At 39.9% G+C, this 141,097-nt stretch overlaps 10 protein-coding genes and 2 gene segments (V, D, J or C); 8 read left to right on the top strand and 4 right to left on the bottom strand.

Moving 5' to 3' along the window:
• Positions 1-12,564: 12,564 nt before the first annotated feature.
• On the top strand, positions 12,565-20,527 carry LOC147332377 (uncharacterized). Its single transcript, XM_086290796.1, has 2 exons — positions 12,565-16,324; positions 16,391-20,527. The coding sequence occupies exons 1-2, from the start codon at positions 14,119-14,121 to the stop codon at positions 20,470-20,472; spliced, it is 6,288 nt and encodes a 2,095-aa protein (XP_086146922.1). The 5' UTR covers positions 12,565-14,118; the 3' UTR covers positions 20,473-20,527.
• A 21,268-nt stretch (positions 20,528-41,795) lies between these two features.
• LOC147332376 (Ig heavy chain V region 5A-like) lies at positions 41,796-42,221 on the bottom strand. The segment is given in 2 exon segments: positions 41,796-42,097; positions 42,179-42,221. Coding segments are annotated over 2 exon segments (345 nt in total).
• Positions 42,222-48,804: 6,583 nt separating this feature from the next.
• LOC147332375 (uncharacterized) lies at positions 48,805-54,093 on the bottom strand. Its single transcript, XM_086290795.1, has 5 exons — positions 53,867-54,093; positions 53,350-53,632; positions 52,879-53,168; positions 50,278-50,379; positions 48,805-48,931 (listed from the first exon to the last, which is right to left on the bottom strand). The coding sequence occupies exons 1-5, from the start codon at positions 54,091-54,093 to the stop codon at positions 48,805-48,807; spliced, it is 1,029 nt and encodes a 342-aa protein (XP_086146921.1).
• Positions 54,094-57,545: 3,452 nt separating this feature from the next.
• cabp5b (calcium binding protein 5b) lies at positions 57,546-69,649 on the top strand. Its single transcript, XM_086288902.1, has 7 exons — positions 57,546-57,655; positions 65,032-65,279; positions 66,188-66,218; positions 66,310-66,453; positions 66,961-67,070; positions 67,225-67,372; positions 67,827-69,649. The coding sequence occupies exons 2-7, from the start codon at positions 65,229-65,231 to the stop codon at positions 67,853-67,855; spliced, it is 513 nt and encodes a 170-aa protein (XP_086145028.1). The 5' UTR covers positions 57,546-57,655; positions 65,032-65,228; the 3' UTR covers positions 67,856-69,649.
• On the bottom strand, positions 59,081-59,539 carry LOC147332374 (immunoglobulin heavy variable 5-51-like). The segment is given in 2 exon segments: positions 59,081-59,409; positions 59,494-59,539. Coding segments are annotated over 2 exon segments (375 nt in total).
• A 1,114-nt stretch (positions 69,650-70,763) lies between the features above and the next one.
• On the bottom strand, positions 70,764-76,308 carry asphd1 (aspartate beta-hydroxylase domain containing 1). Of its 2 annotated transcripts, none has more exons than XM_086288900.1 (6): positions 75,962-76,308; positions 74,468-74,939; positions 74,128-74,334; positions 72,765-72,972; positions 72,030-72,143; positions 70,764-71,810 (listed from the first exon to the last, which is right to left on the bottom strand). In XM_086288900.1, the coding sequence occupies exons 2-6, from the start codon at positions 74,918-74,920 to the stop codon at positions 71,701-71,703; spliced, it is 1,092 nt and encodes a 363-aa protein (XP_086145026.1). In that variant the 5' UTR covers positions 74,921-74,939; positions 75,962-76,308; the 3' UTR covers positions 70,764-71,700. The 2 variants fall into 2 exon arrangements, with proteins under 2 accessions (XP_086145026.1, XP_086145025.1); XM_086288899.1 differs by having other exon boundaries at positions 75,993-76,308.
• sez6l2 (seizure related 6 homolog (mouse)-like 2) lies at positions 76,139-93,303 on the top strand. 2 transcript variants are annotated; one of them, XM_086288897.1, is made up of 19 exons: positions 76,139-76,299; positions 77,040-77,107; positions 77,292-77,420; positions 77,519-77,734; positions 81,548-81,681; positions 82,000-82,192; positions 83,291-83,476; positions 83,596-83,779; positions 84,865-85,028; positions 85,554-85,748; positions 87,140-87,278; positions 88,705-88,901; positions 89,250-89,444; positions 90,317-90,511; positions 90,629-90,820; positions 90,994-91,035; positions 91,262-91,379; positions 91,504-91,615; positions 92,022-93,303. In XM_086288897.1, exons 2-19 carry the CDS (start codon positions 77,053-77,055, stop codon positions 92,049-92,051), a joined length of 2,676 nt encoding a protein of 891 aa, XP_086145023.1. In that variant the 5' UTR covers positions 76,139-76,299; positions 77,040-77,052; the 3' UTR covers positions 92,052-93,303. The 2 variants fall into 2 exon arrangements, with proteins under 2 accessions (XP_086145023.1, XP_086145024.1); XM_086288898.1 differs by having other exon boundaries at positions 76,140-76,299; positions 90,997-91,035.
• Positions 93,304-94,238: 935 nt separating this feature from the next.
• On the top strand, positions 94,239-104,530 carry kctd13 (potassium channel tetramerization domain containing 13). Its single transcript, XM_086288901.1, has 7 exons — positions 94,239-94,800; positions 95,886-96,146; positions 98,084-98,253; positions 98,334-98,423; positions 102,289-102,341; positions 102,423-102,618; positions 102,966-104,530. The coding sequence occupies exons 2-7, from the start codon at positions 95,909-95,911 to the stop codon at positions 103,212-103,214; spliced, it is 996 nt and encodes a 331-aa protein (XP_086145027.1). The 5' UTR covers positions 94,239-94,800; positions 95,886-95,908; the 3' UTR covers positions 103,215-104,530.
• A 1,244-nt stretch (positions 104,531-105,774) lies between these two features.
• hirip3 (HIRA interacting protein 3) lies at positions 105,775-111,296 on the top strand. Of its 2 annotated transcripts, none has more exons than XM_086290592.1 (8): positions 105,775-105,930; positions 106,455-106,575; positions 107,328-107,475; positions 108,067-108,420; positions 108,792-108,931; positions 109,253-109,400; positions 110,389-110,487; positions 110,871-111,296. In XM_086290592.1, exons 1-8 carry the CDS (start codon positions 105,857-105,859, stop codon positions 111,056-111,058), a joined length of 1,272 nt encoding a protein of 423 aa, XP_086146718.1. In that variant the 5' UTR covers positions 105,775-105,856; the 3' UTR covers positions 111,059-111,296. The 2 variants fall into 2 exon arrangements, with proteins under 2 accessions (XP_086146718.1, XP_086146717.1); XM_086290591.1 differs by having other exon boundaries at positions 108,789-108,931.
• Positions 111,297-111,574: 278 nt separating this feature from the next.
• On the top strand, positions 111,575-115,101 carry antkmt (adenine nucleotide translocase lysine methyltransferase). Of its 4 annotated transcripts, XM_086288894.1 has the most exons (7): positions 111,637-111,682; positions 111,789-111,896; positions 112,820-112,983; positions 113,072-113,176; positions 113,252-113,392; positions 113,673-113,723; positions 113,922-115,101. In XM_086288894.1, exons 3-7 carry the CDS (start codon positions 112,822-112,824, stop codon positions 114,126-114,128), a joined length of 666 nt encoding a protein of 221 aa, XP_086145020.1. In that variant the 5' UTR covers positions 111,637-111,682; positions 111,789-111,896; positions 112,820-112,821; the 3' UTR covers positions 114,129-115,101. The 4 variants fall into 4 exon arrangements, with proteins under 4 accessions (XP_086145018.1, XP_086145017.1, XP_086145020.1 ...); XM_086288892.1 differs by lacking the exon at positions 111,789-111,896 and having other exon boundaries at positions 111,575-111,682; XM_086288891.1 differs by having other exon boundaries at positions 111,634-111,682; positions 111,789-112,983.
• A 1,214-nt stretch (positions 115,102-116,315) lies between these two features.
• On the top strand, positions 116,316-136,560 carry xpo6 (exportin 6). Of its 2 annotated transcripts, XM_086288888.1 has the most exons (25): positions 116,316-116,638; positions 117,070-117,112; positions 117,864-117,954; positions 118,861-118,973; positions 120,507-120,704; positions 121,643-121,802; positions 122,139-122,216; positions 122,324-122,855; positions 124,738-124,864; positions 124,954-125,063; positions 125,194-125,302; positions 125,475-125,567; positions 126,259-126,328; positions 126,464-126,623; positions 127,295-127,387; positions 127,810-127,954; positions 129,784-129,933; positions 130,095-130,284; positions 130,381-130,536; positions 132,798-132,912; positions 133,029-133,200; positions 133,338-133,499; positions 133,648-133,746; positions 134,494-134,724; positions 135,922-136,560. In XM_086288888.1, exons 2-25 carry the CDS (start codon positions 117,110-117,112, stop codon positions 136,021-136,023), a joined length of 3,459 nt encoding a protein of 1,152 aa, XP_086145014.1. In that variant the 5' UTR covers positions 116,316-116,638; positions 117,070-117,109; the 3' UTR covers positions 136,024-136,560. The 2 variants fall into 2 exon arrangements, with proteins under 2 accessions (XP_086145014.1, XP_086145013.1); XM_086288887.1 differs by having other exon boundaries at positions 116,316-117,112.
• Positions 136,561-140,022: 3,462 nt separating this feature from the next.
• Positions 140,023-141,097, top strand: part of nme4 (NME/NM23 nucleoside diphosphate kinase 4) — a 3,336-nt gene continuing 2,261 nt past the window's right edge. Inside the window, exon 1 of the mRNA XM_086288895.1 lies at positions 140,023-140,274. Within this exon, the coding sequence (XP_086145021.1) occupies positions 140,136-140,274 (139 nt within the window). The 5' untranslated portion in view covers positions 140,023-140,135. The remainder of the gene's footprint in view (positions 140,275-141,097) is intronic.

Below are 141,097 nucleotides of genomic sequence, written 5' to 3'. Positions count from 1 at the left end.
GGTAAATTGAGAGCTTCGCTTTTACACTCAGCTCCCTCTTCACCACGACGGACCGGTGCAGCGTCCGCATTACTGCAGCCGCAGCCCCAATCCGTCTGTCGATCTCCGGCTCCCTTCTCCCATCACTCGCGAACAAGACCCCGAGATACTTGAACTCCTCCACTTGGGGCAGGAACTCATCCCCGACCCGGAGTGGGCACTCCACCCTTTTCCGGCTGAGAACCATGGCCTCAGATTTGGAGGTGCTGATCCTCATTCCCGCTGCTTCACACTCGGCTGCGAACCGTTCCAGTGCGAGCTGGAGGCCCTCACCCGATGAAGCCAACAGAACCACATCATCTGCAAAAATCAGAGATGAGATTCTGAGGCCACCGAAGCGAAAGCCCTCCGCCACTTGGCTGCGCCTAGAAATCCTGTCCATAAAAATTATGAACAGAACCGGAGACAAAGGGCAGCCCTGGTGGAGCCCATCACCCACCGGGAACGAGTCCGACTTATTGCCGGCAATGCGAACCAAGCTCTTGCAACGGTTGTATAGGGATCGAATGGCCCGTAGCAATGGGCCAGACACCCCATACTCCCGCAACACCTCCCACAGGACACCCCGAGGGACACGGTCGAATGTCTTCTCCAAGTCCACAAAACACATGTAGACTGGTTGGGCAAACTCCCATGCACCCTCAAGTATCCTGGAGAGGATAAAGAGCTGGTCCAGTGTTCCGCGACCAGGACGAAAACCGCATTGTTCCTCCTGTATCCGAGGTTCGACTAACGGACGAACTCTCCTTTCCAGCACCCTGGCATAGACTTTCCCAGGGAGGCTGAGGAGTGTGATCCCCCTGTAGTTGGAACACACCCTCCGGTCCCCCTTCTTAAAGATGGGGACCACCACCCCGGTCTGCCAGTCCACAGGTACTGCCCCTGATCTCCACGCAACATTGCAGAGGCGTGTCAACCAGGACAGCCCTACAACGTCCAGAGCCTTCAGGAACTCGGGGCGGACCTCATCAACACCAGGGGCTCTGCCACCAAGGAGTTGTTTAACTGCCTCAGTGACCTCGCCCCCGGAAATTGGCGGGTCATTCCCCTCATCCCCAGACTCTGCTTCCTCCTCGGAAGACGTGTCAGTAGGATTAAGGAGGTCCTCGAAGTATTCCTTCCACCGCCTGACAATTTTCTCAGTCGACGTCAGTAGCGCTCCGCCAGCACTATACACAGTGCAGGTAGAGCACCGCTTTCCCCTCCTGAGACGCCTGACGGTTTGCCACAATCTCTTCGAGGCAGTCCGAAAGTCTTTTTCCATGGCCTCTCCGAACTCCTCCCACACCCGAGTTTTTGCTTCAGCCACTGCCTGAGCCGCATTCCGCTTGGCCTGTCGATACCTGTCCGCTGCCTCCGGAGTCCCACAGGCTAACCAAGCCCGATAGGACTCCTTCTTCAGCCTGGTGGCTCCCTTCACCTCTGGTGTCCACCATTTGGTTCGGGGATTACCACCGCGGCAGGCACCAACCACCTTGCGGCCGCAGCTCAATGCAGCAGCTTCGGCAATGGAGACGCTGAACATGGTCCATTCGGACTCAATGTCCCCAGTCTCCCTCGGAATGCTGTTGAAGCTCTGCCGGAGGTGTGCGTTGAAGATCTCGCGGACTGGGGCCTCTGCTAGACGTTCCCAGCACACCCTCACAACGCGTTTAGGTGCACCAGGTCTGTCCAGCGTCCTCCCCCGCCACCTGATCCAACTCACCACCAGGTGGTGATCAGTTGACAGCTCAGCCCCTCTCTTTACCCGAGTGTCCAGAACATATGGTCGCAGGTCTGCTGATACGATTACAAAATCGATCATCGACCTACGGCCTAGAGCGTCCTGGTGCCACGTGCACTTATGGACACTCTTATGTTCGAACAGGGTGTTCGTTATGGCCAAACTGTGATTAGCACAGAAGTCCAATAACAAAGCACAGCTCGGGTTCAGATCAGGGAGGCCGTTCCTCCCAATCACGCCCCTCCAGGTCTCGCTGTCGTTACCCACGTGAGCATTGAAGTCTCCCAGCAGGACAACAGAGTCTCCAGGTGGAGCACCCTCCAGCACCCCCCCCCCCCCCCCCCCCCCCCCAGGGACTCTAAGAAGGCTGGGTACTCTGAACTGCCACTCGGCGCATAAGCGCAGATGACAGTCAGGACCCGTTCCCCGACCCTAAGGCGCAGGGAACAAACCCTCTCGTCCACCGGGAAAAACCCCAACGTACCGGCAGCAAGCCGAGGGGATATTAGAATACCCACCCCAGCCCGCCGCCTCTCACCAGGGGCAACTCCAGACTGAGACAGAGTCCAGCCCCTCTCCAGGAGACTGGTTCCAGAGCCCAAGCCATGTGTGGAGGTGAGCCCGACAATATCTAGCCGGTACCTCTCAACCTCACGCACTAACTCAGGCTCCTTCCCCACCAGAGAGGTGACATTCCATGTCCCTATTGCCAGTCTTGGCAGCCGGGGGTCAGTCCGCCAGGGCCTCCGCTCCTGGCCGCCACCCGGCACACAATGCACCCAACCCCTATGGCACCTCCTGCGGGTGGTGGGCCTGCGGGAGGATGGGCCCATGTCTCCTCTTCGGGCTGTGCCCGGCCGGGCCCCATGGACTAAGGCCCGGCCACCAGACGCTCGCCCTCGGGCACCCTCCCCGGGCCTGGCTCCAGGGCGGGGCCCCGGTAACCCTATCCCGGGCAGGGTAAACTGTTCCCTCGGTGTCCTTTTCATAAGGGTCTTTTGATGAGAACTATTGATAACAAAAGAAAGAATCTTTGGAAAAAAATTATCTGAGGAGAATAAAGTTATTTTAGTCTGACCCCAGTCCCATCCGCTAACATGGAGGAGGCGGGGTTTATGACCTATACACCAGGGGGCGATAGAGACGTTTTGGCTTCATTTTTGGGGAGCTGTCGTGTTGTCCATCTTTTATACAGTCATTGGGTGGGACATGACAACACCGCCACCTGCAGGAAGATTTTCTCTCTGTCTGGTACCTTGTGTTCTGATACCTGACAACTTTTTTCTTGAGAACTGAGACCTGACAATTTTTTTGTCTGATACCTGACAACTTTTTCTTGAGAACTGAGACCTGACATTTTTTTGTCTGATACCTGACAACTTTTTTCTTGATAACTGAGACCTGACAATTTTTTTGTTTGATACCTGACAACTTTTTTCTTGAGAACTGAGACCTGACATTTTTTTGTCTGATACCTGACAACTTTTTTCTTGAGACCTGACGATGTCCTAAAATGTACACCGTATCAGAGAAGTGTGCTCAGCAGATGCCATTTACACCAAAACTGAAACCAGGTTCTCTACAGGGAATACTGATGGTTTCCTGGGGTTTTATTAACACTGGAGTGAATGGACTCCATATCCTGACCATTCACACTTGTACAAAGAAACAGAGGTAAAATAAATGAAAATGATTTAATAAATTAATCGGAATGAAAAATGTAGTTAGGGCATTCTACCATAACGATCCAGCGATGAGTAGAAGCCACTCCCTGGCTTAAATGCTGGCTGCACTGATGAGGCCCAGGTGTTCCTCCACTTCAGAGGGGCGTGGGCCGAGGGCGTGAACCCACCATGAGTTCTGCCCTGGCGAGAGAGCAAAAGAGAGAGCGAGAGAGAGAGAGCAAGAGAGAGAGAACGCTACTGTCGCGCTGACCTACTAGGTGTGGCTGTTATTCCTCTTTTCCTTCTCCTGCCCTCTACCTGTTCGGTGGTGCTGCTGCTTGCCCATGGCCGCTGATTAGACCTTGGGTGCAATCAACAACTAAGCACGGCCTGGTGTGCGCCGCCCTGCCAGGTGAGCCACATTAGAGCAATGGGTGGGCGTGCCTAGTAGACCTTAAAATGCATGCAGCAGTCATTTGACCCGGGTGCAACATACTGAGAGGACGGCAAACAAAGCACTTTTCCACTGTGAGGAAGACTTTGAACAAGACAGGCTATCGGTAAGCTCTTGAGTTCACATTTTGCTTTTGCAGATGTATCTGGGACTATGGAAGCTCAGTTGTGCAAATGTTTTACGCTTAGGGAAATAGTTGCTGCATTTAAGTTTAATTATATTGACAAAAATGAATGTTTAAGTTTGAATAAATTGTTTGTGCAGTTAGTGTTCCCACATATTTATGTTAATTAATATTAAAAATAGTTACCCCAAATCCTTGGGTGGATCGTAAAACTATTGAATAAATGTTTGGTTTTGATTTAAAGAAAATAATTCTTTGTAAAGAAAATCCTTAGTTAAAGTCTATTAAAATGTTTGTGAACTCTAAAATGTATACTTTAAAATACAATTGTTTATAAAAAAGTGTTAAATGCAAAGAAGACACATTGTGTATATTTATTTAAGAACCACAGTTAAATTAACACAGTTAACCACATGGTAAATGGCTTTACTGAAGTGTATTTTGTTATTTCATCTGTCTTCTGTGTAATTTATCTGAATGGTTAATGAAATGTTCTTTATTTTTGTGTTGAAAGGTTTTTTACCTGCTGCTACCTACCAGCTATCAAACTAGTTGGTCTAAATAAAGTTGAGTGAAATTCAAAGTCTGGTCTTTTTCAAGTGTGGACACCTCACAGTCAGAGGAACACTTGACAGTAAAAAACCGGCCTGGCCAGTAGAGAAACCGGCCTTGACCAGTGAAGACTCCACAAAAGCTCACCACAAAGACGGAGAAGACTCCACCTGGGGGCCTGGAGGAAATTGCACACCATTTGCCTGTCCAATCAACAACCGAGAAAACAGAATGGCTGAGTCCAAGTCACTCGAAGAGCTGAAAATAGAGCGAACCACTGCAAAGAGACTGTTTTCCAGACTCACCAACCATATAATAAGGACCCACATGGATATGTCTGTAGAGGAGCTGCAGGATTCCTTCAAGAGACTCACAGTAGAGGGCTCCAAAGTGATTGACGCGAACGAGGAGCTTGAGGCCGCCTACATCACGCAGTGTGAAGCAGAGGGCACACCGGAGCTGATGGGCCAACAGAGAGCAGACGTCGAAAAAACGGAGAAAGAATGTGAGCAGAAGTTGAAGGAGGTGAAGCACCTGATCAGAGAGACACTGTGGACATCATATGGTGAAAAAGAACTGACCCTTGCTCTAAAATCAGCAGAAATGGCGTGTGAGAACGTCACATCCACTCAGCCTGATACACCGCTGGAGGCATATGATTTTATGCTCCACCATCTAGAAGAACTGGTGAAGAAAGCTAAGCAGGCACACCAGACATGGAACTGCTGGGCTCCACCTGCTGAGAGGCGAGATTGTGATCGTCGACTAATGGAGCTCGAAACCTGCCTTCCAAAGCTGGTGTCAGGGAAGGCAGTCCTGATCAAAGCAGAGAGGATTAAAAGAGATGCCGACCAAGCAGTTGTCACAGTCCGCAACGCAGCCTCGGTCGCAGCCATAAAACTGAAAGCCACAGCTTTACCAAAGTTCACCGGCAGCCAGCGTGAGTTCTACAGATGGCGGAAGGAATGGGAGGCTCTGCAAAAGCAAGGTGAACCAACCGGGTCCGTGGAAGTAAAGAAATTCCAACTTCTCGATAGCCTCGATGATAAAGTGGCCAAAGATCTGCGCCTGTCCACATACACCTCGGCCGATGAGATCTTCAGAGTCCTCGAGAACCGCTATGGAAATCAAGCCACCATCGCCATTGAAATCATTGAGGAGCTTCAAGCTATCCCTCCTGTTCGTAGCAACCAGCCTAGAAGAATTATAGAGCTTATCCACGCAGTTGAAAAGGCCCTCTATGATTTGAGTGAGCTGGATGAAGCAAATGCCATAAAGAACCTCTTGGTAATAAAGTCTATCGAAAGCAAGCTGCCTGAGTCCCTAAAGAAAGACTGGCTCACCCACGCTGCTGATCCAAAGAACGCTGTGACTCATCAGAACCGGTTTGACAAGCTGCTCGCATACCTCCAATCTCAAGAGTCCATCTACGAGCAGTTAGACCAGCTGAGAGACATCGACCCTGCCAAGGAGAGAACAAAGTTCCCAATAAAGTACGCCCGTACGAAGTCAGTCAAATCCAGTACTGATCCAGCAGGCTGCATCATCTGTGGGGACCCGAAACACAAGAGAAAGCTCTACATCTGCAGGCGGTTTAGAACCAACACAAGTTACAGGAGAAAAAAGATGCAGTGCGGCAACTTGGAGCCTGCAAGAGGTGCCTCGAGATCCACGACGAACCCTGCAGAAAGATGACTTACCTGTGTGGAAATCCAGAGTGCAAAGACCAGCATCATTACCTTCTTTGTCCCTTGCCACGACCCTTATCACAAAGGCCCAAGTCTGGTCCGGCGAGAGCTGAGGGGAGGAGGTATACAGAGGTTCAAGAAGAGTTCATCTCTAAACTATCGCCAGAGCTAGCGCAGGAGTGTCGGAGAGCTTTCTGCAACGTCTCATCACGAGCCTTCAACTCCATGGCAGCAGAGAGAGGTCTACTGGAGGGGACTGGTCTAAAAGAGTACCCTGTGATCCTGATGCTCCTTGACGTCATCGCCAATGATGGGCAGAGAATTGGGACATTAATTGATCTAGCATCTGACACAAACTACATAACCCATAAAGCTGCAAGTAAGCTCAACCTTCGCAGTGAAGACGTCATGCTCGTCATCCAGGGTATCGGAGGTATGAAGGTGTCTGTGGCAACCAAGCGCTACCTTCTCAAGATCCGTGTCAACACCTCAAGAGGAACTTTAAAGCCTCACCAGTTAGTCTGCTATGGTCTTGACAAGATTGCTGAAGTGGAAAGACATGTTCCACCTCAGAAGCTACAAAAGATCTTCCCTGACATCCCTCTCCAAGACCTCATCAGACCCAGAGAGATCCAGCTTCTAATCAGCCATAAAGAAGGCCAGCTGGTGCCCCAAAAGATCCGTTCCATCGGTGACCTGGTTCTCTGGGACGGTCCACTTGGCAAAACAATCGGGGGCACGCATCCAGACCTCTTTGAGGAAGTCACTTTGATGGCCCACACCTCCAAAACTCACTTCGCAAGATCAATGAGAGCTGCTGCATTCAAGTACCAAGAGTTCACTAAAGACCTAGCTTCCTGTCAGCACCCTGATCACCCTGAGACTCTATCCACCACAGCTACCAGCAGCAGAGACTTTCTGAAGTGGTGGAGGTGGGAAAGCATCGGAGCCGCTTGCCAGCCGAGATGTGGAGGGTGTCGTTGTGGGAGCTGCCAGCCAGGGGGTAAAGAAATGACGCTTGCAGAAGAGAGGGAGATGGAGATCGTGAGGAATGGCCTGACTTACTCAACTGGAGATGCCCACAACAGTGAACCGCATTGGCATGCTAAATACCCATGGGTAGAAGATCCAGCAACCTTGCCAAATAACAGGAAAGCAGTAGAAGCAACATTCATCAGAACCGAGATGAAGCTATCTAAAGAACCTGAATGGAAGAAGGCCTATGCTGCACAAGTTCATGAGATGGTAAACCGCAGAGCTGCAGTGAAGCTGTCCAAAGAAGTCCTGCAGAGTTGGACTGGGCCAGTATGGTATATTAGCCACCTCATCGCGCCAAATCCACACTCTGTCTCTACCCCAGTGAGGTTGGTGTGGAACAGCAGCCAGAAGTACAGAGGCCTCAGCCTGAATGACATCCTCATCAAAGGTCCTGATGTCCTGAATCCGATAAGAGCTGTCCTGCTGAGGTTCCGAGCTGGTGTCTACGCCGCCCTTGGTGACGTCCGCAAGATGTACAACTCCGTCTGGCTGGAAGATCGAGAAGTCCACTTGCACAGATTCTTGTGGCGTGACACAGAAGATGCAGACATAGAAGACTATGCCATAACAAGAGTCAACATTGGAGACAAACCTGCTGGTTGCATAGCCCAAGTCGCCATGAGAGAAACCGCAAACCTACCTTCATTCAGTCACTTCACAGAGGAGAAACGTGTGCTGGAAGAAGACACTTATGTCGATGACATCCTGACATCACACAATGACCTCGACCATTTGAGACGCCTAACAGCCAACATCGAGCACATCCTGAGAGCTGGAGGATTCTACATGAAGCCTTGGGTCTACTCCAGTCAAAGTGGGAGGGAGGAGTCAAAGAAAGAGTTGCCTCGATAAGAGCCAAAGACTATGATCCTGCCAAACCAGCTGATGGAAGATGACAACAAAGCCCTTGGCCTTGGCTACACCATCAATGATGACAAGCTTCATGTCATGGTCGCAGTGAACTTCTCAAAGAAAAGGAGGAAAATGCGCCTTGGTCAAGACCTGCTCAGAGAAGAAGTCAGAGAGCAAACACCTGATCCATTCACCAGGCGAGAACTGCTAAGCCAAGTCTCCGGCCTATACGACCCACTTGGTCTAGTGACTCCCGTCAAACAAAAGGGTGCCATCCTGGTAAGGAGAGCTCAGCGGCCTGCTGATCCCCTGGCCGTGACTTTTATGTGGCTACGTCTCCTTAACATATTAAAAAAATATATTAAGTAAAACCACATTATCTTATTTTTTATTTGTTCTTTTTTTATTTATAACTTTATAACTCTTTCACTATGTTAATGAGAGTGTGGGGAGTGAGTTGAAGGGTGGGGTGGGCTGCTTTTAACCATGTAAAGCACTTTGTGCTACATTTCTGTATGAAAAGTGCTTTATAAATAAAGATTGATTGATTGATTGATTGATTGATTGATTAAAAATGCACTTTTCCTTTCTTTGACCCAAACTCTGTGACCTGGCTCTGTGGCACAATAATAAACAGCTGAATCCTCAGTCGTCAAGCTGTTCATCTGCAGATACACCTGCTTTCTGCTGTTGTCTCTGGAGATGGTGAAGCGGCCTCTGACTAACTGAGAGTAGTAGATTTCATTACTATCATAGCGGATCCAAGCAACCCACTCTGGTACTTTTCCAGCAGCCTGTCTGATCCAAGCACCATTAATATCACTGCTGAACCCTGAGTATGTACAGGTCAGTCTGTGTGATTCTCCAGGCCTTTTAATCACTGATTCAGACTCAGTCAGTGTTTGACCCTCAGTACCTACAGACAAAAACATAATTAGCTTCTTTATATCAAACATATCTTAATGTTTGCAGAAGAAATGTGCTGTCCTTACCAGCCCAGTAAACTGACATAAGAAAAACAAAGGTAAACTAAGGACACTTCATTGTATTAGTCATGTCTCTCTGCTCAGTCTACAGTCATGAAAATCTCCCATGTAGTGCCTTTCTTATATTTGGCAACACATGCGTAAAAATCTGAATTTGCATAAACTCCTCCTTAAAGAAAAACTTCGTCTCATATAAAGATCTGCACACGACTTATATTAAAATATTTAAGCAAATATTATATATATTTACAAATGATTATTACTATTTGTTACTTAATAAATATTAATTTTCTCTCAAAATTTAGTCACCAATTGATTTATGATACATGGGCAAAAAACTCCATATATATTCATTATTAAATGTGTGTTCCATTATGTAATACAGTCATTAATCACAGGAATATTATGACTCTTTATTGTTAAAGCTACTTTTGATTGAAGTTCTGATAAGGTGGATTCACAACAACATCAGCTGTTGCTTAAAAACAGGAACCAGATCAGTAACATTTTATGAGGCATCCAAAACTCCATAAAACAAAACTAAACTCCAATAAAACTAATCCTCTGCATGGTGAATGATGGACATATCAAAAATGGTTTATCGTTTAAAAATTTTTTTTTTAAAAAACACCACATACTGAATATCGAATGATGGGTGTTTGCCAAAAGACAAGCAAAAACAAGAATATATACTGAAGACAAAGCAAACCCTTCTCTTGATTTAGTATCACAGTGTCACTGTGACTCTTGAGGACAACAATAAACATCAGAATCCTCTGATGTTGTCTGCAGATTCAGCTGCTTTCTGCTGTTTTCTAATATTTCTGTCTACCACGCTCTCTATCAAGCATAGCGACTCCTTAAAGCCATTTCATACACCCTTAAATCATTATTGGTCTCCTCCTCTGGTGGCTTCATATTACAAATGTGTTCATGCACTGAGAGATTTTTGTTCAGCTCTGCTGATGCTTTGTGTTAAGTTTGACTTTTTGGCTCAGTAATACACAGCAGTGTCTTCAGGCTGCATATTCTGTCCTTTAGAGTCACTGTCTTGCTTGACGTCTCTAAATCAATGCTGAACTTGCTCTTTAGTGAATCTTTATAGTGAGAGTCCCCAGTGTATTTCATCCCAATCCACTCCAGTCCTTTCCCTGCAGGCTGTCTGATCCAAGCTGTGTAGTAGCCACTTAGAGAATAAGAGACCTGACAGGTGATGGTCAGACGCTGACCTGGCTGCACAATCACAGAGGGTGGCTTTGTCAGCTGTTCACACTTCACACCTGCAGAGAAAACATGTTGAATGTAGTTCAATTAAAAAATAATAATAATAGCTGTCGGTGTTTCTGTTCAGTGAGACTCACAAGATCCAGCAGCAGCAGAGCTACAGAGAACATGTTGATACTGAAGCTAATATCTTCTCTTCTTCGGAAACCTCCTGCAGTATATCAGGTCTTTATATTAGCCTGGGAGGAAGTTTACTTTGCATACAGATAAACACTGACAAAATAAAAAGAAATATAGATTAAAGAGTCAGCCATGGGTACAGATTGAATTTTTGTGAGGCATAATAATAATAATAATAATTTTAGAGTGCAATAACGTCTCCCATTCAGGAAAAAATACCACTGTTACACAAAGTGAAAAGCTTGAAAACTTAAAAATGTACAGAATGCATTTGTTCTTTGCTTTTTAGTTTTAAAGGAAATAATATTTTTCAAATATTAAAATTAGTGCTGTCAATATTAATGTCCTTAAAATGATGTTAAGCCTAGTTTTGTGTAAACTCCAAATAAGTCCAATGGGTTTGTTATTTGTTGCACTAAAATGTTCGATGATCCCACTGTTTTAGCCTAATGTACAAAATAATGTTGACGAAGGTTACTCAGAGTTTAAAGGTCAAGCCGGTCAAATAACCTTTTATGTTTCTTCCCTATTTTCCCTATTCCCTAAGAAAAACTGCTCTTTATGTTGAAATTTTTATTATTATTATTATTATTATTTAAAGACAATACCATTTTTGAAAATGTACTTAAAGTACTTAAAATAGCACTTTATTTTTATGTCTGCCCAATTTTGGCCAGGGATATTATGTTTGTTTTGCCTTTTTTCCCAGAAATTAAAAGAGCTGGAGTTTATAATATTCATGTCCATCTCTATTATTTGATTCTGTCATCCACTAAATCCCTTTTAAATTAAATAAACATTTGCGCTTTGGGGCAAATTCTCTTGTGCGATTAAATGTGATTCTAAGCTTCTAATTAATTAGATTCATTTTTTTAAATCAAGTCCCACCCCTAGTATTTATTAGAGATGGCACGATACCACTTTTTTATGTCCGATACCGATATCATAAATTTGGATATCTGCCGATACCGATATGAATCCGATATAGTGATTTTTAATCAACAAAACTGTTTTTTAAATATCTTGCTGCATTTTGTATAAGTTCATACTCAAGTTTAAAACAACAACTACACTAAAGCTATTCTGTTATACCTGTATGCAAAAAAAAAAATTTCATAGTTCAGCAATACTGATCAATCTAATAAACTTAAACCTACACCATCCTCCCTATTCTGGTATTTTAAAGAGTACTTAGCATAAATATTAAGCAACCTAACTAATAGGGTTCCAACTCCCAGCAACAAAAATAAATAAATAAAAAATATGGAACCACCCCTCACGCTCCACCTCATGATGCTTAATCGACGTAATCAACCTTAATTTGATGCAGTGTGAAAAAAAATGCACAGAAATCAATTATTTTTCAAGAAATATTAAATAGATTCAACATCTTTCTTCAACAAAATTGCAGACTGCACAGATGGTACCTTCCCAAAGGAAAAAGTACTATAGCTTACTAGGGTATATATATTAGACTTAATAGTTACTATATACAGTAACTGACTTCTATTCATTTTACATCAAATTAAAACTTTGGGTGTCAGATAATTATTTATTAAAAGCTAGACATTTTAAATGAGAATAAGAAAGAAAAGTATGTCTTTGTGCCCCCTTTTCCCTGTTAATGCCCTATCGGCCCCCCTGGCTAAACTTTGCTAGATCCGCCCCTGCACAGTTACCAGCGTCAGCTACGTAGAAAAAGATCCTCGAGTAGAAAGTAATATTAAATAAATTCTAACAACAGCTGATCAAGCTTAAACGTGCTGCTGTTGTTCAGCCGCTGGTTTCCTCTTTCTGGTGCAAAGTGGGCCAAAAGCAAACTAGAGACACGGACTCGCGACAGAAAAGCCGATCAGCTGATCATTAAGCAGTTTCATGATTGAAGTAGCAGCAGGAGAGGCAGTCGCTTGTTAAGCTTAACGCAGGAATGCTTTACAAACATTCAGAGATGGACTTACACACTTGCTTTACTTCTCTCGGGATAACTTTGTCGGAGATGAAATGCCGGGTTGTGAAGAAAATATAATCTGAGCAAACATTATTCAGCTTTAAATATTGTTCAGCTTTAAAGTTACTGTGCAACTGTGTAATAAAAATGTGCTCACGACTTTGGCCTTGAGAGCGATAAGAAGCGATCGCCTCATCCTGCAGGTGCAAGATATCTGCAAGCGAAGAGACTAGAACACCCAAGGCCGATTTCCTTTTATGGAGTTGTTTTTCTGCTAATGCAGCACTTTCCTCACAACCCCCTCCTGTAAGTTTTAGAGAATATATACCCATCCTCACAGCAAATATTAGGAATCTCTTGATGTGAGCTGTGTTGAGAGGTTGTCTCTGTCTCAATAAAAGTTCACTGATTCCCCATCTGCAGCAGGTGTCCGGTTGTCTTCATTCTCCGCCAGCCTGGTTAAGTCAATTCCTCCTTAACATCTAAAAGAACCTATTTAATGAAGGAAGACGGGTTCACTTTGTGTTTAATATTATTCTATTGCTGTTGTTGTTTTTTTTATATCCTTCAATTGGCGTCACGGAACAGGATCCGCTCCAGGTCAACTGGAACGGATGGGAGGACATCGGCTGTGGTCTGAGTGAACGGAGTTTGGACAAAAGCTGTGTGCACACAAAAACAAGGTAAGCAGACCTTTTATTTCTGCTATATTGAACATTATAAAAATACTTAGTGTCCAAACTCCTAGTAATTCATAACCAAAATTGTCTGGCTTACTTAAGGCTTGTTGAGAATCAGACAAGTGAATAAGAGATAAGTGAATAAGAAATAAGTGAATAAGTGAATAAAGATAAGAGTGAACTGAGGTCTGACCACGGTTGCAGCCGACGGGTTGCTCTCCGGTGTCGGATAAATACCTCAGTGCAGGTCTGGGACCTTGAAAGGGTTTATTAGTAACGCCTTTCTAAACAAATTAAAAGGTTAAAGGCCTTGAGAATATTTTTTAGTAATATTCTCTAAACTACAGAAGGGTTAGGAAGGCCCAGAGGACTTTATTAGAAAAGATCCTCTAAAACTTAAAAAGGAGAAGTACTGGTTGGAGTCCAAAGGAGGGGTCCCTTTGATCAATAGGAGAAAACGGATCTCTTCTTAAAACCCCGATGATTTTAGTGTTTTAAATGTTTTGATGTTCTGTTTGATATTGGACACACATAAATACACGCTGAATGCTTGCTGTGGAACACTGGGCAGGACAGTTTGGTTCTCCGTTGTTCACAGATTACACAATTAAAGGAATTAGGTTCCTCTTTTGGTTAAAATAATACACCACACATAGAATTTTTTTTTTTTACACATTTATTACATACATAAGGAGGGTAATGAGTGACTGCAGGTAATGTATGAAGTGTGAATGAGACGTGTGAACAAGGTGACAACCAACTAGCACCCCTATCAGGAAGCTCTAGGCAAGGTTACCCGCCAGACTCCGGTTTGGTAGAAGCTTGGTAACACCTGAAGGGATATTTCAGTGCTGACTCACCTTTAAAGCAGCGCCCCAGCTGTTAGTGCCTAACAGAGGCAGAAACCCAGCTGGCCCAAATTCTCCTTTAAAATCAATAAAAGAACACTCCTCCATTGACAGTAAAATGGATGGAGAATTAGATCGAGAAACTAATGATGATGGTTGGGGTCCCGGTGTTATTCTTAGCACATTGGGAGAACAATTAACATGTGTTGAGACAGTCATCAACTCCACACACCAGCCTAAAGAAGCAAAAAAGCAGAAAGAGTCATTGAGGAAAACAGCTGAAAGGTTAATGAAAGAAAAGGGAAAGGACGAGGGGAGTAGTGGTAACTGGGGAATAATTTGGCAGAATAAGGCTATGCAGGCAAAAGAGAAAGAGGAAGAAGCCAACTCAGCAGCAGCAGGTGCAGGTGTGATGAGCGGGGTGAGACACAGAAAGGAAGCAGATAAGCACGCAGGCCGCAAAGCTAAATTTAATCACTGGGTGTGTTTATGGGAAACTGCAAAACCACACATGAAGAAAAATAGGTCTCAGCCACCTCCCTATTCTGCCTCAACTCCTCCCTCAGCAGGCATATATCCGGTACTTAATATCTCTGGTGGAATAATGACTATTGGAGAAGAACCGCCCGTAGCTCCAACTCCCATAGATACCAAGCATTTTTGCCCAGGAAGCTCCTCTCTGTCGGCGACATCCTCAGCTAGTAGTAGAGCCCCCTCTTCTATGTCCCATTGTTTTGGAACCGGATCTGAGGGCCTAACTGACCCATTTGCGAGCGCACCATTTGCGGTTCGAATGAACAGACAGGAACCCACTGAACAACAATTAACTGATCTAGAAGCAGCATTACGCAGCTGCTTAAACGAACATAGGTCAGTGGTCCAGGTGAATAATCGTGTTGCGTCAGCCCCTCTTTCCCGGTCCAACCCCTTTGCCAGCACTCCTGTCGCTGTTAAAGGAGATCTGACCGCTACTGCAAAAACTGAGCCTGGCACTTCACCAAATGTCACAGTTACCATGTCTTTGGTGGGCCGTCAGGATCCGGAAACACAGATGAGTTTAGCCCACGCTTTTGCTGACACTGCTACCCCACCAGGCGGGGAAGAAACTGAGGATACTGATGATGAACTCAGTGACCTTAACAATACACCCCCCTCTACCCCTCACAGTTTAGGATATCAGACTAGATCTAAGGGCCCTGTGCCTCAGCCTCCAGGCATGTTTCCCCTGGTCCAGACTAAAGCGCAACGTAGACCAGTGTATCAACCTTATTCATTCGGAGATGTCCAGGCCCTAGTGGACAAACTCCCTGACATAATGGAGGGAGGGAATGCCTGGTTGGCTGGTTTGGATAAATACACAGCTGGACAGGACCTCGCACTGGGAGATTTTAGAGCTATTATAACTAGGTGCACATCCCGATCTCAGGCAGCGGACCTGGAACAAAATGCGGGTACTACCACGCATGAGAACGAGGTGCCACTAATGCAGGCCTTGAGGTTTATTGGACCGGCCCTGCGCAAACAATTCCCACCCAAAAATCAAGGCACCTTACAGAAATTTAAATGGGAGGGAAAGCAAAATCCCACCCATTATCTAAATCAGGCTGTTGAAGACTGGGTGAACCATACAGGTCATCACCCCAGTAGGACTTGTTCACAGAGCATGTGGTTTAGAAGGGCGGTGCTGAGGGGCATTCCGGAGTCAGTAAGCCAGAAAATGGAGGATAATCCTGATTTGCAGGACTGTGACTTTGCAATCTGGAAGAAACATTTGATTTTTAATCTTAACAAAGTGCAGATTAAGTCTGATGATAAAGCGGAGAGCGTCGAAGATTTACAGTTGCAACTGTTGAAGGTTCAGCTGCAGAAAGCTAAAAACGACCTGGGTGGAAAAGGTGACAAGCCTAAAAAGCAGCTTGTGGCCGCTGCGGCTCCCCCTCCTGGTCCAGTTGCCCCTGATTTGTATCCGAACCCATGGCCAACTGATCCACAGCCCCCCCAGTATGGTGCTTATCACTCCCCGGCCCCTTATGGGCAGAGAGGTTCCCCATTTGGAGGAAACAGAGGTGGTTTCAGGGGAAGGGGTCAGATGGGAGGTGGTAGGGGAGGCCAGATGTATGTTTGTTTCCGGTGTGGACAACCTGGACACTGGGCTAAAGCGTGCCCTTTGAACCCGGCTGCTGGAAGAGGCAGGGGAGCCCGTGGTGGGCCCTATCAGCATCCTGGCCACAGAGGTGGACCTCGTGGTGCTTTAGTTGAAGTGCCCCCGGCCCCACAGATGCCTGTGATGGGGTGGGAGTACTACGAGGGTGGTCCCCAGCTATAGGACACCCCACAGACTGCCCAGGACGGTGAAGGGACGGCGGACCCTATGCTGTCCATAACTGTAGACAGAAGAAGAAGCAGCTTTTTAGTGGACACTGGAGCTACGTACTCCACCATTAAGGATGTTGCTCGTGAAAGACTTACTGACACAGTGATTACAGTGGTGGGCATATCTGGGGAACCTAAAACTCTGCCTTACACCGTGCCCCTCCCCACAACGGTTGGAGATCAGACTTTGTTACACAGCTATGTTTGTTCAAAACAGGCGCCTGTGAATTTACTGGGAAGAGACTTGTTGATTAAATTAGGAGCCACAATACTCTGCTCTTCACAAGGCCTAACTGTGACTCTCCCTACTGGGGTTGTGCTTCCCTGTTCTAATGGGCCAGAGGGAGGTGGTCAGTTTCTGCTGCAACCCTCCTCCTGTTTGGCGGACTCTGCTGACATCTACTGGGCATTATTGGAAGTTGAAACACCTGCTGAACCAGGAGTTTGGACTGCTTTTCAGCAATGGCGGCCGTGGCTCTCACTCCTACATCCTTATGTCCCTCCCCCTGACCCACCTCATGTTACACTGTTTTATGACAGGCATGACACCACCTGGTACCAGCACATGTTCCAAGAGCAGTGTGAGGGGCGGGCTTGGTCTCTGAACATGTCGTGCATTTTTGCGGCACCGGAGGGAGTGGCAGCAGCGGTTACTTTAACAACAGATCAATTACAGTGGTACATGATGTCTGATGAGGCAGCTCCCCATGTGTCACTGGCCTTACATCCTGGACACCAGGCTAAGGAGCTGGGTGGAATGGTTAAACGTTCCCTTGCGGCCACTGACTGGACACCTACAAAACTCCCACAGGTTTTGTTTTCTCCATCTACCAAGACATACCAAATTTTAAATGATTGCTTTAATTCCTCAACACTGCAACATGGAGTGGTCAGCGGGTCACATGGCAGAGAACACACAGACCACTGTGATGCTGCGCCTTTACTCGACTCTCTTCCAGATTGTTTGTGGTCCCTTGGACCCACAGATGTAGGTTTAGTTGATGTGGAGCCAGTCTCTTTTCAACTGTCATCTGCTACCCCTTTGTGGCAGCCTCAGTACCCACACAGACCGGAGGCTGAGGCTGGGATTGCAGAAACAATTTCTGGTTTGGTCACTGCCGGTGTCTTGGAGCCCTCCTGCTCTAAGTGGAACACGCCCATCCTACCCGTTGAGAAAAAAGGCACGGGGAAGTTCAGAATGGCACATGATTTGAGAAGGATTAATGCCTTACTTGGCACTCCTACTTTGCCTGTGCCTAATCCTTATGTTGCCTTGACCAACCTCCCACCATCTCATGCCTGGTTCACCTGCATTGACTTGGCTAATGCCTTTTTCTGCCTCCCACTTCGTGAATCACTGCGTGACATTTTCTCATTTACATTTAGAGGCCGACAATGGCGTTACACTCGCTTACCACAGGGATTTGCCCTCTCCCCAGGACTGTTTAATCAGTGTTTGAAAGAACTTTTACAAACCAGCCCATTACCATCTGACTGTATGTTAATACAATATGTGGATGACCTTTTGCTGTCTGCCCCCACGGCTGACATCTGTTTGGAGGCTACCAGAGTGGTACTTCACCACCTGGCCACCACAGGTTTTAAAGTGAGCAAAACCAAACTACAGATTGCAAGAAAACAGGTTTCTTTTCTAGGCCGCATGGTCTCACAGTCCGGTATTTCCTTGTCCCCAGAACACAGGAACTCCATTTTGCACCATCCAAAACCTCTAACTGTAAAAGACATGTTGTCATTTTTGGGCCTGACTGGTTACAGCAGGACCTATGTCCCAGACTATGTTGGCCTTACTTCCCCTTTGCGCGCTTTGGTAAATGAACAAGGCATGAGAAACCTCTCTGCTCCCCTCTCATGGACTACAGAAACAGAACAGGCGTTTATAAAGTTAAAACAACAGCTTTCTGTCGCCTCTGACCTTGCTGTGCCAGATTATGCTTTGCCTTTTCATCTTGATGTTTCTGGAACTGGAACCCATATCAATGGTATCCTGTTCCAGAAAAAAGGGGGAGAGAGAAAAGTGTTGACATATGTAAGCGTAATGCTTGACAACACTGAAAAACGCCACCCACCGTGCACACAACACGTTTCTGGACTTGCAAAAATCATTCAGAAAACAGCACACATAGTGATGAACCACCCACTAAAAATTTTGACATCACACAGTGTGGTGGCCTACGTCTCTTCACAGGCCTTCACACTCACTTCACTCAGGCAGAGACGCCTCAGTACCATTTTGGAAGCACCACACATCACCTACTCACATGAAGGCATAAACATGGCTGATCACATGGGATCAGGGGAACCACATATGTGTGAAGAGGTTGTGCAGGTACAGGAGAAAATCAGGCCAGATTTGCAGGCAGAACCTCTAATGGATGCAGAAAAAGATTGGTTCACAGATGGATGTTGTTTCAGAACTGAAAGTGGAATGTTGAAGGCTGCATGGGCAATAGTGGAACAGACAGACATGAGATGGAAAACAGTGAAGGCAGAGCAGTTGACAGGACAACAGTCTGCACAGAGAGCTGAACTGAGAGCGGTGATTGAAGCCTTAAGGATGGGAAAGGGACAGAAAGTGAATATATACAGTGATTCAGCTTATGCTGTGGGAGCAGTGCATGTGGAGCTCAAGCAGTGGCTAAGAGCTGGTTTTTTGACAGCCAGCGGAAAGCCTATTAAACATGAGATAGAAATGAGGGAATTAGCGGAAGCACTGTTGTTACCTGTTAAGGTGGCAGTGGTAAAATGCAAAGGTCACAGTGCCGGATTGGATTTAGTGGCATTAGGTAACAAACAGGCCGACTTAGTAGCTAAGCAGACAGCTGGTTACTTACCCTCCCTGATTATGGTAATGGACCCAGAAGACACACCCCCTCCAGAAAGACCACCCATACAACTAGGCCTAGCCACAATCAGAGAGTTACAGGACAAAGCCAGCCCCCAGGAAAAATCATTATGGGTAACAAGAGGGGCCACAAACACAGATGTTTGGCGTGGCCCAGATGGAAGGCCCATTCTACCGCCAGGGGTCAGACAGACAGCAATGGAAGAGGCACATGGAGTGGGGCATGTGGGACCTGCACAAATGATGAGGAACTTAGCCGCCTGGTGGCACCCTTATCTAAAAGACATGACAAAATACATGGTTAAAACCTGTAAGGAGTGCAACCAATTTGGAATCAAGCCCGCCTTCAAGCCAATAGCAGGGTACTTCCCCATCCCACTTTGCCCAGGGAAAGAAATAATCATTGATTACACAGACATGGTGGACAGAGTGGGTAGTTACAGGTACCTGCTGGTGGCTGTGGATGCATTTTCAGGTTGGCCAGAAGCCTGGCCGACAGCAAGTGAAAACAGTAGAACTGTGGTGAAGTGTCTGATTAATCATTATATACCACAGCATGGGTTTCCCGAGGTCATAAGGTCGGACAATGGTTCACATTTCAGGAACCACGATCTGCAGAGGGTTGAAGCCGCATTAGGTTTGAAACACAAGTTTGGCTCAGTTTACCACCCCCAATCCCAGGGGAAAGTGGAAAGGATGAATCAAACTCTAAAAACTAAATTGGCTAAAATCTGTGCACAGACCAAATTAGATTGGGTTAAGGCATTGCCTCTTGCATTAATGTCCATAAGATGCTCAGTAAATCAAACCTCTGGTTACACTCCATTTGAGTTGGAGCATGGCAGGCCTTTTCCTGGCCCCTCCTCTCGCCTGTTAATGTCGGATGAAGCTGATTCAGACCTCGATCCGAGGACATATTATAACATGCTCCGCAGTTTTGTTGCCCAGTATTCCTCACAGGTCGCTGAAAGAAACCAGCAAGAGCTGAAAGAGGCGGCTACACCTGGAATGGACTACGTCCTCCTGAAAGTCACAAAGAGAAAGTGGGCTGAGCCTCGCTGGACAGGCCCTTACCGCATAACAGAGCGGACCTCCCACGCTGTCAGGCTCGAAGGGAAAGGTGACACCTGGTTTCATTACACACAGTGCGCTGCTGCCACCGAACCAGGAAGAACCTTGAGAGAGGTGCAGAAGGACCTGTCAGAAGGAGCTGCAACAGCATCACCAACCACTTGAGGGAGCCAAAGCTCAACCTACAAGCCGGCTGGTTACAAAAGGGGGTGTTCTTCATACTGAAATAAACACTTTTATTTTTCTATTTTTAACATCTTTTATGACTTTGCTTTTATATTGGCTTGAGTTTTTAAGATTTACATTTTACATTGCAATAGTTTTAACCGCTGAAAGCTCATTTAAAGTTGTGTCACTGATACTTTTTGTTGCTCTTTAACTCCTAGAACACGCCCTTGGCGAGGTGGGGGGAACTGGACCACCTTTCTGTGCCCCATCATCCTCTATTAGACGACATCCAAGCTAAGTAAACATGTCTTGGCCCTTTCCCCCTGAAATGACAGGCAGGCAAAGATGTTGCGTCTTTGTTTGCTTCCTGGCCCTGGGTCTCATTCCCATTGGCATAATCCTGATCTGTGAAGGGCCCCCGACACTTCTGACACCCTCAAGTTCAAAAGCTTCGCCCCCTTCTGACAGTCCCAATCTGACAAATGTAGCCCCTAGGGTCTTGCCCACCACTTCCTCTCCAGTTTTGCCCACGCCCGATCCATTTAGAAAGAAACGACACACGGTTACCTCCTGCACCCCAAGTACGACTAGAATGATTACTCTCTGTGTCCCCAACAATAAAAGTTGGGTAGTCGAAATAGATTTCGCTAGCTTCCCAGTCACTCCCGTCACCAAAGACCAAGGGGGGGATCTTTTTAACCTTGCAGTACATCTCTCCTCCTCAGTGTGGTATATAACCCTGGGAGGTTGGCATCAGTGGAAGTGGTCCAGTTTAGTGTCAGAAACGGACCTCGATTGGTCCAAGCACTCTAGGGGTCAGGCTTTGCACTGGAGAAACCAAAATATGCTCAGAATAGCAAAAAAACCGGATCTTTCAGGCTTAATTTTTACCCTAAAGGATCTGGCCTTGACCTCCTGTCAACAATTTATACTTGCCCCTTGGACTGATCGCACCGCCCTGTATTGGCAAATGGAAATATGCCCTAGCGTTGGTGCAGCTCCAAGCTCTGTAGTTAGAGATGATAACCCCACCTTTAATGGCCCTCCGGTGACATATACAAACGGGGGGAGAAACGGCCGAATACGCATTGTAGACACAAATAAAATGTCTAAAGATGACCTCTTCCAAATTCTAACCGGTATTTCTGGAGCAACAAACAACTGGTTACTACTAGCTGAACAAGCTGCTGACAAGACGGCTTCCGACTGCATAGTGTGTATGGGAGCCCGCCCCACTTTACGAGTTGTACCGGCGCCAGTCAATAGTGCATGCCTCCTGCATCTTATGAACAATACAAAACGAGGTCATTGCTCATATCTGGAAAACCACTTTCCTAAAACTCAACGCTCGGTCTCTAATAAACCACCTTTCTTTTCTTCAGATGTAGCTGTGAACAATTTCACTTGTATTAACCTGACTGGCAATGCAGTAAAACTAGGTAGCTTGAACTCTTCTTGGTGCACTGAGATGACGGTTATGAAACCAAACTTCCGACCTACGGCTAGGGCTGATTTGTGGTGGTGGTGTGGCAATAACAAGCTATATGATGGTTTCCCTCGGGATGCGTCAGGTCTTTGCGCTCTCATAACTCTTATTTTACCTGTTTTAGTCACTCCAGTAGATCTCTCTATAAAAGTACACGAAGTTGGCCTCCCATCCTCCTCTGAACGCCGCTCTAAACGTTCTCTAATCCCAGGTTCAGCTCATAATCCAACCTATATTGATGCTGTAGGTATACCCCGTGGGGTCCCCGATGAATATAAACTGCGAGACCAGGTTAAAGCAGGATGGGCCTCGATACTTTGGATGGTTGAAATAAATGCGAATGTAGACAGAATTAACTACATTCACTTTAATGTGCAACTGTTGGCTAATTACACTCGAGATGGTTTTGAAGCTGTGCATGCACAGTTATCTGCCACTTCCCTAATGGCTTTCCAAAACAGGGTCGCAACGGATTTTCTCCTCGCAGAAAGAGGCGGAGTCTGCAGCCTTTTTGGTCAGGAGTGCTGTACCTATATCCCCAATAACACAGCTCCTGATGGTTCCCTCACTAAAGCTATTACTGGTCTCACAGCTCTTACTGTTAAAATGAAGGAACACTCGGGCGTTGATACTGCCATGTGGGACTCTTGGCTTAACATGTTTGGCAAATATAAGGCCCTTGTAGCTTCCGTCCTAGTTTCCATCTCAGTTTTTGTTGCTGTCCTAGTCACCTGCGGTTGCTGTTGTATTCCATGCATTCGATCCCTCTTCCAGAGACTGATTGTTACAGCTCTCACTCCTGAGGATAAGGATCTCGCCCGGCAGATGCCTTTATTAGCTGGTCGACTTCCCACCTCCTCGCCAACGGATGATGAAAACTCTGATCGTGAGGGTGACGAACATTATCGTCTTTCTCTTGTTTAAATGCTTCTAGAATGGTTGTTTCTCTGTGGTGTTTTGTATTTGGCTTGTTATTAATTGTTTCCCTCACCCACTTCCTCTTGAAGGATATATCTGGTTGAACTGTGTCTGGTCGGGTTGTGAGGGTTAAGCGATATTCTCAGGGTCTCCGGACTTAAGCCTGAGCGAATGTGTACTCCCACCACTGGATATAAATTGTTTTATTCCACACCCCTTCCTCACTTTTTAACATATTCACTTTTGAATGTCCTTAGCAGTTACCGTTCTGGGTTTATTTTACGGTTGATTTATTCTTTCACATTTTCACGTTTATATCTCTCATTATTATAGTATACTCTGTACTCTCCACATTTTTATCATTACTTATCCTTTTTGGTTGCTGAGTTACAGGAACTGTTAATTTTGTGTCACTACCCTGGTTGCACTAACTCGTTGTATCCTTGTGTGCAGGACAGCTGTTACTGCTTTCCTCGGGAACCGAGACTGCTTGCAGCCGACCCCTGGGCAGGGTGGTGCCTGGACTCTTTTCTCCTCATCTGCAATGACAGATAAAGACAAATGATAAGACCCGAGGAGTTTTTCGAGCCAGGCTTCGACACGTCTCTGTGTTCCTTTGAATGTTACTTATTTTTGTGTGTTGACCCATTTAAGATGGGTCAAAAGGGGGATTTGAAGAAAATATAATCTGAGCAAACATTATTCAGCTTTAAATATTGTTCAGCTTTAAAGTTACTGTGCAACTGTGTAATAAAAATGTGCTCACGACTTTGGCCTTGAGAGCGATAAGAAGCGATCGCCTCATCCTGCAGGTGCAAGATATCTGCAAGCGAAGAGACTAGAACACCCAAGGCCGATTTCCTTTTATGGAGTTGTTTTTCTGCTAATGCAGCACTTTCCTCACAACCCCCTCCTGTAAGTTTTAGAGATTATATACCCATCCTCACAGCAAATATTAGGAATCTCTTGATGTGAGCTGTGTTGAGAGGTTGTCTCTGTCTCAATAAAAGTTCACTGATTCCCCATCTGCAGCAGGTGTCCGGTTGTCTTCATTCTCCGCCAGCCTGGTTAAGTCAATTCCTCCTTAACATCTAAAAGAACCTATTTAATGAAGGAAGACGGGTTCACTTTGTGTTTAATATTATTCTATTGCTGTTGTTGTTTTTTTTATATCCTTCAGTTGCTAGCGAAGCTCCACATGCTATCCAGACCACCGACAGGTCCCGCATGCCACAGCCGCTCTATCACGTGATGCATACTGCTCCGACGTGCTAACGTTCTGAGGTGAGTTACGGCGTGTTGCAAGTTTTGTGAGGTGCTTTCGTGATATTTAATGGATCGGATTACATTTTTTATTTTTCTCCGATATCCGATCCAGTAATTTAGGTCAGTATCGGACCGATACCGATACGTAATATCGGATCGGTCCATCTCTAGTATTTATATGTGCTAACAGTGTGTTCTTGTGAACTGCAGTCCACAGTGGAAGTCGCTCTCAAAGGACGAACAGAGCAAATATTTTGATAAGGCCGAAACAAAACAACAGAAAGAAGCGTCACGCCAATGAAAACTCAGAGTGGTCCACTAAAGAAAACTATGTATGTCCAAAGTGCCAACATGCAGTTCATACATGTGCCAATCGCTGCATTAAAGGATGAAACGGTCACTGCAGAGAGTTTGTATCACCTCATGAAAATTCTAGTGTGTTTATATTTATGCTTTTTTTTTTTTTTAGGGCAAAAAGAGGAAGAGAACCTGAGACAGAGCCATGTTCTTCTTCTTCATTTGTAAAGCAGTAACATCATCAGCCACAGCCAAATGTTTTCAGCCTGCCTCACCAGCAATCACTCTGTGCACCTACCCAGGCTCAGCAGCCCTCCTCTCAACATGCATATCACGATCTACAACTGAATCACACCAGCCCTACTTCTCCATCCACATCCTCGTCCTTGGCCTCGTCTTCAGCACCCATTCAGCTCCAGACCATATAGGATCTTGCTGTCACTCCTGGAAGAATTTGACCCTGTCACTTACAAACAGTCTCAGCAGCTCTCCTCTCCATGTGCAGACCACGGTCGTCAACTAAATCTTACCAGCCCTGCTGTTGATTCTGCTCCATCCATTTTTCGGCCTCTAAAGTTAAATTCTTTGAAGACTGAAAAGAGACGTGGTCACTTTTTGACGACCCCTTCACACCACAGCCCGATCAGAACTGCTCTCCTCATTCATATATGTGCACTACTCAGGCACTAAATGTAGTCTTGCTTCTATGGATAATTCCTGTCTGGTACTGAGTGTGATGACTCAGTGGTTTTGTTTTGATTAATATTGTCTTATGTTTCAGTTTAATTCTTGTTAAGATTTTCTAGTTCTAAGGTTTTGGTTCCCATGCTCCCCCTGTTCAGTGTCTAGTCTGTCTCTCTGTGCCTGTCCTCTTTTCTAGTCCACCCTGTCGCTTGTGCCCTCTGTTACCATGTCAGTTATGTCGTGGTGCTAAGTTCATGTCTCGGGGTCTGTGTCTTTTTGTACGCTTTGTATTTCCTGTCTTACTTTGATAGTCTCGTGTGCTTAGGCAGTGTGTATAGTTTCACTTAACTCATCTTGTCCTGCCTAAGTAGTCCCAGTTATGTTTCCCTTCTGTCTCCCATTTCTGATTGCTCCGCTGTGTATTTTAGTTCTCTGTCTCCTGCTTGGTGTCGCGTCATACCATCATACCCGGCTGTGTGTTCTGTCTGCCTGTTAAGCCTTGTTATGATTCCCAGTCTAGTTAGTTTTCTGTTCCTTTTGCTGTGCAGCAAATAAAGCTGAGTTCTGAGTTTAATGTAGTCTTCTTGAGTCTTGCACTTGGGTCCTACATTCAAGGATTCAAGGAGTTTTATTGTCATTCGAATCACATGTTTACATTAGGTGGAACGAAATTACGTACACACGATCCCGGAGTGAAAAGAAACAGAATTTAAAAAGTAATAAATAAATAGTTTTTGTTTTTTTGCTTTTTTAAGAACAAAACAGAATAACAAGTACTAAAATAATACAATAAATAGAGTGCAACAATCTGAGTACCAGTATGGAGTATGGATATAGAGTGTAGGTATAAATATAGGTATAAATACTTTAGCATCAAAAGGGCATGATGACCAGCATTGATAAAGTGATGGTGTCAGTAAGTGTCAGTAGTGATTAAAGGTGCTACAATATCAGTTCCTGTCCATTATGCAGGAGGACACATCTGAATTCTTGTAGAGAGGCAGTGAGACAGGTGAAACAGTGGTGGAAAATCCAGCGTCAGTCTGCAAACTGCTGATAGGTTGAATGGTGGCTTGGTAACAGCTATAGACAGAAGGCAACAACCTAAGTTCACAATCAAAAATTCACAAGGAGTATGAGGCCTGGTACCAGCATGTTAGCTAATGGACTTGCGAAAGAAAGATAGACTGCAGCCTGGTTGATTACTGCAGATGAGAGACAGTTGAGTGGAAGAGGCCAGAGCTCTGCCCTTGGGTCGATCCAGGAGAAACACAACAGGCAGAGAAAAAGCAGCAGCCGCTCACCCGGACCATGACAGCAGAGCCATCAGCTTCAAGACTTCTCTTTTGTGAGCCAGTCCCCAGACTGGATTTGGGATTGACATGCTCTCTGATTTTTAGATTATTTGCATTTTTTAAAGATTACTGTTGCATTTAATTCTAACTTTAATCTCTGGTTCTCTTCCACAGCATGACTTCATCCAGTCTTCCTCCTCTCTCACCCAGCCTGTCACACCAGATGGCCGCCCCTTCCAGAGCCTGGTTCTGCCAGAGGTTTCTTCCTGTTAAAAAGGAGTTTTTTCCTTCCCACTGTCGCCAAAGGGGCTTGCTCATAGGGGGTCATCTGATTGTTGGGTTTAAGGGTTTTTTTGTTTTCTCTTTATTGTTGTTGGGTCTTTACCTACAATTGAATTTAATTAAATTGAACTGAATCAAATTAAACAGTGTTATTCCGGGGGGGAGAGCCCTGTCAGCCCTGTCAGCCCTGTGCTGAGAGGGACATATTCATCCATCTGTTTTGTTCTAATAAACTTCTAATAAATTTTAGGAAGACCTTCTGTAAATCTGTTCAGTTTTATTCATATAGCACCACTTAACAAATAATTCATGTCGCAATGCACGTTATGTTGTAAGGTAAAGACCCCACAGTGTTATTCTAGGACAAATGTTTGAATTATTAACGAAGTGAAGTCGATAATCAAAGGTGAGTTTTTGGCTATGACTGACTACATATGTATACTGTGTCATGACTGGACATACATGGATGTAAACCACAACTTAACTGCTCGCCTGAGGCAAAACAGCCACAGCCGTCATTCTAACCTAAAGGTACAAATATTGATAAATGTGCAAATATTGTTAAATATTCTGTTTGTCAGGCATCCTGTTTGAAGAAAACACTTTGAAGCTACTTGAATGTATATGAACACATTTATAAGAGTACAAACACATTTCAAGGAAAATAAAAATGCTCAAATTTTAAAGATTGTAAGTTATTTTGTTCATGTATTAGCCTGTTTAGTCATTTTATGACAAGATGGATGCTGTAATTATATTTTTGTACAGTTTTTGACTTGAAGAGAGTAAAAGGAATTAGTTAGAGTGAAAAGAATTGCCTGGTAATATAAACAGAATCCGTAGCGGAAAATATCTGTTAAATACACGGAAAATATACGGTGAATTAACTGAATTTTCCATTTTAGGTGAAGGAAATGTCTGTAAGTAGTACAGAAAATATACTGTAAATCTACAGAAATGTAATAATATCAGAATCCTCAGTTGTCAAGCTGTTCATCTGCAGATGCACCTGCTTTCTGTTGTTGTCTCTGGAGATGGTAAATCTGCCTCTGAATGACTGAGAGTAGTGGATATAGCTGCAGCCACCACTGATATAAGTGATCCATCCCAGTCCTTCTCCAGCAGCCTGTCTGAGCCAAACATAATGATCATCACCACTGAACCCTGAGTATGTACAGGTCAGTCTGTGGGAGTCTCCAGGCCTTCTAACCACTGGTTCAGACTCAGTCAGCGTTTGACCCTCAGAACCTGTACAGAGATGCTAAAGGCTCATTAATCCAAGCATTTCTCCTCAGAATTTTGTACTTTGTTTTTTTCCCTATGTTTAACAAAGTGTATGTCCTTACCAGTCAATTGAAAAAACAGAAACAATCTTCTGTAATTAAAACATTTATCTTTTATTTTTGAAAGAAAAATCTGTTCGTATTTGGCTTGTAAATTAACAAGAAAAGAAAAACAACCATAAACTCATGAGAATTTATCATCAAAGCTATTTTTCTGCCAGTCTTCAGTGGTGCAGCTCAATCTTGTCGTGCCCGTTTTTATGTTCTGCAGCACATATTCAAAGATGGAAACAGCCTGAGTTTGCATCAGCTTCTCCTCATCATCAATCAGTTTATCAAAAGAAATGTTCAAGCTAACCAAACAATCAGATATATAAGTAATATGTATGTTCATTCATGTTTTATTCAGCAGGGTTTGATCACTCATTAGTAATACGAAGATCATTATTTTAGTTTTTCCTGATTTTACCCCAAAGTAAAATTTAAAAAAATGTTTTCGTTTATTTACAATAATATTTTTTTCCTAGAAGTTTAACTCACAACCACAGTAGATCCGACAACATTCATCAGTACAAATTAGTGCAGTTGGGTTTTCTGAGCATCCCAGTTGTCGTTCCTTCCTTGACCTCATGACATCAGCCACTGAAAAAACAAAATGATACTTTTGTGACAGGTTGACCTCCACCTTTCTATTATCTCTACAGATGGTGAACCACTCTTTAGATAACTGAAAAAGTATAGTCTAAATAATGATGAAATGTGTTTGTGTTTACTGTATTTGCCAGTATATAATAATTAATATACAAATATATATTATTTCATTATATCTTATTTAACAAACATCAGTGTGCTCATGTAAAAACTACTGGACATTTGTTTTGTTTTTTTATTTAAATCTAAAATCTTGACTACATATCTTGATTATGTATTCTTCTGAAATTATCCATAAAAGTTTACATACATTTTTTTCATATTATTTTATTATTATCAGAAAATACTTTTAAACTGTTTTTTCAAAATATGCTTTTACATGTTGTAGTATCACAAGTGTTTTTGTGTCAGTGAGCTGATCATCATATTTTTGATCATCTACTGCCCCCTGTAGGTTCCTGTGAAACTGTATAGCTGAAGGTTTTTGTAAAGCCTCTCTCATTACTTAAGCCACTGTGTGTGTTTGGCACAGTAATACACAGCAGAGTCCTCTGGCTTAAACTGGACAGTCTCAGATGCACCATGCTGTTGCTGTTGTCTCTGGTGATTTCTATACGTCCTTCCACACTGCTTGCATACACTGTTTTACTTGCATCAGACCAAATAACTCCAAGCCATTCTAAAGCTTTTCCTGCAGGTTGTCTGATCCAGTGCATTCCATAGCCACCAAAATTGAAACCAGTTCCTCTACAGCAGGGGTCGGCAACCCTAGGCACACGTGCCACAGTTGGCATGCGAAGGGTTAACTGATGGCACGGCCATAGCTGGACTGGCCATCGGGCATACCGGGCATTTGCTCGGTGGCCCGATGATTTTTTTTTAATTTTTTTTGTCATGGTATAAACAATGAAAGGTGTCGGATTGGCCAGATGCTGGCCGGTGTGTAAAAATAACTCAGTTGTTTGGTGGTGGCATCGCGGAGCATCCACAGATTCAGTAAAATTAACAAGTGGAGGAGGCCAGCAGGTGGATGAGAGAAAGGGGAGGCGGCCGCCGAGTGTCAGGTGAACTGAACTTCAGGTAAGAAGTTATGAGCTGCAGTCTATCTGGGTCAGATATAAACCAAGTTTAGGTGGAGTTTATTTTCGTTGTGCTGACTTTTTACAGTCAGTTACAATAACTCGTACTGCGTACTAGCTAGCATGGTAGAGTTTCTATACAGCTGGGTGAGTGCTTGATGTTACTGATGTTGAACTTTATTTAATTCATAAGGTTAGTTAGTAGAGTTGCCAACCGTCCCATAAAAAGACGGAATCCTCCCGCATTCAGAGAAATTATTACACGTTTCGTGTTGAGCTGAGAGGGGACGCAGTTTGTCCCGGACTTCAGCTAGAATGAAAAAGACACAAAGGTGGAGTTATTCTTTGTCTTTGCTGCACAGCTGCCTCTTCTTCTCTCATTCTCTACCCTGCCTCTCCTGTTGCTACTTTAATCATGAGACTGATCAATGATCAGCTGATCGGCTTTTCTCTCTTGTTTGTTTATCGCCCACTTTGCGCCAGAAAGAGGAAACCGCCGGATGTCGCGCTAAACAACAGCAGCACGTTTAAGCTTGATCAGCTGTTGTTAGAATTTATTTAATATTAATTTCTAGTATCAGCTGATGTTTGCTGGAGCCACAGCTGCAAAAAAGCTGCTGGTCATGATATCGGTTTGTATATCGGTTTGTATATCGAGGCGATCGTGGCTCAAGAGTTGGAAGTTTGCCTTGTAATCGGAAGGTTGCCGGTTCGAGCCCCGGCTTGGACAGTCTCAGTCGTTGTGTCCTTGGGCAAGACACTTCACCCGTTGCCTACTGGTGGTGGTCAGAGGGCCCGGTGGCGCCAGTGTCCGGCAGCCTCGCCTCTGTCAGTGCGCCCCAGGGTGGCTGTGGCTACAATGTAGCTTGCCATCACCAGTGTGTGAATGGGTGGATGACTGGATATGTAAAGCGCTTTGGGGTCCTTAGGGACTAGTAAAGCGCTATATAAATACAGGCCATTTACCATATCTGGAGAGCGGGAAACATGAAGATGAAACCAGGAGATGTCCTTACTGAATCATCAGAGCTGAACAGGTGATGGAGAAACAGGTTTACCCTTTAGGTGACATTAATGAGTTGAAGGGACGTTATGAACTGTTTCTGAGAGACAAATAACACCAGGATCCTTTTCTAAGTAGCTGACAGCTGGTAACTGTGCAGGGGTGGATCTAGCAAAGTTTTGCCAGGGGGGCAGGTAGGGCATTAACAGGGAGAGGGGGGCACAAAGAAGTAATTTCTTATTTTCATTTAAAATGTCTGGCTGTTATTAAATAATTATCTGAAGCTTACAACCAAAGTTTTTATCTGATGTAAAATGTATAGAAATCATACATATACCAACAAGACTGTACATCACTGTCACAACAGCGTTTGTTTTCATTCAAAGGCTTTATGGCTTTAATACCTGGTGGGCCGGTCTTTAGTCAAAATGCCCGGGCTGGGTTTTTTTTCCCAGTCCAGCCCTGGACACGACACGCAGTGAATTAATCTGAGAAGGTGCATCAAAAAATAAATGGCCGCGCCAGCGGTGCACATCGCAAATCAGCTCGCATAGACACATTAGTTGTGCCGCTTCTTAATGACAGTATCTAGCTAACAAACCCAAGTACCAGATTCAACTTGTAATTGGCTAAAAGTAACTTAGCCTACTGGTAAGAGGGACGTCGTTAGCTTTCCACATTCCGACACTTCAAAAGCTTCAGGAGCTTTCTGCTCAGCACAGCATCAGCACCACAGAAATACAAGGATACATCCGTAGACTCAAGACACAATGCATTTTTGGAACTTTCAGGCGTATGGACCAATGTTTTATTTTCTGATCAAACCAGAAAATTTTAATGAGCAGCTGGATTTGTCTCATATTGAGTGGCTGAGTTAATGCCAGTTAATGCAACATCGAAGCAGCTGGAATCCACAGCTTTGCGTGTTCATGGAGCTGCATTTTCACCTACTGGACATCACTACCTGACAAGTTTAACTGTCTTCAGAACATTGCAGAGGCCTTATTGACAGTATTTGGCTCTACATATCTGTGTGAGCAGATTTTCTCTCACATGAGTCCTCAGGTAGCCGTCTGAATGCTGGACACTCGGAGACCCGTGTCTCTCAGTGGGAGACCAGAGATCATATTAACATGTGTGTCTCTGTATTAACAGACATGCCATATTGGCTTAGTTTATTTTTCTTATCATTCTTGTGAGGAGACCATAAATAGCATTTGTATTTTCTGTTGTATAGTTCATTTGTGTTTCTTGTTATGGATAAAAAGTGTCTTTTTTTATTTCAAAATAGCTGATAACTATTCGCTGATAGCTGCCAACATCTGCGAACAAATATAATTCTATAAAGTTGTTCTATATAGTGTGTAACTGTTAATATAGAGCGTTATTAAATTTATTGCTAATGCAATCATATGGCACACTGACTTCTGAGGAAATTTTAAATGGCACTCGCCATCAGAAAGGTTGCCTACCCCTGCTCTACAGGAAAGACTGAGGGCTTCCTGAGGATTTTTCAACACTGAAGTGGAGGGAATGGACTCCATAGCCTGACCATTCAGACCTGCCAAAAAACATGAAAATTATAAATAAAAAAAGATCAATTTCCACATTCTGTATTGTATATTCTAGTGACTTACAAGGCAGACAGAGCACTGCCAGCAGAGCAGACAAACTGAGCAACATCTTGAAAGAGAAGGTGTGAAGCAAGTACTTTGAGAGCCAGTCATTAAAAGAACCTGAGTGTGCCATGTGAATTTCAATAGGGAGGGGCTCAACTATCTGGGTCACTTAAAATTCAAATGCATCTCAAAATAAAAACATTGCATTTAATTCACTCTTTTACTTCTGCATTAGTTTTTCTTCCAAACATGGACTCACTTGTTGATGGGAATAGTTTTTTAGCATTAAAAGACATCGTACTCACTCTTGCCCAGAGATGCATGTTTCTGATCTCATCTGAATCTCATCCTACCAACCTACTGACTATTTATGGTTGTATTAATTATTGTCTCTTTAACATTTTCATTTCTGTCTTGACTTTTTACTCACCCCACCTGATCACAACAGATTGATGCCCTCCATGAGCCTGGGTGTCCTGGAGGTTTCATTCAACTAAAGGAAGTTTGACTCTCTCCCTACTGTACTTTCAGTCAACTTAGATTTCTCTTGAAAACATTATTTGGTATTTATTTTACAACATGAAGTGCACAGAAAATAATTTATTTTATTTTTATTCACAAGACATATGATGGCTCTTGCAACAAAAGGGTTTTTTCATGATCAATATTTTATTGTATTGTAATATTTTTTAATTAAATTTATTTCTCCTTTTTCTTCTAGTTTGGCCACTCTCCTCTTTGGCCCTACCTTTCAGTGGGTTGCTCTGGCTCCAGGGCTCTATGCTTCAGATTTGACTTTCCCAATCTGCAGTGCTCTTTTTATAATGTTCATCACCTCTTGGTTTCTCTTTTTCATCCTTTCCAGTTATTACAGATAATGGCACCTCTTAAATCAGGCTTTCCAAGAGGTCCTTTTTCTTTTTTTTCTCCAGTGTCATGGTTTTTCTTTGTAATATTGTTAGGACTTTACCTTACAATATAAAGTATGATTAGATGATATTTGCTTTAAAGTAATAATGTATGAATAAAAATGGATTTAATGGAATGTCAAAGAAATTAGAATAAAAGATTTCATGCTGACGATTGATAACTCATGAATTATTTCAATCTATTTTGTAGACAATTAAATTAACTATTTAAATCATTACAACTGGAATTAAAACTCCATCCATCCATCTATCTATTCTGTACTTCTTAGCCAATTCATCATTGTGGACAGCATTGGTGTCCATGCTGTCAGTGTTTCTGTTCATTGAGACTCACAGGATCCAGCAGCCAGCAGCAGAACATGTTGGTGCTGAAGGTGATCTGACGGGAGCTTCTCATCTGATGAAACTGACGGACTGATTTCAAGTCTTCAAGTCAAACTGAGAGGAAGTTCACTTTGCAAACACATGGAAACTGTCAGGTTATAACAGAAAGATGCGTTGCTGCTTTGCTAACAGAGAGTTTGTAGGGGTGAGAAACTGAACTGTAACTTTAAAAACTGATTTATTTCAACAAGAATCAATCATTAATTTATTTTTTTAGGCTACATGAGCTGTTGAGTGTTTTATGTTTATCGTACACATTACTGTGAAAGTATGAACAAGGTAAACCAAAATGGATTCTATTCATTATAACCAAAATTAATGAACGAATGAACTTATTAGAGATAATGCAGTTCTATTGCTTGTTTATTATGAGTTGGAAGTCATTTTGTGAATGTCATGGTCCTGGGTCGGTCACAGTGTTTTTGGTTGTGTACTTTTACTTTTGATAGTTTTTTGTATTATGACTGTTGTTTTGGGTTTCCCAGGGTTTAGTTGTGTTCCCTCTGTTTGGTGTCATCCCTGCTTGTATATCCCCTTTAGTGTCCGCGTCTCTGAGTCTGTGTCATTACGTGTATGTGTTTCTTGTTTTACTTTGAAGGTCTGATGTCAGTGTGTTCTGTTTACGTTTCCCCTGCCTCGTCAGTTGTTGTGTCTCCCAGGTGTGTTTCCCTCCTGTTTCAGATCCCCTGATTACTGGTGTGTGTATTTATAGTGTGTGTTCCCTCGTCCTCGTGGCTGGTTTGTCTGCTTCTCTCCGTCCGTCTTCCGTGTATTTCCTCGTACCTCCCCGCGTATCTGTTTCTGGTTAGTTTCTGTTAGTTTTTCCCAGTTTAGGTTTTCTTAGTTTCATGTTCACCCTCGCCATTTCTGTTTGTATCTACTTTTGTTCAATAAACTCACTTGCATCAGAGCTGCTGCATTTTGGGTCCTAAATAATTCTCACACGGCTTGCCCCGGCAACCCGTGACAGTGAATGTAAATTGTTAATTTTAAATGCTGTGTGTTTCTTCACCTTGGTTCACTGTGGCTCTCAGGCAAAATAACAAACAACAGAATCCTCCTGTTGTCACCTGCAGATACACTTGCTTTCTGTTGTTGTCTCTGGACCATAGATATTTATATTGAAATTAATTTTGCACTGACTCCTTCTCAGCAAACTGTATCACTGTTCCACAGAGTCAAAATACTATAATAATAATATTTGAAAGTAATATTCTAACGTGCTGCTGTTGTTTAGTGCGTTACAAGAAAACAAAACATCGGCCCATAAAAGCCAAAAATCACCATCGGCCCACTGGGCAAATGTATGCCCGATGGCCAGTCCAGTTGTGTGTATAACTGGGTAACTGCATTTGTAATTGTGCATTATGTTACAATCTCTGATTGTGTTGTCTAACAAAGAACTATGGCAGTTATGAGTGTAGTCATGAATTAGTTTTAATTTTCATATTTTTCAGTTTGGTTCAAATTGGAATTGTAGCACTTTTATAGGTATTTGACTTCTTCATGAAATAAATGTTATATTTTCATTGGATACTCACAATATTCCCACATGATAGTTAGTTTATTATTTTATTTCTGTATGGTATAAAATGCCATACAGAAAGAGGATCAAATCTTCCTTTGATTTTGTGCCACAGAGTCCCAGGGTCTTCAGTAGAGCAGGGCGATATGGCCAGAAATATTTATCACGATATATATTTGAAAATTTGCGATAACGATATAACTGACGATATAATTGATGCGAGACAAAATACAACTCCACAACATTACTAGCGCAAAAAGACAACCTTCCATTTATTTTCACTTAAACAAGAAGCTGGTTTTTATGTACATTAAAGCTTTATAAAAATGTAACAGTGCAAATGCAAATTCCTAGCTGAAAGTTTAACCAAAAGGCATTTCCAGTAGAAATGGGCTGACATATCCTGAGCATAACCATGTATAATATCCACTGAAGTTAAAAAGAGGTGCTTTGCAACATTAAACTGCAGTGTGCAGTACGTATTTTTCGGACCATAAGGTGCACGGGATTATAAGGCACATTAAGCGAAACAAAGCAGTCAGATAAATCAAACTTTATTAAACTCATTCTTCTTGCTTCTTCCACTTCTGTACCATTGATTCATTAATGTTGAATTCTCTGGCAGCTGCTCTATTCCCATGTTGTTGCAGTATATTAATGACTAACCTTGTATTGTGGATGGATTATCTCAGTTGTTCTCCTGACTGAAGTTTGGTCCGTTTACAGCATCCTGCCATGCGATTGCATTTGTCTCTAACCATGAGGAACCTTCACGTTAACTTTTATAAGTGTAAAAGTGTTAGTGTTCGTCCTCCAGCTTCACTGTTTATGTTATGCTAACATAGCTGTGTCGCTAGCGATCACATAGCACATCATTATATACCAGCTAGCCCAACTTCAGTAACCCTACAAACGTCACTGCTGTGTAGTTTCCTGTCTTCATTTATGTTGGAAGTGATAGCAGAGCTGTACGTTTGAATTTTTTCAGAAATCTCTCAGTCAGAACCAGAGGTGGGACCAAGTCATTGTTTTGCAAGTCTCAAGTAAGTCTCAAGTCTTTATCCTCAAGTCTCAAGTCAAGTCTCAAGTAATGTCAGGCAAGTCAGAGTCGAGTCTCAAGTCACTGGTGTAAAAGTCCGAGTCAAGTCACAAGTCTGAAACTTTGAATTTCAAGTCCTTTCGAGTCTTTAAAAAAAAACAAAACGAAAAAATAATGTTGCAGTTATATGCTAAATGTAAATATTAGACCATGTAATTTTTAAATCTGTGTTTTTCTCAACACATGACAAAATAGTGAACTTAGAAAATATACACAAATTGTGAAATTGCACCTCTATAAAATGCAGCTCAATTAAACCTAGAATAATTTTCACCGACAGTTCTGAGATAAGCTGCATGTTATTTTTGGATGCGGTTGTAGGACCGGCTTTAAAATCGCATGACAAAAATATCATACATATGAAAAAAAAACTGCATCACCAACGTAGCCTGGACAACATTTGCTAGTTAGATGAAGTCAGCTATCTCGTTGTAGCATATTTTTATGCATATTTATAATTATACGGTTCTTGGAGTGAGTGCATACACTCATGAAGTTTAGTAACTTCAGGTCACTGCAACAAGCCCAGGTACAGTTTACCGACGGATGGGTACAGGACCTTGAAATGCACCGTGTAGAACGAAAGACCATTGTACGTATCATAAGTTTACCAGTCTCACAAATTGTCGTCATAAATACACATTCGTTAACCGTTTATTAATAGGACCTTTGAGCTCAACGGTAATTAATTAGCAGTGGAAATAATTTCTGGTACCCATCACAGAAATGTAGCAGTGACAATAATACTGTATGCTGTAATCGTACTGGGCAATTAGTGATACAAAAAACCTGTTTTATCCTGTGAATAAAAGTATATGTTTTTGTCAATGTACCATAATAACAGAAGCGAAACGCAATATTGTGTCAGGACAATTCACTATTTATGCACAATAAACAAAGGAGCATAGCGCGACAATTTCTGTTCAGCGCCAGACTTGCTTGTAACCTATATCAACAATTATGTTATGATAAAATACGTAATAACTACAACAGAAGACTGACCTTCGTGTAAATGCTTGGAGCAGACTAACCTGTGAGCTGGAGTGTTCTGGGACGTTATATGTGATCTTTGAATGGCTGCAATCCAGGCCATCTGTCGCGTCTTTGTTACTTCGGAAACATGGCTCGAACAATTTCTCTTCAACGACGTAATCCGATAACAACCGATCTCTTTACCCGTCGGCTTCCCGTGGCTGTCATGCGACCGGCTATTGCAGTTAATAATACAACAGCTTCTTGACATTTTTGTGTTTCTTTTTATCGCTGTGTAACTGATTTTAATTGAAAGCCTGCGTGCGCTAGTACCGCTTGCCACGAGTTCCCAGAATCCTTTGCGGTTCTACCCGTGAATGACGTCACATTTTCAATCTCTATATAATATGCATGTTAAATTTTTATATTTGGGGTAAAATATCAAGTCTTTTCAAGTAAACCGGTTCAAGTCCAATTCAAGTCCCAAGTCATTGGTGTAAAAGTCCAAGTCAAGTCACAAGTCTTAGAACATTTTTTCAAGTCAAGTCTAAAGTCATAAAATTAATGACTCGAGTCTGACTCGAGTCCAAGTCATGTGACTCGAGTCCACACCTCTGGTCAGAACATGCAATATCATGCTTAGGCAACTAGCGAAACTAGTGAGCTAACTTCCGCTAGTTTCCTGCTAACTTCTAACTCCGTTAAATGTAATAAATTTTGTTTTCATGGATGCCTGGAAGTTAAACTTCATAGTTACACCTGGTAAAGCAGCAATGCTGATCGTTTTATTAAAGATGAAAGAATTTAGACAGTTTTTAAACTCTCAGTGATGCTACAGTGTTCGTTTGACCTGAACGATACGGAGTTTAGGACCCAGATTACTCCCAGTTTTAAGAGCATCTTAGTCCGACAAATACAACAATAACAACGGCTGCTTGCATGTTCTGCAAAAAAATGTGCTTTGTCGTGTATCTGACGGACAAACACCAAACCAGTTCCACATCACTGAAGTTGCACCATTTTTACAAACCAATTCTGGTTCATCTGTTTCACTCAACAATCGGCCATGTGCGTATGAAAACAAAGGCACTGCGCATGCGCGTTTTACTCATACTCTATCGCGATATTTCATTTTCCTATCGTTGCCTAACATTATACCGGTATTACCGTGAACGGTATAATATGGCCCAGCCCTAGTCTTCAGGACCAGTTCAAACAAGAACACCACTTAAAGCCTCCTCTGTCATTAAAATGGACAACAGAAAAGAATTAGAAGACATTGTGGAAAGTGTGAAGTCTCTATTGACGATATAATTCTGGGGCCAGCAATCCTCCTTCTCCTCCTCCTCCTTTCCCTGCTGGACTTCCCTGTGTGTTTCACTGAGTTTTTAAATGCAAGAATGCTTGAAGTGTCTGAGTCAATGCTGAACTTTTTCTTCAGTGAGTCTTTATAGTAAGAGCTCCCACTACTTTTCCTTTTTTTTTGCCTGCAGGCTGAATGATCAGCTGTCCAGGAGCTGACAGGTGAGACATTTGTCAGACATTACTCTTCAGTTCATTTCTAAAAAGCTGAAAGCAAATTCTGACTTGTTTTGATGTGGTGAGTTTTGTACAAAGTTTCTTCCTCTTGTGTCACTGTGACTCTTTGGCACAATAATAAACAGCAGAATCCTCACTACTCAAGCTGCTCATCTGCATATACACCTGCATTCTGCTTTTTCCTCTGAATGACTGAGAATTGTGGGTGCTAAAACCACTGTAGATAAAAGGGATCCACTCCAGTCCCTTTCCCAGCAGCCTGTCTGACCCAAGCAGCATGAATATCACTGCTGAACCCTGAGTATGTACAGGTCAGTCTGTGGGAGTCTCCAGGCCTTCTAACCACTGGTTCAGACTCAGTCACTTCAGTACCTAAAAAGTGTTAAGATTTCATTAGTGCAATAAAATTTTCTTTCCGTAGTTTTATCGGTCAAATTAATTAGTTTGTCCTTACGAGCTGAGAAATAAAATGGAAAAAGTTAAAATGCTAAATGTTGTTGTTGTTTTTGTTGTTATCCAGTCTGCAGAGTGTATGTTAAGTCTTTGTGTTTTGTGCTGCAACATATATGAAGACAGTAAAGATAACAGTTTTGCATTGTCTTCACCTCTTTTCAACACCTTTTAATTCATGGGGCATAATTTAAACCAACGATGTCATGAACAGTAAAGACACTAAAAGTCACATAGTATGACTGAATAAAAATAATCTACAATTTATTCATGGTCTTAGAGCTCCTCCTCTGGTGGTTCCATGTTAAAACTGTTCAGGCCTTGAGAGGTTCTTGTTCAGCTCTGTTGATGGTTTGTGATACTGTGGCTCTTTGGCACAATAATAAACAGCTGAATCCTCAGTTGTCAAGCTGTTCATCTGCAGATACAGCTGCTTTCTGCTGTTGTCTCTGGAGATGGTGAACCGGCCTCTGACTGACTGAGAGTACCAGATATAGCTGCTATCACTCTGGATGAAAGCAATCCACTCCAGTCCTTTTCCAGCAGCCTGTCTGACCCAAGCAGCATGAATATCACTGCTGAACCCTGAGTATGTACAGGTCAGTCTGTGTGATTCTCCAGGCCTTTTAATCACTGATTCAGACTCAGTCAGTGTTTGACCCTCAGTACCTACAGACAAAAACATAATTAGCTTCTTTATATCAAACATATCTTAATGTTTGCAGAAGAAATGTGCTGTTCTTACCAGCCCAGTAAACTGACACTATAAGAAAAACAAAGGTAAACCCAGGACAGTTCATTGTAATAGTCATGTCTCTCTGCTCAGTCTACAGTCATGAAAACCAGTCTTGCAGTCCCTTTGTTATATTTGGCAACACATGTGTAAAGATCTGAATTTGCATAAACTCCTCCTTAAAGAAAAATACACTTCATCTCATATAAACAACTGCACACCACTTACAATAAAATATTTAAGCAAATATTATATTTATTTACAAATGATTATTATTTTTGTTACTTAATGACGAACATTTTTCTCTCAAAATCTATACACCAATTTATTTCTGATACATCAGTAAAAAAAAATTCCATATATATTCATTTTTAAATGTGTGCTGCATAAAGTAACACAGTAATTAACCCTTGTGTGGTGTTCGTATTTTTGTTACTCAGCCAGTCTGGTGGACCCGCTAGAGTTTTGGCTTTCCAAATTAACACTATCAAACAATTTTATGTTAAATTACTCAACAGATGTTTACTTCATCCCAATTACAAGACATATGAACAGCAAACATGGTTAATTTTTTCCCTTTACCTTTGTTAGATCACATTTATGAATTAATGTGCTTCTCGTTTTTCTTTTATATAAAATGTTATAAATAAATCAGTTATAATCAAGTGGAGTGAGTGGAAAGACACAACACATTTACACGTGAAAAAATAATTAATTGTTTAATTTTTCTTTTGAAAAAAACTGAACACGGGTCTCACAGACCCGAACACCATACAAGGGTTAACAATAGGAACATTATGTCTCTTTACTGTTAAAGTCGAAGTCAAAGTCAAAGTCAAAGTCAACTTTATTGTCAATTCTGCCACATGTACAGGACATACAGAGAATAGAAACTTCGTTACTCTCAATCCCTAGATAAAATAGAAAATGAACATTTAAATATAAGAGTGATTAAAAATGCAAGTAAAATATTTTAAAGTAAAAAAATTAAATAAATATAATACAATTTTACATATAACAAGAAAGCTATACAATATACAATATAAGGGTAAATGACATTGAGTGCAAACCAGGCAGAGTAGTGCAAATAGGCAAATAGTGCAAATGGAGATTTGGTAATGTACGGTATGAGATAGTGTAACACAAAGTCTTATGAGGTAATGGCAGTCCAATGCTCCACAAAGTGACTGGTAACTGGTGCAGGCCAGTGAGTGAGTCAGAGAGTGTGTGTGTGTGTGTGTGTGTGACAGAGTTCAGTGAGACCGTGGAGGAGAGAGGGGAGAGGGGGCAGAATCGGGAGGGAGTTAAGCTTCCTGACAGCCTGATGCATGAAGCTGTCCTTCAGCCTGCTGGTTCTGGCCTGGAGACTCCGCAGTCTCCAGGCTCATGTTGATGGAAGTGGATTCACTACAACATCAGCTGTTGCTTAAAAACAGGAACTACAGCAGTAAACATTTTATGAGGCATCCAAAACTCCATAACAAAAAACTAAACTCCAGTAACACTAATCCTCAACATGGTGAATGATGGACGTATCAAAAAGGGTTTTCCATACAAAAAACAATTATATAAAAAAGTAATCAAACACCACTGACAGAATAAGGAACAACAGGGTGTTTGCCCACAGCCAAGCAAAAACAAGAATTCATAATTAGACTATTTGATCTTGGCATTATGATGTTTATGATTTAGATTTCATGGTGTTACTATGACTCTTGAGGAAAAGAATAAACAGCAGAATCCTCTGATGCCGTCTGCAGATTCAGCTCCTTTCTGCTGTTTTCTCTGGAGATGGTAAACTTGTTCAGGTCTGCTGATGTTTTGTGTTACTGTGACTCTCTGGCACAGTAACACACAGCAGTGTCTTCAGGCTGCATATTCTGTCCATTTAGAGTCACTGTCTTGCTTGAAGTGTCTAAGTCAATGCTGAACTTATTTTTCAGTGAGTCTTTATAGTGAGAACCCCCAGTGTATTTCATCCCAATCCACTCCAGTCCTTTCCCTGCAGGCTGTCGGATCCAAGGTGTGTAGTAGCCAAGAGAATAAGAGACCTGACAGGTGATGGTCAGATGCTGACCTGGCTGCACAATCACAGAGGGTGGCTGTGTCAGCTGCTCACACTTCACACCTGTGGAGAAAACATGTTTTATGTAGTAAAAGTAAGAATCACTGTGCTGTGATCATAGTGTTTGTGTTCAGTGAGACTCACAGGATCCAGCAGCCAGCAGCAGCAGCAGAGCTACAGAGAACATGTTGGTGCTCAGTATGATCTGATGGGAGCTTCTCATCTTCTTCTGTGACTGACAGCATGATATCAGACTTTATATCAGCCTGTGAGGAAGTTTGATTTGCATACAGATGGATGCTGACAGATTATAAGAGAAAACAGATTGCACTGTGGCATTGAGTAGTAAGAAAAAGATATGATGATATGATTCATTCATGTTCAATTTTAGTATTTTAAACTTCTAGATTTCTTGTAGAAATATAAAAATATTTTCTAACATGTTTGACAAAAAGTTTATTCAGAAAATCAAACACTGCAAAGTCAGCTACTCACCTTTTAGCATGCATTTGTATGTGCATATTTATGCCGGTCGTTGTGTATCTGGCACAGTAACACACAGCACAGTGCTCTGGTATTAGTCTGTGCATGCTGCTGACATATCCGTCTGCAAGTGCATCACTTTGTATCAATCCCATTGATTAAAATGCAAAGCATATTTACCAGATTTCTTAATTATGAAGTACATGCTTATTCTAAGCACCTTTGGATTTTTTTTCTTTATCATATGTAAATATCTCATATATAAATGCTACTTTGCTTTTAATGAGAAATTGATGGTCTATTGATCCAAGAGTATCTGCACAGGTTTTTGGTGGACTGTAGATTGCACTGGTGCCTCTTTATAGGAATGTTGTACTAACTGATCAGTCACACCTGTGAAGAAAACATGTTGAATATAATTCTTACAGAAGTAACGGTGTGTAGTGTCCATGCTGTCAGTGTTTCTGTTCAGTGGGACTCACAGGATCCAGCAGCCAGTAGACGTAGAGCTAAAGAGAACATGTTGATACTGAAAGTGATCAGCTTCTCAGTTTTTGCTGCAACCAGCAGCAATAAATCAAGTTTTTATATCAGTCTGGGTGAGGCTTACTTTGCATATAGAGACACTGATAGATTATTAGAGAAATATCGATTGGTCAGACCAAGAAAGGGAAATGATAAGATTTATCAACGCTGATTCCATTATTGATATTACTTATCGATTCTCATTTGGTTGTCATTGGTTCTACTTTGAGAGTCACCACCATCTCTAAGCAGCATATCAAAAATGCTTGCATTTTTTCTCTTTATTAATGCAAGCAAATAACTGTTATTTAGTGTTTTGATACTAAAGGGTTGATACATGCAGCACTGACACTGCTGAAAGGCAGTTCTTATATATTATTATTTTTATATATTCAGATATTCATAAACATTATACTTATATATTAATACCATATTATTTGTTTTTGAATCATCTCTGTGTACTGACTGTATCTGTGTGATTTATTGTACATACTATGGTGGAACAAAATATATATAATAAAAATACCCAAATTAATTCTATTTAGTCTGAACTGAATTAATGCTGATTAATGCATTTCAGATGGTGTTTCTTCACAATGTTGTTGATGTTGAACAGCAGTTAATTCATTTATGTTGATGTAAACTGCAGAAAGCAAGTTCTCCATGTACTTGGACAACATTTATTCCTCATGTGTCACTGTGGCTCTGGAGCACAATAATAAAAAGAGTGTAGATTTCATTTTTTTTATTATTATTATTATTATTATTATTATTATTATTATTATTCCTGTGTTTATAAAGGCAGCCTGTTCATAGGGTAGTCTCTGAATAAGAATCCAGAGCTTGTACAAATCAGTCTGTGAGATTCTCCAGACTTTTGAATGACTGGTTCAGATTCTGTCAGAGTCTGACCATGAATACATGTCAAGTTAAATAGTTTGAAAACACAAATAAATGTTGTGTAATGTTAGGGCCTATAAATGTTTTTATGTGCCCAGCATAATAAGTGTCTATACTGCCTTTTGAACTACAGATGACTGTTTAAATACCTTGAAATATATCACTGATAAATTGATGAGCAATAAAATAAATGTTTCGAGGAGCAAGGGGAAATCATTTCGTATTTACAGCACTTGTTTTGGAGAAATGTAATTGCAGTGTCACTGCCTCAGTCAGACTCGAAGGATTCAGCAACAAACAGCATCAGCAGAGCTACAGGTGAACTGATGGGAGCTTCTTCTGTTCACAGCTGTTACATCTAACATCACTCTTTATAAGATTCTGTGAGGAAGTTTCCTTTGGATGCAGACTGGCAATGACAAATTATTATAGTGATATGAATTCTCCTGTCACTAATAGTTAGAGATTGCTGTCAAGGTGCAAAAATTATTTGGTGCATACACAAAAAAATGTAATTCACAACACTAGCTCAAAGATATTTGACCTTTTTTATATCACTGATGAAATTCAAAACATTTAGATAAAGCAAAAGAAAAAAGTTACACTTACACAGAGATGAGCACAATGTTTCTGTCAGTATGTAGACGTGTATTATTTTGTAAAGGTGAATGCTCTCATTTTTTCAGCAAAGCAAATTTAACTACAGGAATAATAATTTTAAAAGGGCAAATTTTGATTTTTTTTTTTTTTTTTTTTTTTTTTTTTTTTTGATGAATTGAGTTTTTGTACAGCGTTTCTTCCTCTTGTGTCACTGTGACTCTCGAGCACAATAATAAACAGCTGAATCTTCAGTCGTCAAGCTGTTCATCTGCAGATACACCTGCTTTCTGTTGTTGTCTCTGGAGATGGTAAACCGGCCTCTGACTGACTGAGAGTAGTAGATGTTGCTACTATCATCCTCAATATAAGCAACCCATTCCAGTCCTTTCCCAGCAGCCTGTCTGATCCAAGCTGCATCAATATTACTGCTGAACCCTGAGTATGTACAGGTCAGTCTGTGTGAGTCTCCAGGCCTTTTAACCACTGATTCAGACTCAGTCAGCGTTTGACCCTCAGTACCTAAAAGTGTTTAGATTTCATTAGTGCAATCAAATTTTCTTTCCATAGTTTTATTTATCCAATTAATTAGTTTGCTCTTACCAGCTGAGAAATTCAACAGAAAAAGAAAAAATATTAAATAAAAAGGTCTGATCATTGTAACAGTTGTTGTTGCTGTTGTCCCGTCTGCAGAGTGTATGTTGAGCCTTTGTGTTTTGTGCTGTGATATATATCAAGAGAGTGAAGATAACAGTTTTGCATTGTCTCCTCCTCTTTTCAACACATTTTAATTCATGAGGCATAATTTAAACTGACGATATCATGAACAATAAAGACACTAAAAGTTATATAATATGACAGAATAAAAATAATCTACAATCCATTCATGGTCTTAAAGCTCCCCCTCTTTTGGTTTCATGATATAACTGTTCAGGCACTTTTTGTGTGTGTTTTCTTCAGGTCATGCTGAACACAGTTCTAATACAAGTAACCATGTGTAGTGTCCATGCTGTCAGTGTTTGTGCTCAATGAGGTTTTTTTATTATTATTATTCATTAAAAGCTTTTAACACAATCATAAATTTTGATATTTACACTTGAAAATAGGAAAACCTACCCACCTGCTTTCTGCTGTTGTCTCTGGAGATGGTAAACCGACCTCTGACTGACTGAGAGTAGTAGATGCTCCTACCATCATAATGTATCCATGAAATCCACTCCAGTCCTTTTCCAGGAGCCTGTCTGACCCAAGCAGCATGAAAATCACCACTGAACCCTGAGTATGTACAGGTCAGTCTGTGGGAGTCTCCAGGCCTTTTAATCACTGATTCAGACTCAGTCAGTGTTTGACCCTCAGTAGTTACAGACAAACAGGAATAATTAGTGACTGTTTAGTTGTTTAGTTTCTATATTTCAGGTATATAACTTGTCTATCATAATGTTTGCAATAGAAATGTGCTGTCCTTACCAGCCCAGTAAACTGACACTTTAAAAAAAACAAAGGTAAACCCAGGACAGTTCATTGTAAAAGTCATGTCCCTGAGCTCAGTCTACAATCAGAGGGGCCGATGGCAGCCTCGCTTCTGTCAGTCTGCCCCAGGGCAGCTGTGGCTACAACTGTAGCTGCCTCCACCAGTGTGTGAATGTGAGAGTGAATGAATAGTGGAATTGTAAAGCGCTTTGGGTGCCTTGAAAAGCGCTATATAAATGCAATCCATTATTATTATTATATTAGTCAGGTAAATCTTATAAATGTACAAATTATGGTCTTTATTTATTACATAATATGTAATAATTTGCTCTAGAAATGAATTTCTGATACATTAGTAAAAATCTCCATATGTAATAATTATTAAACACATGCTCTATGAAGATAATAAAACTGTGGGAACATTATGACTTGTTACTGTTAAAGCTCAAAGGCAGGAAGAGTCTCTAGGCCTGGTATGGAAGCAAAACAAACACACACACACACACTCAAACGTGTACACAGGGAAACAAGGAGCAGATCACACCAACAAGCAACCACAAACACTCCGATAGTCAAAGAGAACTTATAAAATTCATTAAACCCTCAAAAAACACATGAGCCCTGGGTCCCCACACCCAGGCCTATGACAACTTAACAAAAATCCAAACATTAAAGATTAAATTTAAACAAAACCTAAATAAATTCAAACAGAATTCAAACTCTGATATATTTAACATTTAAAAACTAAAAGTCAGCGCAATATTCTAGGAAAAGGATTTATGCATTTTTTAGGAATATTACATTTTTTTTGTTGTTTGTTTGTTTTTTATACCAAATGAGTAAAGATTACATTACAGAAACATTATCTTTTATTAGTGTTAGTGTTAGTGTTGAGTTATTTAGTGTTTAATAAAGTAGATAACATATTCTCATCTAAATATGAAAGTACAAAATGAAAAGATGAAAGATGTCATATGCAGCTGTAAAAGATCTAAAACTGAGCAGCATACGCAGGGTTTACAAGGTACAATCATCTAAACAGAACACTGCTTTCACATTTGAACATATGAAGATGTGATTGAAGAAATACTCCTTCTTTCCACCTATATTATATATATTATATATTATCTATATATTTTATATCTGTATTGTATGTATTTACCTATTTTCATTATTCTAAAGTACATGACTTTTTTAATTGTGCAAACCTATATCAGTAGCCTTAGAGCTCCTCCTCTGGCAGCTTCATATAAATGTTAAACCAGTGAAGGGTTTTTGTACAGGTCTCTTCATGGTTTCTGTTACTGTGGCACTCGATGTTACTGCTGCACAGTAATACACAGCAGAGTTCTCTGGCTTTAGGCTGGACAGTCTCAGATACACCATGCTGTTGCTGTTGTTTCTGGTGATTTCTACACGTCCTTGCACACTGCTGGCATAAATGGTTTTACTTGCATCAAACCAAATGACCCCCATCCACTCTAGTGTTTTTCCTGCAGGGTGTCTGATACATTGCATTCCTGCTTGGCCGAAATTGAAACCGGTTCCTCTACAGGAAAGACTGAGGGCTTCTTGGGGCTTTTTTAACACTGGAGTGGAAGGAATGGACTCCAAAGCCTGACCATTCAAACCTGAACAACGAGAAGAAAAATCAGATTAGTGAAAATCAGGAAGAAAATAATGATTTAAACAAATGATCTTAATAAAAACAATATTTTATGTATCACAATATGAAGCATCATACAGGGCAGACAGACAACTGTCAGCAGACAGACAGACAGTCTAAACATCATCTTGAAAGTGAAGGTGTGAATGAAGTGCTTGAAATGAAGCTGACGGCTCCTAAGAGCACAGAAGTCTGCCACTGTGATTTTACTAGGGAGGGACTGACATATTTTGCTTAAATATTATTCAAATGCATCTAAAAAGAAAAGTTTGCAGTGAATAGATATATTTTTTCAGTATTACTTTTAGTTATAAATCTACTGTGTGTCTGCTTGCTGCAGCAAATTTGGTTTTGTACATTTAAACTTTCAAACATTTTAATATCCATTTTCAAATAATTGCATATAGATGTTAGAGGTACTATTCCCTTCATTAGATATGCTGGGGCAAAGTTTGATGAACATGGATGCAAAAACTGATACAGTGATCAGAGAAGCTGGCAGCAATGTGGATCAATCTGAGGGTCCAACCCAGCACACAGACAAACACACATTTAACAGTGAGTTCAGCCTCATATCATCTTCTGCTGACTTAGACAAAAGAATATCTGCAACACAGAAGTTAATTTTTATAATGTGATTAACGATACAAGGTTGAAAAACAGAAAAGAACAGTTTGTTTTGCTTCTTTGTTTAATGCTTTGTACTTGCATTCATTGTTTTAACTGCTTTTCTAACTTGGAGTTATTTTTTTCATTGTTACCATAACATGTTTTTAGATTCTGTGCGTTTTACTAATATTTATTCACAGATGGTAGAATCACAGGTGTTATTATGACAGTGAGTTGAACATCATATTTTTGATCATCTACTGCCCCCTGTAGGTTCCTGTGAAACTGTATGGTTGAAGGTTTTTGTAAAGCCTCTCTCATTATTTAAACCACTGTGTGTCTGGCACAGTAATACACAGCAGAGTCCTCGGGCTTCAGGTTGGAAAGTCTCAGATATGTCAGACTGTTGCTGTCATCTCTACTGACTTCTATGCGTCCTCTCAAACTGCTCGCATAACTGTTGCTGCTGGAATCAGACCAGCCTTCTCCGATCCATTCCAGTGCTTTTCCTGGTTGTTGTCTAACCCAGTTCATAGTACAGCAGGTAAATGTGAAACCAGATCCTCTGCAGGAAAGACTGAAAGTCTCCCCAGGCTTTTTCACTACAGGACTGGAAGGAATGGACTCCATACTCTGACCTGTAACACCTGATGAAATGAAAGGACAGAAGACCAACACATTAGTTATCACTGACTGACCATCAATCAGAGTGTCCTGGAAAATGATGAAACAGTAGGAAGCAAAAGAACTCACAAGGAAATAAAAATGCAACCAGCAGCAGAGTGAGTGTCTGTGTCATTGTGACTGTAGAGATTCTCCACTGCTGCTCTGATGATCAACAAAAAGTTTAAGACAAGTCAGCAGCACAGAAGTACACTGCACACAGTGAAGATTTGCATCAGGATATTATAGAGAGGGAGTGGCTCTTGTGCTGGCATCTCTTATGATTTAATCAAAAATTTTCATTCATTTTGTAATGTAGCAGATTTTCCTTGTTCCTAAGTAAGATGTCCAAAATTCCTAACATTGTGGAAAAGGATCTTGTGTCCTTTCTTGTATCTATTTGAACTTTTACATATTTTAAGCATACATGTGATATATATGTGTGCATTTATCCCTACTAGATGCAGATATGCCCTTTTTATTGCTTTGTCAGAAAACACATGATATGGCTTTCATGTGGACAATAGCAGATACACACACACACACACACACACACACACACACACAAATACCTGTTTTTTTCTCCTCTATGTATATTTGCCTAAGGATCTCCACTTTTACCTTCTTTCATTAGTCCCACTTCTCTCTCTCTAACTTTTAGTCTATTTTAATGTTTCCAGCCACACTATAGCAGGTATCTCTGGATCACAGGCACAGGGTTCATCAGGTTTTTCCTCTCATTGCTTTGGGAAACCTGGATTTTTCTCTTTTTTTTCCTTTTTGCCTTACAACATGATTCACACTGAGATGACTTTTGTTACATTAAAATTAATAGAAAATTTATAGAAATTAGATCATGATTTTGTTTTTGTAATGTAATGCTAACGACAGCTAAGTATGACTCATTTAACTATACTTTGCCCGTTATTCAAGTGCCATCCTGCTCTGATCTGTTATTATTTTGGTCTGACAGCTGCCCTGTTAACTTCATGCTATAACTGATCAGCCACTGAGGGGTTGTTGTTCAGGTTTCCTAATGGCTTGTGTGACTCTATCTGGCACAGTAATACACAGCAGAGTCCTCTGGCTTTAGGTTGGACAGTCTCAGATACACAATCCTATTGCTGTTATTTCTGGTGATTTCTGTCATGGCTACTGAACGGACCCACGCGCAGACAGTTCTTTCAAGGAAACAAAAGGGGATTTATTTACAATAGGGATCACCTTAGTGCAAAATATATGTACAGTGAGTTGGGAGGGGGTCCAGGGCTCCAGGGAGAGAAGGGGGGGGGGGGAATCCACACACACGCTTCCTCTTCCACTCAGTCACCGCCACCGCTCCTCCGCACACACGCACTCCTCTTCAGCCGCACTCGCTCCAACACTCCACACACTGCCCCACTTGGACAGGTCCGGTGATTCGGTCCAGAATCTACAGACAGAAGGTCAAAGGTTAGTTCCACAACATAAAACACGTGTAAGCGATTCTTCTTTGAATATGCCGCGAGCACGAACTCAGGTGGTTCGACGTTCCAGCGGTGAGCTGCTCTGTGCCATTGCCTTAAATAGCAGCTGGGGAAATCAGCCAGATCAGCCGCAGGTGGACACCATCCACAGGGGTGCGTGGGCCAAGAGTGAGAGCCCGTAATGAGCTCCACCCAGGCAGAGAGGAGGAGGAGAGACAAAAAACTAAAACTAACAACAACAAAACCTGTAGCCAGCGTGGGCCAACCAGAGAGACACGGGGACCGTGACAATTTCTATAGATCCTTACATGCTGCTGGCATAAGCAGTCCTACTTGCATCATACCAGATAGCTCCCATCCATTCTAGTGTTTTTCCTGCTGGTTGTCTGATCCAGTTTATTCCACACTGGCCAAAATCAAAACCAGATCCTCTGCAGAAATGCCTGAGGGCTTCCTGAGGGTTTTTCAATTCAATTCAATTCAATTCAATTTTATTTATATAGCACCAAATCACAACAAAAATTGCCTCGAGGCGCTTTATATTACAGTAGATACAGAGAAAAACCCAACAATCATATGACCCCCTATGAGAAAGCACTATGGCGACAGTGGGAAGGAAAAACTCCCTTTTAACAGGAAGAAACCTCCAGCAGAACCATGCTCAGGGAGGGGCGGCCATCTGTTGCGACCGGTTGGGGTGAGAGAAGGAAAACAGGATAAAGACATGCTGTGGAAGAGAGACAGAGGTTAATAACAGATATGATTCAATGCAGAGAGGTCTATTAACACATACTGAGTGAGAAAGGTGACTGGAAAGGAAAAACTCAATGCATCATGGGAATCCCCTACGTCTATTGCAGCATAACTAAGGGAGGATTCAGGGTCACCTGGTCCAGCCCTAACTATATGCTTTAGCAAAAAGGAAAGTTTTAAGCCTAATCTTGAAAGTAGAGATAGTGTCTGTCTCCTGAATCCAAACTGGAAGCTGGTTCCACAGAAGAGGGGCCTGAAAACTGAAGGCTCTGCCTCCCAGTCTACTTTTAAATACTCTAGGAACAACAAGTAGGCCTGCAGTGCGAGAGTGAAGTGCTCTAATAGGGTGATATGGTACTACAAGGTCATTAAGATAAGATGGGGCCTGATTATTTAAGACCTTGTATGTGAGGAGCAGGATTTTGAATTCAATTCTGGATTTAACAGGAAGCCAATGAAGGGAAGCCAAAACAGGAGAAATATGTTCTCTCTTTCTAGTCCCTGTCAGCACTCTTGCTGCAGCATTTTGGATTAGCTGAAGGCTTTTCAGTGAGTTTTTTGGACATCCTGATAATAATGAATTGCAGTAGTCCAGCCTGGAAGTAATAAATGCATGAACTAGTTTTTCAGCGTCACTCTGAGACAGGATATTTCTAACTTTAGAGATGTTGCGCAAATGGAAGAAAGCAGTCTTACATATTTGTTTAATATGTGCATTGAAGGACATGTCCTGATCAAAAATGACTCCAAGGTTCCTCACAGCGTTACTGGAGGCCAAGGTAATGCCATCCAGAGTAAGAATCTGGTTAGAGACCATATTTCTAAGATTTTCAGGGCCGAGTACAATAACCTCAGTTTGATCTGAATTACAGTTTTTGCCCGTTGCTTGAACACATTTGGCAAAACGTCGCTCATTGTGCCAAAACTCTAAACACAAGTAAACACGACACAACACTGGGAAATATACCATACACATCTGTGCCAAAATGAAACTCCACTCCCAAAACCTAAACTCTGCTGTCAAAACCTAACATTCCTCTGTCAAAATGTAACTCTGTTGACAAAATGACACATACTTGCATCATATGCAAACACTTACAGATCAGGGGGAACACACTAGTCTTCTTTACATAAAACACTGCAGTCCTTGATTTCCATTGTGTATTCAGAAGGCACATTTACAGGAGACACATTTCCAAACAACCAAAAACGCAAATAGACCTACTCAATAGTGTACATCGCAGTACCATGAATTCAGATGAAGCAAAAAAAAAAAAAACCACAACACAATAATACTGCAATAGAAAAAACACTATACTGTAAACACAAAAAACCATGACAATTGTGCATAAGTGGGCTCATGGATCCCGCCGTCTGTTGGGGTCTGGCCACAGGACCTCATCAACATCGCAAGCAGTGTCCTCTCCCGCTGGGCACCGGGGAAAATATCCTCTTGCATGTCGAAACCATCCATGGATTGCTGTCACCTGAATGTCGCCGCAGGCCTGTTCCATTGCCTGCAGAAGAGGCATGCAGGCATGTAGTTGGCGGTCATATACACGTCATCTCCAAGCCTAAAAAAATCCTCAATAGGGTTTAAAAATGGTGAGTAAGGGGGCAAGTATACCACTTCAAATTGATTGTGGTTGGAGAACCAGGCCTGGACCAGAGCAGCCCGATGGAAACTGACATGATCCCATATCACCACAAACCTGAGCTGATCTGCTCTGTTCTGTACAACTATATCATGGAGAGCATCTAGAAATGTGAGTATGTGTTGGCTATTGTATGGACCTAGTATTGCATGATGGTGCAGAAGCCCTCGAAGGCATATGGCGGCACATAATGTGATGTTTCCCCCGCGCTGCCCTGGGACGTGCACAATTGCCCTTTGGCCAATTACATTACGACCCCGTCGTCTTGTTTTGCTCAGGTCGAATCCAGCTTCATCAATGAAAATGTATTCATGAGGCTGTGCAGCTCCATCCATGGCCGAGATTCTCTGAAAAAAAGGGGAACATGTCACTGTACTACAGTGCTACACATACGGCACCCTCACCCCATCACACAGGTACCTGTGTAGCTCTCAGAATAGATCCATGTGGTACTGATATGGTACATATTCAGCTGCTACTGGACTTCACCAATACTCTATTGTAAATGTAAGGGACAGTTACACGTACCCGTACATATTCAGCTCGAAGTCCTTTGACCCTGTCACTGTTCCTCTCGAATGGGACTCTGTAGAGCTGCTTCATGGTGATGCTGAGTTTACCCAAGATGCGTCTGATGGTGGTGATGCTCACATGGTTTATGTTGTTGAACACTCGCCTGTCTGCAAGTATTTTCCGTCGTAGCTGGTGGAGACGGATGGCATTGTCTGCCCTCACTAGGTCCACAACGGCAAGTTCCTGCTGTTGTGTGAACAGGCGTTGCCGTCCTCCCCCAGAAGGTCTTCGGGTCATTCTGGAGGAATACAACCACATATTGTCATCGGTTTGCTTATTTTTCTTACAGTACTTTACTGTATGTACTGTGTCATCCACTGTACAACACTGTACTTCAATATAAGGAATCAGCCACTTTGGCTGCAAAAGGAGCATTAGCACCCCGTACACTTGATATGGTAATGTGATATACTGTAGAACAGTGCTATAAAACCATCTGAGTAGAGCAGAAGGTATGGAGGTGAAGACATACCTGTTTTCTAGTCGGAATGTTCGTATTACAGATGCCACTGTGAAGCGGCTTAGATGTGGGTGGACTCTCTGCCCAGCTTCCCTCATAGTCAGGCCATGGTTGATGACATGGTCCACCAAAGTTGCTCTTATTTCATCAGAAATATGGGTCCGTTCATGGCCTCTTCGGCCTTCTCCTCCTCTTCCTCCTCCTCCTCTACCTCTTCCTCTTCCTCTCCCTCCATCCATGCTTGCAAAGTTCTTGAAATGGCTACGCTGAGGGCTTTTTGTAGTTGGCTAATTGGTGTTCGGTTTTGCAAGTACGTGCCTTCAGGTGTGTATTTGAGTGGTTGCAATTATCCGATGTGTTTTGTATTTTGGATACATGTGTTTTCCGAATGGCACCCTGAGATTTCATTTTGTGAGCGAAGTGTCTTATGTATGAAATAGAGTGTAGCATGCAGGACCATGTGTGTTGCATAAAGGGGTAGGTGTGTTGCATAAAGGAGTAGGAGTGTTGCATAATTGGTACTGGGGTGCAAAGCAGCGCTTTTGTTTAAGGTATGGGTACATGTGTTTGAGGTATGGTAACAAAAGCTTCACGTTGTGTTACTTTAGTCTGAGCATGGGTTCATGGTGTTCAAGCAACGGGCAAAAACTGTAAGAAGCAGAAAGTTAGCGGCCATCCAGGTCTTTATGTCTTCCTGCAGTTGAACTAATTAGTGTGTGTTATCTGGCTTCATGGACAGATAGAGCTGGGTGTCATCTGCATAGCTGTATGAGCTAAGCTAGCAAAACAGTACAGACACAGTGAGTGAATACTTTGGTTATAAATTAGGTAGTGAGTACACAGAAAGTGTGCTTCGAATGAAGGACGTGAGGATTATACTATTAAAAAATAATGTATTTAAAAGTTTTTAATTAAATTGCTCAGCAGATAAGCTACTCAGAAACACCACTGTGTTTGAGCAGGAATAGGAAGTGATACTCTACCACAGAGCGAGCGAACACCAAGTGACAGCGCCACCAAGAGTCAGGAGGAGAACACTGTACTGTAGTGGAGGGAATGGACTCCAAAGCCTGACCATTCAAACCTGCTAAAGCTCAATGAAAATCAGAGTGAAATGTTTAGTAATTCAAACAATTTTTAAAATCTGATTATTATTTTTTTGTATCATTATCATGACATTAAGCAACTTTCAGGCCGGAGCACTGTCATCAGAAAAGTCTGAGCATGACTTTATAAGTGAAGGGATGAAGGAAGTGCTTTGAGGGGAGAGTCAATAAGTGGACAATATTTTGGCGTCTGGGTTTTACTAGGGAGAGGCTAAAATATCAATATCAAATAATCAAATGTGTCTCAAAAACTTTAATTTACAATATAAAAGACATTGAGATTACATTTACTGTAAAATAGTGATATATAATTTAAACAGAGTTATAACAATAGGATAACATTTTATTGTATTCTGATTATGATTTTTTTAAGGATACTTTGCTGTTATGATGGTGTAATTATTATTAAATTGCCCCTCTGGCAACCAGTTTTCTGGTATTTGGCTGAGGAAATGGGTGGTAAATAACCTTTATAGAAGTCAAAGACTGAGTTGTCCTGCTACAGCCACACACTCCAGGTAGCATCACAGGCCTTTATCTCCTCTGCCCATGTTTCAGCCATCAGATGGGACAGATTCAAATAAAGTCACATTAGACACTGAAGTCATCATATATTATACATAATTATTTTTGGCTTCTACGAATATCATGCTATTATCATTAGAATAAAGATTGTGTATTATATCTATATTATGTGCGTTACTGTGGGTGGTTCTCTGGCACCATTAGACTGATCATCAGAGTCAACTTCCTTCTGAAAGAGTCTGTGTTCATGCTAAACGTGTTCTTTACTGCTTGTACTGTGTGCTGTGTCTGACATGTACATTACCAGTGGACTTAGTTTCTTTTTCTGTATGCAGCTTGTCTTATCCAGAATATTCGAGCACTGACAATGTGAAAATTGACAAGTGATGGTCAGACGTCACCCTGGCTGCACAGTTGCAGAGGCTGACTGGGTAAGCTGCTCACACTTCACACCTGTGGAATATAACATGGTGAACACTGATGTATTGCAACAGTGTAACATTAGCAGTGCTTTGATTATACTGTCCATGTCTCTTTTTCAGTGAGGCTCACAGCAAAAGACCAACAGAGAACATGCAGGTAACATGCTGTATGAAATCAAACACCTGTTCATGCCATCTTTACAAACACTCATGAAAAAATGAGTCGTTCTATACAGTGCAATTAATGTGAACATGGTGATAAATTATGATGCGATCGCTGCAGTTTGCGAAATTTCTTCCCTCCTAGATATTCCACAATAGACTGTAACTGGTGTTGCATGGAAGTGGAAGCATTCAAGGACCACAGCAACTTAGCCATGAAGTCTCAGACCACATAAAGTTAGAGTTAGGTCAAATGCTGAGGTGCATTGTGCATAAAAGTACTGATGACTCAGTAACTCCAAAGCTCCAAACCTACCTGGTATAACATCAGCACAAAAACTGTATGCCAGGAGCTTTATCACATGACTTTCAATTGTCTACCAACTCCCATAGGTGTACTGAGTAGGTGGTCTAGTAGTTCTATCAATGTACTGTAGTATAAGTGCAGTCAGATTATCTAAGCAACACATTTGTTGTTTCTACATCAGATTTTTACTTGAACTCATGGCATTTTCAAGAAAAAATGTTTAGGAAAAGTCTAAATGTTTTGTTTTTTTTTACTATTCAATCTCCACTCTGCTGTTGTCTCTGGAGCAGGTAATCCCGTCTTTGGATGACAGACCAAAACACATTGTGAATACTTCATCTGATACCGTAATGTCTTTGCTGTTGTTGTGTTTGCCAGACAATACTTTAAAAAAGAACAAGAAAAAAGAAAGAAAGAAAGAAAAGTTGCTCTAATTAAAAAAAACAAAAAAAAAAACATAGAGGCAATAAATCCCATAGTTTAAATTTTAAAACATTTTAAAATTAAAAATGAAATATGACTATATTAAATGTTTAAATGCTTAAATTAAACATTTGTATCAATATTTATCACGTTCATTTACATAGAAATACTCTAGCTTCTAAAAATATGTATTTACTAGGGGTGCAACGATATTCGTATCGATATTGAACCGTTCAATACAGTGCTTTCGGTTCGGTACGCATATGTATCGAACAATACAATTTTTTTCAAATTTTTTTTTTTTTCAATTTTTTTTTTTTTTTTTTTTTTTTTTTTGTGTCCCGTTTGGATCTATAGCCATCAGAATTGTTGTCTTGAGGCCAAGAAAGATGCCAAGAGGATTTATTTTAAGTGGATCATCATATTGGTCCATTTGATTGACCTTTATTATAATTATGAATTTATTTTATTTTCAGTTGCAAACGGGACAGACATGACTGTGGGATAGGACAGGGGGAAAGAATGAAAGAAAGAGGGGGAGAGAAAGAAAGAAAACCAAAGGGGAGAAAAAAAAAAGAACAATACAAAATTTGTAATTTATTTTATCAACTTTCCTTCTGACGATGCTGTCTGTGTTGAGCGCTCAGTGAATCTGCATTTGACTACTCCGCCTAGGCTCGAGAGTGCAGCCTAGGCGGAGTAGTCGAACGCAGATTCACTGAGCACTCAACACAGACAGCATCGTCAGAAGGAAGCGCGCAGGGCAAGCTAGCGAGACAGAAGTGGACCTCCCCACCCTCATTCAGATCTGGCGTTTGGAATTATTTTGGTTTTCATGTGACGTATGACCCTGAAGGTAAGCGAGTCATGGACTAAAGTAAAACAGTATGTTGGATGTGCCATGCAATGCTCAATTACATGGGTGGGAGCTAGTGTGTTAGCGCAGTTAGCTCGTTAACGTGTTGGCCGTCTAGCCCCTCTGTATAGGGTAGCTCGTTAACGGAGATTTGCCGTGTTGTGGCGTTAAGGTTATTTCAACGAGATTAACCTGAAAGCACTAGTGGGAACACAACGAATATGACTGCACATTTACACCGACATCATCCTAGTGCAAAGACAAAAACAACAAGCATGCATGCTACAAACTTTAGCCGAGTCATTTAGACAGCTGTTAGCACAGGATTCTCCTTATGGAGACCTGATATGTTTAATATGCTGCTGAGAATATAGCCCAGAAGAAGCGGATAGTATAGCTTTTATTTTGGAAAGAGACATTTCTCTGTAATAAACTCTCTTTTCCAAAGATGAGTGATTCCTCAATCAGATACAGGGCTCGCAATATCGCTAGCCCGACGTCCCGGGGCTATCTCTCCCCTGCCTGTCGGGCTATTGTAGGAAGGAAAAATATATGTCAATGCTTTTGCATTCTTTCAGAAATGTAGCTGGGTAATTATGTCATTGGGTGAGCCACTGTCAATATGTGACATATTGAAATCGTGTTTGAATTTGCGCTTGTTTTTTTGCTTTCACTTTGCAATCGCGCGAACTGTGTATAGAGAGCGACAGCACTGATCTGTGAGTGATGATAATTTGTGCACCAATTCCTCTGACATCGTCTTATTAATTGTTAGCTTACTATGCAAACATGACAAGTGAAATCTCCCGCAGCTTAAACATGTGAGAGGTTGATCGCGCAGAGAATCGCTGAGCTTATGTGAGTGCGGCAGGATATATATTTCACTACGATGACCTGGATGATTGAGAACCTTCACAGACAGATATATATTTTAGTTCTGCTGAGCCAAATAAGACAGGTCAGGGTGAAGAAGTGACAGCCAAAGAAAAGCTTACCACAAAACGGAGAAGTTATGACAAATCAGACTATAAGGCAAAAAGAAAGTGCAGCTTTATGGTTTCATGGACAAAAGAATTTCTGTGGCTGCAATATGACGAGCTAAAAAACAACACGCACAAGGGTTAGGGTTAAATTTAAAAACTGTACTTTTGTGTTAAAATATATATTTATAATTTTAATAAATGACAAATTAAAAAGGCATGAACATTTTTTTTTGTATCGAAAAAATATCGAACCGTGACACCAAAGTATCGAACCGAACCGAACCGTGAATTTTGTGTATCGTTGCACCCCTAGTATTTACAGATGGTAGAATCACAGGTGTTATTGTGACAATGAGTTGAACATCAGATTTTTGGTCATATACTGCCCCCTGTAGATCCCTGTGAAACTGTATGTCTGAAGGTTTTTGTAAAGCCTCTCTCATTACTTAAACCACTGTGGGTCTCTGGCACAGTAATACACAGCAGAGTCCTCTGGCTTTAGGTTGGAAAGGCTCAGATACACTATGTAGTTGCTGTCATCTCTACTGACTTCTATACGTCCAATCAAACTATTCGCATATCTGTTGTTGCTGGAAGGGCTGTGGCCAACCCCGATCCATTCCAGTCCTTTTCCTGGTTGTTGTCTTATCCAGCTCATACCACAGCAGGTAAAGTCAGAACCAGATCCCTTGCAGGAGAGACTGAGAGTCTCCCCAGGCCTTTTCATTACAGGACTGGAAGGAACAGACTCCAAACTCTGACCTGTAACACCTGGGGAGATGAAAACAGAAATGATGTTCTTCAATGACTGGCTGACATAGTGTTTCTTCATAGTGAAGAAGCAGAAGCACTTACATGGCAGAAAGAAAGCAACCAGCAGCACAGTGAGTGTGTTTGTCATCTTGAGCCTGAAGATTCTCCACTGCTGCTCTGATGATCAACACAAAGTACAAGATGGGTCAGCAGGAAAGAAGTACACTGCACACATTTGCATTTGCATCAGGATTTAATGAAGAAGGTGTGGCTCTGGTGCTGTTATTCCTTATCACTGAATCTAATGTTGCCTTCATTTAGGACATTTTAAACACAGATATCCAGTTTTCTTTTTTAATTATTATATTTTTCTAACTATAATATATATCAGAAGAAATAATACGACTCCCTCACAGTCAGTAGTTATATTTTATAAGATTTACTCGACCATAAAAAGATAAACACATAGTAATTATCACACTCTCTTTCACGTTCTACTTGTAAAAGAAAAGTATAAGTAAACATCCATTCAGACAGGCAGCACTGAATTAGGACATGATACAGTACTGGCCAAGTGTTTGAATTGAATTGAATTGAATTGAATTAAAGAAAATAAGAACATAGTATCGAGGAGAGCCGCAGGTATCTCTCAGCACAAGCTTTTATGTAGCAACATTTGTCTCCATGTAATATAGCAACATTCTCCCTTTGTGATAGAGTCAGTTTAATTGCCTGACTCTTAAATTTTATAAAAGTTATAGAGTAGTAATGATGTTTTTACTTAAAAAAAAAAAAGGAGTTTAAATGATTTGAAAAAACAATGTTGTTCTATTTATAAAGTGTTTCAATTCTTTTGAAACAAAGGTCTATTTGTGATTCTAATCCTGACAGAACACTGCATTTGTTCTGCTTCTTATTGTTTCATCTTTTACCAGGACACGTTTACTGTTGGTCAGTCACTGATGCCAGAACATTTTGATTTTGATCTCTCTTTCTGGTGGCTCATCTGTTTTCATGTTACATGTCAGACTATGGCCTCTATTCCTTCTAGTCCTGTAGTGAAAAGGCCTGGGCAGACTGCACTCTTTCCTCATTGTTCCTCATCTACCTGCTGTACAATGCACTGTGTTTTTAAAGTGCTATATAAATAAATAAATGATGATGATGATGATGATGATGATGATGATGATGAGTGTTCTGAGGGTTCCTCTTCTGGTGGTTTCATATTAAGAGTGTTCAGGTTCATGTTTATATCTCCTGATGATTTGTGTTACTGTGGTTGGTTTTGCTTTACACTGGATAATCTCAGATACACCATGCTGCTTCTGTTGTGTCTGGTGATTTTGCTTTTTAGTCACACCACTCAGTCAGAACAGAGAGCTGCCGTCTCTGACTTTGGTTCTGCTGAAGGTTTCATCTTTAAGTTGTTGATCCAGGTATGCTTTGCCCCAGTTCTTTAAAAATTATACTACAAACATCATCTTTGCTGTTTCAGTAGAGTTCAGTTTGGGTTTCTTCTGGTGCCGTGTTCTCTTATACTGAATCTGATGAAGAAATCTATATGAAACACCGTTGTTGTATGCTACATTTCAAAACTTGTATATTCACCACAGCAGATCCACATCAACACTGTTCATTAATACGAAAGTAAAGTAGCCTAGTGTATGTGGATTGTATGTCAATGTTTTTCCTCTTTCTCATCGTTGGTCCTCCTCATGAAAGCTTCAAGGAAAATGTTTAGGAAAAAGGGAAATGACTGTTTGACCCTGCTGTTGTCTCTTGCACTGATAAACTCTCTGACTAAAGCATGTTTTAAATACTTCCAGATGTGTTTGCTTTTATTCACTGTTTGAGGATCAACATCCTTTTCTCTGGAACACCTAGGAAAGAGACAAGTAAAATACTTGAACTAAGTTCTCTATCTCAAAATAAAAAACAAACACATGTTTTTTAAAGCTATGTTCTTGAAACATACAGACTCAAGGTAGACTCAAAATATTGATGGTTGATTGCTAGTGTTTAAATGTATTTATACATTTATTCTCTGATATGTTTGTTAGAGGTTATTGCATTTTTTAAATTTGTATTCACACGTGGAAGAATCACAAGCATTATCATGTCAGTGAGATGAACATTATATTCTTGATCATCTACTGCCCACTGTAGATTCCTGTAAAACTGTATGGCTGAAGGTTTTATATAGCCTCTCATTACTTAAACCACTGTGTGTCTGGCACAGTAATACACAGCAGAGTCCTCTGGCTTTAAGTTGGAAAGCCTCAGATACACTATGTAGTTGCTGTCATCTCTACTGACTTCTATACGTCCACTCAAACTACTCGCATATTTGTTGTTGCTGGAAGGTTTCCTATCCATTCCAGTCCTTTTCCTGGTTGTTGTCTTATCCAGCTCATAGCACAGCAGGTAAATTCAGAACCAGATCCCCTGCAGGAGAGACTGAGAGTCTCCCCGGGCCTTTTCATTACAGGACTGGAAGGAATGGACTCCAAATTCTGACCTGTAACACCTGACTGACACAGTTTTCCTGGTTAATGATGGAACAGTAAGAAGCAGAAGCACTCACATGGCGGAAAGAAAGCAAACAGCAGCAGAATGAGTGTGTTTGTCATCCTGAGCCTGAAGATTCTCCACTGCTGCTCTGATGAGCAACACAAAGTATAAGATGGGTCAGCAGGACAGAAGTACACTTCACACATTTGCATTTGCATCAGGATTTGATTAATTTAATGTGTCTCTGGAACAGTAATACACAGCAGAGACAGTGTTTCTTCATAGTGAAGAAGCAGAAGCACTCACATGGCAGAAAGAAGTCAGTGTGTTTGTCATCCTGAGGATTTAGAATAATCAGTTTACATGAAAAGCATCTCTTTGGACTGTGAGGGGAAGTAGAAGTCCAGGGTGAGAACCCACAGGCACAGGGAGAACATGCAAGTTTCACATAGAAAAGGCCCAACATGGATACAAACCCAGGACCTTCTTGCAGTAAGGTGACAGTACAAACCACCTTCTTATGCACCTTATTTGACTTTTTTTTTTAAAGATAAGAGGCCATTGCTGGATCATTCATGTAGTCATGGTCAAAGATCATTTAATTTTTAAAAAGTTGAGACAGGGGCAACTAATCAATTGAGAAGGTGTGTAATGCTAATAAAAAAATCATCTAGTGGAACATTTAACTAATGACGTTCATCAGTAACAATAGCTTAGTATAAAAAGAACATCCTTGAGAGGCTAAGACAGAAGTAAAGATGTGGAGGGTCTCACTAATGTGTGAATTTGGCAAATTCAATTCACATTAAGCATTTTCCTTTATCTGTAATATACAATCAATAAACACTTCAGAGAAATTGAAGACATTTTTGTACAAAAGGGACAAAAACAGTTAGCAGGTGGCACTGAATGAGGACATGATTCTGTACTGAAAAGCACAGAAATTCATGGACATCACATGTACCAGCATTGTCTCCACGTAATAGAGCAGCATTGTTTCTTTGTAATTAGTTCTGCGTTATTGTCTGTTTGTTATATTCTGAGAAATTTGAAGCATACACTCAAAGGAGGGTTTAAATTATTTGAAAATTGGTATATTATTTATAGCACCCCAATGCAGGCTTTCTTTATGAACAACTGAGAATGATTTACATCTTCTACAGTGACTCAGCTTCTTTGGAAACACAGTCATATTATTTGTGATTCAAATCCTGACAGACGACTGCGGGTGTTTAATTCTGTTTCAGTTCTGACCTCTGTGAACCAGATTTAAACTGCTTCTTATTACTCCTTCCTAATCTGCACAGGAAGATGTGAGTTTGCATAGTGGGGGAAAAAAAAGTTTCAAACTAAAAAAAAAATCACATTTGCACATGTTTTTGGTTGTGCTTGTTAAATTTCAGTTTCATGCCTTGCTGATATTTTAACTATGATATGCAAAACATTTCTGTCTTTCATCATTAGTCAAGCATCTTTAATCATCAAAATGAGCCATAAGATTAAAAAATAAAAGAAAAAATACATTTAAACACCACATTTCTAGAAATTGTCTCCTACAGAAAGAAAAAAGCATTAAAACTTTAGATTTGTCAGTGTTTGTTTGTTCTTATGATTATGTTTGCATACAGTGTATTCACCATTTCAGGCCTGGACACCTGCTGACATTCAAATGTGTGCAGTGAAATGTGTGCCTTCTGTTTTAAGAACTTGTATTTGTAGTGCTGATCGTTTTTTAAAGCAGTTTCACATCTACAGCTGTGGTCCCAGAGGTATGTAGAGACGGGGCAGTAAGTCTCTAAAGATGATACTGCATGTTTCAAAAAACAAGAAAACAGGAAACCTTCAAGACTCACTGGCCATTGTGACAATACTACAGTCACATTTATCTCAAAGTGCTTTACAGTACAAGCCATATTCACTCATTTCCACACACACACATATACGCAGGCTTTTGATCGAGACATTTGCTCTGTCACACATACACTCTTCCAGAGAGCGCAGTTGCTTTAATGAAGGAAAACATCCAGTCAACAGCAGGGCAGAAATATCCAGTTTACCATCTGGATATCTGCTCTCAGATCTTAAGTGGGAGGGGCAGATTTGTCTGGGTCATATAAATAAAAATGCAGCTAAATGTTGCATGGAATTTATTCCTGTCTTTCTGCTTTCACTAACAAACATGTTCAGTTTGCTACCTCACTTCCCACAAGCCTAATATTTATTTTTGTTCCATTAAAAATAAATGATTTAATGAACAGCTGAATTTTGACCAGTTTCTCCTAATCCCCAGCCTGTACTTATGATGAATAAGAAGAAAAGGACAAATCCAATGACACAAACTACCACTTAAGGTACTTTGATTACATCAGGAGAAACTCAAGAAAAAAGTCTTTATTAACAAAGTGATGGCTATTAGGTACCCAACTTACTGGCAGTCCTTCTTGTCTGGCGTCATTATGGGCAAAACCTATTTACTGCTTAACAATTTGGAAAATGTTACAAGCATGAAAATGATGTAACTCTGATTAATATTCATTTCATTAATAGTTTTTACAAAAGACATCAGGACATGACATAACTACACAAAGACAATTTTATGTGGTGAATACAGTTAATCTGTTATATAAACAAGTATAATTTTAAATACATATCTGATGCCTGAGCTAGCTGCCACAATCTCATTTTCCTGTATTTATTTTGAGGCGTCACATTGGTCACGTGCTTATTTATTTAAAATTATGTGATGCAGTAAATAATGTGTATTTATGAGTTAAGACTTAAGAATATGATGCAGATTGACGACGTTACACACATCATAAAATTTTGACAAAGCATTGGCTTATATGGTCATATAACAGGACACTGCTGTATTCTCATATAAAGCATGTAAGAGTCACAGCGATTCTTTGTTTTCGCTGATTGTTTGCATGTAGAGACTATGACTAATCCTAAGCGTTAACTGCGGGGTCATATAAGAAACTTTTTTTTTCTATTTTTAAATATGTAATGGAAGCAGATTGTAGATAGTAAAACTGATGTAACAAATTAAAAAGCTTATTAGGGTAACATTTGAACACATATGTGAAATTGTCTATATGCACAGCATTTAAGCCTATCTTTCTTTTCCAGACCAAAGCGGCAGAGATAATCCATATGAGACATCCCTTGCCTCATCTGGCGTATGTGGACCGCAGCTGATCTCAGTTCATACACACACACACACATACTCTCACTCGCTCACACTAAAAACAGAAGGAATTTATAGTTTTATAAGAAAGAAATTCACAAATACACATAGCTTGGGGATCTTGACTGAATCTGGCATCATGAGTCTTAAACAGCCCTGCATCTTTCTCAAAGGAGGCAAAAGGAGACATGTAAGTAAACATATGATTTCAGTCTATTTAAATTTCTCTTCTTTTTCTCTGTCAACAGAAATTCATTATTTTTTTGGAATAGTTGTTTTGGTTCCTATGGTAATTCTTATATCGTAGAATTTTCAGCTAATGAGGAAACAGGCTTAAAGAACTAATTGTAAGGCCGATTTTTGCTTGGTTCCTCACCAGGATGCTTTTCTCTCATTTTCTTTGAATACATTTTCTAATTTCATAGTAATAAGACACTTTATACATAATTCTAACAAGCATAGCTTTACCAAATGAAGGCTATGATCTACACAGGACATTCTACACAGGAAATTTGATCAGATAGATGCTGTAGCTAAAGAACATGCCATGCAAGGGTGTATATGAACATAATAATACATGCTAAAAATGTACCATTCAGGAATAAAGATAGCAACTGTTAGAAGAATATCCCAGACAAAAGTATAATTACATAAACAACTATGAATGTATTTCACTCACACAATTGTATTAAAGATTTTCATTTATCATGTCTGAGTGACAATGACTCCCTCTCACTTCTTAGCTTACAATATTTTATTGCAGTAATGTTTAAATAAGTTATACACACTTACAGATCTTAAAGTCATTGAACAAAAGCAGTTTCAGCTAATGTGTTATGGGTGTTCTTATTATACAGGGAACATGATTATATATGCAGAGCTTAAGGAGCCTTGCAGAAATGCACAGCATGCATGACTGTTACTTTTAGAAAGAGTCGTTTGTCCCCAGGGATGAGAATGTGTTGCGTGATTTGGTAACATCTGTCCAAGAACAACAGATGAAGAGTGCTTCATTGAGGCTAATGTTTACCAAATAGGTCAAATTTGTGGCACTACTGAAGCATTACTAATATCATTTTCATTTAAACTGTTTTGCAGTCAAGAGCACTTACACATGATGAGATAGAAGGTAATTATATGTTAAGCTTTCATATTTACTTTATAAAGGGTTGTATAATTCTTTACATTTCTCACTTTTCCTCAAATTGTATGCTCCACAGAGTTACGTGAAGCTTTTGTAGAGTTTGATAAGGACAAGGATGGTTTAATAAGCTGTAAAGACTTGGGGAACTTGATGAGGACCATGGGTTATATGCCAACTGAAATGGAGCTGATAGAACTGAGCCAAAACATCAACATGAACCGTGAGTAATGTGACAACAAAGTAAAACTAAAACCTACAGTTTATTAACTGAAGAAAACGAAGTCTAACTATCACATTTTATGAAGAATAATACAGACAAATATAACAGTGACATTAAAAAACACCTTTTTTTCTGTGACACACATTTGACTTTTTTAAATATGTAATAAAGTCCCATATTTGTTGATTATGTTTTTGTTTTTCGCTTTTTCTTTTATTATTTTTCTACAAACACAAATAGAAACATGGCATCATTTCTTCTTAAAGTTTCTGGAAACTTGACTTGAAAATGGTTCATTAAAGCTGACATTTCCTGTTTCATATGGGTATAATAACATTAGTCATCATAATGCATTTTATGATCATTTGGCTCATTCTATGTCAGTGTGTGTACATATGGACATTTATGAAACCCATAGAAACACTATTGTAAAGTATTTCATTCTAGTCCATCATCACAGGAAGACAAATGCCCTGCTTAAACTATGTTATTGAAATCTTATTGCAGTTGGGGGGCGGGTGGACTTTGAGGATTTTGTCGACCTAATGACCCCCAAGCTTCTGGATGAAACTGCAGGGATGATTGGTTTGAAGGAACTCAAAGATGCTTTCAAAGAGGTAAGCACACCTTTGACTCACTTTGTGGTCTTTGGCACCCCATGGTGGGCAGTGCATGAACTTACTTTAAAAAACTTTGTTAGAGCATGAAACTCATGCAGCAGAACTCTAAAAGGTTTGCAATATTTGGATGGCTTCTTCCTCTTTTCTGCAGTTTGATTTAGATGGCGATGGTGCTATCACTTCTGATGAGATGAAACATGCTATGTTGAAGTTGTTGGGCAAACAAACCAGCAAAAATGAAATCGATGCAGTGGTCAAGGAGGCTGACAACAATGGTGATGGAACAGTTGACTTTGAGGGTAAGTTAAACAAACAGACCACAAAAAAATAATTTCATTTTACAGCAACTTTTTATATTATTTTGTGTTGCCTCACATAATAATATTACTATTACTATAACTGTGAAACAGGAAACTTAAAGAAAGAAGAAGTTGTGCATTCAGCTTAGTTTTAACTGATATAGTGCCAATTTATAACAACACTCACCTCAAGGAAAAGGAAATTAGTTTAACTTAAGCTTTTGTTGTTGTGACAAAAACATATTCAAAATTTGTCTTCCTAATACTGTGACAGTCCTCGGTAGAAAAACTTATTACACACGTATTTACCGATATTTCAATCTTGCTGGCAAATCTATGTCATCAATAATGCTGCTGCAAGGCTGCAACATTTACATAAGAATGAATAAATATTTGTAGCTTTATGGAGCAAGAAGAACATAGCTTATAGAAACTATGTTTATTTTCTTTACAGAGTTTGTGAAAATGATGTCACAGAAATGAGAACAAAGGAATGAAGAAAGGAGCGGATGTATTTTTATTACATTTTCTGTTATTGTTATTTTGTAATTTCTGGTAATGGGCTCCTGCATCACTGCTAGAATATGTGGCACTCATTATTTTTTTAAATCTTACTTATTAATTTATGGATTTGCTATTGTCAAAATTTGTTAGCTCTAGAAAGCCAGACCTGATTTTGTGTATTTGTCACTTGTCCCCTTCTTTCTTAATGCCCTGAACGTGTCCAAGTTAAAAAATGACAGGTTGTACCTGTGTCATTGTTTGATTTTTAAAATTTATAAATAAATATAAAATATTAAAAATAGCAACTCTACAGTATATTAAGTTAATTTATGATCTGGACAGACTTGGTGGGCTGCGGTGCATACCGATATTTCATGCTGGAAGTGATTTACATTGCATGAATTCCTTCCTGGACATTTTCACCTATATTAGTTCTGCATGTTTAGCTGAAATTCTTGTTTTTGGCTCAGAAAAAGGATTGCAATTCATGTCAAACTACAAAAGGTCATTGATTTGCAGTTTAACTTAGCAGTGGAGTTTACTGACATGCTAATTATTGTATTCCCTGAACAGATACATGCATTTCCCCAGTTTTACTGCTAATCACCAGACAGGAGGTGTAGTCTAAGTGGTGCTGTGTTCTTGCCTTATTTGGATAAAACATCAGAGATTAGGTTTCTTTATTGCTCTGTGACATGTGAGATAATTAAAACATATGTGATGATTGTGGTAGAGATGCACCATTGTAAAAAATATATATATATATATATTTTGTTGTTTTTGTTTTTTGTTGTTTGTTTGGTTTTTTTGCTTTGGCACCTTTAAATTAATATCTGAAACAAAATAGTTACAAAAATTAATAATCATCATTTTCCATGACCAAATTAACATAATTAATACAATGTTTTGTATATGTGTAAAAAAAAATGTGATATTTATTGAATGATGAGTATTATTTATACATGTTGTTGTAATGTTTTGCTCTTTGGTTGTGTCTCCACTGTCTGCTGTCTGCTCTCATGAGCTCAGTCAGGCTCAGCTGTATTGGGAAAAAGAAGAACAGGGCACAGATGTTACTCTGGGATGGGTGATATGTTCTTTACTGACAGTCACAGCTTGAAGTTATTTCCTCTATGATCAGGACTATGATCAGCCTGTTATGGCAAATAGACAGTATTCTCAAAAATATTTTATTCCAGACTGCAGGTTGTGTAAAGGTTGAAGTTGTTGTATCCCATTTTTCTCTCTGCAGCGATGACTTGGGTAAAAATCATTCAGCATCTTTTCTCTTCAAAGTCAAGATTGCAAAATCTGTAATAAACCTCTGAAGGATGGCTGTTTCCATGGAATTTTATTTATTACTGGAAATTTTTCTCAACAATTGAACAGTTGAATACCAATGACTGATGTAATTTCCAAACAGCAGACTCCCAGTGATAGTAAGCAGAGATTTATTTTTCAACCACTTTCCATATTAGACATCTTTCACTTTTGAAAATCCCTCTAGTTGCTAATTCTGTTGCATAACAAAAGAACAGCATGTGAGTTCTTGCATGTGACAAAGGCTATTTTCATCTTTCAGACTTACATGTAATGGTTGAGTTTCTAAAGACTAATATCAAGGCTGGTAATGACAAATAATGTGTGTTATAGAACTTTGTTACATTTTCAGAAAAAAAACTACTTAATTATTCTTTCTGACTGGATGACTAATAATATTGCAATATGCCATTAGTGGCATACAAATATCTCTACAATATAGGTTTAACTTTATTTTTAAATATTTACTAATAAAGTTTAATTAATTTTTTTTTTTACTTCATATCTCTTCATTTTGAAAAAAATCTTCTTTTACTTGCTTTTAAATTGTTATACTATCTGCTAATGACTGTGAAAGCTTCATTATTTCTTCCCAGTAAATGTCCCCTGCTGAATGAATCATTCCCATACAACTGCATTTAAACAGTCTCGGGAATAATCTGCCTCTTTGGGATGGATTAGTTCAGTCAGTGTAATCCCCATCATGGGACCCTCACAGGAACAGATGGCAGATAAGACAAAATCGGCACACTAATTCTTATCTACCGACTAAAAAAAGGAAGCAAAAAAGGGCTAAATGACCTAAATGATTGGAAATGTGTTTCAGTATGATGATTGAATTAAAAGACACATTCATTAAAGTGTTTGTGTGATATGTTTTAGACTGCATACCTTTTTTTAGACTATAAACTTGCCCATGTCCCTAAATAATTATTTTCACCTAAATAATTAAGTTTTGAAATATATACAAATAAGAATATTCAAATATTCAATGCAGCAACTTATTGCATTTAGGCATGTAGAAACTGTCATGAAGAACTTACACCGTGGCCTGGTTGTTAGTGTCGAATGCGGTGGTCTGAGTATTTCATAAACTGCTGATCCACTGAGATTTTCCCACCTAAACATGTCTAAGGTTTGCAGACTATGGACCAAAAAAGAGAAAATATCCAGTGAGCGGCAGTTCTCCAGCTGAAAATGGCAGAGGTCACAAGAGAATGGTCAGACTCCTTAAAGGAAGACAACGGTGACTTAAATAACCACTTCTTATAGCCAAGGTATGCAAAAGAGCATCTCTGAATGTATAACATGTAATTGTAAAGCAACTACAGCTGCAGAAGACCACAGTAAGTCTTACTCCTGTCAGCTGAAAAAAGGGAACTGAGACTACATTGCGCAGGAAAAATGTTCCCTGATGAGTCTCAGTTTCCAGTGTGACATTAAGATAGTGGGTCAGAATTTTGTAAACAGCATAAAAGCATAGACGCATACTGCCATCTGTACATCCGTCCATCCAGATGATATTTAGGCCCCTTGGTACCGACTGATTATATATAGCAAGACAATAATGGTTTGATCATTTATTTGGTTTTTGATTTCCAAACAGCATTGACAAAAGCCTCATATAGGACTGTGCAAAAGTTTTTGAGCCACACATCATCATCATCATCATCATCATTATTATTATTATTATTATTATTATTACAAAGAATAAACATGTTTATATTAAGTATTGAATTTTAAGCTTATTATAATTTTACAATTCTGTTTTGTATTTTCTATTTTTTACAATTCCTTATGTACTGAATTATCATGTGTGTTCTTATATGTTTCAATAAATCACTGCACCTTCGTCCCATTTTCCTAGTAAAATATAAAGAACTGACAGATGGATCAAGACTTTTGCACAGTACTATATGTTGTATAATATGTAAACCACTGCAGGGCAATCAGTTATAAACAAAACTATAGGAAAGCACTTCTAGATAGAAATATACAAGCATACACAGAGGACTGTATGTAGGGAAAGAAAGAACCACAGTATATATTAGTCAAAATATTTTTGGCAATAATTTTGGAAAATAAAAATCATTTTATATTACAATTGTAATATTTATCTTTTTTTTTCACAGTTTTTCTGGTTGAATCATTCCCATAGCATATCTGCACATGCATCAACAGTTGAAAATAAACTCCAGTAGTTTTCACATGCATAAAGTTATGATGCCAAGTTGCTAACACTGGATCTGCTCTTTGTGCTTTCAAGTGATGCTTAGTTTGTGGCCTAGCATCCAGCCTATAACAACAATGTAATGCATTCATGTGGTAAATCTCGGTGTAGACCCTAAATCCAACAGCACTTGAAAGCATGGCTTGTGTAATTCTTGGGGCAGATTCACACAGCGGTTAATTTACTGGAATGAGATGCATGTCCCAGGACTACCAGGTCTAATGTAAGGCATCGCTTCATGTTGTATACAAGTACACAGATAAACAAAAACATTTTAGAGTTCAGGGCTGAACATGAAGTCCAGGGCTTGTCTCTCTGCTGCAGCCACATTTGGATGCCAAAGGTCCACACTTAAAATGACGCTGGGTCTAGAATCTGGAGGGCCTTTCAAAGGAGACGGAGATATAGTTTTAGCATTTAAAAAATGTAATAGCTGTTTATACTTATCTAAAACAATTCATAAAAATTGATCAGGAATCTTTTTTTTTTAATTACCCACCACATTTTACATCTTAACATTTGGTCATATGTTAATTAATAAATGCAATAAGCTAATAGATCACAAATTAATTCATTTGTCAAAGCCATTTGTGACTCACTGACCCTTGTGGGAGACAGTGTGAAGGAAGGAGTCATCAACCAGGAGGCAGTGTCCTTCTGACCAGCACTGAGGCTCCCCTCCCACCACCAGCTCGCACAGGGGTGGAGTCTGCAGACCTACAACAGCGACGTCTGTCTTTCAGCTTTGGTTTTAAAAACACAGCATTATGCTTTCCCCTTTACTTAAAAGGGCATGGCTTCCAACCCTGTTTTTATTTAAAGCAGCAAGGATTATAGCCAGATGGATCACATTACAAAAATGACGAGAGGGAACTGAACCTCAACCCTGACCAGAGAAGTATTACATTATGCAATGGTTTAGTATTTAATCTGTTTTTTCTTCTATTTCTCTATAGTGCAGCGAAGTCTGACAACAATTTATTATGTGCACCCAAACAGTTCCACCTTTTTAATCTTAAATCCAATAATACTGCTTTGTTTTTGCTCGCACAGTGCATTATGTATAATGAACTAATAATTTACATAACTTGAGGTAGTTCCTGCAATACACACACATACATACCCTGAAGTCAAGTCCTACAGGTGATAAACCAGTGTGTGTGTGTGTGTGTGTGTGTGTGTGTGTGTGTGTGTGTGTGTGTGTGTACTTTGATGTAAATATCATAAAAACAGGTCATTAGGTTGAGGAGGATAAATCCATGTATTAGTGTAGTGTGGATAGTTACAACAGAATAAACAGATTCCATTATCCACAATAACTATAAGTCCATTACATACCAAGATGACAACGCAGGCGTGTATTAGTGGGTCCATATGTGCTTCCCAAAGTTGCTCCAGGGCCCAGCAGCCAAAATCCTGCTGATCCCAATGAGTTGCTGTTTATAAAAGTACGTAAAGACAGAAGTGTCCGGTAGGTGCAGGGACAGGCACGGCAGTTTCCTGCCACAGAGACACCAGCGCTGTACAAAGGAAACACAGCTTGGCCCTGAAAAAGATAAAAGTCCATGTTTAACATTTGATACAGATCTTTTTTTTTCTAACAGTTCCAATCACAAGCTTACATCCACTCATCGTTGGCATGAAGTCAGTAATTTGGGGATTTTAATGATTTCTTGGAACTGTTCTTTTTCCAGGGTGGGATGATTTTACAGCACACATCTTTAATTGCTTTAGAAAACAAGAACTGGGTCCACACATTTCAATTTATTTTGGATTTTATCTAATCCACACAAAAGTATGCATACGGGCTCAAATATATACAAGTACTCACTTTAATATTTTAATACGTGTTGCTGAAGCTTCTGTAATCCCCTTTAACATGACAAGGTCCAGGTCTATTGACTTCTCATTGGTGATAATAACCAGCTACAGCTTGACTGACCAATACTCAGAACAATAGTTATGCAGATGTGTCACCACTTTGCCAAGTAGGCACAAACTGCCACCCTCAGATGAGATGAAGCCAGTTTTACATTGCCATGAACTGAGAGGGTGCCAAGCTAGAAAGAATTCCCTGCTCCAAAATCAACACCTTTGAACTCGACTGAAATTTAGTCACAAAACTGGGTCCAAGCCAGAAAAAACTGTTTAAATTTACTCTACCAATTCTACCAAGACGAATAGACAAATATCTGGCCAGAATTTTGTCAGAAGCTTGTTAATGGCAATCAAAAGCACTGATGTGCAACTTGATTTAAACAAATTTCACTTTTACTCTGAGGCTGTCAGCATACTTTTTATGCTGTGGATTAGAGAAGATCCAAAATAAATTCAAACTTGTGCACCCAGTTCTTGTTTTTTTTAGTCATTAAACATGTGTGCTGTACAAACATGGCACCCTGGAAAAAGGACAGTTCAGATAAATCATTAAATGTCCCAAATTAACAGGGCATTCATGTCTTTGATGAGAGTAAACTAGAGACCACAACTGTACATTATGAGCCAAAAAAAAGAAAAAAACAGTGAAAAAATAATGAATAATCAGAAAAATGCCATCATACTAAAATATATCTCAGGAAGTGTAGTAGATTTCCAGGACTTACCAAGTTCATTCCATGGTATTTTGAATGACAGATAATTATTTTTGGATGGTGCATTATATCACTTTCTCCCAGTTGGCCTGAAGGATTTTATTGCATACCTTTAGTCCTACACAGGTCCAGCCTAATTTTGAGTCAATGCCCTTCTGGTAAACAGCCTGGAATTCAGCCAAGATCGCAGGGTAGTTGGCTTCCAAGACTTCAATGTCATGTCGATGAGCGTCACGTGGGAAGAAAGGCACACTTGGAACATCTGGCAGAAAGAAGAGATGAGGCTTCTGTATAGCAGAGTGATCATTCAGTCTGACCTAAAGTGAGACAAATGAAAAAGCTGTGATTATTTCTTGGCAGAGTTTTCTTTTGGTTTTTTTGGCTTCAAGAATGCAGCTGTAAATCTTAAACCATTGTGGAACAACTCTTGCAGTCCACTTGGAAGCATACCTGCTCGCGGAGGCCCTTATGAATGCGGCCCATGCCCACCCAACTGTAGCGTTTGGCATACTGCTGCAGGGCTGTGTACAACTTCTTGGCTTCTGCAGATGCCTGGGCAGGGAACAAGGCATGACTCAGCACTGGGGTGAGGTAGCCCTGTCCCTGCTCATCGTCTTCCACTGTTTCCATGGAAATAAAGGGACTAATTTGATCGCTCCTGGACAGCTTGGATCGTGCACTGCACTTTGTTCCAATACAGCTACCGCTACGGGACATCATGGACCTCCTTGAGCTTGACTTGAGCTTTCCAGCATGCGCATGGCCTGGGATTGGCAGATCGGAGCCCATCCGATAACAGTGCCAAAGAAACAAAAGCAGTAGAGTCCACAGAAGGCCGCTCAGTGATTGTACACCCAGCTCCATATACGGAGTCAAGGGAAGCGTGTTCATTGACCAGTGCATCCTTTAATTTTGGGAGACACTGAAATAATAAAATAGAAACAGACTGAGAGATAATACAACATGTGTAATTTGGCAAAGTTCTATTGCTACTTTACTTCTTTTATGAATTTAAGGAGTTTTACAGATGCCATCACACTTGTAATTTTTACTTGCACTTTTTGCATGGTTATGTTTTTAATTAAAGTGGATTCGTGTATTTTTTTTAATTTATGGAACAAAACAACAAGATTTTTCCCACAGTTCTGTTTTTCTTGCAGTCCAAAGCAAACAAAAGACCGTCCTTGCCCAACCTATTTTCTTTATCGTAATCCCCGTTCAGCGCCATGGGGATTGAGGTCGATGTCAGAGTGGACTTGAGAGTGGACATGTAGCTTTGGATCACTGGGTCACTTACCCCCCCCCCCCCTTTTTTTTTTTTTTTTTAAGTTGGAGGCTGACATGGTGTTACATAAGACCTGATCTGTGACCCAAACTAGCTGTGGATTTCACTGCAGGCTAGGTCTTGTGACTACAAAGTTTAGCTTTTACTTTGAATTCACGGAACTTTTGAAACAGTTTTATGTTATGTTTCAATATTTATCCATTAGTTAAAATATTAGTATTGCATGACTAGTGCAACTGTTGCATTTGGCTTTTGGGGTATATACGCGCGCGCGCGCGCGCGCGCGTGTGTGTGTGTGTGTGTGTGTGTGTGTGTCTTTAGAAGATTCAGTAAACAAAGTGTCGGGGTTTGGTCATATTTCTGCACATTCGTTTAGCCCTCACATGTAGTGGAAGCACCCCGTGCTGCAGCACAGACGTACACCATAAATGTGTTTCATGATTTGCGCATGCTTCAGCATACATTTTTGGTTTTTTGGTTTTTTGTTTTTTGTTTTTTTCCTCTGCACCAGCCCCCACAGCTCGGCTGGCTTGTTTACTGCCCGTGTTCCATGTTGGAGCAAACATCCACCCATTCCAAGAATCGGCGGCTGAAAATGTTCGCCATGCACACGGTACGACACATGCAGGCCTTTAAATGAATAAACATACACTATTTACCGTGCCGCTTTTCCCGTCCCTGTCAGATTACCTTGATAAAGGCTACAACGCAGCGCTGTGTCGGGACGCACTTCAGCACCGCGTCGGTGGACAGCTCCTCCACCGCTGACAGACAAAATGTGGTGGGGAGCTTCGCGGCGCTCTGCAGTTACAGCATTTCGCCGCTAGGGTGCACCTGGCGCTTCAACGCAAATGCCCTCACATCATAGCCGAATGCGTCAACCACACGGTAACCAGCCAGGGGCATCTCACCAGCGCAAAGCCCGCCGTATTTCGGCCTAAAGCAACAGGATACTTGCCAGGATAAAGAATACTTAAACGCCGCCTGGAAGACAAAGGTAAGTGGTAGGCACGTTTAAGCGCTGCTGAGATGGTTGCTGGTCTCACGGTAGAGATGACTGGTGTCAAAAATCGTCCTCCGCACAAAAGAGGGCCGAGGGAGGTGCGAGAGAAGCTGCCTCGCAGAGCCCCATCATTTTGTCACACACCAAGCTGGCATTTTCACCGAAGGAAACGCCTCGAATAGCAAGAGGAGGTTATTTTTTTTCCTTTTTTCCTCTTTTTTTCACACATTGCTGTGAACAGGTATCATGTTCAAATTGGGCAAGCAGCGATCACAGGCTCGCTCGCTTTTTTGGAATAGCGCATTTTCGGCATGTTGTTGCAGATTTGAATGAGAAAATGCAGAGGGAAGGCTGAATATTTAACCTTATACCTTGTGCGACGTGTGGGCCTACCTGGTTTATTTCTTCTCCACATCAACACCTGTAACAACAGCCTTTAATAAATAGACATTTACGCTTCTACGCTTTATAAAACGAAATGGCTTTTGAGATGAGATTTTACGGTATCGCGGTGATGTTCCGATCCGAGTGGCCTGTGATGTAAACATGTGCTGAATTGCGACCGAATTTGCTGTGATTAACAATTTGTTATTCATTACCACTCCTGCGGAATAAGCCTCCTGCAGCCATCATAAGCTAATAATAATCATTACAGTAACCTACAAAATGCAGCCGCCTAATTACATGATCACATGACAGTTTACTAATCGATCCGTTCATTTTAACCTTCCCAGGTCATCCATAACCATGGGGTTCACTCGCCTTGTGACGCTGTCTGTCACAGTGATCCACCTAGTTTCAGGTAACAGTCTATGTTTGTGTGTGTATGTGGTCTTAAATGTGTGTTGTTACAGCAGACACATGGTGGACTGAGATATTTTATTTCTTGCATATTTAGGAAAAATAATGTCTTTTCTCCCTTTTGCTGTAAATAGCAGCAGCAGCAACAACAACAACAACAAAAACTAACTGTGTGCCTCTTCCAGGGATGAGCTTTATGACTCCTGAGCCTGATACACCCCCAACATCCCCCCCAGACTCCTACCCACTGGGCGACATGATCCATGCTGCCCTGCAGAGTAAGGAATACTTGGGACGTGCTTCTGCAGACACAGGTACACTAATAATGCTCTTTATATAGTTTAATTAATGCAGCTATAGTAATTGTACATTGGAAATGACACACATTTAATCAAACTCTTGGACTCTGCAGGTACCACCACCAATCCGACTCAGGCTGCACCCAGGATGGGGCAGACTGAGTCAACAGCCACTGCCATGTCACCAGGGCTGCTGACAACAGCTTTAAGCTCCTCTTCAGCTGCTAGCCAAAAGGGATCGAGGAATACCATGTCCCCGCTACCCATAGAGGAGGAGACAACTACCACTCTGATTACCACAACCACCATAACCACAATGCACATGCCAGGTAATTGTGTTTTCCCATCTTCCCTCCCCTGAGTCTTGTTTGTTTTGCGATGTGATGATCCACAGCAACTGCAAGTTTCTACTGAATCCAATCACAACTTCAACTTCCCTGCTTCACTTTCAAGAAGATTTTGCCACACAAGGTAAATGTAAACATACTTTTTGTTTTTTTAAACAGTCTTTAGTGACTCAATGTTCATGCTTAAACTTTTGCATTTAACTAATAATAATGTAAAGTAATGCTATGACACATATTCAGATCCACAGATTTTTTTATATATAAGGAATTTTAGCTTAGTGCTAAAGAGAGAATATTTTTCCATTTTCAGTAACAATAGAAGTGCAGTCAGTGCAGACATCTGTGCATGTTTGTGGTCTAATTCCTGCAGCAATACTGTGCTTCCTTTGTTTCTACATTTCAGGATTCGTGACACAAAGGAATGAGTGTATACACTGAATACTTGAGAAGAGGCTGATGAAGTGTACTCCTACTTACCTGTTTGATGTTGAGAGTGGGACCACCTGTTGTCTCTGTCGCTCTTCAGTAATCCCAAAGCAAAGCAAAAACAGATTGGTTTACCAGCCCAGATTGTTTTCAGACGGGGTTTTTTAGCCAGATCTATCAATAATATGCCTTCCAAGGGCTTGTGTATCTTTGTATCTGATGGTTAGTATAGGAATGAATGACAGTGAAGAAAAGCTGGATAAACAGGCTGTTCATCCTCTGTCTCAAAATCTGGAGAGATGCTCTTAGCCTGTTCCTAATTGAATCCTGGACAAAGATTTTCCTCCACTTAGCTCCTTTTTTGATGTACACTGATGATTCAAACTAATAAAAAATAAGCTTGAATATTGTAAAAAGGCACTCAGGTTTAAAAATAAAATCAAAATGCCTTTATTTTGAAGTAAGGAAGGTAGATTTAGGCTTAAATTTAGCTTTATTTTGCACAGGGAGTGCCTTGACTTTTTTTTTATTTAAGCACCTCAAATAGAAATGGGTTGAATCCAGGAAGTGCCCCTTCTAAAAAATATATAATTATGTCATTCACAGAGGATAACAGAGACCTTGTTGACTGGATCTGTGATTCTTTGAAAAAAATAAGATGTGAAACCTGCACACTGCAAATTAAATAAGTCATTTTTTGGTATTTAAATTGTTTAGTTACTCACTTTTGGCATGCATTAGATGATATGATAAACATTTAACACACACTCCTGTTTGTGCCATCGCAGGGATAGTGCCCACCTCAGTGAAGCTCCACACTCACAGTGTCACAGTTTCTCTATTCTGACACGAAGGCAAATAACACTCAGCCTGAGCAATTAAACTGTAAGCGTAATGTAGCAAACATAGAGCAACTCAGTGTGAAGGAGCATACATGATATTTTAGCTGATTTCCATTCTTTTTTTGCGGCTCACAGGGAACTTCCCAGACAAGCCTCATTGAGACTTACACGCAAAATAAACTTAGTGGCTCCTTAGTGGTTTACACAGTTGCCAGAAAAGTGAAAGAGCCACAGTTTGATGCTTAGGAGTCACAAGTCCTTTGGGCTGTATCAGGAAAGGCAGCTGATGTAAAAAGCTGCCAAATATCTGCTCTCTATGGTGAACCCTTGTGAATAAGGGAGCAGCTGAAAGTAGCTTAACATTTTAATTTTAGTTTTGTTTAATAACTCCACAAAAACAGTTTATGCTTAGCAAGTCAGTTTAATTACACTGAAAAAAAAACCCCTCTAAATGTTTACGTCGGTACAAAGTACTTTGAGAATTATTCTTTATAGTATACAAAGGGGACTTGCATCTAGAAGGAGGTTATTGGTGTTGACTGTGTTCCCTGTAACCAGACTAGTGTTAATAATGAAGTCTAATTCTATTGTTTATCTTCTCATTGTTGATGCAAAAAATAAATAAATGCAATAAAAAGTAATTGGTGAGCATGGAAATAACTGAAAAAAGCAACCGTGAACCTTGAAATACTGGTAACAGCACCTGTAAGAAATCGTTGTCTCATGGCAAGCATGCTGATACAGGATGGTGAAGAGTGCACCAACATCCTGTGCAAATGATAGTCAGAAATGCACTTCTGTGGGCTCCGGTGCCCGTGAGACTCTTATTGGAGATGGATGAGATTCATACAGCAACAGCACAAACAAGAGTTTGGAAATTTGATTGAGCTGAAGGAGGGAGGTCAGCTGATTTACACCATATGTGGGAAGAGAAATGTCACAGAAGATGAACAATCTGTGAGACGTGTGTTTTTGTGTGTGTGAAAGACACAAAGAGAGAGTGTGTTTGTCACCTGCTTCCTCTCGGGGTTTTATTGGGTCTTTAGTGTTAATTGGGATTTCAGCCTTCTGTCAAACATCTCTCGAGGAGCCTGGCAAAGGTGTCAAACATGTTCATTGCTTATTGCAACATTATCGCACATTTGAGCTTTCTGGGTAATGGGCTTATTTGCTTTCTGGTGTTGGCGAGTAATTGGAGATGTTTCAGTTTTAGAATAAATGTTACTAAGAAAAATATATGATTACATTCAAAAGGGGCTCCATTTGAATGTGCATAGCTGTAATTAACCTGAGTATGCCATCCCTGCAAACAGTCAACAAATCAGGTTGCTGTATAGTCCGACGGGAATACCTTTTAGTGGGCTTCAGCTGCCGCCTACAACTTTCCTGCTCAGTTCGAAACATTTGTCAGAAAAGTAATCAAAGAGTAACTAAATTAAATAAGTCACTGTAATAATTAGATTCATTTTTAAATGAATCACTATTATTTGCACTTTAAACTAGTAATTTGTAACGCATGTATTTCAGAAGTGACCTTCCCAAAACCGTCGCTTTCTTGCTAAGAGTTGAGAATCACATTACATTAAGTGTGAGGCTACATAAGGATGGCTGCATTAAACAAGGTGCCAAAAACCACATGCCGTCTTTTTAGTGGGGTTTTTAAAGTCCTTTACCCAGCGAGCAACCCCTTCTTTGTTTCTGTTCAGTCTTTGCCAAATAGATTGTGAAGCCTGTTTCCTCCCCAGAGATCATTTCTGTGTAAGTGGTCGTCAGTAATTTGATTTTACTGATGCGTAGCAGCGGTTTTTGTCAGTCAATAAAATTATTTAAGCCAAGGGAAACCAGCATATTATGTGTCACCCAAGCCAGTGCTTCACTGCATTTGTTATTAATGTCAGTTAATATTTACTAAACCAGCTGATGTACTGTTGCTGATAACTTGCACCACCTTATCATCCATTTCGCCTACTTTCAGACTCACATTTTACATCTTAAGAAGAGGAGTATTTTCCCTTTGTGTGGGATTAAAGTGCTTTTGTAATCACCTTTTACCAAATTAGAAATTTAATTTTCATTAAAGCAGACCCTTGCAATCATAAACACCCAGCACCACATTTATAAACTAAGCAATCCCGTTGGTCTCTGCACACATTTAAATTTTTATTGATAACCATATGGCTGCTCATTTCAGGCATCGGAGTTGCAGTTTGATAAAAGATCTTAAGATGCTGGAACTTCTCTCATTTTCACTTACAGAAGTCACTCTGCAGTTCTCCTCCAAAACGCAGGTTACTGGAGTGCAACAAGGTCGCATCTAGACTCTATCAGGCTAATCAGTCGACACACACTGCATCCTCTGGGATACTGACAATAAGTCATGATCAAAGAATGCTTTCACTAGCTGTGAAGATACCAGTTGAGAAAGAAAATGCAGATAGTATAAAACCTGTATATAAGTTTGCTACAGCTTTTCTGAATCATAGACTTTTCCTACTTCTTCACCTGCTCTGTCCCTCTTGTTTTACAGTTCAATGCAACGCTACTTTATTAGCCATGGAGGATGTTGTTGAGTCTCCAGATCCCACAACATCTTCATCTTATTCCCCCTTGGAGTGCACCTACAGCATTACTGTGTACGCAGGTTACGGAGTGGAAATTCAGGTAATGTGCATTAAAATTCATAAACATCTTAACCAGCTATTTTTAAGCAGTTTATTGTAAAAAAAAAAAAAAAAAAAAAAAAAAGCCCAACATGCTGCTGTTGATAAATTTGTCAGAAAGTGTTTGTTATGTTTAATTTAGACTCCATGACTCAGCTTTTCTTTTTGTAAGTGCAGCATTTGCAAACATTGTACAGACAATCGTGAGTTAGTTTAGGTTGTATAGTATGTCAGCAGATTCACTTCATGAGCTGCTAAGCTACCAGGAAAGTTTATATAACGACAGCAGACAAAAGAGGTGTCCTCTTTTTTCCCCCAGGTGAGAAAGGCTAACCTTTCCAAGGATGAGTCTCTAACAATCATGGGATACGGCAGATCAGGACCAGAGCTGTTAGCCAATGAGACCCTGATGAAACAGGGTCAGGTGATTCGTAGTACAACCAATCAGGTTTACATCCACTATCGCAGTCTGCGTCAGACCAACCATGGCATGTTCAGCCTCCACTATCAAGGTAACTCAACCTCTTTCATAAGATAAGCAGAACATTTTTATTTCTTTCTATCTACCTTTATTTAGTAACATTAATGTGGTAAAGTGTTATGTGGCTGGAATAAAAAGCTTCATAAATACACAGTGAAACCACAGAAGCATGGTAGATGTTTCTCTCACTTTAATTTGCAGGTTTTAATTTAGTCACTGTCCTTTGAGTTTTAAAATGAGAATGTCTCACCTGCACATTTTCATGTGCATCGCTTATTCTCTAAAGCCTGCCTTGTTTAGCCAGGAAACTCTGAGCTTTACGCTTTTGATTAAAATGAATGAAAAGATTCAAGGTGAATACCAAGTGTCAGTGGCATCTTGTTAAAAGCAACACCAGTGATGATAGCTGATAATTGTGCAGGTGACGAGACAGCCACCTGCTCAGTCGCGCCACCTTGGACATCTCTGTCTGTTTCTGTTTCTATTCTGCTACGTGATGATGATAGCATAACAGATATCTGAGGACTTAAAGATCACCACCTGATGGACGACTTATTAGAATGTGTTTGGAGTAAATGGCAGAAGAAAATTATGAATATGAGATGTGCAGAGCGTACACAGTAGAAGTAAAAGAATAAAGACAGTATAGAGGAAAAAGATCTGCATTACATGTTTAGCTAACTGGTTTGGACATACGCAGTGGACATATTGGTAGGGTAGGGATAGCTCAGTAGATAGAGTGATCGCCCCATAATCGGAAGGTCGGGTGTTCTAATCCACCGAACGGCTACCCTGAGGTACGCCTGAGCAAGGTACCGTCCCTACACACTGCTCCCCTGCTTAGTGGCTGCCCACTACTTCACCGAGTGAATGGGTCAAATGCAGAGAAAAACAAGTAATTTCCCCACGGGTATCGATAAAGTATACATTATTATTATTATTGGACAAAGATGATGGAGATTAAGATGGAGCTGCGAGGGAGGAGGAAAAGAGGAAGATTTAATGTAGTGGAGGAGGACATGCAGACAGTTGGTGTGACAGAGTAGGATGCTAGGGATAGGGTGAGATGGAGGAAGAGGAACTGCTGTGGCGACCCCTAAAGAGTTTAACTGTTAACCTTCATCAACAGCCTTCCTGCTGTCCTGCCCATTCCCAATGTCTCCTGAGGGCGGTGGAGTGACAGTGACAGACATCCATCCTGGAGGTCAGGCACACTTCCACTGTGATCCAGGTTTTCAAGTCCGCGGGCATGAGGTGGCGACCTGTGTTAACATGACGCAGCCACGCTGGAGCACTCCTGAGCCTCAGTGTGTTGGTTAGTGAACTGACTCAGACTTCTTTTAAATTTCCCACTGCCTCATCTTCTTTGCTAACTCTGTTGGTTTAAACCTGGTCAGCTTTGAGTTCATTTAAATGGATTTCATTTTCTCTCAGCCGTGTCTTGCGGAGGGTGGATTCGTAATGCGACTGTGGGACGGATACTGTCCCCACCGCCTCCATCAGTAAGCAACCACAGCAATGGAAATAATCTGAGCTGTCACTGGTTAATAGAAGCCAAAGAGGGACACAGACTCCACCTACACTTTGAGAGAATTGCACTGGATGAAGATGATGATAAGTAAGCCTGCGTTTTAACCACTTCACATATCGCAGAGTATGACATGAAGAATGCCCTCTGATTTAAAAAGATCACTGAGTACAACACTGATAACAAGTTTTTCTTTTTTCTTTTTACATTTTTGTGTTTAGCATTTGTTTTTCTCCAATATCAATTGTAGGAGTAAACTACCAACTGTGCTTTGTATCTAGCTTCATATTTTTTTCGAGGATTCAATTATACTGGCTTTCTCATAGTTACAAACACTCCTTATTGTTTATTTTACGCTGGCCATTTGTGTAGCCTTTAAGTTCGTCCTCTGTTTGAAACAAGCTCCTGTCTCTGTAAGAGCCCACTTTCTCTTGATTTGTTTGTCTCTCTTCATGCTTCTGCAAACAAAATCCTTTGCTTGCCATTACCATATAGAGTATCAAAGAAACACTGGAAACCAATGTTTTATGCAGTCTAAAGCCTGAGCTTTGGAATCACGAGGATTCATTTTGTATTCACTGGTATCATTATTTGAAACTTTGGCCCTGTTTAATATGAGCATCCAGCACTGTAACAGTATGTGTGTGGCAGAAAATAAGATCAGCAGGTTCACTTTAATATTTAGTTGCTATTTTAAGTCATAGATAAAGCTCCCAGATTCATACAATAATAATTTAAAAAAAAAACTTTTTAGAAATTTGCTATTTTCCCTTTTATTTTGCCTACGCTTGTTCTCTGAAGGTCATTCATCCATCCATCTCTCCATCCATCAATCCATCCGTTTTTCTATCTGATTCAGGGTCACAGGGGGTTAGCTGTCATAGAGCGAGTGGCAGGGCGCCATGGAGAGGTCGACAGTCGATCACAGGGCTAACACAGAGATAGACAGCAGTTCAGTCACCAGGCGGACTAATGTGCATGTGCTTGCATTGTGCGAGAAGATTTATATGTTTAGAGATAATTTTTAAAATCTCTCAAAATACTAGGCAAAGTCTCTCGCAGCACACTTTCACTTTGCAATAAAAAAGTAGCCAAAGCAAAAGACTTGTTCAGCCGCCTTCAGCCTGTGCATTCCTGCTAACCTTTGTGGCGTCTTTGTGGCTCGTTGCTTTCAGGTTAATTGTGCGCAGTGGAAACAGTTCCCTGGCTCCGACGCTTTTTGACTCAGATATGGATGACGTCCCAGAACGTGGGTTGCTGAGCGAGAGCTCCACACTGTACCTGGAGCTCACAGCTGATTCTTCTTCCATCCCTTTGCTGCTGGCGCTGCGATATGAGGGTGAGCAGAGAGAGCCTGCAGCCTTTTTGCTTACATTAGGTATTTCCCGGGTTCAGCAAAACAAAAAGATGGTAGCAGAGTAGAGCATCCTTCTGACCCAATTTCTGTGAAATATATGGTACACAGGTCAGCATTGTGCCTGAGAAAAAAGCCAGAAATCATGCAAATGGATTCTTGGAGATTTTGTTAAATCTCAGTAAAGCCTTTCCCTTGTTAATTATTGATAATTCAGGAAAGACATGCATAATGAGCCACATGAATGCTTAGTCTGCCCACGTTTCAGTGGGATTTACTTTAAGGCTTTGAAGCGGCTCAGTGCTGAAACTCTTAGCCTTTTACACCTGGGCTTTTTTCTAGCCAAGATTTGAAACTGAAAAGTTCCCCAATAAATCAAATGAGGATGGCTGCTTAATTTTATCTAGAAGGAGAACAGCTCCCTGAATATCAAATGCCATGACGAGGAAACACTCTGTGATCTTTATAAATGTGCACACGTGGTTTACTTTTTCCTTCGTCCTTTTTAAGCTTTCGATGATGAGCACTGCTGGGAGCCCTACATGCCTCATGGAAACTTCAGCAGCAGTGACATCACGTATCAGCTGGGAACCACCGTCACCTTCACCTGTTCTCCAGGCTTTGTCATGGAGCAAGGTTCAGGGACCATTGAGTGCGTCGATCCCAGTAACCCTCACTGGAATGACAGCGAACCTGTGTGCAGAGGTACGTTTAAGGATTCATCGGTTTCATGTTGCAAGAGAAGATGGTAATGTTGACACTGTTTACTGATTTTCAGTATAATAATATTAAACCTTTCATACTGTAAAGCATCTTTCGAAACAAAAATATAAACTTTACTTATTGTTGTTTATTTCTTATTTAGCGTGACGTAAGAAAATGTTTTTTGATTCATTGATAGTTAGGGCGAGTTGTGCAGAGATAAGCGTCTGAAGCTTTGAGATGTCATGTGTAGCCACATTGACTGTGTCATCTGCTGATCTGCCAGCATGCTGTGAAAACTGAGATTTAAAACTGGCAGAGATTTTGCACCGGGTCAGGGACTGGCTGAAAACACAGGTGCCAGAGTTTTATCTAAGCGTTAACGTGACATATTCTGAAAGCCAAATGCTGTGTTTTATTTCTGCTTACAGAAACCAAGAAGTAGGTTGTATAAATATTGATCCAGAAAGGTGAAATAGGAAATGTCAGGAGATTGGCATCCATGTGCCTGTTATAAAGTTATGGTTGTTTAGTCCAGGTCTTCATATCCTTGTTTTTCACTCACTGAATTAGATTTGCAAATGTAGACTTACCATCCTGTATGTGTGTGTGAAGGATGGTAAGTCTCATTCTGCATCTTCTTTTTTTTATCACATTTATTGAACGAAAGCTTGGACTCCCTCCATAACTATAGTTGGACGTGTGTCTGTGCAGCAACACAGTTTAATGCCTCGGATTTGGTGAAGCTAGTGCTGGCATTTTACGTGAAGCCAGCACTAGCACAAACTGAGCGTTTTCTTACAGGGGAAATGGTAGAACTGCACTCCATCATGGAGTCGTTCACACACTCACCTAAAACGCTGCATGTTTTCAATTTGGGAGGAGACAGATCCCTTTGTGGTTGTGTCAGAAACAATATTGCGGTATCCGGTGCCTTGCAAATCAAATATGTGGAGATACCCAGAGTGAGGGAGCAGCTGAAAGCAGCTTTACACTGAAATAGAAGTGCTGCTGAGTAGCCACTTCCCTACTGACATACTTTCTGAACTGTTTGTATTACATTTGTAGTTGCTGTGAAGTAATGAGGTAATAGTGTCAAAGCCATCATTCCTTAAAAGACTGAAAGTAAGCTAATGACAGTTTGCATTAAGCCTTCTTATAATAGTATGTGTAGTGAACAAAATGATTACAAAAGCATGTGCTTAGCCTGCTTCTGCAAATGTTTTTTAAAGTTTAATTTTATTTCTTTTCCTTTCTCCAAATTAATATTTCGTGTCTTCTCAATTTCCTTTTTATTTCTTTAATGTCTACTTTTCCTTGCTACAATTTAATCATTCTCTGTCTCCCAGTCTGCATCCTCACCTCAGTTTCTCTCCTTTGTTCTGCCCCATAAGCTTTGTGCGGAGGGGAGTTGACCGAGCCCTCTGGAACCATCCTGTCTCCTGATTGGCCCCAGAGCTACTCCAAGGGCTTAGACTGTGTGTGGCAAATCCATGGTAACGAGGAGAAACGCATTGAACTGGATGTCCAGATGTGAGTGATTAATTTGTGTCTCTTTTTAGTATTTGGAATGCATTTTAAAAATAAATTAGACCGCATGATGCTTTATGTACTATAGAGTTTAATTATTCAATATTTTAAAAATGTCCACCCAATCTCAGGCAGGTTAGTATCTTCAATCTTAGATGTTTTAAACTTCTAGATTAGCTTCTAATTATTTACAGTATATAAAAATCTCCACATGCTGTTGAACTATGTCTCCGAGACATATTTTTTTCAGTAAAAGAAAATATAGACATCCATTCATCTGCTTCTTATAAACACTATATCTCAGGAACATCAGGGGGGGATTTCTTTGACATTTTTAAATAATAGATACTAAAACACAGTCACTCTTAAACAATGTGTACAGTAGCAGGATATGTTGTTTGACAGGCGTTTCATTAAAAATGCCCCAAAAGGCACCAGCTATTGGCTACAGCTGCTCGTGTCAGCACACCTGTCAGTCAAAGCAGCTGCGCCCCTAACTTTAAGCTTTAGTAGTCTATCCACAGAGGCCAAAATGCTGTTTAGCTGAACATTTGAACATGGGAATCACTGGGAAATGACTCATATTTTGGAGTCACCCTCAGGTGAGAAGTCGAAAATAAAACCAGCTTCTGCAGTGACTTTATTTTTTTAGCCTTAGAGGCTGCTGCTTGGGTGCACCCTGGACATGTCCCTAATCCATCACAGGGCTGGCACAGAGAGGCAGCCACACACACTCATATCCACATATAAGGCCCATTAAGAATTAGCTGTTAACTGCAGTTAACTAACTGCTTGAGGAAACCAGAGTACCTGAAGGAAACCTACATGAGCACAGGGACAGAAAGACTCCATTTTATAATTAAATCAAATCAAATCAAATTTATTTATATAACCTTATATCACAAATCAAAGAATTGCTTCAGGAGGCTTCACAGTCCATACAGCAAACAGCGTCCTCTTTCCCTAGGCTCTTAACTCAGATGAGGAACAACTCCAATTATTCTTCATACTGGAATCATTAATATGAACTGTACCTTGGTGTGTTGGCTCAGGCACACAAGCACAAAGCGGTAATTGTAGTTTAATAAATGTGCTTAATTTAATTTCTCCCTTAAAGTAATAGAGTTACAGCACACAGCACACTGAACTGACAATAAATTAAATGAGTATTAGAGAAAAATCATTTAATCAGCATCAAATTCACGTCACGAATGTCCCACAGGTCTTGGTTTTCTACTGTTGTCTTTAATCATGATCATGTTTATATTTTAATTCAAGTTACACTTTGTATCCATGGTACATGTGAAAATTGTTTTAAAACATTAAAAATAAAGCAGCAAACAAACAAGAAAAAACATATGTATTAGAAAAAAGAATACAACACATAAAAAAGCTTATTTCTCCTGTTATTCTTCTCTTCACTCCGTAGTTTAAATATCCGTCACACTGATGTGCTGACCATTTTTGATGGGCGTGATCTCACGTCCCACGTGATCGGCCAGTACCTGGGGTCCAAAGAGCGTTTCCAGGTTGTTTCAGGGGGGTCTGAGGTTGCCATCCAGTTTCAGAGCGATCTGGACGACTCCAGCTTCATCCTGAGTCAGGGATTCCTCATTCATTATCGTGGTAAGTGCACTAATTGATGACTGTAAAAGTACACAATACAATATGGAGAGGGTCAATATGAAGAGCTGGTTCTGCCAGAGGTGTCTTCCTGTTAAAGGGGAGTTTTTTATTCCCACTGTTGCCAAGTGCTTGCTTACAAGCAGTCATCTAGTGGATTATTGTGGGGTCTTTACCTTACAATTAAAAGCGCCTTGAGGTGAGTGTTGTTGTGATTTGGTTCTGTATAAATAAAACTGAATTGAGTTGAACTGAGTTGAATTGAATGAGGGCTGCTGCCAGCAGGAAACAGATTTCAAACAGCTGCTTTTGTTTCTGTCACTGAATTGCTCCTCTGTCTGTGTTATGAAGAGGTCGAACCTAATGACACCTGCCCTACCCTTCCTAATATTGAGTTTGGCTGGATCAGCTCATCCCACTCCTCCCCCGTGAGAGGCAGCGTGCTGACCTATCAGTGCCAGCCGGGGTATGACATCAGCGGCTCTGACGTAATCACCTGCCAGTGGGACCTGTCCTGGAGCAGCAGTCCACCTACCTGCGTTAAGGGTAAGACGAACAGTGTGAAAAAGAGCCAAGCCCTCTGAGGGAGAACCCAGATTATGCAAACTGTTTGTAGTTCATCACTCGCAGAGCATTTCCAGGATTTTCTCTGAAGGTTCTTAAAAGTCCTCTTCCCTTTTCTTCCCTTCTCCTAACAGTTTTCCACTACTGGGGCTCTTTTAATAGTGTAGATGGTTTTAGAAGAACGTTTATCTTTACCAGGGTGTAGTCCTAATTTTATGGAAAAATTCAACATTTTGTAATTCTTAGGAGTTTCTTAGAGGTTAAATAAAAAATAAATAAATAAATTTCCTTTTTTCTTTTTTTGTTCCTTTTTTTTGTTGTGTTATTTTTAAGAAATGGTTTGACACTTTGTTACATGCGGTTGTAAGCTTTCACCTGAAGAGTCATATGAAGAGCATGGTAGCTTGAAAGGTTTTGAATGAATTCTGATTTTTTAAAAAGATGTAGAATCATGTTAAAAATCTATTTAAATTTGGCTTATATCCAGAAAGGTCTTCAAGGTCAACTCAGTCATTTATTAGTCAAGATTTGGCAAAACTTAGGAACTATTATTTTTACAATATGGTGTGTATTGTCAACGTATAGAAATACGTTGAATACTTTCTGTACGTTGACAATATTTAAATTAAATATTTAAAATAAGTCACATTTGACCTCTGAGCTCACCTTTAAATTTTACATCTGCTTTGGACTCGAGTTGAGTCCAAAACATGTCATATACTCAAAGAAAGTACTGTCACAAGAAAGAGAATCAGCTGCCTAGTTAGTTAGAAATATACTGTAGCATAGTCATATATAATAACCTCATATTGTTTGTGTCCAGTAGTTTATAAATCTAATTTTGCCCCCTACAGTACAGCAGTGCCCTGACCCAGGAGAGGTGGTAAACGGAGCACGCTCTGTGCGCCCCGAAACAGGCTTTGCCGTTGGTACAGTGGTTCGTTTCTCCTGTAACCAGGGTTATCAGCTGGAAGGTCCCAGCCAAATCTCCTGCTACGGACGAGACACTGGTACCCCCAAATGGAGCGACCGCAGCCCAAAGTGTGTCTGTAAGTGCCCTTCCTGCACTCAGCTGACCTCGTCTGTTTATGAAGCTTATTTCTGCATGTTTTGAATCAGCTGCACGTACGTGACTGTCCTCTGTGTGTTTTGTGTGCCGCGAACAGTAAAATATGACCCATGTCCAAACCCTGGAGTCCCCGACAATGGTTACCAAACTCTTTACAAGCACACCTACCAAGCTGGAGAAACTCTGCGATTCTTCTGTTATGAGGGCTACGAACTTATCGGTGAGGTCATCATCAGCTGTGTTCCCGGTCATCCATCTCAGTGGAACAGCCCGCCGCCCTTTTGCAAAGGTGAAGCTCACCACTATGGATCTTTATTTTAAACGTTGTATTAAGATTAAACTGACTAGATTCAGACTTTATAAATTATTAGTTACCTGCAATTATTTTGTGAACTATATAAAAATATAGCATTGAGCTCCTGAACGTTTAAAAATATGATATTTTATCTCTTTCTTATTTTGAAGTGGCATATGAGGAGCTATTGGATGATCACAAGTTAGAAGGTAATTTGTTTTGTTTTTCTCTCTCTTAAATACATCGTTTAAACATGCTCTTTAAAACAAATACATATGGGATTTTAATTTTAAATGCAATTGCACCTGGTATTTTTTTGATTTGATAAATATAACATATAAATGTGGTGATTTAGCACCTTATTTTTGTTGTGTTTGACAGTTTAGGCTCATAACCAAACCAAAAACTAATGTAACACTTTTGATTGGTGTGCAGTTTCCCAGTCATTCCAGCCATCCCATCAGATCCTGAGTGAGAACATTGCTTTGGCAATAATTCTGCCAATCATCCTGGTCATCCTCCTCATTGGAGGAATTTACATGTACTACACAAAGTAAGTATTTCCACATCTGCAGTGTAGACACTACAACACTGCTTTCCAAATGTTCTCCACCTCAGTTCCTAATGACCTGTGCGCTGAATAGTTCAAGGAGGTGGTTGCATTTTGTCTTTCACAGCATCTGCAGACTAGAATGGAAGCCACACTTCTGGAAGTCTCTTTCTCACACGCACTCCTACAGTCCCATCACAGTCGAGTCAGACTTCAACAACCCCCTTTATGAAGCAGGGGTAAGTACACGGAAGGTGCTGCTTAACATTATTTATTCCACTTGATTTTAATAGAGATCTGACTGAATGACTATTTTATTTGTGCATTCAAGGTGCATACTCACCGGCCACTTTATTAGGTACAGATGTTCAGCTGCTAGATAACACAAGTATTGAATCAGGTAATCATATTGCAGCACAACTACATTTAGGCAAGCAGACATGGTCAAGAGTACCTGCTGAAGTTAAAGCCGAGCATCACCAAAATAGCTCTGGTCTAATAGAGAGGTGACAGTAACTGAAATAACCACTTATTAAAAGCAAAGTATGCTAAATGTAAGTTGTACCTAATAAAGTGTCCAGTGAGGATATGTCAACACCATATCCAACATTAAAGTTGGTCCTCTGTTTTTTACTTTGACGACAGGATACGCGGGAGTACGAAGTGTCCATTTAGTGGAGAAAGGGTCTTGAAACCACCGAATGATTCAATTCTTTGGGAAGACAAATTCCTCTGTATTATAAGGTCTCACTCCCCCTTTTAAAGTCTGGATTATGTTTCTGTTTTACCATCACTGTAATATCTGGTTTATTCACCTTGGATATGATTTCTTCTGATTTTCTGCACTGATGTGGTGGTCTGCCAAATGTGAGTCCTATTTCATCCTGTATCATTAGGACCGGTGCCTTATAAAGGGTAAGAAATTGTCAACAAAGAAAAACAAAAAAGCGAGAGTAGAGCTGGAGAGCGGGGAAGGGTAAAGGGAAATGGATTTGTCTAGTTAGTAAAAGCAGAATGAGGCCAAACATTAAAGAACTTGGCAATACTTTATTTGTAACAATCAAAAGTTGAGATCATAATACATCCTGTGTTTCTCTTGTATTTTTAAAGCGGTTCGTACATCATTACAGTACAGGGAAAGAATTGTTTGATTTTATCCCGGAAAAAAAGTGATTTTCTCTTCTTTACTTTTTCTTCGTGTGTGCAAAACACTCTCTCTCATACACACGTGCGTGCACACACACACACACAAAATGAATGTAAATATCTGACTTAATAGTGACTGAGGTTTATAAATATATAAGCCTCGTATACAGATATATATACACACACTTATACATGGTGGCGGGAGGTTATATATTTTCATTATATACATATAATGAAAATTCAGTGCCAAAATATAATGTTAAATTATTTAATGTCTCTAAGTGTTTCATCTGTTGTTGAAATAGTGTTTACAAAGGCAGTGTTTATTTTATTCTTCGCTGTTTCTCGAGTGCATCATCACCCGACGCCACACGACATGACGTGTAAGAAAAAGGTGAGGACATGAATGTCATTATGCTTAGAGCATGCACTGATTGTAAATTATATTGCTTATGCTCAATCTTTCCATTACCATTATAGTTACTGACAGCTATCATTGTTATCAAATTTGATGTTGTATGCACTATGTTGATAAAAACAATTACAAATCTGGCTGCTTGCTGTGATGCATTATGTGTTGATTTACAAATGATTGTTTGAAAAGTGAATGTAGTCTCATTCACTGTGCCAAATGAAAGGATCTTGGAGACTGTTTCTGATCTTTGTAGATTTAATTATTCTCTTATCATCAGTAGCATTTCTTTGCTTCATATATGAATACACTCTTTGGAAGGCAGTAAATTATTTGCTGAACTGGAAATAAAGTCTCTGTTGAATGGTGTCAGCTTGTAGAAATGTGCAGTTATTTGCTTGTGATCACAACACATTTACACATACACAAATGTTGAAGTCTATTAATCATATTAGTAAGAAATACAACTTAAGTTTTTAACTGAGAAACACAATATAAAGCTTTCCAATACTTTAGCTTTCACCAGTTTCATTAAATTTCATTATTTTAATATAGAAATTGTCTTGAAATAGTGATATTAATTTTATGGGTTATTCATTTAAAATTGGTCATGTTCTTGACTTATAAGATAAGCCATATTGAAAAGTATGTCAATACACAAAAACAATTATGTGATTATTTTAACACTGGATTTATCCACATTAATTATACATATACAGCATGTAAGCTTTGTAAGTCTGTCATTGTAATTTTTCGTCCCTCAGGTTGTGGTATGTTTGTACATAGTGTGCAACTTGAAGTGGCCTGTCACTGTCTCTGAGTTGCATTGCAACTCCTGGAGAGAGGAGAATGTGGTGTTATAGTCTGTGAAAAATAAAACTATAGATCTGAATTTGTTAATGTGAATGTTTTACATTGTAGGAAGACCTGAAACTCTGAGTCAGACCCAGTTGTCAGTGTCCAGTGAACACGCATTGTACTTCCCTTTTGGTATATATCAGTGTTCCAAGTACCATAATCATGTTTATGAGCATACCTATATTTTAGACCCGTTATTTGCAGTGTAACAAATGCTGGTCACTGGCCCAGGTTAAAGAGATTAATACAGACATCTTTAAAACAATCATTCCATCCACTAACCAAACACTTACAGGCAGTTTAGAATCACTTTTATTAACCTAAACCCACTACCATGTCTTTGTTCAAAACTCATCGAAGAGCAAACAACAGAACGGATATTGTATTGTTGCAGTTCCTCACTGTGACCAGTAGATGGCAGTGTATACACGGCCTAAGGCTCAGCTATAACAGAGACGCTCACCGGTCCCGAAAGAAATAGTAATTTCAATATATTTTTAGAGAAATTCTGTTGTTCTGTTAAAAAGAGAATAATATGAATGTGTGGTAGTCTATTACAACAAGTTAGTGTAAGCACTAACCACTTGCTCGATAGGTGGCAGTCATTCGATTCAAAGATCGGTTAAAAGTAGAAGAAGAAAATAGCGGAAGAAGATGTCTAGTTTCGCTTCCGACTGACCTATTTAGCTTATCATACTAGCTGCAGTTTTGTGCCCAACAGTGAAATTGGAGTGGATGTGGAATTCGCGTTCTTGGTCACTAAGCGGTACAGAGCAAATGAGCATTAGTAGCTTAAAGCGTGACGGAGTAGACTAGCTGCTGTTAGCCTCGTTCCTTTAGCTGTGCGATTAAAATGAGGCGTCAGATGTTAGCTGCGCCGTAAATTCACCTGGCCTCTTTACAGAAGCTAGCTAGTTGATTAACGATTGCTGGCTAATTAAAGCTATATTTTTAGTTTTGTTAGCTTAGATAGGTTCACTCTCTTAACACCTTTGGATGTTCAGTGTGGTAAGTACAGTTTATTATGAGCTAGCTCAGTGTAATTTCAGTTTAATAGTCCGATATGTCAGCAGCTGTCATATTACAGTAGACGTCAGTCAGGGGTGTCATTTGAGGTGCCTCATGTGACTGAAAGTGTTTATGTTGTCTAATCAATGGCTGTCAGTAACGCCTCAGGGCTTTATGTAAAAAGGGCTAGTCTGAATCAGTTTGCTGTTTGGGGAAAAAAAATGGTCATTTAATCCTAATGTTTTGTCCTGATAGATGTTCAAAATCAATCATTACAATAAACAAAGTGGATGTGGCTGAGAAAATGATGTGATTTTAGTACAGGTTTAGAGGTTTGGTGACAGTTGTAATTTGGCCCTTTTTTTAAAAAAAAAAAAAAAGAAGAAATCTAAACACCCACACGGTGTATTAATGTCATAGTAACACAAAGATCAGCTGAAACTCTTTTTAAATTCCCCACCGTGATTAATGATTAAGGTTATTATAGTTCACTAAAACTAGATATGAGGAAAGGAATATTTTAGTTAAGTAGATTTAAAAAAAAAAAAAAAAAAGATTAAAAAACAAACGAACAAAAAACACTACTTTCACCCACACTGCTTTGAAAAAAAACAATGTGTTTTTATTCTAATATTTTTATTTTCTTAAATGTTGCATCTGGCATTTACTCTAAATACAATATTACTTAAAAAGATGTCAAACAGAGACTAATACAATTTTTTCGAAGATTAAAACTAAATGAAAAGTAATTTGAAAATATAAAACTATAATAACCCTGTTAAGTTAATAGGTCTATCTATTTTACTTATGCTCACACCCTCATGAGCACTTACTCCATTTCCCAGTGCACTTTGTTCTGACTTGAATTTTTTTTTATATTCGTCATTATATGTGGCTTCTATAGACACAGATAATCATAACATCAGCTACAGAGCAGAAAGAAGAAAGAAAGCAGAAAGTAGCTCAGATACAAAGCTATTCTCCTAAAGTCTAAGAGCTATTATGTTACTCTCAGTTAAGAAGCAGCTGAAATAGGATAATTATCAGCAGTGGCATAAATAATATAAGACTCTTGTGTATTTCAGTCAGAAAGTGACCCTTCAACCCCATGTCTGCTGAGGCTTCAGTCGGCAGTCATGCTGCCGACTCTGCCCAGTCCGCTGTTTCCCAGCCTGCCTGCCTTCACACAGATGAGCACAGGAACCAGGGTCTGCTGGGGAGCAAGTACATCAAGTTAAATGTTGGTGGCTCATTGCATTATACAACCATCCAGACATTAAGCAAGGAAGACAGTCTGCTGCGGAGCATGTGCAATGGAGAAACTGATGTTACCATAGACTCAGAAGGTGGGTGGATGTATCTCTTTGGTGAGCACTAAGATTTTGAAGACGGTGTTGTTGATATCAGGAGTTTTAACATGATGTTGAGAGTTTGAGGCAAGGTTTTATGCAGTTATACTTAGGGATGTGAATAGATAAGATTTTCACGATTACGATTCAGTTTTCGATTCTGTTTAACAGTTTGATTCTTTATCGATTCTCTTATTGATTCTTATTTTTTTTTAAAAAGGAGAACACTAAGGTCGATTAGCTTAGAACTTTGTTTCATAACTTCTTTTTGAAGAAGATAGAAATTTAGGAGTAACATGGCCTTACAAACCCAACAGTGAGATCTTAAGAGATCCACAGCCTACAGCTCTTCAATGGGGTGTCACAGGTTCCCCAGAAAAAAAATGTAAATGTAAAATAATAAAATAAATATTCTTCTGTAGCAATAACAAAGTATACCATAAATTATTCTGTAGCAATTACACAAGAATATCCAGTAATGTCCAGATTGCGCTAACATAATATGCACTGTTAGTTGATCATTTACCTGCTGCATTAACGGGAGAGGACGTGCTGGGTTGAGATTCACGAGTCCGGAGCGGAATTAAAAACACGACATTCATTTAAGGTTATCGTGTGTTTTGTGAGAAAATGCTTTTGCATATTCATAGTGTTTCCTCCCTTAAATGAAATCTCTACTTTGCAAGTATTGCGTGTTGCCCTGTTGTCATCCGTTCTCGTAAAGTATAACCAAACTTTTGAGCCGCTTAGGCGCCACGTTTCCTGCCAGGTAAATGAAGCTCCGCAACGTGGTGACGTCATTCGGGGCGACTGGAATCAATAAGGGAATCGTTTGCAAAAATGCCAACAAGAACCGGGTTTCGATACCCATCCCTAGTTATACTTATTTCCAGAATTTAATGATAACTCTCAGTTACTGTGTATTCTCTAAGCAGAATCTAAAACGGAAGTTGTGTCAAACGGCTGTTGCAGTATCCTGTCACCAAGACTTGCACTGTATAGAAGGTGTAGGGTTTATTTTACGTGAGGAGACCTAAAAAAATGGGCTTGAACAGAAAGTCTTACACTTTGGAAGTCATTCAGTTTTGCACCAATTCAGCCAAAATCCTTACAATACTGATGGGTTAACCTCATATCCATCACTTATTGGTAAATACAGCTGTCAGGTTTTATTTTCTTTAAGTTGTTTACACTTCTGCAGCGTTCACATGTTGTCGTTCTTTTCATCTTGTAAGCATTTATAACAACCAAAACAAAATAATGAATAAATGAACGATCACTCACATCATGTGCAAATTTGCAAAATTCCAAAAAAGGCCATTTATTACTGAGATAGTCCTTTTTTGTATATGTCTATACTCTCTTTCTATATCTATCCATCTATCTTTCCATCTACGAGGTTGTCCACAATTCACAAGAATGGCTGCTTCTACAGTTTTGATCACCTAGTGCAGAGGTTGGCAACTTTCAACATCAGAACAGGAATTTTTGCCCCTCCCACAGAATACTGGGAGAAAAAGCGCGCGCATGGGTGCAACAAATATGTACAAATCATTGCTTGTACATCATATTGTACATCATATTGTACGCATTTGCAACGCATTTGTCTTAATTAACTCCAGTAGTCATTTAATATAAACCCAACACTGAATTCTGAATATTTGTTTTGTTTTGTTTTATTTTTAAAACATTTTTGTATGTGTCAGAGTCCCAAGAGTATGCCTTATTAACCATACTACTGTTTTAAAAGTCCCACCAAAATAACGTTGACTCTGAAAGCAAAGCTGGTAAATATTGAATTATGTTGTATCCTCTTTGTTAGCTGTTATGCTAACACATTAAAGGGACCTCTTGACTACCTCAGTAAATATAATATAATATAAGCATAATAACCTGAATTAAAATTCCTGAAATTACTCTCCGTTTTGCTCCAGGGTGGGTAGTTTTGGATAGATCTGGTCGACATTTTGAGCTGGTTCTGAACTTCCTTCGAGATGGCTCAGTACCACTTCCGGAGGACCACAGAGAACTAGATGAAGTTCTAAAAGAGGCCCAGTACTACCGGGTCCAGGGACTCGTCCAACACTGCCTCGGTGTCATGCAGGTAAACACGTGGATATCTTTTTTGTGGACTTTAATAAAATGAAACATGTACAAATTTTGACATGTTTTCTTTACTTCCAGAAACAAAAGGATGTCTTTGAAAGTGTATGCCGCATACCCATGATCACCTCAGCCAAAGAAGAACAGAGGATGATTGCTACATGTAGAAAGGTAAATTTAATTCAAGCTTCATCAATTGGCCCCTAAGCTGGATGCATATGTAATGACTGTCTAGCTGTTTGTGAATGCAATTTGGAGATGCTGAGTGCTGGCAGATAGTTATGTAGTATTTAATGTTTTGGAATCAGTCATTTTCTTAAACATTTCTTAAATGCCTAATATTAGTGACTGATGCTGTACCCAGGACAGGGCTCTAGACTAACTGTTTGCCATGGGCGCACGGTTAGGTTAGGCGCACTCAAATTTTTCAACCGCATCGCTTAACACCGCAGTTTTACATGTGCACTTTTTTGGGGGGGGAATTGCAGTCCATACAGACAATATTCATTTGTAAATGATTAACTAACAATCTTGTGCTTAAAGTGTTTTGGCAATATTGTAGAAAATGTTAAACTTAATCATCACATCGGCCTCCTCTGACGACCTGTTTGCTGCTGCCTGCTGCTGAAAGGCAGTGAGGAGAGGGAACATTTGGGCAGTGCATTTATTGCAGCACATAATGTGTTTTCTGGATACACTGTGCTTTTTCAACGTTCAAAGATTGATGGCTCTGTGTCAGAGCACTGGCTGTGAATTTCAGACTGATCAGGCCTTAACTTAACAAAAAAGTTATCAATAGTTCTTTTCATCTTTTCTTATTACCCACAGCTACATCCACTTCTGTCGGGTTTAGGCTACTCACTAGGGCTGGGTATCATCACTGATTTCTGTAATCCATTCGATTCCGGTTCTCAAAGTCCTGATTTGATTCAATTTTGCCTCAGACGTCAGAAATATAATTCTGATCATTTATCAGTACTGATAGATGTGAGACTTCATCAGAATTGTGAACATCACAGCTGAAGCCTTTGTGTCAAAGTAACTGAGAATAAAACACAGAAAAACATGAAGGAGATTTTTCTGGCCTGGCTTTTTATAGCAGATAACCTTCAAAATATTCTGCAATTTTGCATAATTTTAAAAAGTTTCTTCAGTATTGAACAGCAGCTTTCTTGTCCGAGGTCATTTAAGTAAAAAAAAAAAAAAAAAGAAAAGAAAAAGACAGTGGCCGCTGTTTCAAAAAAAAAAAAAAAATGGTAGACTGGTGGGTAATAAGCCAATGAATAATGCAGAAAACAGAGATTTGAGACGGGAAACTGTTCTTGAAGTACACAGAGAGAGAGAGCTGTGCATGAAGTGTGTAAAGCAAAACAGCAAAAGTCAGAGGGAATTCATGACGACATTTATCAAATGTGAAGCGTAGTTTGCTGCTTCTTTTGCTGCTGGCTCGGTGAATTTTGGTTGGAGGGAGACAAAACCTGCAGCTCAGAATCAGCGCAAAAAGACGTAAACACAGAGCGGACCCGACGCATCAGAATCGCTGAGCTCTGACAGCGTGTCCGTCTACGTGCGGGTGAGAAAGAGAAAACTGATTCTGATGCGTCGGGTCCGCTCTGTGTTTACGTCTTTGTGTGGAATCCGTGTACCTGCTTTCATCTACTGTTTGGTGGTTGTTGAAATAGTTTTGTGAGCTTTAATCTGAGAATCTGGCATTTCTGGCAAAACACATTTATATTTAAAAGTCGATTCAGGATTTAATGAATCAATATCGCTTTATTCAAGCTACTCACCTCCCTCTTCCAACTGCACTTTCAACTGGACCACGGCCAATCAGAGAGGTTCCGCCCCTTACTATCTCTGATTCTGGATTGGTTTAGTCCAATAGGGGCATAATGTGTGTCTGTTGATGACCACACGGAGAGTCGTACTGGTGCGACCAAAGATTTTTTTTTTTTTAGTTGCACCATTGAAAAATGTGGTTGCATTTGTGACCAAATTAGTCGCACTCTAGAGCCCTGCCAGGAGATGGAAAAAGATGCACAAGAGAAAAATATTGATCAAAAAAACAAAACACAACAGTAATTATATTCAAGCTTAAAATGCTTGTAAGTATAAGTTGTAAGCACTGTGCTACATTAAACCTACAGGAGCTGCACGCCCCTGGAAACCCATGCTATGAAGCTCCAGACACAGGTTGGCACAGTTTTTGTGCTGATGTTAATCCCAGAGGAGGTTTTGAGCTCTCCAGTTTTTACTCACTATACACCTTAGCATTCGGCAACCTCCGCTCTGAAACTTTACGTGGTCTAACACTTCATGGCTGAGCTGCTGTGGTTTCTAAATGCTTCCACTTTTCAACAATACAACAGACTGTTGATTGTGGATTATCTAGGAGAGAAAATATTTCAGAAGAAAATCAAGAGGTGGGGCCCAGTATAGTATTGTATTACTTTGGTGAATAAGAAAAAAAGCTGAGATTGTTACAGGCTCCAGCAGACACTGCTGGTACTTGAAAAAAGAGCTTTTATTTTTCTCAACTAAAGAAGGTAGCAGGGCTTTATCTGAAGCACTCTTATATTACAGACGGACCTGTTTTTCTTAAAACATCTGTGTAAAGAGTGTGGTTCCCATTTCACAAATTACAGCATTACCTTGTCAATAGAAACTCAGCATTTCCTTTGTGAGTTTCAAAATAAAAGCCCTTAAGCTTTTCTGTGTCCAGAAACTTTCACAATACGTTTGTAGGAAATTGATCGTGTAGCACTAGATCAGGGGTCGGCAACCTGCGGCTCCGGAGCCGCATGCGGCTCTTTAGTCCTTATAGTGCGGCTCCGGGTGGTTTGGGGAAATAAATTTGAAGTGTATTCTATTTATGTTAGTTTTTTTTTTTTTTAACTTGTAGTTCTAAATTGGAAGATTATTGTGACATTGAAATATAAAAATAAAATAAAATTTTATTCTTTTTTTCATTGCTCAAAATAAGCGTCACACTCGCGGAAGCCGGTATACCCGCAGAAACGCCGTGCATTTATCGAGACTTTCAACCCCAGGTAGGCCAGTTATCGATCTTCAGATCCACATTGTCAGCAGCTATTCTCCACCGTGAACTATGTTAAAAACAAACACCGCTCACGCCTCACAGATGGCAGCTTACAGTCCTGCGTAAAGCTGAAAGTACAGCCCCGATTTGCATACGCTGTGTGCAGAGGTTCAGGAGCAGAAGTCCCATTGTAAACATATCACGGCAGACCCGACGATGTTTGCATGAACACGCTTTTCAGCATCTCTTTATTGACCACTTTTCGCAAAACGGTTGCTGTACGCACACAGCCGGCTGTAGCTTTTCACAGCCCGACATATACCAACAACAGCATAGATAACACAGACGTTAAGGCGGCGAGGCGTGATTGCGGGTGCCACTCAGGTGAATCCGCCTCCCCTGCAGCAGTGCTGCAGACCGCACCCGGCCACACACATTAACCTGGTAAAATACATATTTAGGCAGTATTTTTCATTTTTCAGCAGCATAGTGCTTTTTTTCCAATTATTTTTTTTTAAAAGTCAGGTCAAGGCTCCAAAAGCCCAAAGGTGATATAAGGGGGGCGGCTCACAACAGTTTTTGTTTGCTACATGGATCATTTTAGTTCAGCTGGGTGTCTTTCCTTTTGTTATATTTCTTTAAGAGTTCAAAATGTGTTAATTACATAAATAAAATGTAATTTTCTCTGTAGCACTTCATGGATTTCATAAGCAACACACCTTAGTTGTTCACACAAAGCATAAAGGTAAAAACAATATATACAGTGTTATCTTCATTTTAGATGTTGCTGACCCCTGCACTAGATGCTTGCACTTATATTTTTGTTGTTATTGTGTTGTTCACCAGCAGTGTGTTTTCTACTGAAATGACCCCTTTGGTTTAAGGCTCCTCACTTACTGTTAACTAGAAAGAGACAGTTTAAGTGTTTGTCTCGTTTTAGGTTGTATTAAACGTACCCTCTTATTAATATAATATTGCTCTTTCTTGCTCTTTTAGCCAGTAGTAAAGTTGCAGAACAACAGAGGAAACAACAAATACTCATACACCAGGTAAGATCTTTGGATTTTTAAAATGATAATGAATCCACAAAGTTCATAGATGCTTACTTTTTCTTGCTCTGCTGTGTCCAGCAACTCTGACGATAACCTGCTGAAGAACATTGAACTGTTCGACAAACTCGTGCTGCGATTTAATGGCCGCGTCCTGTTTGTCAAAGACGTGCTGGGGGATGAGATCTGCTGCTGGTCTTTTTATGGCGAAGGCCGCAAGATTGCTGAAGTGTGCTGCACTTCCATTGTCTATGCTACAGAGAAGAAGCAGACCAAAGTAAGCATTGTTTAATAAATATTAAAGCATTTGATCAACATTTTTGAGAAATACACTTACTTGCTGTCTGGTAATGATGGCAGCCTTTTAATTAACCTACAGTAAATCCAAAGAAGAGAAAACCCTCCCACTGGAGTCAGTTATTGAGCTTTCTACGTTAAGAGGCAGGAAGCATGTGGTTGGATGACAGTGATATGCAATTATGTTTTTTAAACTTATTCCTGTACCAACACCTTATATTGGGCTTATGCCCTGAACATATGCTTATTACAAATAAGCACATTTTCAGGTTGTTGTACAGAGCAAATAAATATTCAGTGACCTTTCCCAAACACCTGTGCTTCTAGGTTGAGTTTCCCGAAGCCCGAATATTTGAAGAAACCCTCAATATCCTCATCTATGAGAACAACAGAGGATCTGGACCAGGAGGCTTGCACCTTTTAGATTCAAGAGGCTCCGGTTCATCGCTGGGAGCTGGTCAGTCAGAGGAAGAGGGTGCCGTGGGAGGGGATAGACGAGTACGACGGATCCACGTACGGAGACACATAATGCATGATGAAAGAGGCCACGGTCAGCAAACTGTGTATAAGGACTAAAAATGTCAAAACAAAGCAGGAGAAAGGGACTTAAACTTTGTTGGGATTTTTTTTGTTTGTTTGTTTTTTGAATGTTAAGGGAATGAAAAACACGTCTTCGATGACAGCAATAGTTTGGTACGTAATTTCATTAAATGTCCTCAGACTTTTCAGAAATGTTGGCTGATGACTGATTTGTAAATTTAGGTCTGAGTGTGCGTGGAAAGGAAAATGCATTTGTTTACATGAAAACAACGTGTGTACAGTCTTTCGATGGGAAATACTGGTACTGATACTGGCGTAGACATTACTTTTCAGAGGTTAATGAACCTCCTGCAAGCTACTGAATAGTCCTCAAAACCCAATGTCCTCCCATCTTTATCTTAGAGCAGACAACCTAATGTCCATGTGGGTTTTAATGACATGCACAGGCAGCCTTTTCGGTGTGTGACTTGTAGGAAACACTGTGTCAGTTTATGCAGGCTGTGAAACTTTATTCCCCTTTCTCCTCTGGAGTGAGATGCTGCCGAACATTGATGGACAGAGGACGGTGAAGTTGAGCCTAGATATTGCAACACTGGAATAAGACACAGTAGCCTTTTTTTTTTTTTTTTTTTTGGTGTGGGGGGGAGGCTTGTAGATGATGAGAAGCTCAGTTTTCTTTATTTATGTTATTACAGCTGTTGCTTCAAGATGTTTTTTTATTAATTTATGAACCTAATTTATTATTTGGTATTTAACTTTTGTATTGAGTCTTTGTGTTCACTCGTGCTCAAACGAGTTTTAATTTCAGAAAAGGTACGTTGCACTCTCTCTGCACTCAAAATTTGAATTTACTCCTGTAAATGAATAAATTGTAAGCTTACATTTCAGTTTAAGTTTTCAAGAGGAACCGAAACCATTTCTTGGATTTTGCATTTTGTTCTGAGCCATAAGACTTTCACTTCTTCTGTCTTAAACTAAACTACAGAATTTTGGGGTTTTTTTGTTTCTTTTATGTTGTTTTTCTTTGGCCATATAGTGATGACAAAAGTGGTGTGTGTACTGGGTTGTATTTTTTGTTCTCTCAGGGAGAGGATTGTCTTTCTAATCTTCACTAGTGTGTAACCCTAATCACTCTGAATACTGGAAAATCTGAATGAGAGCAATATGTAACTCAGATCTTTTATAAAATAATCTTGAAATATGCACTAATGTAATTTCCGTCCAATAGTTGTCATGGAAATATTTCAATAAATGACTGAAATCTAGTTTGGACTGTTTTTTGGGTTTTTTGCCCCTTTTATTTCTAAGATACTTTACAAAACAGACTTTCTTATAACATGTTCTTTCTGTAATATTACATAAAAACTACCATGCTGACTTTAATTAAACATATGTGCAAAAGCCAAACATATTAGTTTCAGAGTGAATCTCTTTCTCTCATTTGGGCAATGGCCTCATTGGGTGGGTGATCATCATCTTCTTTGGGCTGCTCACTTCCAGTGTTACAATGTCCCCTCTTTAGGTCCTCCTTTACTACATCTGTGGAACATCTCTAAGGTTTTCTATTTCTAGTTTTAAAAACACCAGTACAGTCTGACTGGTCATTACTGTATTGAAAACAATGCAGAAACAGCTCCAGTTAACTCTCATATAAAGAGAAAAAAATGAAAAAGGGGGGGGAAATCTTTTAGATAATTCATTATTATTTGCTTTTATAAATTAAAATTATCTTATTATCTAGTGCCTTCTATTACTAAGTATTTGGGATATATTTGGTATTAGAATAAAGTGAAATTATAATGGAAAGTACAAATTTTATTAGCTATTAGCAGCCCCCAGTATTTAGTATTGTCCTTCCCAACAATATGCAAACAGCTCCACACATAGACAAGAAAAGAGAGACGATAATTAACAAAAAGAAAAACCTGAAAACTAACTGAATAAAAACTGAAAGACATGATTCAACAAAATTGGTTACATATACATTTCATATTGCCATGGTCAACAAACTAAGGATTGTATGCCTTATTACAGCTGTTTTGTTTTTTATCTTACATTAAGATAGAACTACAGCACATTCATCACATATAGGAAACAAGGATAAATGTTTTTTTAAAAACTAACAAACTGTTTTATGATCCTGGAAAATTAAATAGAATAAAATTAATTTAAAAATGGAGTTAATTAGTTGTAGTATTTGTTAATCTGGTAAAATCTGAGGATTTGATGAACATGCTGAGACTCTGGATAGCTGCAAGACTGGGGGTCAGCTGATTTAAGAAATTTCTGTTTCTGTGGTAATATCTGTAGTGATTTTACTAAAACTTTGCTCTAGCCTATGCCCTAAAACAGCTAATACTAGAGACAAAAACTAACATAGAAACTAATAAAAACTATATAAAACTAAACATTTTCGAAACAATAACTAAACTGAAACGAGCAAAAACACTCCAGGAACTAACTGCAAATAAACTGAATTTTTTTAAAAAAGTCCAAATGAAATATAAAAATAAAACTTAGAAATAAAACTAACAAAACACAACACTGGTACGAAACTTTTTTGTGGTTCTCTCAATTGTTTACTACACTGAAGGGGCGTGGTGTATCTGACGTCACTTCCCATTACGCGCGGAGGTCCCGGAGTCGCCGCCAAAAAGAATCTTCCAGCGTGTGTTAGGATGGTGTCGGAGAAGGAGGCAGCAGGTATCCGCAGGTTCGTGTGTGGTCAACTCCGTGGCGAGGCAGACCTAAGGTACAGTGGAAGCATTAAAGACGTGTTTGTGCTAACAATAAACGACATGGGCCTAACGTTTTTAGTTAGCATTCGGTTACTTAAACTGAAATCAATGCGATTCGGTTAATGTAGCTGAGTTGTTTGAATACTCCAGCCAGCAGCATGTTGTCCGTTCTAAAAGTAAAAATCAACCCCAAATGTGCCATTTACTACTGAGAAGATGGGACATATTTTAAAAGTATTATATTAACGAGTTCTCTGTTTATTATTGATTTCATTCCTTCGAGATGTTTTCTGATGCTAGCGTATCGATCTTTCAGTGACATTTTGGGTTTTTAAAACCTAAATATTATAGTTTTGCAAAAAGTGCAAGTAGCTTCTCTCGCAGGCATCGATTAGTGCCAGGCTGTTATGAAGGATGTTCCCGTTTTTAGATGTAATTTTCAGTGTGTTCAAAAGCCTAAACCTCAAATGTGGCAGTTACTGTAAATGAGAGCCTTCCTGCCACTCACAGATGTAATCTTTCTGCTGTTTTATTCCAGCACGCTGACCTTGGGAATTTTAAAAAAGAGATATCAGGCACACAACAAATGTGACTCATTAAGTCCAGAAGTAAAAACTTTCATGAAACAGGTGGTGCAAGAGGAACTGATGAAAATGCAGGTACCTGTTTTTGCTTTTCCGTATAGATAATGATATACACTGATCAGCCACATCATTAAAGCGTTCACAGACAGTGCAAACTTCTGCTGAGAAACCTTAGGTCCTCATGTGGCTTTTATTTTGACATTTATCATTCATGTAAACATTACTCCATCTCCCAATGGCAACAGCTCTCTCCAACTGCAGAGCCCTTCTCTAGTAGTACAATCCCTCAAACTTGGCTACCTTCAAACTCCTCATATCCTGATTCCATCAAGCAGAGATGATCAAGCATTTGCTTAATTTTTGAGCTGTGCCACATTCAAAAAACACGGATTCAGTGAAATTCAAAATGAAATCATGTGTGTGCAAATATAAAAGATCCTGCCCACACTTTGGCAGAAGAATCAGACTCGCGTTTCATGTTCACATCGATGTAGCGGACGTCCAGAATAGAATCAACCCTTTGGGAAGCACCCATATGCACTGAAACAAGCCCATACAGAGAGCATCACTTCTGCAATCTACAGGATCAAAAGCAATCCCAGCATCCACGTGCAAGACGCAACAGAATAGCCCTGTGTAACAGAGGTCCTGTCTCATAGTTGGTAGTATGAGAGGGATTTATCTGTTGTTTTGCAGGTTGTTTTAATTTTGTGGCAGATCAGAATTTATGTATATATATAATACATAAAATAATCGTCTATCAGTCTTTTACATTTACATTTTAGTTCCATAGTTATCATCTTTATAATTGTTGATTTTCCTCATAGGATAATGATGAAAGTGAAAGTGACTCAGAGACTAAGAAGCCCCAGAACAAAAGGAAGAGAGAAAATGGAAATGATGAGGTCATGAGTGAGAGTGAAGATGAATCCAGGGCAAAGAAATCACGAAATAATCATTCAAGCTCATCATCAGGTAGGTCAGTAGTGTCTAATTCATTTTAACTAAGGACAACACTGGGAAATGAAAGCCTATAGACATATACAGTTTGTGCACATCGTTTAGCAAATGAAGCTTTTTAACATGCAGTTTGGTCCAACTAAAGCACCCAAACCTTGCGAGTGCGTTCTGATTACAGACCTGCAGAAAGGATACCCTGCAGCCAGCTTGTAATACCCTGTTTTACAATTTATTTCAAAATGATGGCACAAATGATGTAACATGGAAACAGAAATGATCCTTTGATAAATGGGTACACAGACCTCTGCTTGTGTTCAGTAAAGATCTAGGCTACTGACTCTTCTATCTCATTTGAAATTGTCTGCCTTCAGCATCAACTTCCTTTTTGGTCATATTGTAAGTTAGCTAACTTGTAACCCAGCAGGAGGCCAAAACTGGGCAAGCCAACATGAATTAAGAGCCTTAAGCGATTTGTAGGGTTATGCAGTATTTTTACTTACTATTAGAAGTAAAGGCAAGTGTATTTGACCATTTCAAGATTGCAATTCAAATATATTTTCTTTGTAAATTATACAATTATGTCCTTTTGTGGGTTAATAATGACAGAATCTGAGGCTCAAGAGGACAACAAAACAGAAAGTGAAGAAAGCAGCAATGATGAAGAAAATGCCAAATCTCAAGCTGATGGTGAAGAGCCAGAGGTGAAAAAATCACAACAAAAGAGAAATGAAAATCGTCAAATTGACAGTGACGAGTCTTCTGATGAGGAACTCAGTGAGGAAAGCAACTGCAGTGACAGTCCAAAGAAAATGGTGAGAAAGAACGTCGAGACAAGAACCAGCAGTGAAGATGAAGGAAGGAAAACGCCACTGAGTGATGCAGAAAACGAATCAGTTGGAGACTGCAAGTCAGAAACGAGTGACAAAATTAAGAGTGACGAGTCTTCTGACAGTGAAAAAGGTGATCATGCAAAAAAAAAAAAAAAATTATTTATTACGTTTGTTGGCACAATATTTAATTGCTTGATATGTGGAGTTTCTGAGTTGGGATCGTCTGTTAATTGGAAAAATGGTGGTTCATTCCCCAGCTTGTACAGAATTGTGGGGTTCAGTGCAAGATGCTGAACCGTGAGTGGTCCCAAGTGTATCTATTGGAGTGTGAGTGTGTAAACGTTAGATTAAAAGCACTTAGGGGCAGGAAAAAAGCGACTGTTTATGATTGGGTGAGTGAGCTTTGTGGTAAGAAAGCACTTTGACTGCTCAATTAGTATAGAAAAGCATTATACAAGTACTAGTCCACTTAAGTTGTGATTTACTGATGTGTTGCAGAAGATACAAAAGTGGAAAAGAAAACCAGTGACCCAGACTCAGATTCATCACTACCTTCTTTGGAAGATGAAAAAGAAAATAAGACTGATAAAAAGAAGATGAAGAAGAGTGTGAAGAAAGATGAGAGCACCAGAAAACCAAAGGTGAGAGTCAGACGAAACTAAACTTTAACACACATTTAATCTGTATTGTACTTGGTGGTGCACACAACAGAAGCATTCTTTCATATCTTACAAAGGAGAACCTGAATTATTTTGTTTCTGGATGTATCTGATCCTTTAATTAAACACAATACTGAGTAAAGTTTTATAGTTGTGTTTATTTAGCTGCTTTCAATCAAATCTGCAAAACTAGACTAAAAGAGAGATAACCCTGAAAACTATATAATGTGAGGCTGTAATGAAGATCTATTAAAAATATCTTTTTCTTTTCACACCTTGTTTTTCCTCGGCTTCATCCTGCAGTCTGATGACAAATCAGTGGCGAGGCTCAAACGTTACATTGCCCTCTGCGGCGTGAGGAGAAATTACAAGAAACTGCTGGAGGACTGCCGCTCCATCCGCTCCCAGGTGGCTGTTCTGAAGAAGGAGCTTGAAGAGCTTGGTGTACATGGTGAGTAGGAACCCTTTTTTGTCAAATAAAAATGAAGAAATGCATTCTGGCTTATTTGCAGATTTAGATTCTTTAGCAATTACCCAACCCTAAAGAGTGAAACCATGAGTTACCGTTGTTTTCCTATCAACTTGAAACAATCGGGCCATTCTCCTCTGACCTCTGATATCAATAAGTCCTCTTCGCCCAAAGAATTTCCTGTCTAGATATTTTCTCTTTCACGGATAATTCTCTGGAAACCTTATGGATGGTTGTGAAGGAAAATCCCAGTAGATCAGCAGCTTCTGAAATACTTAGACCAGCCCACCTGACACCAACAACAAGTCATTTAAATCATGTTTCTTCCCTATTCTGATGCTCAGTTTGAACTTCAGCAGATCTTCCTGACCATGTCTACATGCCTAAATGCATTGAGTGTATTAGCTAATTAGATGATTTGTCAGTGAGCCGTTTTATCTAATATAGTTGCCAGCGATCAATCGTTAATCACAGCACACATAGATACTTAAAGTTAGCCACTGACCAAACACTGCCAGGGGTTTCTTCGAGCTTGATAGAGGAGCCCCAAAACAAAAAACTAAAAGTTAACACCCTATCTCTAGAAACATATAAAAAGTTCCCAGGTTTGGTCCATAAACTGAAAAAAACTAAACCTCATTTTTGAATTGAACCACATGGGCAAATCGTCTTAACAGAACTTCTTTTTTTTTATATACTCTAACTCTAAAACATTTTTAGAGTCCATGTGATTCTGCAGATAGAAACTATCTGGTTTTATTTTGTAGTCTATGTGGTTACATTTGCGTAGGCTTTGAGGCTTTAAGGAAATGTCACAACATTGGCTTTTTCCCTCAACAGCAGGGTCATCACATGGTAGCCAAGTTGTTTCCGTATTGAACAAACATGAAAATTAATTGTTGACAGTTTGAATTTTTAATTTTTTTCATTACGCAGTTTGATGACTTAAAGCTTATTGTCTTCCACACAGGTCAGCCAACTATTCAGAAATGTAAAAAGGTCAGAATGAAGAGAGAGCGAGCTCAAGAACTGGCTGCTCTTGATGTCAACAACATCATTACCACACAAGGTAACCAGCTCTCTTGTCATACTATGACTCCTTCAGAGTTGTTTCAAATACAGCGCTGTAGACACCATGATTCAAAGGATGCAACTAACGCAAAACAAATTGACATTGTTGTTTATGCTTATTGTTAATCTGATTTAATGATGATTTTAATAACAATTTAAATCTATATTTTTTGAGCAGATACGCAAACAACTGCAAAAATATCTTGAATAGTTTTACGTTTCCTTGTTTTTAGATGGGAATCCTAGACCTTGTAGCTTTGGTTTATTACCTGCTTATGTGGAGAAATGCACAATGCTCATCTTGTGGTGAATACTGAAGTGGTGTAGACAGTAGCGTCAGTTATGTTGCGATTCAGAACCTTTAATATGGTTTCTTCCAAGGTCGACCTACACGCAGGGGAGCCTCAGCAAGTCAGAAACAACAGGACTGTCCGTCCTCTGAATATCAGCGCACTCTAAACTCAGAATCAGACAGTGATCAGGAAAACAATACCCACAGAGGTCGCAGGAAAATGTCAGAATGGGCCAACCTGCAGGGGATCATCAGTGATGACGCAGACAGTGACTGATGAGTCTGGTTTCCCCCCCAGGAAGTGTTCGATTTGTTTGTTTGTTTTTTAATGTTTTGATACTAAGCATAACAAAATTAATCTAACTGGGTTTTTTTTTTTATATGGCGATAACAGTGATCAAAAAGGATATTAATGGTGTTTGAGTGTTAAAATATTGTGAATGCCATTTTGTTAACTGCCATTGTATATCTTTGTTAAATCGTATTTCAAATAAAAATAGTATGATTAAAATGGATTCATGTGGAGTAGTAATTTACTTTTATGACTGAAATACTGTTTGTGAGACAGACAAAAGAAAGGGATGTCATTCCAGAGAAAAGATGGCAAAGTTATTGAGATTTTCAAATGAGGCAATATTTGACAATTTATTTTAGAAATAAATTTGTAAACTTTTCACCTTCTGTAACCGTGCTAGATCCTTCTGTAGTCATGAGCAGTTATACGAGTTTTGAATGACTCCAGTAATTTAATTAACAACAGGTTTTAATTAACATGTTACTGTGGAAGCTATCAGCGTAACTGCACCGGAACTGTCGTAAACTCTTCGCTATACGGACTATTTCGCAGACGGACTGGTCCCACGGTGTAATTTGACCGTTGTCATTTCTACAGGTCAAGAAGGTATTTCACGTTAATTATTGCAATATTGTTGAGATTTTTCTGTTTTGAATATATAGGAGCACGGCAAAATGATTTCCTCCGATACTACATAAATATTTATTCCCAGCAGACAGCGTAACCTGATAAACTGTAAAGACGGCGTGGATTTGACCGAAAACTGCTGCAGACAGCATAAAATCACAGCTGTTTGCGAAAACTCAGCATAACCTAAAATGTATTTATTTTTTGGTATTTTCACTGTGACTGTTTATTTAAACCATCTATGTAAAATAAGTCAGTAAATGTACGACTGTTAAGTCCTAGCAAAACTTTGCACTTAAGGTTTATAAATATGTAGCTACATGTAATAATCTCTTTAAAAACTTTCCTGTGACACTGTGAGGTTTCGGTACATGTGTTTACGGAACATTGGGATGACTGCCTTCACAAAGTGGTGTGTTTGTATTGTAATACCCATTCTGAACGTTTAAACATTGCGTCTGACAGATTTCCGCCATATTATAACAATTTAAAAGAGAGAAATGCTTTCAAACAATAAATACTAAATAAAAACAAACGAATCCTTCTGAAAACCTTCGGTGCAGGACACCCAAGACATTTAAGACTTGTGGTACACTGAATCATAATTGTTTGTTTGGTGATTATCTTCTGTTTGTTTAAATTAGCATGATGTCCACTGATGTGCTGCTGGGATTTTCTTCTTTATCCATACACCATCTACTCTGTCTGAGTCATTGCATCCTCATCTAAGCAATACATTGTGCATTTCTATTTGAGCTCTGTCCTTTTATTATATTTTCTCCTATTTCCCCCCTGCCTTTTTTTTCTGTCTGTCAGCTTACACTAGTCTATATTACATATAATATAATAACTGAAATAACACAAGTAAAAATGATGAAATAAGCATAAAACAAACACATTAACAGAGGAGCCTTTAGAGATTTTATAGTTCACACCTTGAAAAAGCAAAATGCGTTTGGCACAACAGCACATTCAGATTATAATTCTGATTGCAAAATACTAATAATTTTAAAAAGTATTTGTTTGGTAGAACAAAAAGAAGAAATATTTCACAATGTTGTGCTTTCGAGTTTTAGTGTGTTCTTTTAATTGAGTTTATGTAAATCCTGCATGGAGGAATGGATGATGACACACCAGATGAGGTTATTGCTGAGTTGAAGTCCAGGCCCATTGGAGGATGGGGTGTTGCTCAGATAGCCGCTGGCACTGGGCTTGCTGTATATGCCATGTGGGCAGGAATCCTCCAGCCTGGCTTCCGAAAAGTCCCCTTGAAGCTACAGGTTTGTCTACGTTGTCTGAAATAACTTTTTATATAGCAGTGCTCTTGCATCACTCATTTTTACTTTAGCTCTTTGAAATTTCTCCCAGGTTCCCTACATTCCTGCCAGCAGAGCCCAAGTACAAAATGTGATGACCCTTCTCAGAGGTCGACAGGGAGGTCTTGTGGATTTAGGATCTGGTGATGGTCGTATAGTAAGTATAAACAACATATTTGGGCTGCTTTTTTACTTGCACTGATAAATAACAGGGCTTCGATGTGTTCCTAAGGTCTTGGAAGCCCATCAGCATGGCTTCATTCCTGCTGTCGGTTATGAGCTCAACCCCTGGCTTGTTCGCCTGGCCCGATTTTATGCATGGAGAGCAGGGCATCATGGAAAAGTATCGTATCGACGAGAAGACCTCTGGAAGGTTTGTCACTTGCGTGTGGTATCAGTGATGCTCGCATGCAAATTTGCAGAATTGCTTCACAAAAGATAAATAAATAAGTCTCTTGTAAGTAACCAAGCATGTTTATGAACGTTTCCAAGGTTTTTTTTATCCTCATATTAATGTGACATTTAATACTTATGTAACTAAATGCTTCAGGAAAGCCAAATGCTTTGTTTTTTTTAATGATTTATTTTGCTTGAAACAAAATTACTGTTAAAGCTGTTCGCTTATTTATATCCTTCGTTTTATCTCATCACAGGTGGACTTGACAAAATGCAAGAATGTCACTGTGTTTTTGGCTCCTAGTGTGGTGAGTAATATTGTGAACATATACATGAGCTATGAACTGTTTATAATGGGGAAATAAAGAATGAAAAATATTTTGGGTTCATCCAACATAGGATAAAAATAGATGTGGTACAGTGGATTATTGGCAGGCATTAGATAATTTTTATGAACATTATTATTAAGTATTGCCGTAATTTTAGCTTTTCTCTTGTGTTTGCAGCTTTCGTTGTTGCAGGAGAAGTTAGAGGCCGAGCTGCCTGATGATGCCTTAGTGGTGGCAGGCCGTTTTCCCTTTCCTGACTGGAAACCTTGCATAATTGAGGGACATGGCGTGGACAGAGCTTGGGCATACAGCGTGCAAGAACAAAGACAGCACACTGTCAACAAAAATAACCTCACAGCCACAGAGTCTTTTACAGTGAACTAACCAAAGCCCTTTAAATTTATATATTTTTTTATTTTATTTATTTTTTTGCTCTCCTACAATTGTAACATGGACTTTTATTAATTTGCTGCTTTTATGACATAAATCACATTCACTGAAATGTGACAGATTTTTCCAACATCTGCAGCAGGATATTTCACACATGCTGCTGTTGCTTTACTCCTCTGTGGCCCGGGGACTGTGTTCACAAACAGAGAGAGAATCCTGTCAGAGAGCTTGAATAATGGTGTACTTATAAAAACTAAGTAATATAATTAATTCATAGTGTGAGTGTGAATGGTTGCCTGTGTCTCTGTGTTAGCACTGCGACAGACTGGCTAATTATTAGTCAGTTAGTCATCTAAGAAGGGAAGACTTTTAAATATTTATCTGCTCTGGAGTTTGCATTGCCACCCATATAATAAAGAGCTGTAAGTAACGTTCTGTTTTTGATACCATTATTTTAACTCTTTGTTGTATGTGTAATATTTGACTTAAGAGAAGTGTTTCAATCCCAGAATGCAGCAGGCTTTTCTGAAGTAGCAAAAGTGTAAATGCTCTGTGAATGTAGATTAAAGGTGCTTGGTGCTGGCAAAAATGTTCTGTGTGTGCAATGTGGCTTCAAGTAACTGAGCACATGGTATCCAAAGTGTCCATGCAGTAACAACAGCACAGTTGTTGTACTATATGCATTGCTGTATTCTTGTATGACACAGTAAGCTTTATAAATGTTATCTATGTATACATGCATGCATCTATCCTGTGTTATAAATAATCATACATTGCTCCATTCTCTAGTGTTTTGTTCTTCTTTCGGCTGCTCACTTTAGGGGTCGCCAAAACAAACGATGCTACTGCTCTATCCCCAGCATCCACCTCTGTCACATCAACCGTCTGCATGTCCTTCTTCACTACATCTATCAATCTTCACTGTGGTCTTCCTCCATGTCAACCTTGCCTCTAACACTCTTACTAAACATCTCAACTTCAGCTCTATCCTGGTCGCTTCCAGTGAAAAGCATAAAATCTTCAGCTCTTTCTTCAGTTTTTTTTGTCAGTGCCTTTTCCTCCAAACCATACACCAAAGCTATTATCTTTGATACTTTGAATTTCACTATTGCTTCTATCCTTCTGTCACAAATCACCCCTTACCCTTGTCTCCACCCACTTCTGCCTGCAGTCTCTTCTTTGCCTCTGTTGGGCTCTGTCCATCGCTTTGGATGGTTGAATGGAGGTATGTCAACTTGTCATTCAGACACGTGTTCTGTCTTGCTTCTACTGGCTTTTATTTCACTTTAATTTTCTTTATTCCGGAACATACCTCCATCTCTCCAGCCTGTCCTCAGTGTCCTGCACCACCCACACATACTTCCCTGGCACTCCTGACTTCCTCATGCAGTACCACAGTTCTTCTCTTGGCACCCTATATCATGTGCTTTCACTTTTAACCCACATCCATAGAGACAAAATGCCATTCCTTCTGACCTTCTCTGTACTTCTCCATCAACACTCAAAGCAAAAGTCGCATTTGTAGTGCTCTTTCTTGACATGGAGCTATACTGTTGCTCTAAATAACCTAGCTCCATCAACTCTTTTCCATAGCTTAATGGCATGGCTAATCAGCTTTATCCCTATTTAGTTATTACAGTTCTGTACTCACCATTGGTCTTGAATATCTGTACCAGTACACATCCATTCCTCAGACATCCTCTCACTTTCCAATATAGTGTTAAATAGTCTGGTTGTGGCATGTATAGCTATTCTTATGTAAATTATAAATCTTTCACCTTTACCTGTATAGTGAATACAATTCTCCTGTATATGACAATCTTGGGTTTTAAGTGCTAATAACTATCTGTTATATATAAGATATAGTGCAAACTTTATCAATGGTCCTTCTCCTGTTTATATAACCTTACTTCTTTGAAAGCCAGGCAAATTCCTGTATTTGTATGTTTGTGTGGGCGAGCCAGGTTTCAGCAGAAGCACAGTATTATAATAGCATTTTGCATAAGGCTTTTTAGGGGAAATGACAACATGAAACATATGAAGGTCTTTTTTTTAGAGTAAATTCATTCGTTTCATTTTACCTTTGTTCATAACTTTGAATTATTTAACAGTAAAGTGTTTTAATTTGAAAGCTATAACCGGAGACTGTGTTTTTTCTTAATGTGAGTGACTTGACAGAGCTGATTGGGTTGTTTGCAGCAAAAGAGGAAGTTGCAATGGAGACCCTGAAACCTGCAAGCTAGCTTTATTCTTGAGCCGCCCTAAGCACCGAGAAGGGGAATGACAGGAACGGTCGCTGATAGCATTTTATAATTATTGTTGTTGCGGATTTGTAAACGTTTTTGTTTGTGCGTTTTTAAAGCCCGCTTTGACTTTAGAAATCGAGACTGTCGTGTCCGGACACAGGAGCATGTCTGCGGTTGACAGTTAGCGAACGAAAATTATTCCTTCATCCTTCTAGAAAAGCTAACTGGCTAGCCATCCGCTGCAGCGTTAGCAACTGGGTAATTTAGCATCAAAATGCCTGACACAAAACGCTAATTAAAGCTGCACACTTACGTGGTGTCGGCTAGATGCTGACAAAACTATATTTCTGTATTCAACCTAACGGTGGAATTAGCGTTGAGCTGCAATGCGGCTAGCCTCTGGGCTCGGCATAGCTAATTTAATGTCAAGTCTTTATGCCTGGTAGTCGAAAACCGCTTTATTCGAGCAAGGTTAAAAAAAAAATATATATATATATATATACATTCAAAGCACAGTCAGCGAGGCCAGCCTTTGCTAGCTAGTTTTATGTAGATATCAGTTTAAGCAGTCGAGCTGAGCATGATGATAACCCTTTGCGGTTACGTTAGCCAGCAGTACCATAGCTAATGTTAGCCGCACGATTGGCTAACTGGGTAACTAATGTTGGCTTATTACTGTAATTAACCAGCGACTAAGTCAACTGAAGACAGCATCCGAGCCAGCTAAACATGGTAAGTATAATTTAAACTCTGGTATTTATCCAGTTGTTCATCTTTCTTCCTCCCTTCCTGCTGAGGGCTAACGCAATGGATAAGCTTAACTCTTTATTCTACTTCTGAATATAAAGATCTGTCATTAGTGAAGATAAATACATTAGCATACAACTGGCAGCGTATGGGGATACGTTGTATGCACTTATACCTGTATACCTTTTTTGTTATCTAACGGTTCTGAGGCCAGGTATTTCACAGGATGTGACAGCTCTTAAAGCCATTTTACGGCACAGGACGCCCATCTTGCAAAACCGAATATTTTGTTTGACTAGTGTTGAGTCTCGGCAAGTTGTGGCTTATTTGTGGAATTCAGACTTGCCTGGCATAGGGGCTAAAATCTCGATATGCTATCTTGCGTTCGGTAGGCAAGGCCCAACTTCATCCACATGAGAAAACAAGGGTAGTGCCAAACTATATTACGATTAAGCCTGTGCTGTTGCCTTTTATAACTAAGTGCTTTAACCAAACAGCAAGCTGGTGTAATAATTGGCTATAAGAACAAGATACTTGTATGCCAGTGTATTGTTCTCTTTACTATGTGTGAACATGTGTATGAGGACTCTCTTTCTGTATTTAAGCACGATTGAGTGGTTATACCACGATTGTACACAAAAAACAAAGGAATTCCTCTAAAGACTTAGTGATTCTATGCTCTATATGGTGATGGATCGCTCATGTTGTTTGTACTTTACTTTCTATTACCTATTAGGCTTCAGAGGAGGCATCGCTGCGCGCACTAGAGGGGCTGATGACGGAGTTCTTTCATAGCTGCACAACTAATGAGCGAAAAAGAGAAATCGGTAAGTAAGGTCTTGCAAAACAGTACACTTAAGAAGTATGACCATGATGCAGTATTTTAAGGTTCCCATCAGGCTGGTCTGAAATGGAAATGACACAGAGCAGTGTAAGAATGTGTAATTGAGGGTTAATGTGTCTACCCCATAATCATCCACAGTAATGTACAAACGTTTCATGCACGTTGACCACTCCTCCTCATTTCCTGTGTGATTACCTGTTTTTGCTCTTGAATAAATTCAAAATATCTACAGTAATTAAAGAAGAGCTAAAAATGTTTAATTAAATATGGAAAAAGGAACCTAATCAATGCATTTCTTGGTGAATGTTGGTCTGTCATTCATATCTGTGGATAGGTTGACCACAATGTGCTCATGTTGTGCGAGGCTAGTTGACTCTTAACCTTAAACATTTCTAATCGGTACCAGCCCTTGCTAATTGTTACCAGAAGTACTATACCATTTCTATACCATTTAAAATGTCTCATAGCACATGCATTAACTTTAAAATTGTTATGTGCTTTATTAAAGGGAAACCTTTGTAGAGCTCAGTTCTTGGTTTAAAAAAAAAAAAGAAAGCTAAAGGAGCCTTTGTCTTTTGATGTAGATGAACGGTAGAGTTTCCTCTATGTGAAACTCTCTTGCCCTTATCCTTAAAATTCTTAAACGATAGTATATTTCTGCTTTGAATAGTCTGGATCTATAAATACAGAGATACTGTTGAGTGTCAGGATCATGTTTAAGGTGGTCTAAAATTGTTTTGTTTCTATAAAAAACATTAATCTTTTGCATTCTTGGTTTTTTAAATCCACTTCCTGTGTTGTGACGCATTACTTTCAGTCTGATTGCTAGCGAGGTGCTAGTATTGAACTACTTCTGTGAGAGCTCATGCTTACTTCCTTTTTTCTGCAGAAGAGCTGCTGAATAACTTTGCACAGCAGACTGGAGCGTGGCGCCATTGCATGTTCTTCCTCTCCAATACTCGGAATGAGTATGTAATGATGTACAGTCTCACAGTATTTGAAGTAAGTCCTGTAGGTGGAAGATGCATGTTCTCAGTTCAAAGTACTAGCAAGAGCTTTCTCTCTTCTTCTTTTTTTTCAACATTTTGTTTTCAGATAATTTTAGATACTTAATAAATGCATACTGCAAGAAGAGGCGTATGTTAACAAGAATGTATTTCATGGCCTTTTCCTGTTTCCTCATTTTTTATAATTCTGCAAGTGAAGTTAGTTAAAAGTGTAGCAAATTTACCACAGAATGAAAGAATGAGCATAAAGTGCCCTTTAAAAACTGCCTTTAACTTAAAATGTATATCTGAAATGCTTAATTTTTTTTAACCTCATTATATTATGTTTCAGACTAATCTTAAATGGATTACATCTTTTATTTAATATAAAACCTTTACTGAAGTATTCCCTTTCTTGCATATGACATCCTACTTTTATCCGTGGGTTGTGGGGTTGTTGTACAGCTGATTGGGACTTGTGCCTTAATTCAACATAATTTAGAACTGAAAACATCAGCCTTGACTTTCTCACTATCTGTGGTGTATGTTAGAGTTAAAACCAAGCTATGAGATTTAGAGAATTTCCTGCAAGCTGTGATTCAAGTCTAGTGAGAGCTGGAGGGGGTTGCAATTAAAAGAAGAGATAAAAATACCTTAGTTTCATTCAGGAGTCAAGAGCACTGAAACCTCTGATTCTTAAGTGAAAGCTGTTAGGAACTACAACATTTTACCAGTCTATCACTAGAGTGGCCACTATTCCTCACTAAACGGCTGAGAATTTTCCCAATACACCTGAACAACTCAGAACACGGAAGCAAAATCCTGTGGTCTGATCCATTTGTTCCTAATTGCCTGTCCAGTTTATGGCTGCAATGAGATGAAGCCTGTCCAAGCTTTCATAAGACAAGACGCAGGGTACACCCTGGACAGGTCGCTGGTTCGTGGAACACAAAAAGTGTGTTTTGCCACACTGTGTGGAGGGAACCAAAGACAGGCAGCTGTTAGTAGCAGCAGCATGATGGGATGGTGTTTTTCTTAGATGGTGGATGGTCAGGAAGGTCAGATCGATGCTGGAAAATGATGAGCAGCCCTGTTCAGTGAAAGCCTTTTTTCCAGAGTGTAGTTGGCTTTCAGGCTGGTGATTTATAAATGTAATTGAGCAAGAGGGGAAAGAGCAGTAGCTTTGGGAAACATAGCAGACCTGAAAATCCTGCGCACTGATGCTCCCCATCATTGGTTCAACAATAAAAATTCCTCCAATAACGAAAGAAATGTTTTAAAATGTAAAAGGCTTGCAGGATCTTCCCCAAGACGATTTGAGATACTATACCTGGCAAAGGTGCTTTACCCAAGTGAAGGGTCCTTCCAATAAATTGACAAATATTTTTCCTTGGTCATTGTGGAGTTCTGTGCACAGATTGGGTGGGGAAAAAATAATCCCTTATAAAATGGGCCTAAGACATTGTGGAAGTGCACTGCATATGTTTGTATAAATGTTTTTGTCATCTGTACACATGTTTTACAGTTGATTGCTAATTGTAATTTTCAGAACCTGGTAAACAAGATGTGGATTGGAGTTGCTTCCCAGGACAAGATGGAGATTCGCAGCTGTCTTCCCAAACTCCTCCTTGCTCAGCACAAATCTGTGCCCTATTTTATCCGTAATAAGCTTTGTAAAGTCATTGTAGACATTGGTCGCCAGGATTGGCCGATGTTCTACCACGATTTCTTTACAAACACCCTTCAGGTAAGGAGTAACCCTTGAAGCTGTTTTTCTGACCTGAGTGGTGTCTGTCATATTTTAGGCCTGTTTAGTGAACAAAATGACTTGGTTTGCAACAAAAGTTAGTGAGGGTGGTCTCTCAATATCAAACCACATCTTTGATACTGATGAAGTGTCAAAACTTGTCATTATCGGTACAGGGGAGGTCATCTTTATTGGTGGAAGGGTTAAGTAATGAAATGAAGCTGATGAAGACACAAAAGTTGCATTATAAAACCAGAGCTTCTGTTGCATGGAACATATATATGTTCTTGTGTAATTTGAAGTAGTCCTAAAAAATATCCCGTCTCTGTTCTTCCCTTCTGGTCACATTTATTCCAATTTCCTTTGAGGTTGTCTTTTGTTTTTCTTTTTTTTGTTGTTGTTGTTGTGTTTTTAATCAATTTGCTGTACTTATGTCAGCATTTTAAGTTTGCACAAAGATGTTTTGAGGAAGTGGCACAGTCTTAAATAGAGAAGTTCAGTTATAATCCAAGAAAAATACATTTTTGTTTTAATCTCATGAAATATCTGAAATAAACCCAAATGATTTCTGCATTAAGTTGTTCATTCAGAGTGGTAAGCCACATGAACTAGAGCTTGATATCATCTTGTCTCGTGGTGTGTTTTGCTAATCAATGCCTCCTTAAACAGCCAAACTTAGTATGTGTAATGCATTTGTTCTGTAAAGGGAAATTACATTCAATAAAGGTCCTTTTGTTTTATTCTAAAACAGCTGTGTTAGGCTTTAAGTGTACACAACGAAATAACCTGATCTGTTAACCAACTTCTTTAAAGTCTGTCAGCAGGCTTTTAACCAAACAGCTTGGAAAGTATTTTGGAGAATTAGGTAGGTCACTAGGTAGTTGATAAAATTAACTTTTTGAACTGTGTGTGTGTGTCCATCAATCTCCTGTCTATAGTTGATCCAGTCCCCGGCTCTGGCTCCACTGGGGTTGGTTATGTTAAAAACCACATCAGAAGAGCTTGCATGTCCTAGGGAAGACCTGAGTGTTGCCAGGAAAGAGGAGCTCCGCAAACTGCTGCTGGAGCAGGTGCCAACAGTGCTTGGACTGTTGACCGGTGAGGACAACCTTTAATGCTTTGTGAACTCTTAGTACTACTTAACAGGGGTCTCTCCCTGTCCCCCTGCAACAAATTAATATTTGTTTTGTTTTTTTGGAAGATTCAGAGGTGTCCCTATGTTCTAGCAAACAGACAGTTTCGCAACATTTTTGAGGGATCTTAATATGCCACGTTTCAAAGGATGGAAAGGACAGTAGTAAATGCAGGTGTACTGTTAAGAGTAAAGTACTACTATATAAAAAATATAATAAGGTTTGCTAACTTTATTTAGGATCAAATATGACAAATCAGACATCTTTCAGTATGTGTTAGTAACTGGGTACTTGTTTTCAGGAATTCTGGAGACATACTGGGACAAGCACAGTGTCATAGCTTCTACACCGCCTCCCTCACCCACCTCAGGGGAAAGCAGTGAGTGAATTGTCCCTTTCAATGGTTAAAATGGGAAAGACTTAAAATTGTGAAACAGGAGTTTGTTTCTTCTTTATTAACCATAACATTTTGTGTTTTTGAATCAGTGGAATTGCTGGGCAGCTTGTTTCAAGGTAGCCAGTACTCAAAACTGCTTTGTCAGCCCATGGCAGCATTGGACAATGAGAGTCATCAGCTCTGTTGCCTTGTTTTGGAGTGCTTGGCCCACCTGTTCAGCTGGATCCCTTTGTCTACAAGTATTACGCCCACCTTGTTGGCATCCATTTTCCATTTTGCACGATTTGGCTGTGATCTTCGGCCAAAGGCCAAGACAGACTCCTTCATTTCTTCCAACTCCTCCTCCTCAAATGGACAGCTTAATCCTGGGACAATGCCACCAACATCAAATGGAGGAGAGCTAAACGGACAGCAAAACGAGGGTAACAAGGTGGACCGGGCCCGGCTTGGTTTACTTGCCATGACCTGTGTCAATGAACTGGTGTCAAAGAACTGCGTGCCAATGGATTTTGAGGAGTACTTGCTGCGAATGTTCCAGCAGACCTTCTTTCTTCTTCAAAGGCTGACACGAGAAAATAATGCTCATACAATCAAGAGCCGCTTACAGGAACTTGATGAGAGGTATGGCTCAATTCTTAATTTGACCAGAGCATTGGTGCATGAGCAAACTCACTCTGTACAGCCATTTACTTACCCTATGACACAGGTATCAGCGGCATTCTCCCTCCATGTTATGTCATTGCCACTTACCAATTGGTATTTTGGTCGCACCCCACAATATGACACTATCACATAACTTTACTTGCAATAGTATTGCATTGGCCAATATTGTTATTTATTACCTTTTATTTATTACCTTTTTTCAACTTCATTATTGTCCTTTGTCAATACCCAATCAGGAAGAAGTTATCTTACTTTTTTATGAGATTGTCAGTCATACCAACACTGTCACTAAAACCTGCCATAAAAGATGGGAGTCAGTCTGCAATTGAGTGGGGTCAAGTTGGCAATTATGTGCAATCTGTTTCTGATAATACAGCAATTAACTGTGATAAATCATTGAAAATCGTGTATCTGTTGTTGTTTTCATAGACAGAAAATTCCTAATTAACCTTTAAATTTGCATTTAGCAACCTTTGTGTTTCATGGTTTTTAACTAGAATGCAACCAGCTGGCAGCCAGAGTTGTTCTTATTGACATGGACTCAGACTGATGATAATATGTTGGCAGTCTGCACCACAAGTTTCAGATGGGTTGCAGAATATGAAGAGATTGAGTACAAAGACCAGTCAGCTATTTTAAGTTGTTTGTTTTTTTTGTTTTTTTTCCCTTTTTTGTCTGTCCTATTTTTATGTATTGATTTTTTGGGGGGGGGTTTCTGCCATCCCTATTGGTCTTTGTTAAGAATGTTTCCTTTTGCAAATATCTATTAGTTTCTTATAGGGCTGTTCGATATAACGATGTATATCGGATGACGATATAAAAACATCTATCGTTTCATTTTACGCTATCGTTTGTTTCGTGGTGTCGCAAAATAAACTGTTTACGGTAATATTTTTTTCACCGTTTTGATGGTCACTGTAGTGGCTATATTAATTTCTTAAAGTTCTCTCTTTCTCTTATATTTAATATAACCACACTATGGACCGACAAGCGCCTGTTTTTATGCGTTGTGGTTAGCAACAACGACAGTAACAGCATCGCGTGTCCGCTTGTTTATGTTCCACAAATCTTTCACAATAAAGCTCAAGATCCTGTTGAGACTTTTCAAAATAAACTGAATCACGTGAAAGAGCTTTAAAAAAAAGAGCCGTCAGGTGCTAAAAAATAAACCTTAGACTCAAACGTTAGAACAGGCTTTTCCCCGCAGCACGCCATGTAATAAATACTCACAAAGAAAACTGCAGCCTTTACAACTTATGTCTAAAAATGTATCGTTTCATACATCGGTTAAAACACTCGACTCCAGCTACATGACGCGCAGCTGGAAACACTTCCCGCAAGTCGAGCTGCCCGAGATTCACAGAATTTACAGAAAATGTTACATTTTTGTGATTTATATCATTATCGGGACGATAGAATTCTTATATCGGGATATGAGATTTTGGTCATATCGCACAGCCCTAGTTTCTTATGTAATATATATATTTATTTAAATAGGCTGCTTGCAGGATGATAAGTTGTATATATTTTATTTTGAAGATTATACTAGATGTAGTCATTTTTACCTGTGTCTCTTTCATTAAGCTTTTTTAAGACACATCTGTGACATTGTAAATTTTCATGAGTGGTCAGACACATGCGCCACATTGTTATGCCCTTAAACATTGCATCTGCAGGATTATGAAACATTATGATCAAGTTACATGCTGCACTTAATCTGATAAGTAATAATATTGTTGACCATTTAGACCAAATATATTTTGTATTTAATATTTCATGTTTTAAATGTAAGATGTATGTCCCGACTTTTTGCTTCAGTTATTCCTTTCTTATCTTGCAGTTACCTGGAAAAGTTTACAGACTTCCTGCGTCTGTTTGTCAGTGTTCACTTGAGGCGAATTGAGTCAAGTCCTCAGTTTCCTATTGTAGAGTTTCTTGCCCTGCTTTTCAAGTACACTTTCAACCAGGTAATGATTACCTTTTCCACGTTCATGCAATGCAGCTAAAGATTCTATGTAAACTTCCTTCTCATGCACATTTTTTTTTTTTTTTTAAGCCCACCCATGAAGGCTATTTTGCCTGTTTGGACATTTGGAGTGTGTTTTTGGATTTTTTAACAACGAAAATCAAAAGCAGGCTACCAGACAGAGAAAGTGTCCTGAATAGGTAAGACGCTCAAGAGATATTTACAGAAACACTCAAAGAACTAAAGTTGATTTAATGATTTCCTATTTTGTCATTCATTCTTGAGTGTGAAGTTGCTGTTGTGTAATGTATTCATGTGCCAACTGGGCAGGTACAAAGATGCCTTAGGTCTTCTGTTAAGGGAAGTTCTGAATCGCATACAGTTCAGATGCAATCAAGCCCAGTTAGAAGAGCTGGACGACGAGACTCTGGATGATGATGTAAGAACATTTAATAATGTAAAATTATTACAAATATCATCTGCACTGTTTCATATTATCTGTCTATCTTGTAGCCACATGAAGCATTAAATTTGCTTTAAGCATAAGTACAGACTAAAGAAATGGTTTTATCTTCAGTGTCTGACTACTCTGCTTCATTTTGTAACCATAGCAACAGACTGAGTGGCAAAGGTACCTGCGTCAGAGTCTGGAGGTGGTTGCCAAGGTGATGGAGCTGCTCCCATCCTATGCATTCTCTACTTTGGTAAGAAATCACTGTTGGTGTCACCTTTTGTATTTTGTAAGGCAGTTTAGAGACGTTTTAAATAGACCAGATCAGAGCTTTATTATTTTTAGATTTGGAAAATCTAGTAGCAGAAATGCTCATAACCTCATGATGACCCATTTATCAGCACAGTGTAGTTTCCTTAAACAGTGAAATCACTTGACAATGATGGCATGAAGTATTTTCTGTTCTGCATTGTAAATTTTGTTGTAAAGGAGTACATTAATAGGTTAAACTGTCATCAAATACACACCAAGGTGTCTTAAGCCTCATTAGTACCTGCTCGGATTGACTCGCCATGGTTTTCAGGGTTTTCCATTAGGTCATAATGTAGTAGTGTAATAGTGTCATAATAGTACCTAAAATGTGACGTTGTCAGACTGCATGCCACCGATTGGCTGGTAGTAGCATCACTCGATGAGTCATGAGAATATCTCATTCACGAAAACCAATACCACCATCATTTCAAAGAAGATAATTGTGGCTTTATTATACTTATTTATAACTCTTTTTATAAAACTGAATTAAATTTTATTTTGAACTTGCTGCCTTAAAATTGAGTAGGTCTTTTAGTAATGATTTAAGTTGCCTGTGAGTTCTGAGGTTATAATAATGTGGGGGTGTTAGTACATGTAACAATTTCCTCCTTATTCTTCTTTTTGCTCTAAAGTTTCCAGTTCTTCAAGAAAATTTGGACGTATACCTCGGTTTACAGCAGTTTATTGTGACTACTGGCACAAGTAAGTACAATTTATTGATGGGGGAAAAAAACATTGCTTTTATGTCGACTCAAAAATGACATCACTTCTGTAGATTAAAATATTAGATCGATCCTGTAACATTTGTTTTCTTGTCTCTTTGTTGTTTTTATCTAGGTCGACGGCTAAATATCACTGCTGAGAACGACTGTCGCCGACTTCACTGTTCTCTCAGGGACCTCAGCTCCCTACTTCAGGCTGTTGGACGCTTGGCTGAGTATTTCATTGGAGATATTTTTGCTGCACGTTTCAGTGACGCCCTGGCTGTGGTAGAGAGGTAAGCGTGTATTACAAATCAAGGTCAACATAGCCAGACTTTGTTTGCTTTTAGTTGGTTCAACAAAACCTCAAACTCCAGTTTGAGTTAATGATTATCAACTTTCTGTTAAGCTTGGCTTTCTGCTTCAGATTCTGTGCACGCTCAGATTAAAAAGGGTGATTTAACACATCATATTACAGTTCTTCAGCAAAAAAAAAAAGAAGTTCCCTTTTAGTTCTGCTTACTCCAATCAGAGATGTTATCAATCAAGATGATTAAAAATGTATAAAGAACATAAATAATATAACAGTACAATGAATCAGTGTTGCGAATAAGACGATAGATCCACCTTAAACTGGATACATTTAAATATTAAAGGGTTTAAAGAAAGCTTTAATGCGTTATAGCTTAACTAGCAAAAGTTCATATGTAGCCTCCTAACTTTAATCTTTCTTCATAGCAAACCCCTCCGAATCCTATGTTTGTATTTAAAAATGTACGCTGTTAGTGTTGCAGACTTTTGTCGCCAGCATTACAAAATCTTATCTTGACATTGCCTTCTCTTTTTTGTGTGTGTGATTTATTTAAGTTGCTCTTTGGTTGTATGAATTCTGAGTTCTTCATATTTTAACTGATGGTTTTAAGGAATGAGTAAAATATCAAAAAGGAACATTTGCCTCTTTTTTAAGATTGGTTGAAGTGACTTGTTATGGCTCCCAGACCAGCCTCTATGACCTGGAGACTGCTGTGCCTTCTGTGCTCAAACCAGACCTCATTGATGTGTGAGTATCATGTTTAAAGGAACATTGAACAGTAAAATTTTATATGTGATCAAACCATTAGAAATGAAAGACTCATGGAGTCAAAGACAGTGTCATGCAAAAGAGAACAGGGAGCTGAGCGTGTGAATAGCTATCGGGTTTGTGTGAAATGTTGTGGACACTGGACAGCCGCCCTTGCTGCACAGTTGCCTTGCATTCAGAGCAACCTCATGTTTTACATAATAAAATGACAGAATATTTTTACTCTGGCTTCAGTGTTTTATGTTCAGAAGATATGAGTTTTTGTGTGCCAAATACAATTAATGCTACCACGAACATGGCTTTAGACATGTCAAAGTTACACAAATTAGCAAATTAGGTAAGCAGTATAAGTAAGAAATGTGTTTTAACTCTGTGTGCGTATGTGGTTTCATTTGTTACAGACATGCACAGGCTCTTGCTGCTTTGCAAGCTTATTCTCACTGGCTTGCACAGTTTTACAGTGAAGTCCACAGTCAAAACCAGAGCCAGTTCATCAACCTCATTAAGTCTGCCATCGACGCCAGTAGCCCGCTCATCACAACCAAGGTAGCTTCAATGTCAAGCATATTACAAATCCAGCCTTAACTAATCAGCTATTTATAATTAGAAAATTTTTTTAGAAAGAATTTGTGCAGAATCTTTGACTTAAGTAAACCTGTGTTTATAAGAAACTGCATGTCACAGACACAGTAAGTTTCATGTTGCAACAGTGGTTTAAAAATTAAGGAAGAAGTATAATTTAGAAACTGTTAACCAAAGCTTGAAACATGCAGTCCATGTTCACAGTTTTTATATATCAGAATCATCAGAATCAGAATACTTTATTGATCCCTGGGGGAAATTATTTTTTGTTACAGTGCTCCATTTTAAACCAACATTAAGACAAGACAGACAATACGCTAACTAAGAATAGTACAATATATACATATATATATATACATACATACATACATAAGTCACTCATAAATAAATAGTTGGAAAAGAAACATGTGTAGTTGTAGCAGCAAACAGTGTGTTAAGTGGATGCGTTGTACAGGGAGATGGCCACAGGCAGGAATGATTTCCTGTGTCGTTCAGTGGTGCTTTTCGGTAATCTCAGTCTCTCACTGAACGAGCTCCTGTGGCTGACCAACATGTCATGGAGTGGGTGGGAGGTGTTATCCAACATTGTCTTTATCTTGGACAGCATCCGCCTCTCCGACACCACCTTGAGGGAGTCCAGCTCCATCCCCACAACATTGCTGGCCTTACGGATTAGTTTATTAAGTCTGTTGGCATCTGCGACCCTCAGCCTGCTCCCCCAGCATGCAACAGCATAGAGGATCGCACTGGCCACAACAGACTCATAGAAAATCCTCAGCATTTTCTGGCAGATGTTGAAGGACCTCAGTCGCCTCAAAAAATAGAGACGATTCTGGCCCTTCCTGTAAAGTGCTGTGGTGTTTTTAGCCCAGTCCAGTTTATTGTCAATGTGTACTCCAAGGTATTTATAGTCCTCCACAATGTCAACACTGACCCCCTGAATTGAAACAGGGGTCAAGTGTTTCCTGGTCTTCCTGAAGTCCACGATCACTTCCTTGGTCTTTGCCACGTTGAGCTGCAGATGATTCTGCTCACACCACGTAACAAAGGAGTCGACCACAGCCCGGTACTCTGTCTCATCATCCCTGCTGATGCATCCAACCACCGCAGAGTCATCAGAAAACTTCTGAAGATGGCAGGTCTCTGTGCAGTGGCTGAAGTCTGTGGTGTAGAGGGTGAAGAGGAAGGGGGAGAGGACAGTCCCCTGTGGTGCCCCTGTGTTGCTGATCACCTTGTCAGACACACACTGTGGGAGACGTACATATTGTGGTCTTCCTGTCAGGTAATCAACAATCCAGGACACCAGAGAAGCATCCACCTGCATCGCTGCTAACTTATCACCCAGGAGGGTCGGCCTGATGGTGTTGAAAGCACTGGAAAAGTCAAAAAACATGACCCTCACAGTGCTCGCCGGCTGGTCCAGATGGGTGTAGACACGATTGAGCAGGTAGATGATGGCGTCCTCAGTTCCGAGACGAGGCTGATAAGCGAACTGAAGGGGATCCAGGTGTGGTCTTACTATGGGTCGCAGCTGGTCCAGGATGAGCCTTTCCAGGGTCTTCATGATGTGGGAGGTCAATGCCACGGGCCTGTAATCCTGGGGGCCACTGGGACGTGGCGTCTTTGGTACAGGGACGAGGCATGATGTCTTTAAGTTGATCTGAAACATCTGATCCATACAGTTTATCTTGCCCTAGCTTGTATTTATAACAAAATGTTGCAAATTTAAAAAGCTATAAAATATATTTTTCCACTTCTAGTCTGTTTAAAAATTTTTACACTTAAATGTTCAGGTACCTGAAAAGTTGATGCTGTCAGCGTGCCATCTGATGGTCTCCATAACCTCTACAGTGAGGCCTGTGTTCTTGGTCACTTTGCCAGCTGTTCAAAACATCTTCAACCTGATTACTACACAAAATCAGACACGCAGACTTCCCCAGGAGGTAAATAGTGTACTTTTATTTTCCATCAATCATTATATAGTATCACGTTTCAATCACAGCATAACAATGTGAATATGTACATTTGTTTAAAATTTTGTCGCCAATTTAAATTTTCTGTGTGACCTTGAACATGAAGTAAATGAAGTAATCTTCTCGTACAGGCTCACATGTTGGTGTGTAGGGCTTTATCCAATATGCTGCTGCTTCCTTGGCCAAATTTACCAGAGAGTGAACAACAGTGGCAGACACGCTCAAGCAACCACGCCAGCCTGCTGGCTGCGCTCACTCGAGAATATCGTATCTTAAGAGGCACAGTGAACATTACTTCACGGCAGCCTGGCCTGAATGACAGTCAGTATTTACTTAGGTTTCGTAACTCCTTATCTCTTTTAATTTTATTATGCTGAGTCACTTTTTGTCCACCTAATTATGTTTTCTCTCGTGTAGTCAAAGCAGTCATACAGCAGACTCTGCCTGTGCTCAGAGACGTAGTGGACAGTGTCTCCAGTGAATCCACCAAGTCACGTCAGATCTGTTATCAGAGTCTTCAGGAGTCTGTCCAAGTGTCCCTCACCCATTTTCCAGTGTTTATTCAGCAGCCAGGTCAGTTTAATATCTGTGGTTTGGGTCATTCTCAGTCTTAATGCCACAGCACATTCACAAGTTTTTGAACTTTTTCCTTCCAAACACCTTTTAATCAGCATATGGTGCTAAGATGCAGTATTTCCTTCTTTTTTGTTTTTACAGATTAATTTGTATTCTACTGCTGACACTAATTTTCTATAAAATATGTTCATTTCACCACATGATAGCCAACAGCCAGTACTGAGATTAAAAACACAGTCCAAATCAAAAATGGACTTTAATTAAGCTTGTGGCTTTTTTTTTCATGGTTTTGATCGCCTTTTTAAATTTAAATACTTAATCTAAAATATTTATGATGATTTCAAACATAATTACAAAATTAAGAAATCTTTTATACATTCACTCAGGCTATTATCTCAACCCAGCCCATCTTTAATGGTCCACTTTTGCCTCTTTTCTGCTGGCACTCGACGTTTTTTTTGGTTTTTTTTGCCGTTTTCCATTACAATTGAGTATCACATCAGTGTGGGTGGGATCATAGCAACATGGCCCAGAAGTCCCATAATTGTGACACAAACGCAACACAACAATGGATGACATCAAGGCGATGGTATGCCTGCTGCTAAAGCTGGGCAGACACTGTGCGATATTTTTTATTTTATTTTATTTTTTTATTTATTTTTTTATTTTTTTATTTTTTTTTATTTTTATTTTTTTTCAGTCGCGTTATTCAGCTTCTGCTCAAACTGCACAATTGACTCGCAGGGGTTAGAAGTTCGTAGGTCACGATGCAGGGTCTCGCACTATACGGCCCGATGCTCTGATGCGACCCGAGTGCTCACACTGTGCGTCCATAAAATGAAGGTTATAACAGAAATTCTGTCGCTCGCTCTCCCTCTCTGTCTTTCACTCACACAGACACGCACACCACCACCATCAACTTTGCTAAATTGCTAATGAAAAACATTGATCCGGCAGCTGTGATTGAACAGCAGTGTAGATCCAACTGTTACACCCTGGCCTGGGCAACCGGCGTGCAACACAGGAAAAATAAAAATAAGGGAAAAAGGCCCCCAAGCTCACTGCTCTTAAGGAGGGCGAACCCATAAAAAAAGACTAATACGGGCTTACACAAAAAAAAAAAAATCCCAAACGAAAGTATCGACAGCTATTTTCTTTAAAGCAAAATACGATATTTATTTACATCAAAACACCAAACTATTTACAACGAGGGGAAGGTCGCGACTATGACACACTGAAACACAGGGTTTAAATACCTAGAGGGAGTAATCAGGAAATGGACAACAAGAGGGAAACACAGCTGGGGCAACTCAGAACTGACGAGACAGGGAAACGTAAACTGAACACACTAAGATAACACAGACTTTCAAAGTAAAACAGGAAACACATAACAGTCACGCCAAAACAAAACGCCTAAAACAATACACTGCCAAACCCCAAATCGTAACACAACTATTTTCACGGTTGTTGTGGTCGTGATAATTTTGTGAGGCCACATCGAAAAGGCTCGGATGAGCTTGCCATAGTTCTACAAGTTGTGCCTCCATCGCTTGTGTCCAGATCACACACTGCACTGCTGTGCTACTCCGTCTTTTTCGCTGACATTTGTGTTTGCACGTGCGCAGTTTGAGAAGCTGCGGTGACACCCTCACGACCAAGCGATTGATGATCGGGAGCTGGTCGTGAGGTGTTAATCGCTTCTCGTTACCCCACGTGTACTACACAATGCACAACACACGATGAAGGTCAAAATCAGGCCGATCGCCAAAAAGGTCGCACGACTCAAAAATCTGCTCAAAATGGGCCAAAAATCGCACAGTGTAAACCCAGCATAAGGAGTCACTCTCGTGACTCGGCAACATCACTCCCTGGCCAGTCAGTGGCATGCAGGCTGTTGACGTCACATTTTCTAATCAAGTCAACTCCCTTAGCACCTCGGCTGAGTAAGTACTGAAAAAGTACCAGGCACCTACCATCTAATGGAAAACCCTAATAACTAAGTCGAGCCGAGTAGGCACTAGTGGAAAAAAGGCTTTGGTGGCCACAGCATAGACTTTTGTTGTCACTGATCTAGAATTTCAGCTTGATTCACTCACATATATTTAAAGTCCACAGTAAAGCTGATTACTATGAATACTGCAGAAGATGTTTTATCTAACTTTAACCACTGCATGCAAGATAATTTCATGTAACACCATACCAGATCCACATGTTAGGTAATCGCTTCAGTTTTGTTAATTGTCACTTCTCTTTCGTAGATGTGACAGATGAGATGTTGGCCTTCTTCTTGACGTTGTTCCAGGCGTTACGAGTCCAGATGGGTGTCGCTTTCACAGGACAGATCATCCACACATTTCTTAGCATGTTCACCAGGTTAAAAAAAGCTTCTAGCTCAAGACGTCATGTCAAACAATAGCCACCTGTTGCAGTCACATTTCTCTTACGTCATCTTAACACTGAGTAACTTCTGTTGTTTTCATTTGCTCTAGGGAGCAGCTGGCAGCCAGTATTTTGCATGAGGGCAGTGCAGGGTGTAGGGTGGTGCAGAAGTTCCTGAAAATCCTACAGGTGGTGGTGCAAGAGCCCGGTCAAGCTTTTAAGCCCTTCCTACCCAGCATCCTTTCTTTGTGCATGGAGCAGGTCTACCCAGTTGTGGCAGAGGTCAGTTGCATCACTGTTTTGTTTGACTTGTGGGTATGCTCTAAAATGTCATCTGTGATATCACTTCTTTTTTAAGAAATTACACATACTGTACCTTACTAAAATATGAATGGATGAATCTCTGGTTTGTTTGATAGCGATCCTCTCCAGACATCAAGGCCGAGATGTTTGAGTTGCTATACCAAATACTTCACCAAAACTGGAGGTACTTCTTTAAAACTTCAGTCTTAACAAGTGTCCAAAGAGGAGATTCAGAAGACACAATGGAAAATGAAGCCCAGTTCACAGCTGCCATGCAGGTGCGTTCATGCATATAGAACAGCCCTAATCCTTGTAATGTGACGTTTAAAGAACTTATAATTGTAATGTCAGCTGTAGGAGAGGTGATTATTGATATTGTTGAATCTCGTCCCACTAAATTTCCTGACGTGTGCTGATATTTTCCAGGCTTTTGGACAGTCTTTCCTGCAGCCTGATATCCACATTTTCAAGCAGAATCTGTGCTATCTGGAGTCTCTCAACAGCAAGCACAAGTTATACCACAGAGTGAGTTCAACTTTGTCAGGATCGTTGATTTTTAGGAGCAAGGGCATAAACAAACCCGTTCTCTTTAAGTAGTCTGCCACAGTCTCAGGTTTTTAATGGTGCACCGATTTCACTTTTTGTGTATCTGCAAGTGCAGCATATTCATAATAATGTTAAACTAACTGTTAGAGCCATCAGTGTAAGTTCAGCTTTAGAATTGAAACTAGTGGTCTAAATACAATTTATTGGACTTGATACTGGACAGTAATTATTGCTGCTAGTCAAATGATCTATACAGTGGATACAAAAACATTGCAGATTCTACCTTCGGCCAAATAAGAGATTATACGTAACTAATGAAATGTGGCTCCTTATTTAACATGTAACATCCTGTTAATTCCAAAAGGTGGAACTAGTGCGCTCTATTTTTGTTTCTGTTTTAGATGTTAATAGTATGACAGTAATTTTTTTGGATCACAGTTTCTAATTTACAGAAATCTTAAGCCAAACCAACTGGCATTCCTTCTAACTAGTTAGTGTGACTCTAATAATAAGTAGGTTTAAATTAATTTAATGTATTTATTTTGATTATCTGTAATTAAAGCAGCAGTGAATGGGTCCCAACATCACAATTCTTGCACAGTGCAACTAAGGCAGCACACATTTCCCTCGTCCACATGTGTGAATTCTATAACACATACTAACGTTACTCTCATTTTCATTTTCGTTTTTTTTTTGTGTGTGTGTGTGTGTTTGTGGGTCTTTCAGAAGCTTTTCCGGACCTCAATGCTCTTCCACTTCATCAATGTGCTGCTGCAAGTCCTTCTCCACAAAAGTCACGACCTTCTTCAGGAGGAAATCACCCTCGCCATTTACAACATGGCCTCTGTTGACTTCGATGCCTTTTATTCGGCCTTCATGCCGGAATTCCTCAATGGCTGCCACGGTGTGGACAGCAGCCAACGAGCTGTTCTCGCACGTAATTTCAAGCTGGAACAGGTAAGTTCAGTGGCACTTTCTAAAAAAAAAATGCTGCACATGTTGTTCTGTGGGCTTGCAAGTTATTGTCCCCCAATAGGTTAATATGGGTAAATATATCTCAGGGGCTGTTGGCACACACAGGAATTTCAACTTGTTGCACAAATAATTTGGCAACAATACTTAGATTGCTCCAACAGCTGTACATAGAAATCAAATTAGTCTTTTTTTTTTTTCTTTAGAACTGTAATAGCTTATCTGCTATTTGCTGCTACCCCATCTCCTTGCATTCTGTTAAACTTTGGCTGCACAGTAAATAATTAGTTAACATTATAAAAACACGCAGGTGTTTTAATTTGTCTGATAAGACCACTCCTCTGGACTGTTTTTGTTTTTTGTTTTGTTTTTTGGGTTGTTTTTCATGTGTGGATGTGCATAAATGACATTTTTCAGAGTTTCTGGTTGTGCAGGCAAAACTACTCCCTTATTTTTCTTCGAACTTACATGAGTTTGTAGCCCTCACATCAGTCACAGTGAACATCCGCCAACCTCTAAGTCTAACAAAGTAAATAAACACCCTTCGTGCTGCTGTATATTAATGTTGACATACTAGGTATAATGAGAGCCACCATAGTGGAGCCAGCCAACTTCCTGTTCATCCATTTCTACAAAAATTAGCTGAAGGTAGGGAAGCCAGTTCAGTCTGTGCGTGCATTTACCTAATGTCTGCTGATTGGTCTATTTAAACAAGACGTAGCCACTTGATGGCACCAGTTTCCACACATTAATTAAAAGCTAATAATCTTTAACTGTGTGTATAAGAAATAGCTTGTTGTGGTGGTCTCTGTGATGATGCACACTCTCAGCCTGCTGCTGCTATTTCATGCTTGAAATGGAATATTAATTCTGGACTACAGTATTCCCGCGCCACATTATGGTTCACCTTTCGTGGACTCACTACATCAGTCTGTAAATTTATGTCACTCAAATTTAGCAGAATTTCACTTACTGTGTAAATCAAGGGAATACTGTATTTCAGCACCTCGTGTGAAACGAGGTGGTTTAGGGGGTGGGAGTTGTTGAGGTTTTGGGGAAAACCTATATATTATAGCTTCACTATTCTATCAGTCATGGCTGTATCTATTTACTGGACATGTGTTTTTGTGCATTTCTTTCATAAATTAATATTAGTGTCTGTTCCTTCTCCTCTTTCCTAAGGACCTGCCTTCGTTCACTCAAAGCGTTCAGCGGCTGGTGAACGATCTTCGCTACTACAGACTGTGCAACAGCAGCCTGCCCACTGGCACCATCAAGCTATAGCACGATGACTGTTTGAACCACTCCACATACCGTCAGGACTGCCTGTGCTGACCACTTTCCCCGACACTCCTCCAATTCAGCTGTGCTCCACCTTTTCAAAGTAATAGGATGGAGCAACACACATTGTTCGGTTAGGTAATTGGAGGTTGAGGATGCTGCTGATGTTTTTATTTGATTTCTACTGTAGAAGGTTGGCACATTATTATTTTTAAGGCAGTGCCCTCCTTGTGAATTGCCAATGAGTTTGGTGAGAAATGTAAACCTGGTCTGCATTTGGCTTTTGCCCAGACCTGGAGCAGTCTGAGCCAGGCCTTCTTTCCCACGCCTCTGCAACAAAGCTGGGCTGGGACAGAGCACTTTCAACTCATTTTGAGTTTTGTTTTAGTTTTCTTTAATGTCTGCTTTTATTCATTTTGCCTTTTTAATCTCCAAAGGAGAGAGACTCTCAACTTAAGATCTTTCATATCATTCCATTCTGAAAAGAGAAAACCTGCTTGAATAATAAAGTGCTTTTTTAATAAAACCTTTGGCTGGTCTCTGTGCCCTCTGCTGGTCATCTTATAGTATTCATAATGAGAATTTTTTTTATTAGAGATTATGTTTTCCTTTATTTCACTACAGTCATCTACTGTAGAATATGTTTTAGACTTTTTATTTATTTTTTGTTTTGTTTATTTGTAATTGTCAGGGACCAAGCAGTAAAGCATAAAGGACACAGGTGGTTTTAATTCAACAAAGGGGTTTTATTGACCCAAAAATATGAAAACATATTTAACAAAGCCAAAACTTAAACAGGCAGACCAATAAAAGAGGTCAACTCAATAGACTAAACTCAAGATAATAATTAACAAAACCTCAAACAAACATATGATAAACTGACCTGCTGAAATGACACACAGGGGAACTTAAATACCGGTTTAGCTAAACCAAATGACACACACGGGGGAAAACAAGATGGCTGCCATATAACCAACTAATACAAAACAATGAAACAAACATGAAACACCCCCCAGGCAATGAAGCATGTGGTGCAATCCAATTAGGCTGTCAGTGGTACTTCAGGTCTGGCAGCCCTTTGCCACACCTTTTGCCAGACAGGAGAAGCCAACCCCCAGGTAACTCAAACAAAGAAAGATGTATTAATATAACATAAAACAGAACTTTGACCTTGCAAGGTTAATATGTGTGCACGCCATATAAACATTGGAAGGTGTGATGGAAAAATAAATACATTTAATAAAGAAACAATATTGAACAATAAATAGAATATTTTAAAGTAGTGACTGTAAATTAAACTAAAGTGAATCAACAGGTGGTGAGGTGTGGAGCTTACCATGTGTGGCATGCCATGACAGTAATATGCAAAAAATGTTCCTTTTCTGATCCACTGGATCAGGCAGAACATGTCTTAACTCTAAGAAAAAAACCAACACAAGCCTTGAAACATGACATCACATAAAATCAATCACATGACAAATATGTGCAGACTCACATGTACAAGGTGGAAAAGAACAATGGTGCATTTTCATAAATTATGAAAAGATGTCACAAACTCAAGCAGCAAAGACATGGCTCTAATGTTGTCTGGCTTTGTGTATCCTAAGCTTACATTAAATGTGACTGCTTAGTGGACTCTGTCAAGTGCACTCAGTTTGATAAGAGAGGATTTTGGTTACAAAATTTCACCTTGATGCTGATTAGTACCGTGCAGTCTAGTCAGCGTCAAGCCTAGACTGCAAAAAAGATGATTCTTAGGAAAATTTAAAGGGAGCAGCAGTTTATTGAAAAATCTGCAAATATAAATCCACATATAAGGGAATTTTAACAAAACTGAAGTCAATATGACCAACTTTATACGTCTGCACTGTCTGTATTGGCGTGGCTGTATGTCAGGTGGCAGAGCAGGTCAGCTACTGGAAGGTTGGTGGTTCTGCTCCAGTCAGGATACTAATCCCATGTTGCTCTCCGATGCATCTATCGGAGTGTGAAAGTGTCTGGATGTTAGATACGGAGCACTTAACACTTTAGAAAAAAAGTGATTGGGTGAATGAATTTGTTGTATAAAGTGCTTTAAGTCCTCAGAGTAGAAAAGCGCTATATAAGAACCAGTTCATTTACCATGAACTCTCTTAGTCACGCTGTCTTGTAATGTACCTAATTAGTCTTCAGGAATAGTTCTCTTCAGGCTTCTTGAAGCACGTTCAAAGCTCTTCTCTGGATGTTGGCTGCATTTTTCCTGTCCTTTTTCAACATGATGCCACGCTGCTTCAGTAATGTTGCAGTCTGGGCTCTGGAGAGGCCGATCCATGTCTCATCTAAGTGCTCCATTTTGTGTTTTTCTATCCAGGTATGATTTTGCTACACTCCTTTGTGATCATTGTCATGCTGACTAATGAAGCTGTTGCCTGGTGGTATTTCATGTTGGATGATAATCTGACTACTTTTCTGCATTCATAATTTCCTCAACCCTTTCACCATGTTACAAATGACTAGACATTCACTGTTGTACATTTATCCTGACCACCTCTATATTACTGAAAATGACTTGAACCAAAGTTTTCAAAAGTGAGTTCATCACTCCATAAGACCTGTTGCCACTGAGATATGCTGTGACAGGAAAAAAGTATGTTTCCCCTTCCCGATTTCGGTTTTTAAATCATGAGTTAACTTATTAATGGAAAAAAGTTATCCAAACCTACCTTCATGAATCATGAGTTAATTGTGATTAACCACATTTTTCCTTTTTTTTTTTCTTTTTTTTTTTTTGAAAGCTGAGTTCAGTTTCACTCACCACACCCAGGACAGATTACTGCCAGACCTGTTGGATCAAGAAATCACTTAACCAGAACCTGTCTGACAAAGTAAGATACGCAAAAAAACAAAGAAAAAGCAGCACATGACACCATTATCCACAAATGGAGAAAATTTGAAACAGTGGTGAATGGTGAGTGCACTGACGACTCGTCCAGGTGTTCACATATAACCCAGAACAACATCTAGTTCATGATTCAACAATAAGAAAGAGTCCAGGCAAAAAAGCCTCCACAGGAGTTCAAAGAAGAATACCAAAAAGAACTCTAAGGCTCATTTCACATTTACCAAAAACCATGTTAATGATCCCCAAGACTTCTGGGAAAATATTCTGTGGACTCAAGAAAAAAACCTGAACTTTTTAGAAGGTTTCAGTCCTGTTACATCTGCAAAAAACTAGAACAGCATTTCATAAAAAGAACATCATACCAACAGTCAAACATGGTGGTGGTAGTGTGACCGTCTGAGTCTGCTTTGCTGCTTCAGACCTTGACGACTTGCTGTAATTGATTGAACTATCTTTGTCGAATATTAAAATTTGTTTGATAAACTGAAATATGAAAGAGTGACAAATACTCAGAAAACTAAGAAACCAGGAAGGCGACAAATACTTTTTCATACAGTCCTGTATATCCAATTTGTTAAGCTTGTATTTGATGCTGATCAAATCCTTAATTTCAGTGAAGTTCTAGTTACATCCACAGGTCATTTAAATATTTTTGTTGAAATACCACCTAACAGTTGCAATTGTAAATTGCGGTAAGTGCCAGATCTAAAGAAAATCACAGATTTGCAAATGTGAGTTGTGGAGGCTGAATGACTAACAGACATCTGGCAAGTACAGATGTTACTTTAAAACAACAAAAAGATGCATTTCGGAGGCTGAATGGTCATAAAATGGCCATTTTAACATATCTTTGCTTCTGCTTTGCGTCTCCTAAGTGTTTTGTTATTATTTAGAAATACACATTTTCAACAAAAAAAGGGCAAAGTGAAGAGCAAGATCAGTGTTCAGCTCTTAAACTGAGCTGGATTTCACCTGCAGAAAGGCGAAAATATCAACTAAATAAGATTTATGCGTGGAAGTGTTTCTTTTGAAATCCATCGGGTTGAAAGCGAAGGGAGATTTTGAGTGACGCACGCGTGTACGGAGAACTAACACAGGTCTGGCATCACTGGAGTTAAATTTCAGATTGAGTGACAATGAGGAGAGACGCACAGAGGGATCACTCGTGAGTTTTTATTGATGAGGGTTGACTTCACTCAGTAGAGGCTGATAAAACGCACGTCACATTACGGCCATGCTGCAGCTGCGCGTTTTTAACAGACTTCTCCAACACTTTTATTGGAGGACTCAAGAATCCACAAAAGGTCTGTTACCTGGTTTTCCTTCTCAGCTGTGGGGTGGATACAGATCTACCTGGCGAAGAAACAAATCAAGTAAGTGACTCATTTTGTACCAGCTGCTAAGTAAAGCCATATGTTTTGCATAGTAGATAAGTATTAGTCCTTCAGATAGAACTTACGCGATTCGTTTGTTAAGAAGTGGCGATTTAAAGCAGTTGGATGCAAATTTTATGTTTTTAAGTGAATGTTCATGAATTGCGAATTAAAAATGTGCACAGTATCTTGAATACGCGATTTTTACACAGTGAAAATGACACTCAAACTGTCACTGTCGAAACCGATTTTAAAAGATTTCTGTTAGCACCGAGTCTAACAAACTTTAGTCTGTTAGACTCGGTCCAAGGCGCAGAGTCCAAGGCAAAGTTTATTTGACCCAAACTTAACGGGCACATTTGGGAAAACAAACTTGCTTGCCAAAAGCTCGGGTCATGAACTGGAACTAGGTTAGGGGTACAAAAGTTAAACGGTGCGCAATACCGACACACAAAACGCAAGTCCCATACAACACACCCAAACCTCTGTGCCAGAACCAGACTTCCATCCAGCCCGCTATGGTGTCGCTGTATTTCGCTGTCACAGCCGGTCTTAAAGATGCAAGGAGACTGCAGTTCTCGTGGATAGTCACGTGTGAATAATTGATAGCGTGCAGTCATTCATAAGGGGCTGTGTGCAGCTTCTATTCTGTGTGTTCTGTAGCTAAACAAAAGCCATACCTCTCATATGCAGTTTTGTTCAGTGAGGGTTGTTGGTCTGTTTTAGGGGTGCAAACTCGCATGCGCGCGTTAGTTTATTGTGTTGTGGGGACGTTGTGTCCCACACACACACAAATGCACGTCTGTGCGTGCGTGTGTGTTGA

The sequence above is a fragment of the Aulonocara sp. 'chitande type north' Nkhata Bay genome, linkage group LG4, assembly GCF_057382095.1.
Source record: "Aulonocara sp. 'chitande type north' Nkhata Bay isolate Kocher_YH1m ecotype deep benthic linkage group LG4, A_spYH_male_GT1.1, whole genome shotgun sequence".
NCBI lineage: Eukaryota > Metazoa > Chordata > Actinopteri > Cichliformes > Cichlidae > Aulonocara > Aulonocara sp. 'chitande type north' Nkhata Bay.
Note: the sequence above shows the minus strand (reverse complement) of the source record. Positions and strands in the feature narration are given on the sequence as shown.

What these genes read in the sequence shown, in the direction of transcription:
- sez6l2 (XM_086288897.1), top strand. Translation starts at nt 77,053, where the DNA reads ATGGGGTTCACTCGCCTTGTGACGCTGTCTGTCACAGTGATCCACCTA. An exon ending in GCTGGCGCTGCGATATGAGG is followed by an intron (nt 85,029 to 85,553) that starts GTGAGCAGAGAG and finishes GTCCTTTTTAAG; the next exon opens with CTTTCGATGATGAGCACTGC. An exon ending in TCCACCTACCTGCGTTAAGG is followed by an intron (nt 89,445 to 90,316) that starts GTAAGACGAACA and finishes TGCCCCCTACAG; the next exon opens with TACAGCAGTGCCCTGACCCA.
- xpo6 (XM_086288888.1), top strand. An exon ending in AGTGCTTGGACTGTTGACCG is followed by an intron (nt 121,803 to 122,138) that starts GTGAGGACAACC and finishes ACTTGTTTTCAG; the next exon opens with GAATTCTGGAGACATACTGG. An exon ending in AGTGTTTATTCAGCAGCCAG is followed by an intron (nt 130,537 to 132,797) that starts GTCAGTTTAATA and finishes TCTCTTTCGTAG; the next exon opens with ATGTGACAGATGAGATGTTG.
- asphd1 (XM_086288900.1), bottom strand. Translation starts at nt 74,920, where the DNA reads ATGCACTGGTCAATGAACACGCTTCCCTTGACTCCGTATATGGAGCTG. An exon ending in ATAAGGGCCTCCGCGAGCAG is followed by an intron (nt 74,335 to 74,467) that starts GTATGCTTCCAA and finishes GTCTCACTTTAG; the next exon opens with GTCAGACTGAATGATCACTC. An exon ending in GGACCTGTGTAGGACTAAAG is followed by an intron (nt 72,973 to 74,127) that starts GTATGCAATAAA and finishes TATCTTTTTCAG; the next exon opens with GGCCAAGCTGTGTTTCCTTT.
- LOC147332375 (XM_086290795.1), bottom strand. Translation starts at nt 54,093, where the DNA reads ATGGATGGAGGGAGAGGAAGAGGAAGAGGTAGAGGAGGAGGAGGAAGA. An exon ending in AACAGAGCAGATCAGCTCAG is followed by an intron (nt 50,380 to 52,878) that starts GTTTGTGGTGAT and finishes TTCTGTCTGTAG; the next exon opens with ATTCTGGACCGAATCACCGG. An exon ending in TGTGCGGAGGAGCGGTGGCG is followed by an intron (nt 48,932 to 50,277) that starts GTGACTGAGTGG and finishes TCATTTCATCAG; the next exon opens with GTGTTACAGGTCAGAGTATG.
- kctd13 (XM_086288901.1), top strand. Translation starts at nt 95,909, where the DNA reads ATGTCTGCTGAGGCTTCAGTCGGCAGTCATGCTGCCGACTCTGCCCAG. An exon ending in ACTGCCTCGGTGTCATGCAG is followed by an intron (nt 98,254 to 98,333) that starts GTAAACACGTGG and finishes CTTTACTTCCAG; the next exon opens with AAACAAAAGGATGTCTTTGA. An exon ending in AACAAATACTCATACACCAG is followed by an intron (nt 102,342 to 102,422) that starts GTAAGATCTTTG and finishes TGCTGTGTCCAG; the next exon opens with CAACTCTGACGATAACCTGC.
- cabp5b (XM_086288902.1), top strand. Translation starts at nt 65,229, where the DNA reads ATGAGTCTTAAACAGCCCTGCATCTTTCTCAAAGGAGGCAAAAGGAGA. An exon ending in CCAAAACATCAACATGAACC is followed by an intron (nt 66,454 to 66,960) that starts GTGAGTAATGTG and finishes ATCTTATTGCAG; the next exon opens with TTGGGGGGCGGGTGGACTTT. An exon ending in TGGAACAGTTGACTTTGAGG is followed by an intron (nt 67,373 to 67,826) that starts GTAAGTTAAACA and finishes TTTTCTTTACAG; the next exon opens with AGTTTGTGAAAATGATGTCA.
- antkmt (XM_086288892.1), top strand. Translation starts at nt 112,822, where the DNA reads ATGGATGATGACACACCAGATGAGGTTATTGCTGAGTTGAAGTCCAGG. An exon ending in AAGTCCCCTTGAAGCTACAG is followed by an intron (nt 112,984 to 113,071) that starts GTTTGTCTACGT and finishes AATTTCTCCCAG; the next exon opens with GTTCCCTACATTCCTGCCAG. An exon ending in GATCTGGTGATGGTCGTATA is followed by an intron (nt 113,177 to 113,251) that starts GTAAGTATAAAC and finishes TGTGTTCCTAAG; the next exon opens with GTCTTGGAAGCCCATCAGCA.
- LOC147332377 (XM_086290796.1), top strand. Translation starts at nt 14,119, where the DNA reads ATGGATGGAGAATTAGATCGAGAAACTAATGATGATGGTTGGGGTCCC. An exon ending in CGAGGGTGGTCCCCAGCTAT is followed by an intron (nt 16,325 to 16,390) that starts AGGACACCCCAC and finishes CCATAACTGTAG; the next exon opens with ACAGAAGAAGAAGCAGCTTT.
- hirip3 (XM_086290591.1), top strand. Translation starts at nt 105,857, where the DNA reads ATGGTGTCGGAGAAGGAGGCAGCAGGTATCCGCAGGTTCGTGTGTGGT. An exon ending in TCATTCAAGCTCATCATCAG is followed by an intron (nt 107,476 to 108,066) that starts GTAGGTCAGTAG and finishes TAATAATGACAG; the next exon opens with AATCTGAGGCTCAAGAGGAC. An exon ending in AGAGCACCAGAAAACCAAAG is followed by an intron (nt 108,932 to 109,252) that starts GTGAGAGTCAGA and finishes TTCATCCTGCAG; the next exon opens with TCTGATGACAAATCAGTGGC.